General features: G+C 43.2%; 1 protein-coding gene across 2 annotated transcripts; it reads left to right on the plus strand.

Moving 5' to 3' along the window:
* The first annotated feature begins 4,588 nt into the window (after positions 1–4,588).
* On the plus strand, positions 4,589–112,985 carry ATCAY (ATCAY kinesin light chain interacting caytaxin). 2 transcript variants are annotated; one of them, XM_088446460.1, is made up of 12 exons: positions 4,589–4,846; positions 10,727–10,870; positions 55,690–55,751; positions 62,047–62,268; positions 63,402–63,587; positions 65,894–65,996; positions 68,188–68,319; positions 85,973–86,059; positions 103,854–103,952; positions 106,627–106,662; positions 111,386–111,421; positions 111,526–112,985. In XM_088446460.1, exons 2-12 carry the CDS (start codon positions 10,788–10,790, stop codon positions 111,557–111,559), a joined length of 1,080 nt encoding a protein of 359 aa, XP_088302586.1. In that variant the 5' UTR covers positions 4,589–4,846; positions 10,727–10,787; the 3' UTR covers positions 111,560–112,985. The 2 variants fall into 2 exon arrangements, with proteins under 2 accessions (XP_088302586.1, XP_088302587.1); XM_088446461.1 differs by lacking the exons at positions 4,589–4,846; positions 10,727–10,870 and adding an exon at positions 20,089–20,228.
* The last annotated feature ends 31,194 nt before the right edge of the window (positions 112,986–144,179 follow it).

The following is a 144,179-nucleotide window of genomic DNA, read 5'->3' on the forward strand; positions in this document are numbered from 1 at the left end:
ATGGCTTGTAAACTGTGGATTTGTATAGAAGGACAGAAGGACAAATTGTCGATTTTTTTATATTGTAGATTCACAAAGAATATGGACATGATTAACATTTATTCTTAAAATCCATCAACACTCCTATATACTGTTATGCAAGAGAGATTGTTATATCAATCAGGAACAGATATTTGAAGTCCCCACATGTTACATTAACATAATACAAATTACTTTGTGTCACATAAACTAGCTACATTTGTTGCCATGCCCAAAAAAATACTCTTGAAACGGTAATACTAAATAACACAAACAACAGAATTATAGAGTGTGATTCATTCTTTATGAAAATAGATCACTCCAAAACGAGTGAAAGATAATTCTGTCACATTAGGGGTTTAACAACATTGGAGTAGAACATACTCTAGAATAATTTTCTGAGACAATAAAATATTTGTAATACTCCCATTATTCGGATATTATGAATAATAAGTGACAGAATTGACTGACGGCAAGGGAAAGTTTAAATCACATATTCTAATTTCTAACACATATTCTTTTCTATTAAATATTCTATTTTGATTTTCATTTTATGTAATATTTTGCCCAATATCAGAACACATTTTAAAGAGAAATAAATAAAGATACATTTTATAATATATATTTCAGAGATATAGATACCATGAATGATCCTGACCTAGGAAGTGCACTGGACTAAAATCTTGTCTTTTTTTCTTCCAATGTTCGAATTATAACATTGTTATGTCCAGATGTCAGTGGTGGGGATTCTGGAGCAGGGATGCCCACTACTTACACTTTTATTTAAATCCCACAGAAATGTAATACAGACAGCAGCAGCCACTTACAGTTTGTGTTCATGGAATCCAACTCCTTAGATTTTTTTGTTTGTTTGTTTTGTTACAAGTACTGTATCTATCTTCATGTCGCAGAAAAACTGGAGATATGTCAGAGCAGGCAAAAGTTTACCAGTCTTCAATTGTCCAGATTTAGGGCTTCATTCAGAGGTGGACCCTAATGCAACTGCGATTGCAACCTTTTCTGCATGCTAATCCCGAAGCCAATAGGATTCATACAGAGATGCCCACTGCGGTGACACCATCGAACACTGCACCAGCTCTGTGGAGGATCAGAATGTCCGCCTGAACATAGCCACCAAAATGAGTGCAACTGCGAAAAAGTTACAGTCGCTGACAAGCCACCCCCGTTACAATCAAGGAATGCTCACTGATATTGCCTCTCTCTGCATCCAAATTCAATGCATGCTCAACTGAAAAAAATGGTGTCTATCTCTGAATCAGATCCTTGGTGAGCCTGTGCCACTTGTAGCATCAGTTTCCTGTTTTTAGCTGACCCTGTGTGGTGTTTCTATATATTAAAATACATATGCATTATATGCAAATAGTAAACATGGGTGAGCAAATAAAAACTCATATAAAGTTTATTTAATTCATGAACCTCACAAGAGAAACCAATACACTGTAACTGCCTCTACACTGTCTCCATCCAAAAGACATGTAGAAAATCTATTATCTTAATAGTCATGTGATTTTACTTAGGGATATATTTATTATTAAATATGGTGTGCTTCTTCATTGCAATAAGAAATATTTTATTCCCACAGAATTAATTAAAGGAGAGTCACTCCAACACCAGTTCCAATACCAGCCCGTCCTAGTGATTAGTGATATTGCTTTTAGACCGAAATTCCTGGTCTGACCCGGAGGTTGGAATATGGTTCCAATCCGGATCAGACCCGGAATTTCCCCGGCTCCTTGGTGTAAAAGGGGAAAGGGTTGGATTGCCGGGTCACTTGCAGGGTTAAACACAGGAATAAACACCAAAATATACAGACTCTTTGCTCCACACCACTATATCATCAAACAGGGTGTTCTGTTGGATCACCTTCACTGTGAGTAACCACATTAAGAAAATCTCTCAGTCAGCGTCATTACCTGGGCAGTAACAAGGTCCCTGCCAAACATCTCTATGCTTATGAGGCTGGTGCAAGGATAGCTGAGATTATATGTACCTAGCTGAGCACACATATCCCATTTAAAGGAGATGGGAAGATCCTTATCTCTTTATGAGAAATCTCTCAACTAATAAGTGGACTTAAACATTTAATATCGTGTACCCACACATATCTACGACCAAGTCCCTTCCAACTACTAAGGAACGAAAAGTATTGTTATACTAACTGGTTCTTGACCAAATAAAACGGCATGGATTAAAATACACTTGGAAATCTGAAGTGTGTTCTGAGACATAATCCAGAGAGTAGTCCAGAGAAGTGTGGAGCAATTTCATATATATTTATTTTCAATGTATTAATTTTTTATATTTTATATATTTTTTATTTTTTACTTCCACATCACAGCAACATCTTTGTGGAGATGTTGGTGGCTTGCTAAAATTTCTGCTGCTTCATAACTACATGCTCAGATAATATCTATGTATTTTTTCCTGTGTCTTAATTTTATGTGTTTTATATATGGTCATTTGTATGTAATATTAAATTGTATTTAAAATGATTCAGGTAGATGGTCTCCAATCAGCAGCGCTTTTTATTATTCTTTTTACTTGGTTTAAATACAGGAATGACCTGTGAAACCCAGCAGTGTAAACGGCACGATCCGGGGCACGGTGACCTGGATCGGCACGCATGCCTGCCGATTGGCCGGCTTCAGTGGCGCTTGTAGATGATGTCATCTCCAAGCGTCTACTTCAACGCCGAAAAAGCCGGGTCTTCACAGACCTGTCTCCGGTGTGAACGGCGCCAACTCAGGAATATCCTGGGTCGGCACAGGGGAAATTCCAGGTCTGATCTAGATTGGAACCCTGTTCCAATCTCCGGGTCAGAAAACAGTATTACACTGCAGGGTTTCCCGGGTTATTCCCGGGTTTAAACCCTGCAAGTTACCTGGGTTGGGTTGCCGGGTCACTCGACCTGGCAATCCAACCCTTTCCCCTTTTACACCAAGGAGCTACCCAGGTTAACCCTGCAATAACCCGGGTTTTAGCTCTGGTGTGAAAGGAGTATAAGAAATAAAGTGATCCCTTCTTACATGCTTCAGATACTTAATTTTTGTAGCTGCTCTGTATTTTCAGCAAAATTATTTTGATATGTATGCGTCTTTCTGCACAATGTCTTCACTTTTTTTTTCTAGACTTCAAAATTACCACAAAAAGTTCTTTAGAAAAGCCATTATAATTAATATAAAGCTTGGTACACATATAAGAAATTATTGGTCTGGTCACCTGATTTTGTCTGATCGGTCTTATAATTTCATACGTGTGTTTGCGTGAGCATTAGCCAATAGACGGTTTCAAACACTCCTGCAACGGTTAGATGGGGAGGTCGCATCTTAAGGCCCCCATACATCAGCAATCTGGAAACCACAATTGAACAATTTGAAGATTTATTGTCCGATCTTAGATTCTGCTGATCATATCCATACACTTGCAATCTACAGCCCCAATCGATCTGTGAAATCCAACATGTTGGACAATCTGATTAAACAATTCCAATCACTTTTTGGTTGCAATCTGCAATCTGTGAAGCCCATACATTGCAGATTTTTATACACAATCGATTGCAAATTGCAGGATTGCGACAATCGATTGCTGATGTATGGGGGCCTTTATGAGCTGCTTAAAAATTGCGAAGTTCCCAATCTCTTTGAAGAAAACACACTGAGTTAAAAAATAGCTCAGTGTGTGTACAAGGTGCACACTGATCATATCACCGCTATCTGCTCTGCACAGTGATCTGCAAGATGTGTACCCAGTTTCCAGTTTACGCCATACTTTCTGTGTGACACTGTCACTGTGTGCAAAGTAGGAATTTCCCAGTGAGAGTATGCACATTGTTAGGGGTAACAGTCCTTTAACAAGGTAGAGATGGGCAAATTAAAATCTAATGACATGCATTTCATGCATCTTTGGGGCAAAATAACAATGTTCAATTTCAAAACTACCAAATAATATGCGTGCTATGTACACTAGGTCTCATATAAGTGACACTTTAATAACATTACATTTTTATTAGTGCGTCTGAAAATTACATATGAGATTTATTTCCAATTAAAAATATTTTCCAGAAATAATGATGCTGTCTGGATTATTTTTTTTCCCACAAATAGTAACATTGCAGCAATATAACATTATAAAATAGGCCATATCCAGAAGTAGTCTTTTCTAGTGTGTACTGTATGTGGTCTACCTCTACAGCCATTTAGTAATCTGGGAACTGCACATTGCACTGTATAATATTTCATCTGCTGTAATACATATCTGTGTTCTTTAAACAGCAGCTTGTTGTTGTTACAACTGTCCATTTTCAGCTCTTCTATCTGTGCCCAATATTAGGGTTAATCAATATACTGTCCTCTAAAAACATCTGATAGAAGCTGCCCAACGTGCCAGGATGCTGCCAGCTTCTATCCAATCCGGACTAACCTGGCTCCCTCTGTGAAAGGAGGGGTGATAGCTCTGATGATGAGTCTACCCCTCCCGCTTGTGCTTCTGTCTCCTCCATTGCACATCCATAATATCTGCCTGCATCAGCTGCTGAACCTGCCCCAGCTGTGTGATGACGCCGGATACAGAGCCCTGATCACACATTCCCTGTGTGTCTGCCATTGCGTCACTGATGCTTCCCGAAGATGAGGGAACTGAGCATCTTCAGGGCTCTCAGTGTACAGGAAAGCAGGATATTTCCAGGATCTCAATGAATGATTCTTAGTGATGTACCGCTGGCTGCAGAGGGCTGAGGTGGGAGACATTTCTGTATAGCCCTTGGTCATTTACTTTTGCAGTGCAGACTACTGAATCCTCCCTTGGGAAGGTAGGTATATGAATGTATGTAATAATGCGTGCTGTAAGATACATATAGACTAGTGGGTACTAGTATTTTTTTATTGTGTATTGCTGCTCATGCAACGTTTACATTGGTGCTTTTCTACAAGAACAAAGAATGAAATGTAGGGCCTAGTAAATGTTACATGTCATATTCCCCTATTAGCATTGTTAGCTTTGAAATGCATGTTAATGATAGATAGATAGATAGATAGATAGATAGATAGATAGATAGATAGATAGATAGATAGATAGATAGATAGATAGATAATATATGTTTGATACTTGCTAAACTCAACATGTGAACATTTTGGTACATGGTAATGCATATGTTAAATCCAGTTGTGCAGGATCTTTAAGGTAAGCCATATGTATATAAAATAGGCTGCATTCTTGCATATTATTATACATATATAGAATATACTAATGTATAAGAAAACATTAAGGCAACAAAAAAGCGCTTGCACCCCTTACATTGGAATATTATCAGTTTTGGAACATAAACTGGGGATTTTTTGTTTATTTTATTTTAGCATCAAAGGAACACAATGTGGAGGATTATAAAGCCTGTTTGTGCCCTTGGGGGTGCTGAAGGGAAAGCATAAATTAATTGTTCAAACTTATGTTAAAAAAAAAAAAAAAAGATGCTGAATTATACAATACATTTGAAATGGCTAAAACGAGTCCTTTAAAACGAGTGTATGCAGACATAGGGCTTATTTTTACGGACAAGGCACAGCACTGAAGGCATATTTATCACAAGGGCAAACACCCTGTTACCGGTTAGAACTTGTGTCTTCAGCAGGGCTAGGGATTCTTTTCTCCTCACCCCATATGCAGACGGTTAGCCCCAACGGCGGTTAGATTCATCTGCTTTCACCAGCGATAGCTTCCACGTGTCTTTGAATGGGGAACACTATTTAACAAGGACCACAGTAATACTTGTAACACTTTCTGTTATTACCATCTCAGGGTGGCGATAACTGAAGAAAATCATTCATAACATGTTTCATTTTGTCAATAAAACATATTTTTCGTGATCAAAGATTTGTTTATTTTTTTTAATTTTTGAAATCTATTATTTTGTTGAACTGAATGCTCAAGTCTGGCCTTTCAGTTCCCCTGCACACTAGCTGGCACCAATATCGTGGTAAAGTGATATTTTCTTGAAAAGTTGCAGTGATAAGTATTATAAATTGGGGCCTGCATACTCTATAGTGGTGTCATGCTCTTGCAGAAGTACACCCAGTTTTCCACCAACAGACATACATAATATATTCAGCTGGCACTCCTAAGGAAATGGGAAGATAACACATTTTAATGTCATTTAGGGGCTCACAACTGTTGGAGATCAATGGGAGGCGTTTTGTGCCTTCCATCTGCACGTCAGCAGACAAGTATATTACTAGACACACTTTGCATAAAGTAAGAAAAATCTACAGTCCCAATGATCAATTTAAGTCATTAAAAAGTATAAAACTAATTTTAGGAGAACATTTTAGGAAAAAATCTGAAATGTTTAATTTAATGAAAGTGATGATTTTAAAATGGTTGATGGTTGGACTTCATGCGACATAGAGATTTTTCTCTGGACACCTAGACGCACTTATAGTTTGTGGTTGCATATGTTGATAGCAGAATGTAGGGACCTAGGGGCTGATTCAGTACGGATTGCAACTGCGACTGCAATAGTGATTACGCATGCAGTCTCACTGCGATGATATGCTAATCTCTGTGATCGCTATGTCGTTGCAGCACAACGTAAGGACGCCACACTTTACCTTGCACACATCGGTAACATTACTGCAAAACCATCGGTAACACCGAGTACAATCACAGCCTCACGCACCGTTGCACAAGTTCTGATCTTACTCAGGAATTGCTAACCTCATCGCACGCAGTGAGTACACAAGCTGCGTAGGGCATCACAGTGGCTAATTTATGCACGCCCCTGCAACAGCCTTCAAACGGACATGCACGCCTGCATTTCTCTGACCACTCCCCCGTCACCACCCCCAAATGGTACGTCCTGTTAATCACTCTGTGATGGGTCTGCATAGTCACTGATTGCAGTGGAGTCTTCGCAAACGCGCACTGCGATGCATACGCATGCGCAGAACACAGCAATAGTTCGATTGCGTGCATAATCACAATACCAATCCTTGCTCAATCAGGCCCCTAATTCTGAGTCACCAGGTTCTGTGGGTACCTTTCCCTATTGTCATTTCATTCTACTTAATTTTGGGTGTGGTATATTATGTCGACATTCATTATGTTGACATTCATAATGTCAATATGAGAATGGCACCAAGGTCATAATGTTGACATGCACACAGTGTCGACCTTAACTAGGTCAACATTCATCATTTATGAAATGTCAATATGATTAGAGTGTCAACAAAATATTTCTGGTGGTGTAGCGGTGACTTGCCTGGTACGGTGACTCCAGCGATGTCTTCCGAGTCAGACGGTTAGCTGATGATTATTCCGGCGGTGAGCATGCCTATCCCCTAACCCTAGTGCCTAATTCTAAGTCTAACACTAACCTCCCCTCAAATACAATAATAAGGAAAAAAATAACACTAAGGGGCATATTCAATTAGCCGCGATAAGCCGTCTTCGTCGAAAAGTTTTCGCCGGTGACATAATTTTGTAAGGCGAAAACTTATCCCCGTATTCAATTCCAAAGACTTTACACCGGTGCGGAAAGTCAATGCATTGGAATAGGCGAAAAAGATTTGCCTATGAAAGCTGTCGCAAAAAAGTGCAGAGTTGTGGTTTTGGGGTGCAAACTTGCAGGAACCACCCTGCACCCTTGGGACAGCCCCCCAAAGGTAAACTGTGTCAAAAAAAATAATAAAAAACTTAACACCCCAAAAAAGTACTTTCAATTTGGGGGTGAAAAAGACCAAAGTTGGGGGGACAAACTTAAAAAATAGACTCCAGGGGGGTCCCCAAGTAGGCCCCAGGTGTTTTTAAGATTGCAGGTGCTTGCGGAGGTGGATTTTTTATGTTTTTTCAAACTTCACATTAGCAACTTCAAAATATGCTAGCACCCATTTTCATGTACCCCAAATTTGCTGGGACTAGTTATTTTGCTTAATGCCATTCTTCACCACTTATGCAAAGACGCTAATAACAAGCAATTGAGAGAACTAAAGTACCCAGAATAACTTTATTAGGGGTACTAGAACACTCCTTTAGTGATCCCCTATGTTAGTGCAGCTTTTCAAGGGGTACAGACTGTTTTCCCCATTTTTTAAAGGACTTTTCGCTAATTCTGAATTCGCCGGGTGCCATTTTCACCGCTTTCTAATTGTATATGGGCATAAGCGGCAACGCGTTCGATACTTTTCTGCATGGAAAACCAATGAAGATGGAGAAAAGTCTGGCATGCGAAAAGTACTCGACTTTTCACTGCTAATTGAATATGCCCCTAAGACTTAAAGCACAGTTTCTTTACCATAGATAATTACCACCCAAGATGAAAAACAAATGAATGAGGACTATTCACAATTGAAATCCTAGTTAAATTTGTCATAGAAACGATATTGCTGATGAGCCACCATTCACAGATGGGATAATCAATCCTTTGGAAATTGGGAAAGAATCCTCCTTGTTTTACTTACAGTAAGTGTTTAAACAACCATAGGGAATCAAAAGAGACACGTAGGATTGACAAAATAGTGCAATAATCCTTTAAAACCATTGATATTTAATAAAGTAATGCACTTACATACATATAAATCAACAAAGCATGTCACAAAATCTCCACACACAGCACACTGCAACATTATTGAAGTCCCAGATGTAGATAGGGGATGGTGTAGACTTGCTTCCGGATTGCCAGCTCTCCATAGTAGCAATGTTGTCCATTAAACCAGTCAATTGGAGATACTGCAGAACCCTGCTTAGCGCGTTTCAGACCCGGGTGGGACCTTCATCAGAAGCATGAAGTGGCTCTGCAGACCTTGCTATAAATAACTAAAGACACAAACTGATCAGCTGTCCGTGATAACCGCTAATCAGTGATAGGCAGGTTCTACGCATGCGCTAAGACACCAAACTACGGAAGCCGCTAGTCCTCTAATCACAACTCAAACAGCCACATGCCACTCTCTCAGCGGGTGGCTGTATTCAGCGCATGCGTTGGGTTGCCATGGAATCTCAAGTAGCTTGTCCTCCATATGCGTTCCACAAAGCAGGAAATAATGGATCCGGCACGCAAATCCACTGATAGTACTGGATGTCCCGTCCTCTTTGTAATATAGGAGTCCATATCCATTATATAGTGGACTCCTATATTACATAGAGGACGGGACATCTGGTACTATCAGTGGATTCTCGTGCCGGCTCAAAAATGGGAGATGCTGAGCAGACCAGCCAAATAAAGGGGTCTATTTACTAAGCCTTGGATGGAGATACAATCGACAGTGATAAAGTACCAACCAACCAGCTCCTAACTGTAATTTTTAAAACAGCCTGTAACATGACAGGAGCTAATTGGCTGGTACCTTATCTCCATTCGCTTTATCTCCATCAAAGGTAATGGATGGATATAAAGTGGATGGACTGGGGCAGTACTGGGTGGATGGATGGACTGGGGCGGTACACCTGTCAAACCGTAACGTAGGTGTCCTAAGGCGAGCTCAGGGAGGACAGAAACCTCCCATGGAGCAGTGGGCCACACACCTTGTGTGCAGCTTACATGTAGTATATTTCCTTTCATTTGTGGAATATGCACTGTATTCCAAGAAGACTTTCAGATAAATATAAACACAGTTTACTGCTTACAGCACAAACACTAACAAATTTATAAAAATAATCTGTAATACTATATACAATATGCTGGCTTGCATTATGGATCCATCTGAGTAATTTCTGTATATGAATATATGCAATATAGCAGACTCAAAAGAGGGACAGTGGGGGTATTATGTGAAGTGATGGGTTTCAGTGCAACTAGAAGGGGTTCAGCTCATGCATGGGCTCATTAAAATGGCCTATAGTCCTATATTGCAATTTATATATTGTGTACTTAATGTATCTACATCTTTATGTTGTATTTGAAGCAGAACTTTATTTTCTGTATGTGTTTCCCTAATAGGTATATGAATATACAGTATGTATATTATTAAACTTTAGCAACAGAGTAGGTATTTGTTCTCACAGAGTAGCTTTAGAAAGATAAAAGCGTGCTGAGTATTGCTTCTGGTAAGTTGACTGGATCAATAGAATATCCAGTTTTACTTTTACAAAACATTACTATTAATTTAAAACTTTAAAGTACTGAAGTACCAGGATTTGACCGGGTTTAAATTTTGAAGTTATTAAGTTAGGCATCCCAGACCAATTGCCACCCCTCTGAGAAGTTTTCATCCAAATCCATCCAGTGGAATGCCTAGAACAGGCTCCCAGGGTCAAAGTTCTGCCCAGCGTACACCAACGGGAGGGCCAACCGGGACCTCAACCCCCTAATATGTCTTCTGAGATCCAATGTAACCACTCTGTAAAGTTTTCTCCAAATCCATCCAGTGGAAGGCTCAGAGTAGGCTCCCCAGGTCAAAGTTCTGCCCAGCGTACACCATCTGCTCCAACTGGGACCCTAACCCCCCTTAAACCTACCCAGGATCCAACTGGACCACCTCGCATTGGTTTCATCCCAATTGGTGCAGGGGTGTCCAAATGCATAACTGGACAGTCAAACAAACAGACCAGTGAATTCTATATGTAAGATTGGGATCAATTGGTTACAAAACATGTTCTAGTACACATGCAAAGGACGCCAGGTAATTTTGGGCATTCAACATAATTTGAGGGCACTTGTAAACACAACTGCATATTTTCACCAGTTTTAACTGTTTTCTAGGGTACAGTATTTGAATTCTCTTGTCCAGCATCCTGCAGTACTCACTGATCTCTACAGACAGATGGGGACCACAGAGGCCACACTGCGTATGGAAAATGTTGATGTAGAAGTGAAAGAAGAATGGCAGGATGAGGACTTTCCTAGGTAAGCTCTTTTACAAATAATATATTATAAAAATCACTAATATTTAAAGGTGAATGGATTAGTTTCATAGATATGTCTTGTTTTTATTGTGCTAAGCTTTTAAGTGTTAATTACGTCTAATTTGTTTTGTATTCCTTTTCTGGTTTTGCACTGTTAAATACTGCTATTTATTGAGTCTTACCGGTATGTACTGGGGTGCGTGGGTTGTGATTCGGACTTGCATTCAGGCCTAGGCAAATCTCTTTTTATTCAGCATTTATTGCTTTAGTTCTATGTGATTATTGAACTGGGCTTGAACTGTACAAGTGTTAGGACTGTATAGCTTCAATTAATCCTACACCTTACCTATTTTTTGCATAGTCTAATTAATCATGCTTGTGCAGCTTGTCTCTCTTCATAGTCTGTCCAGCATCACTTATTGCTGTTTTGCTATGTTCTTATGACACATCATATTGCTGGGTAGCATTTTGCTTTGCGGTCATTTAGAAGTTAGCTCCCATCAGCTACATCTACTGTAGTTTGTGTTTTCTGATCTTTGGTTCAGTGTGGGAAGTTTCCATAGTTTGTGTTTAGCTGGTTGTTAGGGAGCAAGTTATGCCATAGTTGGGTTTTGGTAGATGGGGTGGGTGGAGGCAATTGTTGGTGTTTTATTTTTCTCTACTATGGTTAGGGAGGCATTTTGTTGTCATTTGGTGTCTGGCGCATTGTGGGCTTAGTGGTTCTTTCAGAAATCATTTTGATTTTCTTCAATTAGATTTGTTTACTACTTTATTCCTCTAGATCAGTGGTTCCCAAACTTGGTGCGTGTCACCTTGGTTGTGCACCAATGCACTTACAAGGGTGCCATGCAGGGGCTGGCTGGCAACTTTTGCCCTGGGCGGCAAATGTATGCAGACGGCCCTGGCAGAGGGGTAGCGTGTAGCCAGGGTGCACGAAGAATGTGAGTGCTACGGCACCCCCTCGCCCTCAAGTGTTCCAGGGAGGAGGCGGGTCCATATGGGATTAATGTAAAGTAAAAATAAAGATTAGGAATAGCCCCATCATGGTGCCCATATGCAGTGCCCCCCTGTGCCCCAGGAAAGGACCCCCTTATGCAGGCCTCCAGTAGTGCCCCCAGTAGTGATCCCCCTATGCAGTGCCCCTAGTAGTTGTCCCCTCCCCTTGTAGTGCCCCTAGTAGTAGTAGTCCCCCCTTGTAATAGTAGTCCCCCCCTTGTAGTGCCCCCAGTAGTCATCCCCCCAGTTGTAGTCCCCCCCTTGAAGTGCCCCCAGTTATAATCCCCAGTAGTGGTCTCCCCTTGTAGTGCCCTCCCCCCTGTAGTGCCCCCAGTAGTGATCTCCCCCTTGTAGTACCCCCAGTAGAGGTCTCCCTCTTGTAGTGCCCCCAGTAGTAGTCCCTCCCTCTTGTAGTGCCCCCAGTCCAGTAGTGGTTCCCACTTTGTAGTGCCACCAGTAGTCCCCCCCCTTGTAGTGCCCCCAGTAGTAGTAGACCCCCCTTGTATTGCCCCCATTAGCAGTAGTCCGGCCCTTGCAGTGGCTCCAGTAGTGGTTCCGGAGCCGGCGGCTGTGTGTTTGTCACTTGTGTAGCGCTGACCGAACTCCGTCACAGTGACACAGACTGCCCGCAGCCCGCATGACGCTGCGGCCCGGGGGGCACATGGCACCCTGCCCCCCAGCCCAGCCCGCCACTGGTGCCATGGGTTGGTGGTCCAGCGCCAAATCAAAATAATTATGGTCCATGTGATAAGAAAAACCTGAGCTGCCAATCATAAAATATGTGGACAAACAGAAGTGCAACCATATCCTCCACCACATAACTGATTCTAAGGATATCCGGTAAGCACAATTTACCTAATTTAATAATTTTTACAGATTTTCTCCATAAGAAACTTTTGACCTATGATGGCCATGAAAAAAAATGCTGATACTCTAGGGCAGCTGGTTCAAAAAAGTTTGGGAACCACTACTGTTTTATCTGTAGTGGGATACCACACTTCTTTAATCTATGTTTTAGTTTCTTGCTGACACTATGATCATCTCATGATCCTCACACTTTCTTGTGTTGGTACAGCGCATACATGAATTGCGCCTTCTTGCTTCTGCTTTGTGACCTGGGTGTCTGGTTTTCATCCCTACTGGTTATGTGAAGTGTACCATATACCTTATAACACTTTCAAACCAAAGCTGGGGCTTCGATACTGCTTTCTCCCGGATTATTGAACACAGGTTGAACCCGGGTCACATCTCCTCTACTCCTTTCACACTGCACTTTGGCCCTGGGTTATTCCTGGGTCGACCCCTTTCACATAGAACTCGTGTCAGCCTTGCAAAACAGTGTGTGTCATAAGAAATGTACTTTTTTGGACACACAAAGTTGAGGTAATCAAAACTACATGGTGACTGCTCCACATTCATAAATCTGTTAATTTTCAAAATGACTTGGGTCTCGCCTTTCACACCGAGTCAGTTCTGGGAATAACCATTGTAGCGACCGGGGTTGAGGCCCTGGCAATTTGGACTCGGGTAGACCCTTTCATACAGAGAAAAGACCGGCTTGCTCCAGCAATTTCCCGAAACCAAATCTCTGTGTGCAAGGGGTTTTACTGTGATGTTATTCTATGGTTTTTTAATTCTGTGGCTGCGATTTCAATTGTTTAGGCGCCCCCCCCCGCTGGGCATCTATACGAATAGATGCCAGACGGAGCAATTCAGTTGTTGCTCTGTCAGACAATTCTTCTCGCAGCCTTCTGAGGTGTGAGAAGAAATGTGTGCAAAGTCTATTGTTTTGGGTGCTGTAATGGTGGTTTGGGGGGGTCAAGTCCATGGAGATAGATACTAAACTATGTCCAAATAGCTGGTGGAAGAGTTAATTAGCTGTGGAATGAAAATAATTGCGGAGAAAAGTGTTGTTGTTGCGTAATAGAGCCCATAGAATGGAAATAATAAAAATAGGTTACTTATAAATATGCCAACTACTGAAAAGTACATTTAACTACTCAGACTATTAATCTTGTTTTCAACAGGTGTTATTTTAAGATTATTGTTGTTGTTTTTTTGCTTGTATGCAATTCACTATGATTCGTAATATTTAGGGATCAGAACAGGGAGTTCATGAGGGCTATATTCATTGAGACATTTTTAAGCAATTACATAAGCTAAGTACAAGACAAATTTGAGAATAAGAGTTGGTGGGGCTTAATAGATTAACATACCACAAGACAGGAATGAACAGAGACACAGGTCAGCAAAGGGCAAAAAGAAATTGCCAAGGATGTGGACAGTGTTATAAAAATAAATGGCACAAGAGCAGCACACTGGTCACTGCTAGGAAAGCACAGTCTCCTCCACATGTTCCCAAAATTCTGATATAGGGTCTAAAAATGTCAGGGCCATAGCGAGGGCGATGCAACCAGTGCCACTGCCCATGGTGCAAGTCTAAGATGACATCATGGTTGCATATATCTCCTGCTTGTGAGGTGCCTGGAGAGGTATCCTGCTACTTGGAGAGGAGTCAGATACCTTGCAACAGGCACCGGAGCCCAACTTCCTGCTCCCGGCCTCCACTTCTGAGACACCATGATGTCATGTGTGCTGAGGATGGTGGGAGGGCATAGTACTTCACTGCGTATGGTAAAATCAGATATATCGCAAATTCAAGTACCACTCTAGCCATCCACAAAAAGTATGTCTGTATATCAGCAGAACATTTCTGTTTGGACTAGGGGTGTGCACCGGACACTTTTCGTGTTTTGTGTTTTGGTTTTGGATCTGGATCTTTCTTCGTGTTTTGGATCTGGATTGGTTTTGCCAAAACCACCCTTCCGTGTTTTGGGTTCTGGGTTTTGTGTTTTGGATCTGGATTTTTTCTTAAAAAATAAAAAAAACCGCTAAAATCACATAAATGGGCCTTTTTTTGTTCCTACGCTATTAATAACCCCAATAACATTAATTTCCACTCATTTCCACTCTATTCTGAACACCTCACACCTCACAATATTGTTTTTAGGCCAAAAGGTTGTACCGAGGAAGCTGGATGACTATGCTAAGCGACACAAGGGGGCGGCACAAACACGTGGCCCATCTAGGAGTGGCACTGCAGTGGCAGACAGGAAGCCAATCAGCGTTATGGTGCCCATTTGCATGTAGCACGAACCCGGGAGATCCGTGCTACATGCATCTGTGTGATTGGCACAGAGCAATGACAGGTCCGTGAGACCCGTCTGTGCTGCTGTGGTGAAAAAAAAAAAAAAAACCTGTGTAAAAAAAGAAAAAAATGGCGTGCACCCCCCCAAAAAAGAGCAACCAGCCCCGGGCATTAGTAACCCAGTGCTGGGTGTGCTTAAATACAGGGGACAAACGACGTAGGGGTCCCCTGTACTTAAGCACAACCAGCACCGGGCTAGTCAGAACCAGCGCTGGTTGCCAAAATACGGGGGACAAACGACATAGGGGTCCCCTGTATTCTGCGCAACCAGCTCTGGGCTCTGATCCGGTCCTGGTTCTGGAAATATAGGGGACAAAAAATGAGTAGGGTTCCCCTGTATGTTCCAGAACCAGCACTGGACTTTTTCTAGCGGGGGGCTGATGCCACAGCCAGGGGAGCCCTTTCACCGGGCCCCCCAGCCGCAGCATCAACCCTGACCGCTAGTCAGCCCAGGCCGGGGATCCCTGGAGAGCTGGGGACCCCCCCAATAAAGGGGTCACCCTCTCCAGGGCACCCCAGGCCCAGGCTGATAGCCCGGGGCTATCCCCGCCACCCCTGGTGGTGGTGGGTGGCGGGTTGATTGTGTGGTGTGGTGTAAATAAAGAATATCAAACATTGTCTTTACAAGTAGAACTGCAAGTCCCAGCTAGCCTGCCCCGCATGCTGGTACTTGGAGAACCACAAGTACCAGCATGCAGGGCATTAAGGGCCCACTAGTACCTGTAGTTCACCTGTAAAAAAAATGTTTAAAAAAACACAGGACACACACACCGTGACAGTATAAGTTTATTAAACATACATACACACACACACACACACACATGTACACATACTCACCTATGTAACCTGTAGCATCGGTCCACTTGTCCGGTAAAGTATCCCTAGGGGACCTGTGAAAAAAAACATACTCACCATCTCCTATGCGAGGTTCTGTCCTCTTCGTTCCAAAGTAGGCATCCCCGGACTTGGCAAAAAAAAAAACGAAAACGCGATCCACGAACTTAGTACCGTTCTATAGAACGGTACTTCCCGAATGAGAGCTTAGCGGCGGGGTATCACCATGGAAACCCCGCTGCTAAGCGTTCATTGGCTGAGAGAGGTCATCTCCCGTCTCTCAGCCAATGAACGGCTCCCTCCATTGTAGTCAATGGTGGGAACCGCAGGGTAAACTTTAATAACCTTGCGGCTCCCAGCATTGACTACAATGGAGGGAGCCGTTCATTGGCTGAGAGAGACGGGAGATGGCCTCTCTCAGCCAATGAACGCTTAGCAGCGGGGTTTCCATGGTGATACCCCGCCGCTAAGCTCTCATTCGGGAAGTACCGTTCTATAGAACGGTACTAAGTTCGTGGATCGCGTTTTCGTTTTTTTTTTTTTGCCAAGTCCGGGGATGCCTACTTTGGAACGAAGAGGACAGAACCTCGCATAGGAGATGGTGAGTATGTTTTTTTTCACAGGTCCCCTATGGATACTTTACCGGACAAGTGGACCGATGCTACAGGGTTACATAGGTGAGTATGTGTACATGTGTGTGTGTGTGTGTGTGTATGTATGTTTAATAAACTTATACTGTCACGGTGTGTGTGTCCTGTGTTTTTTTTAAACATTTTTTTACAGGTGAACTACAGGTACTAGTGGGCCCTTAATGCCCTGCATGCTGGTACTTGTGGTTCTCCAAGTACCAGCATGCGGGGCAGGCTTGCTGGGACTTGCAGTTCTACTTGTAAAGACAATGTTTGATATTCTTTATTTACACCACACCACACAATCAACCCGCCACCCACCGCCACCAGGGGTGGCGGGGATAGCCCCGGGCTATCAGCATGGGCCTGGGGAGCCCTGGAGAGGGTGACCCCTTTATTGGGGGGGTCCCCAGCTCTCCAGGGATCCCCGGCCTGGGCTGACTAGCGGTCAGGGCTGATGCTGCGGCTGGGGGGCCCGGTGAAAGGGCTCCCCTGGCTGTGGCATCAGCCCCCCGCTAGAAAAAGTCCAGTGCTGGTTCTGGAACATACAGGGGAACCCTACTCATTTTTTTCCCCTGTATTTCCAGAACCAGGACCGGATCAGAGCCCAGAGCTGGTTGCGCAGAATACAGGGGACCCCTACGTCGTTTGTCCCCCGTATTTTGGCAACCAGCTCTGGTTCTGACTAGCCCAGTGCCGGTTGTGTTTAAGTACAGGGGACCCCTATGTCGTTTGTCCCCTGTATTTAAGCACACCCAGCACTGGGTCACTAATGCCCGGGGCTGGTTGCTCTTTTTTTGGGGGGGGGCACGCCATTTTTTTCTCTTTTTACACAGGTTTTTTTTTTTTTTTTACCACAGCAGCACAGACGGGTCTCACGGACCCGTTAGTGCTCTGTGTCAATGACACAGATGCAAGTAGCACGGATCTCCTGGTCCGTGCGTGCATCTGTGTCATTGAAATACACAGCAGCACAGACGGGTCTCACTGACCCATCTGTGCTCTGTGTCACTGTCAATCACACAGATGCATGTAGCACGGATCTCACGAGTCCGTGCTACATGCAAATGAGCACCATAATGCTGATTGGCTGAGAGCCGTGACAGACGGCTCTGTCAGCCAATCAGCACTTTGCCCATTAAAGGCAAAGGCATTTTTTTTAAAATGGCCGCTCGAGGCAAAACCTCGAGATCCGACAGCAGATCTCGAGGTTTTGCCTCGGGAGAGGGGTCCGGGGCAGACAGGGAGATCCGAGCTTGGGCTCGGATCGCCCCGGATCCCCGAAGTTCGGGTGGGTTCGGTTCTCAGGGAACCGAACCCGCTCATCCCTATTTTGGACAAACTGCCACTATACTAATACAAGTGTGACATCTAGCAGAACTTAATATAGTTCAGCAGAAGTGCAGAAACTATATCATAATTCCTACTTAGATGTGAATGAGGAAATATTCTCTGTAAAGTGCTGCATACTATGATAGCTCTCTATAAATAAATGATCATAAATAAAAATATTACAGCATGCCTACAGTATATTGGGCTTCATTTAGAGTTAGGAGTAAATCCATCTACACGTGTAAATTTGCAAATGGACAAACCATGTTGTGATGTAAAAAGTGCAAATGACACTGATTTAGCACATTCTCCCAACTGTACAGTATCTACAGTATGTAGGAAACAGCATCCAGATTTGAGGACTTTGGGCCCGAGTCAGACCCGGACGCAACGCAGCACTCGATCGCAGCTGTCAGGGGCAGGGTATGCAAATTCCGCGATCGCATGGCAAGGCTTAAGGACACCCTCTGAATCTTAGAGAGCGACGGCAGAGTGAACGCATGCCAGTCTAAAGACTCCCCCTTTTCCTTCGCAGCACACGTCTTCACCAGGAAGTGTATGCTTTATTAGTAACATCGAGAGTCATCGGAGCTGCTCGTAGCCCGTGAGGTAGACCCCTACCCTGCCACAAGCACTGCGATCACTGCAGGTTGAAATATAAGCAGGTGACGTGTACAATGACACTTCCATGCTAATTATGTCTGCCCATAAAACGCCGTTAGAAAGCACATGCATGCCTACATTCACACATCCACTCCCCCGTTTACAAAAACCTGCCCCTGTCACCACCCACAAACAGCACTATCTGTCACTCAAGCTAGAGAGTGAAATAAGGCTGGGTACGATCGCTTCCCGATAGCTATGACTGGCTCACGCACGCGAATACGTTGCATACGCATGCACAGAAATCGAATATCGGCCAGCCATGAATGAACGCAGCCTAGCGACTGGGTCTGAAGCACCCCCTTTGTCTCTCAATACCAATCCAACTTTGTCCCAATTAGGTCAGAAGGTGGGGAGGTATAGTGGGGAATGTGAATCATAAGTGCTGAACACTAATCCATTCAGTTTCCAGTCTGGCTTTACCACAGACACTTGTTAACATTATCCTATATCGGTTCAAGCCGATACCTCTAACCATAGGTCCCATCCGATATTTACATCATCGGGTCCAAACCGACCTAGTACTGCAATGCATCCCCATCGGTCCCAAATGATCCAATACTGCAATTCATCAACATCTGTCATAAACCAATCAAGTTTTTCAATTAATCAATATCGGTCTCAAACTGATCCATCTCTCAATTCAGCATCATCAGTCCCAATCCGATTCTGCCCATCTATTCAGTATTATATATCCAGTTCCCATTCCGACCTGCTGCTTAGTAAAGACATTTACTTTACTGTCCTCGCCTTCCGGACCATCATCCTCTACAGTTCATATTACTCTTCAGCCTCCCACACCTGTTCCGACCAACCCCTAACCTCTGGCGGGACAAGAATATTTTAATAGGATATCCAAAATTATGAACCAATAAAAAATTCCTTTTCAACTTAGGTGTAGTGATGTTAAAAATGAAATAAAAAATATGACCTGGACATTATTAAAGGCACCCTTCCTTAATATTTGGCTGCACACCCTTTGGCAACCATGACTGCCTCCAAACTTTTCTTGTAGTCATGTATAAGCTTCTTTCACCTGTCTGTTGGTACAGTAGTTTATCCCACTCTTCCATTGCAGTTTGTTGATGCTTTTGAATGTTTGCAGGATTTCATGTCCCAAATGGACTCCAGCTCTCTACAAAGATTTTAAATTGGAGTGAGATCAATACTCTTCTGTGCTAGATCAAAATAGTCCATTGTTTCCTTTTTAACCATTCTTTTGAACATTTGTAAGCTTGTTTTGGGTCTTTATTGTGCTGGCGGCCCATGATCTTCGACCTAAACCTAGTTTTCCTACATCTCACTCCAAAACGCCTTGGTATTCCTCTGGCTTCATGATTCCTTCAATGTGATTTAATGCCTCCAATGCCTGGAGCAGCAAAGCATCCCCATGACCTTATGGATCCTCCAACATAATTAACTGTAGATATGGTGTTCTCATTAAAAGCTGATTTTTGGCACCTATAAACAAATCGCTGGTTTGCAGTGCCAAATAGCTCTAATTTGTTTTTGTCTGTCCACAGAACATTTGCCCAGAAGGATTGTGGTTTGTTGGTATATATTGGTAAAGATCAGTTGTTCCTTTTTGCATCTTTTTTTCAGCTTGGGGTTCTCCTTGGCCCTTGCCCATAAAGTCCTTTTTGGTTTAGTGTGCGGCGTATAGTACGGGTTGAAACCATCACTCCACATTGTTCCAGGTGAGCCTTTAGCTCTTTGGATGTTTTACCTTCATTGAGGTTCCATGGGTAGCAAACTTTTTAAAAACATTGCACACTGTTGAAGGGATGCCATGGTTTTGGGAGATGTCCTTGTACCCTTTAGAGGTCTTTTGTTTGGTGTTAATAGCACTTCTGATGCTCTGCCAACTCTCTTGTCCGCACCATTATGACAAAGTAGCAGGGAACAAAAAGTGCCCCTTTTAAACATTAAAGCTGTTATTCATTGGTCAATTGAAGACATGGGAGCACTGACAATTTATCACATGACTCTAATATCACACTCTAGTGTAAACTAGCTTTTTTGTTTTTTAATCAATTCGAATTGCTCAGAAAGCTAACAATTGTGTTAGGGCAATCTTTACAATTTTATAGTTTTTCCTCCTAAGTTGTGATTTTTTTTTTTATCCTTAGCTGTTTTGTGATAAACTTAAGTGTCTATAGACCAAAGCTGTTTCACTACAGTCCTTTTTTCAGGAAATATTGTACATCATGTACTTAAAATTCAAGTGTGCCAATAATGTTGACCAGAACTGTACATGCACTGCAAGTTAATTTAAATTCCAGGAAGGCTTATATCATGGTTATTCTATGTATGTTTTTTTTCTTTCTATTTCACTTACTTAGCATTGTGTTTATTTGATGTCTACGAACACATAATAGGGTCGGCTTCTGCAGCTAATTGAACCCTTCCCATAGATTGTCCTGGGTTTAACACCATGCCATACCAAGATTTCATTCGAAAAAAGTTTCATATTTTAAAAACATATGTAAAATGTATTCTTATTCCAGGTTATTGGATAAGTTGAATTATTTTAATAAATAGTAATATTTATTATATTCATAATTTTGAGTATATCTACATTTCTTTGTATGTTTATAGATTGCACTTTGTTTAGATTATTATTATGAGCTGGCACCACTATACAAACCATTGTACGATATATCGTTCCGATGCAGATCGGAACGATATATCATACACAACATATAGTGTATTTGCCCGATCCGTCATTAACAACAATCGTGGAACGATGCACGACGCAGTGCTGTTACATACAGCATGTACCGTCACATTGCCCCATCGTACACCAGATCGTGCAGTGTGTACAGCTTGTGCGATGTATCGTTACATCACATCGTACCATCACTGGGTCGGACATCGTATAGTGTATACCCAGGTTTAGAATAGTAATAATAATAATAGAGAAAAATGTTAAACCCTCTGAGGACGGAATTTGCTTACACTTCTAGTGTCACCGGGGAGTATAAATTGTAAGAGTATGAGGGTTTCTTTGGTAACACATTGAAATACACATATATAATTTCATAGGCAGGAAAAACAGACAAATATAAAATACACTTAAGCATAGCTTTTATAATGGCCTTTAGCTGTGTTTTCCTAATTCTTTCTAGTGTACAGATGCCAAATATGTGTTTTCTCAATGTCCTAGGAAGTCACAGGGACAGACAGAAACAGCTTCATCTTTTTCAGACGTTTGTGAGACCATAGATTCAATTTCTCCTTTTCTATCACTAACAGGACCAATGCAAACTGCTTTATCTGCAGACTCATTAAGGCCAGAATGGCAACCCCAGTCTGTAATGTACATTTATAAATAGCAATATGTGGTGCGGCTCTGCTCTCTATAACATGAATAATCATGTTGAATATAGAGGGTTATTATTATCACACTCATATCCGAAAAGGTCAAAATGTTTTTCTCAAGAAAAAATAAATTGAAAACCTGATTGAGGCGATAACATAATGCAAAGAGATAAATTTAGGGCTACACAAGTGGTTTCTGTCCTGTAAATAACTATCAGTTGTGTACCCAAAATATTAGAGGGAAATGAATAGTGATGTGTAACAAATCACACATTTGCTGTGGGATTATGTGGGGCTATTTTATTAAAGGCATTATGAAAAAATATATCTTTAAAGCCAATGGCAAGAAATTGGTGATCTGACATATTACTGTTGATAACATTTCCCCCCACAGACACTGATGAGGGCTGTTAGAGATATTACCATCCTTATCTTTATTAGGATTTCACTCAACATTTCAGGCCAACAAATAGTATGACAAATGTGTCTTTTCTACTACCTAAGTACTCACGTACTTGGGATGTCTGCCATTTCTGTGCTCCCCTCCATTCACCCTGTGGTGTATAGAGCATGAATGGAACTCGGGGCCTGATTTAGACCCGGTCGCAAGCGCTGAGCGCTCGCAACCGGGTCGATGTTTGCCCACTGGGCATGCGCACGATGGAGCCGGCTCCATTGTGCGCATGCGCGAGACCGGGCTAGCGACGGGCGCTCCGTCGCTCCGGGTCTCGCACCAAAGGGGGTGAGCTGTCGATGGTGATTGACAGCTCGTCCCGTTAGGGAGGCGTGGCCGGAGGGTGGCTTCACAAACGGAGGCGTTCCCAAGCGAACGTCTACCGTTTGTGGGCGGCCCCACGGACATCACCAGTGATGTCAGTGGGAGAGCTTCTGGCTCTATTAGAGCCAGAAGCTCTCTGGGGCTTGCGGCCACGAGACCCTACCACAAGGGTCTTGTTGCAAGCCCGATGGTCGCGATGGTCTTGACCATCCCGACCATCATCCTGGCCGCCCGCTATAGCTGTGGGTGGTCACCCACAGTTATGCGAGCGGCCAGGAGGCCGCACCAAAAAATAAAAAATAAACGCCCTGATTCAGAGTGAGCCACTTTCAGAGCGTCCGTCTCGGAATCAGGCCCTCAGAACATAACTGAAGCTTAGTAGGGAGTGCATTAACTATATACATGTCACTTCTTATATGGAGCCTGAAGGACTATGAATGCAGTATGACCTATTTGTGAAGAGATTGGGGAGGGTCTTGTATATAGTTAATGCGCTGTCTTTATACTCAATCATCTGTTTGCTACTGCTTTTTATGCCTTATTCACTGTATGGCGGATGAAGCTCACATGCAATGCAGTGCAGGCAGAACTACAGAGGAGAATACCCTGTCATTTTCCTAATTTCCAATACCCTCCCATGTTGTTAAAGAATAATAATATTCATCTGATCACCATCACAAAACTGGTACTGTTATATCTTAAGGACTTGCCATGCTATGCCTTACCCTGGTTATAATAGTGCATCTACAATACTTGCAAGCCTGTCAGCATTCTGATATCTCTAAGTATTCCAGAGCAATAGCATAACTAGGGATGATGGCACCCAGGGGAAAAAAAGTGCCAGGTGAAAACTGTTCTTTTAAATTCTGTCTGATTTCTTTTGTTGTTAGTTTAATAAGCATACTGACACTGAAAACACAAAATTAGAGAAATGTGAAACATTTCAATACGAAAATGTATACCACATGCACACACACGGGGTAAATTTACTAACGTGAGAGTTTTTAGAAGTGGAGTTGTTGCCCATAGCAACCAATCAGATTCTAGCTATTATCTTCTAGAATGTGCTAGTTATATGTTAAGTAGAATCTGATTGGTTGCTGTGGGCAACTTCTCCACTTCTAAAAACTCTCACTTTAGTAAATTTACCCCACAATGTTGTGCAATTGAAATTTGAAGTGGAGCTTTTTTATACTTGTATACAGCTGAGTCTAAAATGTTAGGGCATTATGCTATATGCTTTTATTAGTTTGTCACCCTCTTCAAAGACAAAGTGTGCTGATATTACCCTTGTTAGCCACTTTCCAGCCATAGTGCCTTTGTCAAGTATTTCATTAATAAATTTTTTTAAACCCCAAATGTACTGGGTATTCTGCTTTTTTGTGGCCAACACAGTCGGACAAGTAATTCTCTCTTCCTCCAGAGTAAGAAAAGAAAATCTGACACACAAGTAAAGTTACCATCACTCCCTGATACCATTCCTCACACATTGAAATAGCCCTCACCCATCACTACTGCCTGTCACTGTACATCATCCACTGAAATACACTTTAAAAAATCTGACAAAAAATAAAACACCAAAAGAAAATTGTAGAACATTTAATATTTTTTATTTTTTTAAATAAATTGTCCTATGTCTTATTGACACTTTTTGCTATTCATCTATACCCTTGCCAGCTGTATTTGAGATTTGTTTCCAGCCTGAGGCTGTTGCTGTATTCCTGGCCTTGGAAACAGAGGTAGTTGGTTATAGAGGGGGTCTGCAAAAATCAAAAAAATAAACTGGAGCAAATATGTATATACACACACACACAAATAGAATACATATTATGACAAATATAGTAATGTTACTATAAAGGCTATCTGTAAAAAAAATATATAAACCTCAAAGCATTTTCTAGAGAAGGTAACTGGGGTCTGCAGTTAGAAAAGATACTTGGTATGAAATAATTGTCAATTATCTATTCTGACTACAGACCCCAGTTACCCCAGTTTGTGTTTTCCAGGCCACCAGTGTATCTATAGAATGTGTCAGTTATGCTGGGCATACACCGTCCAGTTATTGGCCCGATCAGCCAATAATCATCTGATTGGGTTAATAACCGAACAGTGTATTGCCACGACTGATGTGTAATAATCAGTTTGTCAGACATACAAAATTGTCCAGCATGTCTTATAGATCCGATAATTGGTCAACCGCATCTGGCAGTGTATGCACTGCCCTGGCTGACTGCCCAACATTTCCTCTGTCCCTTCACAGTGGAGGAACAGAGAAATAGTTCCTCCCCAGGGGAGGAACGCAGATTTCGTGGTCATACACTGTGATTAAGTACCAATCAATCAGCTCCTGTCACTTTACAAGCTGTATTTGAAATGTGACAGGAGCTGATTGATTGGTCCTTTATCACACTTTATCACTATCCAAGGCTTAGTACATCTACCCATGTGCATTTTGAAATGTGACAGTTAGTAATGACTACACCTGTGCATAAGCTACATTCAGAGCCACCGCCGTTGATGATCCGGCCATGATGAACTGTCTGCGTGCCAATGAATTTCCCCATGGACCAGGTCATAGTGGGTACCCTGCCCTTGTATTGGAGAGGCAAGGCATGGCACCGGGCATCTGAGTGTAATGGACGCCGACTGGTGGTAGCATTAATGCTCCCTGATACTGCAGTGGTAGTATTGTGTACTTTCGGAAGCCTAGGATGCTGATATTGCTAGGAACTGCAGTTGAGTCTCATGGTTCCATCCACTCGTTATGGACACCAGGGAGAAATACAGAATTGATGTGCATTAGTGCATGTCAGAGGTCCAGCTTGCTGGCTGCGCTCCATCAGGTTCTAGAGACAACTGGATCATCCTGTCTGCTTGCCTATGGATTGAGGCAGCACAAAAGCGCACCTCATCCAGCAAGTGCTACTTGCTTTTAAAGGAAACACATTGACCTGGTCTATAGTGTACATGATATTCAAAAGGGTTGTGGTGATAACATGCTAGGCAGCCTTAGTTGGCCATCTTTACAGGCCAGAGAACGTAGCATCCTGCACCACAAGATTGAAAATCCCCAGTATAGACTTGCGCGCGGCAGGCCAACAAGTCAGAGAAAAGCAGAGAAGGGTCCAGTGTGTCAGCCTAGAGGACTTAGAAGAGTCCTTAAAAAAAGTCTGCGGAGCAAATTTATTAGTTATCACGTATTTCCCCTGTTAACTATCATTTCTAATTTATTTTTGCATGTCGTGTCAATAACAAATGTTCTTTGTTACCATTATTGATACCGTTTAAACAGTATCGATATTAGAGAGAGATTTGATTGCACAGACCAGATTGCCCATACATCCCATCCCAATATAAAATAACTTTGTCACACAGAAACAGTTTGCGGTTCCAACACACACAAAGGTATTATATTGTAAAAAGGGTATAATCAGCCTTAGTCTATACAATGCAGCTATATACAGGATAAAGACAAAGATACAATTACAAATACTTCGCCATGCGGTCTGGATCCTAGACTAACAGCTGTCCATCAGGATTGCTGCGTGTTTCTTTAGGGTCAAGCAGAGAAAAAAGGAAGGAAGGGGGTTGGGATCCAGACTGCATAGGAATTTATAGGTGTACAATTTCCTTTGAACATAAGCTGAATACTCAGAGGGGCTCCCTATTGGCCCTTTATTACTGAGTCACAATGGTTGTTGCTATTCATTTTTTAGTAGATGGTTGACGTCACTGGAGGTTGAACTGTGTTATAAAATCCCTTTGTACTACCCTTGGCATGCAAATCTACAGGGGAGGTGTACAGTGATTTTTACAGTATAGAGTGTAATTCTTGGCAGGTCTTCATAACTCGACAGTGATCCCTTCCATATTCATTCTGTTGGTTTCATATTCCTGTTGAGACAGAGGGAAATCGGTAGATACTACTCATGACCCATTTATCTTATTCCTAAGCCCAGATATCATATAACTGCTATTTAACATGTAACATTCACTGTATACCTTTAAAACACATAAACTTCTATGTTTGGAACATTTATTGTGTAAGTGGGTGAATATTTGTATGAGAGGAAAGAGGTGTTTATGTACTAAATAGCATTGTGCGTATCTCAGTCAGTTTAGGGTTAAATGGGATATAAGTTTATTGTAAGGAAAGGCTGCTGTCCGTCGGGGTAAGGTTTCCGACAATAATACTTAAAAGCTGGCTATGCGATTGAAACGCAAAACAGTATTTAAACAGTATTACTGTACTAACTTTGTTATGTGTTTATGTAATGTAAAATGGCGCCTAACCGTTGTGAGCACAGAAGCATGGCTCGCCATTCACAATATGGCGAGTTGCGGGGGCATGGGATGCGTGTGCATGTATGGCGAGCATGTGCAATTCGCGCGTGCGCAAGTGCGTGCGCGAATGCGGCGGGAGCGTGTGTTCGCATAAAATGGCCGTGGACGATCAAATCGTCCAATGGATGTCGTGTTGCGATTCGTGCGCAAATAAGCGATCGCAACCAATTTATACGGTTTTGACACCAATTTTCCATACTTCTCTTGCCGGGACCATTAATAGCCCTCTAGATTACGTTAGCTACCAAGCCATAACATCGCAGCACTTCATACATAAATTCAGCCGCACACAGATACTGTATACAAATGTTGCACATCAAATCGATCAGTGCAATCTAGCAAAGTAGTTTTGTCGATCCCAGTTGTTTTATTTATGCGAATAAGATGCACATTTTTAGCGAGAAAGACGATTGGCACCTGGTGCGCCATGAGAAACTATTTGCCGTGACCAATTCCTGTGTGTGAAGCCACATCTATATAATCTGTTTCATTGATAGTAATAAGCATTGATAGAAACATTAAAAGCATGGCTGCTGGAATTGGTTCTTAATTGTACCAGGCATTTATTACTTCCTCATTAGGTGCAGTACAGACGGTGTAATGGATAGCATTACTGCCTCACAGCACTAAGGTCGTGGTTTCAATTCCCACTATGGCCCTACCTGTGTGCAGTTTGTATATTCTCCCTGTGCTTGTGTGGGTTTCCTCTGGGTGGTCTGGTTTCTTCTCACACTACAAAATATACTGGTAGGTTAATTAGCTCCCAACTAAAAATAACCCTAGTGTGCATGTGATAGGGATCATAGATTATAAGTTCCACTGGGGCAGGGACTGATGTGAATAACTGAATATTCTCTGTAAAGCGCTGTGGAATATGTGTGCGCTATATAAATAACTGGTAATGAATAAAAATATATTGATTGATTTTGCTTCTCTTGAAGATTTTTTTTTTTTATTAATATTCCAAATAGTATGTTAAGAATGGTTTTGTTTATAGCGGTCTTGCAAAAATGTATGACTTTTGGCTTAAACCATAATCAAGGCCTGAAAGGTTTAAGTGAAAAGAAAATCTGTATAATTCCCTTTATAAAGCTAGTTAGCAGCATTAGAATTCTGTAAGCAAACAGACTTCAAATTGCATCCAAAACCCAATTCAATAGAACACTTCTGCAGGTTTTCCTGCTAACTACAGCTGCAGTGTAAGTGTGTTTCATTCTGTTATTGACACATAATAGCCTAGTGTGTGTACACTTTGCCCCATGTCCTTTCATGCTATATGATAAGCAACTGCAAGCTTACAGCTGCAGAGTGATTAGAAGTAAATGTACAGGGTTTAGGAGTGATCCCGCACTGGACTAAGATAAGATACTATATCAAAAAACCAACTTGTTCTAGAATAATCAGTTAGAGAATACAAAAAAATTTTGTTTCTAGTTGGCGGTGCTCCCCAGGAAATGTAAATGAATACACAACTAAAAGACAGAAATTTGGCAAAGAAGCCAAATAAAAGAAATTCCTTACATGGGGCACTCATTAATCTGGAATCCAAATAACAGCAGTGAAAAGATGAATGAAAAGATGATAAAATAATATATAATAAAATATAACCTTTATTATAGTTATTTAAAAAATTAGGGGTGTCCAGACTCAGTGTGTGAATGGCTAGTCTGCCCCAAATTAAATAGATTCCATTAATATGGTGGTCAGATATTTAAATCGTAGGTGATTCACATACGTATCCAACCACAGGTATAAAACTTGATGGGTGTAGTGGTGAATATATAAACCATAAGAGCTTAATCACCTAGGAGTTTATAAAATTGATACAATGTACAGAGAACTTATTGAAGTATAATTAATAGATCTCTCTCTCTGTATTAATTTGTATAACTCAAGATATCCATTCACAATAGAGATACAAATAGAAACATATCCCTATTGTTATGCAACAGTGTGAATACAGGTATTCCAAAAAGCAAAAAGGTCAGTTCACACAAATTTAAGTGCAGAAGTTTCTTAGTTATAGCTGTTTGTGAATTGCTATCCCTCTTTATAGAAAAACACTGAGGATATCCTGAGACAGTTAATCTGTCGTACAGTGCTCTGCAAACGTCAGTAATGCTGGTAAATATTGCTCAAACCTCTGAAATTATTTATTTGAAAAAGATGGTTTGCATAAACATAAAACATGAGTAAAAACCTATATAGACCTATATGGACACAATTTGTAGTTATAAACTTCCCGTATCCTAGGTTGCACTGTAAAAAACTACATCACATAACTACACAAAGGCAGAGCAAATAGAATTAAATTGTGTATTAAAACCTAAAAAAGTATACGCAGATGCTGAAAAAGTTTTAAAGATAAATAAAGCACAGCACTATAGTGTCTCCGTCCCCCTATCCCTCTTCATGAAGACCAGATGGTCGCGAAGATTGGGGGACCTCCTCCAACTCATGGACACCTTAGATTGTAACCTATTTGCAAGTTCCGGATCGGACAACAAAATAGGCCAGTGTTTGTATATCTCTCATTATTTCTCTCCACTCTCTACAAAAATCTCCAACAAACCGAATTTCATTGGAGTCTTCCTTTTGTTTTTTTGTTTGGAAGATGAGAATGTCCCTCTTAATGGAATCGATTAATGTCTTAGCTTTCTTGATAGATCTATGGCTATAGCCATGTTCCTTATGGCGTTCTGTGAGCTCCATACTCTTTTCTTTGAATGTTGTTTCATCAGAGCAGTTCCGTTTTAATCTTAATAACTCCCCCTTTGGTATGTTATCAGTTGTTGGGGGGAAGTGGGAACTGGATTGATGTAAAACACTGTTTGTTGCCATAGCCTTGCAGAATAGTTCAGTGGCCAGCATGTTATTACTCTCCTTGTAGATCTTCAAATCTAAGAAAGAGATACTTGTATCACTATGTTCGTATGCAAACTTCAGGTTTAGTGTGTTGTTATTCAATGAGCTGTTCCTTAGTGCCCTCCCAAATAATGAGAAGGTCATCTATATATCGCAACCATGTAACAATGTGTTTGGTATGCATCTCATTTTCCTCTGTGAAGACATGCTCTCTCTCCCACCATCTCAGGAAGAGGTTAGCATAGGTGGGGGCACAAGCGGCCCCCATAACTGTACCTCTTACCTGGAGATAGTGGCGGTCGTCGAACACAAAGTAGTTCCTGATGAGGACAAATCTTAATAATTTTAAGATAAAGAGCTGAAAGTCCCCCAATCCTTCCTTCTGTAGGAAGTATTCCACTAACTTGAGTTTCAATTCATGCTGTATGCATGTATATAGTGACTCTATGTCCATGCTCACCAAAATCTGGTTCTCTTCTAGACTCACATCATTAATTTTTTTCAAGACTTCAGATGTGTCTCTAATGTAAGATGGTAATTCCATAACGAATGATCTGAGATGCATATCCACAAAAATGCTAGCCTTCTCCGTGAGCCCACCTATCCCAGAGACAATGGGTCTCCCTGGCGGATTGGTTAAATTCTTGTGGACTTTCGGGAGATGATAGAATGTAGGTGTTTTAGGATTATCCACTTTAAGAAAATCATGTTCTTGTTTCGTAATAGTTCTGCATAATCTTGCTCGATCTATAATGGAAAAGTAGATCTCTTTGTAGTTCTCTGTGGGATTGAAGATAAGATGTTGGTAACAGAAGATGAAGAAAGAGAAAGATACTTTTTGTGGGGCACTCAAACTACTATAATATATAAAACTTAGCTTTTAATATGTATGCTATTAAAATAATGAGATAATGTGACAAACATCTATACGTGAACACTGAACAAACACAACATGTAATCTGGGCCACAGTAGTTCCAGTTATGAGTGACTGATAAGAGATAGGAAAAAAGTTTTATATATATCCGATCTTTAAATCCCAATATGGGTCAGACACAAAAATGATGACACTGTGGTCAAAAAGGTGAAAATATGTATATATTGAAGGGGATTTATATAAGGAAATATAAAGAATATCTGCCCTTCAATGTAATAGTCGGTGACTACCTAGCTAACTCCCTGTAAATAGGGGTAGTTCCAAAATTGCTATCTCGATTGATAAATTTCATACATGGAGCATCATTATAAGTGGAAACAAGTGTATAGTACCACAATAAATGAAATATCACAATAATGTGCGAGCAGAAAAATAAAACAATATATAGACCACATGAATTGTAGTTATTCTTCTGGGCACAGTGTATGTATATCCATATAAAAAAAATCCACACACATATATATACACATGTCTATATAGATAATACTTCCTGATCTATAATATCCGTGATCTTAGGAAAATTTGATTCCAAGTGTGATAGAAAACAGTATAGTTTAAAGGAGGAAAGGCTCTCCATTATTGTATGGGAAAAATGGCTGCTGCAGAGTGTCTTGCATAAGCATAGGACACTGTGTGAGCGGATTCCTCCCTATACATGGGGATAGAAATAATAGGACATAGGCATCTGCTGTTGGACAGGACGTTTAGAGGGCGCATCAGATGACAATGCAGTGCAGACTCGCTCTCCTGAGCCCCGCACAATGAGAGTACCTATAGCAGATAACAGTGTGAGGAATAGGATACAATAGTGTAAAAGAAATAAAAAGAAAAAATGTGAGAAGGGTTAATATTCCTCAGAAAGCTGCTTCCTATGGTATGTGTGTGATACACAGTGAACCATAGGTGAGCGGTTCTGGGGATTCCCTAGTCATCAGGAAGAGTACAGGGGAGAGGGACATCCATGCAGAGAGCTAGCCCTGCTGTGCCCTTGTCAGGTTTCAGCCTAGGATCGGCTCTTACCTCCATGCCGGCTTCCCCTGACTTCCTTGTGGTCAGACGCCTGGTGCAGTGAGGGGTGAAATGCTGAGCATTCTACCTTAGGTGCTTTTGCGCACTTCCATGGTCGGCTGTGTGTTTTGGGGATCGGAGTTCCCATCATGGGAGCCGCCATGACAGTTCCTCTCATGTGACAGTCCTACTAACCAATGGTAGCATGATCTCAGTCAGCTGATGCTGTGCTCCAATAATCTGCTACCCCTGGGTATAAATCCGCCCCCAGAACTTCAAGAAGATCCTGTTCAACTTCTCTGTTCCAGTGATACCAGCGTTGCTCTGTGCTAATCTTTCAGAGAGTTACTTCAGCCTGTTCACAGTTCTCCAGTTTCCAGTATTAGCTTCCAAGCTATTCTTAGTCTGAGAGTAGTTCTCTCCCAGTATCCAGACTGTTTTGTTTTCTATGTCTGTGTGTCTTTGTATATGTGCTGCTAGTATTGCAGCTTCCTAGGAGACCTAGTCTAGTCACTCCCTGAGTCACCCGAACCCCTCGGCTCACCGTCCTCCACAGAGGAATTCTTGCACTGGATCGTGATAGCCCTGATGTAATGAACAGTGCAGGGCAGGAGACAGGGTGCGCTCTGCACTCTGTTCCCAGAAGGAGATACCTGTTGTGGTTGCTGCTCGTGGTAGTCTGCCGACAGGGAGTGCCCCTGGTGGTTGTAAGGGTTTCCCTGAAGTGCCCAAACATGTGTTTCGCTGGGGGGGGGCTTTCTCAATGCGTGGCCTGGCTAGTTAGCCAGTGTAGCGCCGATTGCAGTGAGTGCGGTCAATGCTACACATTTACACAAGACCAGTGCAAGGCTTCCATCGCTGGTCCTGTGCTGCACAGCTGAGCCCCTTCCCTCCCCCTGAGCGCTTGCCCAATAGCACCAGGCAGGCGGGCTCAGGCTGTGCATAACACACACATTGCGCCAGCACTGGCGGCGATGTGTGTGTTAATCAGCAGCCAATGAAAGTCAGACAGACTCTCATTGGCTGCTGCTGCCGCACACACATCACCGCCGAGCGGCAGCGATGTGTGTGTGAATCAGCAGCCAATGAGAATCAGATAGACTCTCAATGACTGCTGCGCGCCTACTGCAAGAGCTGGGCTTCCGTCCGGCTCCTATAGTGGGTCATGGGAGAGATGTCATGACATCATGTCGTCTCTCCCATAATGCAGAGCGGCCTGGCCCGGGAGGATGGATGCACAGATGGCGGCGGGAGCAGGAGCGTGGATACAGGTAAGTATTTTTATTTAGTTTCACGTTAGTGTGTATTTCGGGGGGGCACGCTCTATTAAAAAGGAGGGGACTACTACTGGGGGGGGAAACTACTGGGGCACTGCTTCAGGTGGGGGGGACCACTACTGGGGACTACTACTGGGGGGGATACTACTATGGGCACTGCTTCAGCGGGGGGACCATTACTGGGGGGATACTACTGGGGCACTGCTTCGGGGGGGACCACTACTGGGGACTACTACTGGGGAGGATACTACTGTGGGCACTGCATCATGGGGAACCACTACTGGGGGGGATACTACTGGGGCACTGCTTTGGGGGGGATCACTACTGGGGGGTACTACTGGGGGAGACCACTACTGGGGGGGATACTACTGGGGGCACTGCTTCAGGGGGGGACCACTACTGGGGGGGATACTACTGGGGGGATACTACTGTGGGCACTGCATCGTGGGGGACCACTACTGGGGACTACCACTGGGGGGGATACTACTGTGGGCTCTGCATCATGGGGGACCACTCATGGGGACTACTACTGGAGGGGATACTACTGTGGGCACTGCATCATGGGGGACCACTACTGGGGACTACCACTGGGGGGGAAATACTACTGGGGGCACTGCATTGTGGGGACCACTACTGGGGACTACTACAGGGGGCACTGCATCAAGGGGGGCCCCTACTGGGGGAACTATATAAAGGACACTGTATAGGAGGGACTACTACTGGGGGCACTATATAAGGGGCTCACTACTGGGGGCACTGCACAGGGGGGACCACTACAGGGGGCACTGAAAATGGAAAACCACTACAGGGGGCACTGCATAAGGGGGACAACTACTGGGGGCACTGTATAAGGGGCACTGTATATGGGGGATCACTACTGGGGGCCTGCATATGGGGGATCACTACTGGGGGCACTGTATAAGGGGAACTAATGGGGGGCTGCATAAGGGGGACCACTACAGGGGGCACTGTGTAAGGGGCACTGCATATGGGGGACCATTACTGGGGGCCTGTATAAGGGGAACTAATCGGGGGCTGCATAAGGGGGACCACTACTGGGGGTACAGTATAAGCGGCAATACTGGGGGCCTGCATAAGGGGGACCAATACTTGGGGCACTGCATAGGGGGGACTGTATAAGGGGCACTGCATTAAGGTGCAAATGGAAAGAAATGTTTCCAGTGACAAGAAAGGGGTGTGTATCATGTTGACACGCCCCATTTTTCAGTGGCCATGCCCATTTTTCGACGCGCGTGCCTGAGGCGCGCACACATAGGGGTGGGGCTCCATTTCCAAATTTGCCCTGGGCTCCAAATACCCTAGTTACGCCACTGATTTGTTCCCATATGATGATGCTTCATGATGAAATTTATCAGTATAGACAGCAATTTTGGAACTACCCCTATTTACAGGGAGTTAGTTAGGTAGTCACTGACTATTACATTGAAGGGCAGATATTCTTTATATTTCCTTACATAAATCCCCTTCAATATATACATATTTTTGCCTTTTTGACCACAGTGTCATCATTTTTGTGTCTGACCCATATTGGGACTTAAAGATCGGATATATATAAAACTTTTTTCCTATCTCTTATCAGTCACTCATAACTGGACTTACTGTGGCCCAGATTACATGTTGTGTTTGTTTTGTTTTTTCAGTGTTCATGTATAGATGTTTGTCACATTATTTCATTATTTTAATAGCATACATATTAAAAGCTAAGTTTTATATATTATAGTAGTTTGAGTGCCCCACAAAAAGAGAGTATCTTTCTCTTTCTTCTTCTTCTCCTCTATGGTGCACCTCCATAGAGAGACTTCTTGGGATTTGACCCACATAGTATACTTATTTTGGAATACATCTACTATACAAGTGATTCTGTCAGTAGTCCCACCAGTGCTTAGGATATCCTCATCCCCTTTTCCCTATACAAAGTTAACAGGAGGTATCGGTGAGTTGTCTCATGGCCTCTCTGATATACAGTTCCTTCGGCTAGAGTACTATATTTCCACCTTTATTGGATGATTTGATTACTAGGTCATCCCAGGTCTTAATTTCATCCATTGCTTTCTTCTCCCGACGGGTCAGAGTATGCGGAATTCTACTGTATTTATTCTTCTTGTAAAGTAGATCTAATTCATGGGATACCATATTCACGAAGATCCTAGTTTCCGGTGAGATACTCTCTGGGGGAAAAAAAAGTAGAGTTGATTTACATATGGGTCTGCTTTTATTCCCAATATTTTCGTAGCTGTCTTCACAGTAATCTTGTCCTAGTAGTTCCTCCAGAATTCTTGTTCTTGATTGGACATCAAAGAATCCTCATTGGCTTGGACCTCATTGGCTTGTGAGTTATGGGTATATGTTATATCACTATTATCTTTATCAGCAAAAACTTGGTGAGAAATAGATTCCTTCCGAATATTCGTAAGTTCTTCTCCCACTGAAAGCGATTGAAACCTTTTGAAGGTGAAAAGGAAAGACCTTTTTTGAGCACATTAATCTGATCAACTGTCAGTATTCGTTTTGACAGGTTGATAATGTTAAGTTCTGCTACATGTTCTTGTTTGTTCACGTTGAGTAGCGTGCCGGGGAAATGGATTCCCATCTTTGACAATTCCCTCTTCTTCTTGCCCCCTCTCCTCGTCTTTCTCTTGGTGGTCATCTTCGTGATGGCCAAGTCTTCTCTAAAAAAGTGGAGAATCTAAAGTCTGTATCGTTCCTCAAAGATGCAGTGTTCCTCTGTTCTTGTTCATTGATCTCTTAATTCCCTGAAGCTTCTAGTTCAAATGATGAGTAATGTTCTTTGGGGTTTGATGTCAAGGGTCTGTCCTTATTGGTTTTCCACCTAAAGATCCTTTCAAGATCAAAATCCCTTTTGTCTCTAATGAATTTTTGTTTTTTTCTCTCTATAATGGTAGTTTCATACACCTCTAGATCTTTTTTGCTGTTTTCAAAACATTTTGGAAACTGCTATTAAGTTCCCATGTTTCAAGTTCCTTACCAATATCGTTGATTCCCTTTTCACATTCCTCCAAGTCCAAATTATTGTGTTGGATGGATGCTGATCAGTTCGAGAGAACATTTAAGGAGAGAATTCTCCCATTCAGTTTTTAAATTATCAGTGATTAAGTCAAATGCCAGAAATATTTTTGAGCGTAACCCCCTAGGGAATATTTTATTCTTTAAATAGTTTTCTAAGCTGATCAGATCCCAGTTGGTCCGCACCTGTTTCTGTAATCATTTTCTAAGTTTATGGAAGTCTGCTTCCCAATTGGGTTCAGGTTCTGTAATACCAGAAGTACTGGGAAAAATGTTTTCTAAATTATCAGTCTTTCTTTTAAAGGCTAGCTCAGATAGGAGATTGAAACTGGTCAAGTAAAAAAGTTTTTCCTTTATAGGTTTTATTTCATCACATATTTTAAATTTTTTATTTTTACTTTTATTTAATTCTATTTTACTATTTATATATCACACGTTCATTACACAGCGTTTAGTACTTATGTCACCCTATCTATACACATTTCACGGCATACGCTACATGTTATTGGATGCGTATTCATTGACTTATACACGCACATGTGTACATACATATGTATGTATTTACATATGTGTGGTTAATCTCATATTTATGAATGTGCTTATATATGTAGTCACTATTAATCTTTTCATTAATTAATTATAGAAGTCATTCATGATTTTATAGCTATATTTAGTTTATAGGATTCATTTTGATAGGAGGTCAGACCCACAAACTTCCTCTGCTAATATGCAGTCTATACCACCAAATCTATGACTGAATGGATTTTTATATTAACGAGTGATTTATATCAAGTTGTCATTTAATGCACGTGTAGTATTGTGATCTTGGATAAAAGATCAGGGGGCTCTACCTTTACTGTGGTATAGAAGATGATTTATGATCACTAACAGCACTATATACAGAGAATTATCCTCTTCTCACCACTTTTACTATGCAGCAAGATTTTCTGAAGTGATTAACTTAAGTATATGCAATGAGTGAACACGTCATTAGCCTGATTATTCTCTGGATAGAACCTTTTTAGTACGAGCCCCATCATCGCGGGGTTTATCACTTATCACCTAGGAAATCTCAACACTTGACATCCAACAGGTATCTTCCTTCAGTGTGAGTAGCACTTCCGCGGCGCATTTGGTCTCTGCAATGCTTACAGCAACAGAGACCATCAAACACCTTGCACGGGACCTCTTACTCACATATCAACTATCTTTCTATTGGTACTGTGGGGGTCCCTCTCTCATCTGGTGTCCTCTCATGTAAGACACCCGAAAGCAGAGGGGACGTGAGACATCATAGTGTCGTACTCTATCTGTCTTTAAATTGCCTTCTACATCTGAGGTTTCTGCTGCAGGTCCCAAACACACAATTAACTCCATGTGCTCTGCTTTTGTGCAGTAATGTGATGCTGTTTTTTACATGTGCAACCTAGAATTTGGGCAATTTACTACTAAAAATTGCGTTTATTCAAATGCCTATATAGGTTTTGACTCATGCTTTAAATCTGTGCTAACCCTCTGTTTAGATAAGTTATCTTAGAGGTTTTGTGCTACCAGTATCAATGGTGATTACACCGCACTGTACAACAGATTAACTGTCCCAGAATATCCTCAGTGTGATGTTCTTCATGAAGAGGGATAGGGGGACGGAGACACTATAGTGCTGTGCTTTATCTATCATTAAAACTGTTTTCCGCATCTGCTGATACTTTTTTAGTTTTTAATACACAATTTAATTCTATGTGCTCTGCCTTTGTGTAGTTATGTGATTTAGTTTCTTACAGTGCAACCTAGGATACGGACAGTTTATAACTGCAAATTGTGTCCACTTAAATGCCTATACAGGTTGAGTCTCCCATATCCAAAATGTTTGGGACCAGGGGTATTTTGGATATCGGAATATTCCGCATTTTGGAATATTTGCATACTATATTGAAATATCCTGGGAATAGGGCCCAAATCTAAGCACAGTATGCTTTATGTTCTATATACACCTTATACACACAGCCTGCAGGTCATTTTATACAATATTTTCAATAATTTTGTGGCTCAATCAAAGTTTGTGTGCATACATGAAATTAATTTATGTTTCATATACACCTTATACACAAAGCCTATAGGTCATTTTATACTTTATTTTTAATAATTTTGTGCCTTAAGCAAAGTTTGTGTACACTGAACCATCAAAAAGCAAAGGTTTCATTATCTCAGTCATGCTAAAAATATTCTGTATTTCAGAATATTTGGATATGGGAGACTCAACCTGTATAGGTTTTGACTCATGTTTTATGTTTATTCAAACCATCTTTTTCATATAAGTAATTTCAGAGGTTTGAGCAATATTTACCAGCATTACTGACGTTTGCAGAGGACTGTAGACAGATTAACTGTCTCAGGATATCCTCAGTGTTTTTCTACAAAGAGGGATAGCAATTCACAAAGAGCTATAACTAAGAAACTTCTGCACTTAAATTTGTGTGAACTGACCTTTTTGCTTTTTGGAATACCTGTATTCACACTGTTGCATAACAATAGGGATATGTTTCTATTTGTATCTCTATTGTGAATGGATATCTTGAGTTATACAAATTAATACAGAGAGAGAGATCTATTAATTATACTTCAATAAGTTCTCTGTACATTGTATCAATTTTATAAACTCCTAGGTGATTAAGCTCTTATGGTTTATATATTCACCACTACACCCATCAAGTTTTATACCTGTGGTTGGATACGGATGTGAATCACCTACGATTTAAATATCTGACCACCATATTAATAGAATCTATTTAATTTGGGCAGACTTGCCATTCACACACTGAGGACCTCATTCAGAGTCGGTCGTTGCGGCCGCACGGTCGTACACAACCATTGTTCGCTAAACTGCGCATGCGTAAAGATCGCAATGCGCGTGCGCAAACTAGCTGTTACGATCAGAAATTTCTCTCTCCTAGAACACAGCCAGGTCGTTAGTTTGAGTGACAGAATGAACCGTTTGTGGGTGGTAACAGGGGAAGGTGCTTGAAAACGGGGGAGTGGAGATCCGAACGCAGGCGTGCCTAATTATGCGAACGGTGTTTAAAGGGAGTGCATAATTAACAAAGTAGTGTCATGGCACATGTGACATGGGAGGTTTGAACACTGACTTGATCGTAGTGCTTAAGAGAGGGTATGGTCAACCTTAAGCTCTATGACCAGCTCCGATGGTTCCCGATGGTCGCGATTAATCCTTTTATCCCAGGAGATGACGTGTGTGGTGAACGAGAAGGGGGCGTGATGTAGTCTTACGACCGCTTCTTACCCTCGGTCGTTCAGCTAACGATCTCATCTTAGGACCGCAACTTGTGATCGCTTAATTTGCATATCCGGCCCCTTTCCCCCGCAACGACAGACTCTGAATGAGGTCCTGAGTCTGGACACCCCTAATTTTTTAAATAACTATAATAAAGGCTATATTTTATGATATATTATTTTCTCATCTTTTCATTCATCTTTTCACTTCTGGAATTTGGATTCCAGATTAATGAGTGCCCCATGTAAGGAAGTAAATGTAATTAGAAATGTAAATTCTCAAAAGCCATTAAAAGTGAAATGGGCTGGTTACAAGGTAAAAATTAACAAATCTGAATTAATTACTCTATCTTTTTTAAACCACAGCAAATACAGTTATTAAAAGAGGAATAATTGGGGCCGCACTTATTGGTTAGAACTGGAGATGCCGCCGTACCCTGACTCAAAAATAGGCCTTTAGTAAATATACCCCTGATTGTCATCTAATGTTCTATACTAAAGTGTGGTTTCTTGGTGATTTTGTAATCCACCAGTAAACTGCTGTGATTTCAAACCTGCTGCTTACTAAATTTAGCCCTAAGTCTCTCTGGAAATAATATAATAATTTTGGCAACTAGACTGATCAGCTATATATTGTATGAAAGGGATACGTTCAGTATCCTGGCGGAGGGGATGCCGGTGCTCAGAATACTGGCGCCTGAATCCCGACACCTGTCAGAATGTTGGTGCCGGCATCCCGAAGGTAAGTAGCGAGGTCTGGGGGTGAGTTAGGCACTAGGGGGGTTAGGGTTAGGCACTAGGGGGGGAGCGTTAGGTTTAGGGTGCATAGAGGGGGAGGTTAGGTTTAGGCACTAGGGAGGGAGGTTAGGTTCAGGCACCAGGGAGGGAGGATTAGGGTTAGGGTAGGGAAAGGGAGAGGTTTAGGATACCTACCTACATGTGTTGGTATCCTAACCCTGTTGGGATGCCGGCATCAAGATTTTGACCGCCAGGATCCTGAGTGCCAGCATACCGTACGCATATTGGCCCTCATTCAGACCCACTCGCGAGATGCTGTCCGCTCGCAAGTGGGTCAATGGTCTGCACTGCGCATGCGCATGACGGAGGGAGCTCCGTCGTGCGCATGCGCGAGACGCGACGAGCGAAGGACTTTCCTTCGCTCGGAGTGTCTCATCAAAGGGGGCGTGTTGTCGATGTTGACTGACAGCACGCCCCCTTTGGTGGGCGTGACAGGGGCATGCCTGCCAGATGGAGGCGTTCCCAAGGGAACGCCTACCGTCTGAAGCCGGCCCCACTGACATCTAATAGAGCCAAAATCACTCCTGGCCTTGCGGTTGAAAAACTCAACCGCAGGCTTTTGCTCGCAGTTTCGATGGTCGCGACCATCATCCTGCACGCTCGTATATGCTGTGGGTGGTGACCCACAGCTATACGAGCGTCCAGGAGGACGCTCCATATTAATGGAGGTGGGCCCTGATTCAGAGCGTCCGGCTCTGAATCAGGGCCATTGTATGAAATACACTTGACATATGACATGATTGCAATTAGTTCATGTCTGCAAACATATGTATCTGGATTTACATGGCTGGTCTAAGTACAAATCTCTGTGCATCTACCCACAATTCATTGTGGGAACTTTAATCCCTCATTGTTTTACTGAGATAATGTTGGTTCCTGTTAGCATGTGAATTAGGGGTGTGCACCGGCCACTTTTCGTGTTTTGTGTTTTGGTTTTGGATCTGGATCTTTCTTCGTGTTTTGGATCTGGATTGGTTTCTTCCGTGTTTTGGGTTCTGGGTTTTGTGTTTTGGATCTGTATTTTTTTTTTTTAAAAGCATAAAAACAGCTTAAATCACCGAATTTGTGGGTTTTCTGCTCCTATGCTATTATTAACCTCAATAACCTTCATTTCCACTCATTTCCAGTCTATTCTGAACACCTCACACCTCACAATATTGTTTTTATGGCCAAAAGGTTGCACCGAGGTAGCTGGATGACTATGCTAAGCGACACGAGTGGGCGGCACAAACACGTGGCCCATCTAGGAGTGACACTGCAGTGGCAGACAGGATGGCAGTTTGAAAAAATAGGCCCCAAACAGTATATACTGCAAAGAAAAAAAAGAGGTGCAAGATGGAATTTTCCTTGGGCCCTCCCACCCACCCTTATGTTGTATAAATAGGACATGCACACTTTAACAAACCAATCATTTCAGCGCCAGGGTCTGCCACATGACTGTGGCTGAAATGATTGGTTCGTTTGGGCCCCCACAAAACAAGCTGGCAATTAATGTGTCCCTGTACAAACTGGCTCTACGGAGGCAAGATGTCGTCCTCATCCTCCTCATCCACCGATTCCTTGGATAAAACAGGAAAAATGGATTTAGGTGTCCCTGGACTGCTTACGGTCTTAGCCAAAGTTTCTGAACTTGACAGTAACTTTTTATGAACGCGCTGCAGGTGCCGTATAAGGGAGGATGTTCCTAGGTGGTTAACGTCCCTACCCCTACTTATTTCACCTTTACATATGGTACATATGGCAAGACAGTTGTTGTCCGGATTTGGATAGAAATATTGCCTGACCAAAGAGGTGGAATGTTTGGTCTTCTGCCCAGGCATGTCCGTGATGGGCTTTTTCATCCCACGGACAACAACTGTCTCCCCCGGAGCCTGATTTAAACAAACCACATCACTATCAGAATCCTCCTCGCCAACTTCCTCCTCAGCGCCAGCTACACCAGTATCCTCATTCTGTTGTACTTCAACAGTGACCTCTTCAATTTGCATATCAGCAAGTGGACTGTGGGTGCTCCTTTCAGCACTTGCAGGGGGCGTGCAAATGGTGGAAAGAGCCACCTCTTCCCGTCCAGTGCTGGGAAGGTCAGGCATCGCAACCGCCACCACACTTGGACTCTCCTTGGGGATTTGTGATATCTTCTTAGAACGCACAGTTCTTCGCTGTGCTTTTGCCAGCTTAACTCTTTTGATTTTTTTAGTGGGAGGAGGGCTTCCATCGTCATGTGAAGCTGAACCACTAGTCATAAACATAGGGAAAGACCTTAGCCATTCCTTGCCACTCCGTGTCGTAAATGGCATATTGGCAAGTTTACGTTTCTCTTCAGATGATTTAAATGTTTTTTTCAAGGTCATTTTCCTGAACTTTGTCATTTGGGATTGTATGTGCCCTCTACTATGACATTGGGCATCGGCCTTGGCAGACGACGTTGATGGCATGTTATCGTCTATGTCATGACTAGTGGCAGCAGCTTCAGCACTAGGAGGAAGTGGTTCTTGATCTTTCTCTATTTTATTTTTATCGGAGAAAGTTTGGTCCTCCATTTATGTTATATCGATTTGATATATACGTGCGGCTAAGGCGCACACAAACACAGAAAATATTTTTTATTTTTGTTGGAGAGTAGTGCAGTTTGTGGGTTACACCACCCTTTAAGAAATGAGCCAGCTGGCTCTTTACTTATGGGACACAGGCGCACGCTTGGCGCTGCTCCTTTGTTGATGCACGTGTGGCTACTGCGCACACAATTCACAAACACAGAAAATATTTTTTTATTTGGTTTGGAGTGTAGTTTGGGGGTTACAGCACCCTTTAACGGTCAAGCCAGCCGGCCCTTTACTTATGACACAGGCGCACGCTTGGCACTACTTTGTTGATGCACGTGCGGCTACTGCGCACACAATTCACAAACACAGAAAATATTTTTTTATTTGGTTTGGAGTGTACTTTGGGGGTTACAGCACCCTTTTAGCGGTCAAGCCAGCCGGCCCTTTACTTATGACACAGGCGCACGCTTGGCACTACTTTGTTGATGCACGTGCGGCTACTGCGCACACAATTCACAAACACAGGGAAAAATTTTTATTTGGTTTGGACTGGAGTGTACTTTGGGGATTACAGCACCCTTTAACGGTCAAGCCAGCCGGCCCTTTACTTATGACACAGGCGCACGCTTGGCACTACTTTGTTGATGCACATGCGGCTACTGCGCACACAATTCACAAACACAGAAAATATTTTTTTATTTGGTTTGGACTGGAGTGTACTTTGGGGATTACAGCACCCTTTAACGGTCAAGCCAGCCGGCCCTTTACTTATGACACAGGCGCACGCTTGGCACTACTTTGTTGATGCACGTGCGGCTACTGCGCACACAATTCACAAACACAAAAAATATTTTTTTATTTGGTTTAGACTGGAGTGTACTTTGGAGGTTACAGCACCCTTTAACGGTCAAGCCAGCTGGCCCTTTACTTATGACACAGGCGCACGCTTGGCACTACTTTGTTGATGCACGTGCGGCTACTGCGCACACAATTCACAAACACAGAAAATATTTTTTTATTTGGTTTGGACTGGAGTGTGCTTTGGGGGTTACAGCACCCTTTAACGGTCAAGCCAGCCGGCCCTTTACTTATGACACAGGCGCACGCTTGGCACTACTTTGTTGATGCACGTGCGGCTACTGCGCACACAATTCACATACACAGAAAATATTTTTTTATTTGGTTTGGACTGGAGTGTACTTTGGGGGTTACAGCACCCTTTAGCGGTCAAGCCAGCCGGCCCTTTACTTATGACACAGGCGCACGCTTGGCACTACTTTGTTGATGCACGTGCGGCTACTGCGCACACAATTCAAAAACACAGAAAATATTTTTTTATTTGGTTTGGACTGGAGTGTACTTTGGGGGTTACAGCACCCTTTAACGGTCAAGCCAGCTGGCCCTTTACTTATGACACAGGCGCACGCTTGGCACTACTTTGTTGATGCACGTGCGGCTACTGCGCACACAATTCACAAACACAGAAAATATTTTTTTATTTGGTTTGGACTGGAGTGTACTTTGGGGGTTACAGCACCCTTTAACGGTCAAGCCAGCCGGCCCTTTACTTATGACACAGGCGCACGCTTGGCACTACTTTGTTGATGCACGTGCGGCTACTGCGCACACAATTCACAAACACAGAAAATATTTTTTTATTTGGTTTGGACTGGAGTGTGCTTTGGGGGTTACAACACCCTTTAACGGTCAAGCCAGCCGGCCCTTTACTTATGACACAGGCGCAGGCTTGGCACTACTTTGTTGATGCACGTGCGGCTACTGCGCACACAATTCACATACACAGAAAATATTTTTTTATTTGGTTTGGACTGGAGTGTACTTTGGGGGTTACAGCACCCTTTAACGGTCAAGCCAGCCGGCCCTTTACTTATGACACAGGCGCACGCTTGGCACTACTTTGTTGATGCATGTGCGGCTACTGCGCACACAATTCACAAACACAGAAAAAATATTATTTTTTTAGCACTTGGGGGGAGCACCCCTGATGGACAGAGCACCCCCTGGACAACACTACAGCACCCCTTTAGGACTGGGACACTGCACAGGACTTTGGAGTGGACACAGCCCCTATGGAGAACTGACTGCACAACACAGTCCAGCCAGCCCCTATGGACTTTGAAGTAGTGGACACAGCCCCTATTACCAACAGCAGCACAGCACAACACAGCCAGCCCCTATGGACTTTGAAGTAGTGGACACAGCCCCTATGGACAACAGCAGCACAGTGCAGCACAGCACAGCACAGCACAACACTACTCTGCACTACACTACACTACACTACACAGCCCAGCCAGCCCTAACTCCCACCCTCCCTCTTCACTGTCCACAGCCGAGTGAGAAAATGGCGCAGACGCGGGTACCTTATATAGGATCCAAAACCCGCGAGACCCGGAAGGCGGGATGATGACGTTTTGCCTCGATTTCAGATCCGAGTCAGGCGGGAAAAGTCGAGCCTGACTTGGATCTGCCTCGGATCAGGGGGGCTCGGGGGGGTTCGGATTTCAGAAATCCGAACCCGCTCACCCCTAATGTGAATACCTTCTAATAACAAGAGTTCTACTATTCAAAGTTCAAGGCTTTCTTTTTTTTCCTTATATTCCACATCACATTCGCGCTAATGAGCACAACCTTAAAGAGCAATTAAAGTAAAAAAAAAAAAATGATAGGTTATATAGTGCATGTTTAACTACTTATTTTATTTCTTCAGTTAATTCTAAATATTCAAATATATATATACAAATATATATATATATATATATATATATATATATATATAGTTTGTAACAATAGTTTGTTTGCTCTTGTCATATGTAAAACTCAGAATCCTTTTTACCAGAATGATGCATCGTAGTGTGATATCAGGACTGGAAAATATATGCCACAATACACACACTCAGATTTAAGAATCCTCTGTGAGAGCAGTGATTTCTGAACATTTGGAGAAAACGAGGATAAATTATGCATGTTCATTCTCTTTTCTGAGAATGCTTTCTTTAATGCAGATATAAGTTTTATTACATGATCCCATTGTGGCCTGCCAATTTACCAATGAGTTTATTCCAATGTCCACGCAGAAGGAGGCTCCCTGCTTCATTTTTACCCGAGATCTGATATGAACCATTTTGATGTGTTCAGAATGAAAGTTGCCAGGCTGAAGCTACAATTATATTGCACGCTTGGTTAAAGACAGCCCCCTGATACCTATTGTAATGAGGTGACAAGTATGGCAGGTGCAGAAACAAATTTCAGCATTTGAAGCTGTAATGCTAGAGCCAACACGAAACGTGAATCAATCTATTGAGCTTGGCTCTCTAAAAGCCAGGCAGCCAATCAGGAGCAGTATGTTACACCTCCTTCCTGACAGATAAAATAGCTCAAACATCATGTGCTTTAATAAATGATAGCTAGAAGCTGATTGGTTGCTATGGGAAACTTCTCCACTGTATATATCACAAAAATTAGATTAATCCCCCTCCAGTCTGGTTTCCATAATGGCAAGAGGAACTTCTGTAATAGTGGAAAGCAGTCCAGGATTTGGGGAGGGGAGCATGCTAACCTATATTTTTTATTACATTTGTTATTTTGGTAATTTTAGGAGTGATGCTGAGAATAAGGGTAGGAATTTCACTTTGTTCCATATCTGAGTAAAGTGTCATACAAATTTAATGATTTATATCTAGTACATCCTCTGACGAACCCAGGAGCGGATTGGGATGAATAGCCAGCCTGGGAAATTTCTTGAGCTGCCCTAATGGGGCGGGTCTGTTGAGGGGGTGGTGGTCCTGATTCTGAGTCAGAGGCAGACGTGGCCTTCCTAGGGTCTTGATGAAGTTGTGTCTGTGACTGTATTGGGAGAGATGTACTAAGCCTTGGAGAGTGATAAAGTGGAGAGACAAAGTATAAACCAAGTGATTTATACTAAACTATAGTCTTCCTTATCTATATGGTGGTTTCTCTGCAAAGGGGTACTTCTGAAGAAATTGTTCTTTTCTGGGCAGATAGTGACTTCTGTCGGTATTCACTAGTCACGTAGGAGATCACATGGTCTGGAAGATTCCTTATTGCATAGGAATATGTCATCATCATGTAACCAGCTAATACCAAGTATTACTATTCTGTCACTATGTATCAACATGCTAATACATACTAACATATGTTTTGGTGCAGGGCGAACTGCCCTGATCAAACAATTTTATCCCTGATCAAACGATTTTATAATATTAAACTGTATTTGATAATTTTTATCAGTAATATGGTTTCTTTAGAATTGGTGCCTTAATAAAGATTACTGTTCCCAAGCCTTTTCCTTCTAAACCTGCCAGTTGTGGATAATCTACAGTTCCTTCTACCCAGTTCTCTTCAGTCTCATCAATATTGTCTCTCCACCCCATGTATCTCTCCAGTCTCATTCCCCATGTAGCTGCAGCTCCAGCCCCCTTTTGTCCTCCACCCTCACCTCCCTGTGCCTCTACCTATTACAGGGTCTCTCCAGCTCCAGCCTCCTTGTCTCTCTCCAAACCCTCAGTGTCTCTCCAGCTACAGCATCCTTGTCTCTTCAGCCCCACAGTATATCCCCAGCTCCAGCCTCCTTGTGTCTCTCCAGTACCACAGCTGCAGCCTTATTCTGTCTCTCCAGCCCGTCTCCCCAGCTCCTTGTGTCTCTACAGCACACAAGTGTCTTGCCAGCTATAGCCTCTTTGTCTCTCCAGCTCCACAGTGTCTCCCCAGCTCCAACCTTCTTCTCTCTCCAGCACCACAGCTCTATCCCCCTGTATCTCTCCAGCCCCCTTGTGTCCCTCCAGCTTCACCTCCCTGTGCCTCTCCAGCCTCACCCTATCACTGGGTCTCTACAACTCCAGCCTCCTTGTATCTCACCACTAGACCCACAGTGCCTCCCCAGCTCCAGCCTCCTTGTGTCTCTCCAGCAATAGTGTCTTTGCAGCTCCAGCCTCCTTGTGTCTCTCTCTAGCTCCACCATCTGTGTCTCTTCAGCCCCAGTGTTTCCCCAGCTCCAGTCTCCTTGTATCTTTACAGCTCCAGCCTCCTTGTGTCTTTACAGCTCCAGCCCCCTGTATCTCTCTAGCAGCCCCACAGTGTCTCCCCAGCTCCAGCCTCCTTGTGTCTCTCCAGCTCCATCCTCCCTGTGTCTTTTCAACCACAGTGTCTCCCCAGCTTCATCCTCCTTGCATCTCTCCAGCCCAATGCCACAATGAGAAAGCACATGTGCTATGCTTTATCTAGCATTTTTAATGCCCATATTTACAAATCCTCCCAGAAAGACACTGTTACAGGGGCTCCCTATTAAATGATTCTTACAGGGAAGAAGGCCACATATTAAATTTGACAGCTAGTCCCCATCCTGGGTGATATGCTAATGATCCTTGTGTAACTATTTACACATCACTTTGCAAATAATAAATTATCTTGTTTGGTGTGTGTAGCACAACTTTCTGAAGCCAAATTAAAGTTCCTCTATCTACTTATACATACTAATACTTTGCATTTGGTGTAGATTTTTACAGATAAAAAAGGGATTTGTCACAAATGGTGTCTGTGAGTTACCTGTCTCAGGTGATGAACTGGATTCAGCAGAGACCGGCTTGGCTGGAATCATGGATTACGTTAATAGCTCTATTGCATAAGAATTGTGTAGCAGTGAGAACTGCCTTTGATGATAAATGACAGGAACTAGAAACTTGAAATGTAGGAGTGGGACCAGTAGGAAAGTTGGAGGAACCGGACCAGGACCGGCTGGGAGGTTTACTGAGCTGGACAGGATACCAGTAGATGGGCTTGCAGACGGATGGCAGGAAACTGATGACAGCACGGGACTGTGCTGATGCAGCAGTGATGGTGCTGATGTCACTGATGAAGTGGTGGCAACTCAGGAGCTGCTAGGTGCGGCTAAGGAGCCGTATAGTGAAGGTGGTAGCTCGGGCGCTACTTGGAATGGCTGAGTAGCTGAATGGAGATGGTGGTAGCGTGGAAGCTACTTGGAGTGGCTGGGTAGCCGTATGGAGATGGTGGTAGCGTGGAAGCTACTTGGAGAGGCTGGGTAGCCATATGGAGATGAACGGTGGTAGCACGGAAGCTACTTAAAGCTGCTAGGGAGCCGTGAAGTGAACGATGGTAGCACGGAAGCTACTTGGAGCGGCTAGGGAGCCGTGACGTGATCGATGGTTGCTCGGAAGCTACTTGAAGTGGTTAGGGAGCCGTGAGGTGATTGATGGTAGCACGAAAGCTACTTGAAGCGGCTAGGGAGCCGTGAGGTGAGTGATGGTAGCACAGGCTACTTGGTGTGGCTAGGGAGCCTTGAGGTGAATGATGGTAGCGCGGAAGCTACTTGAAGTGGCTAGGGAGCCGTATGTAGAATCAGTAGACAACTGGACTCCAGGTATAATGGAGGTCGGCTGTAACTCCGGATAGGGCCAGAGGGTAACTGGAAGCAGGATTGCTGAATGTTCTGGTCTAGGAACGCAGCAGGATTTCTGGATGAACTGGTCTAGAAACCAGCAGGAGCCTGGGATACCTTTGTACACAGAAGTAGCACAAACAATACACCACGGGAAGTAACGAGATGTTCAGGCCCAGAATGCTATCTGGAGGCTATATATACCCTGGGTCTGGCTGCAATTGGTGGATATGGACAGGTGGTCCAGCAATAGCATTCTGGACCTTATTCAGAGTCGGTCGCGAGCGCTGAGCGCTCGCAAACGACTCGATGTTGGTCAACAGGGCATGCGCACGACGGAGACGGCTCCGTCGTGCGCATGCGCGAGCCCCCGCTAATGACGGGTGATCTGTCATTAGCAGACTCGAAGCAGACAGAACGAGCTGTCGATGTTGATTGACAGCTCGCTCCGTTTGCTGGGCGGGCAGGGGGCGTGCCTGCCCAAATTGAGGCGTTCCCGCCGGAACGCTAGCCGTTTGGTGGCGGCCCCACTGACATCACCAGTGATGTCAGTGGGGAGCTTCCTGCTGAAACGCAGCAGGAAGCTCCCTGGGGCTTAAGGTTGACGAGACCCTACCCTAGGGTCTCGTCGTAAGCCCCGATGGTCGCGATGGTCTTGACCATCGCGACCATCTCCCTTAGCGGTCGTTAGAGCTGTGGGTGTTAACCCACAGCCTAACGACCGACATGGAGGCGGCCGTTCAGGATGCAAGTGGCCGTCCTGTTTCTGAGCGACCGCTTGCATCCTACGACCACCTCTGAATGAGGCCCTCTGAGTGGTGGAAAGCACAACATGCAGAGGGAGTACTCATCTCTGCAGCACTGAGAATCAGAACCACACCTGCGATTCCAATCAAAACTAGCAATGCTCACAGACAGAGGAGAGCCCAGGTGAAATAATTACTGTGGAAAGGAGAGCGCAGTCTAAATACACACACAGCAGTGTTACAGCCAGCATAATTCAGAGCAGATCTCCCAGGCGAATTGCCCACACAGATCCATGGAGCAGCTGGCAAAGGTAAGTCTCAAGGCAAAAGGTAAAAAACTAGCCAGGGTTGTGACAGGATTTAAAGTCCTGCGTGAATTGTCTGGGTGTTATCAATATTACAAATCTGAGTGGAGAAGATTTATTAAAACGTACCTTAAATGTTGTAGTATACTGTATATAGCTGCTAGGCATACTCTCTATATCTGCTCCAGTGAACCATAAATACATCTGTTTCAGTGTCTATAACAACTCATGTGAACGCAGTAAGAGCTTCTGACTATTATGTATGTCACTGACCTACATGACTCTTTATTTTTTTATACACACTATATATTGAGACATGGAAAAATGAACGTTGTGACTTTATAATTTTTAAATTCATAGTATTACTGCAGGCAATGGATATATACAACATGGGTTAACAAAACTTCACAAGCACAATGCAGATTTAAGAGACTTATAGGGGTATTCAATATGGAGCGAAAACTCAGTTTTTGCTAGGATGACGTCATTTTCACCGCTTTTACTTTTATACCGTATTCAATTTGGAAACTTTTCGCCGGTGCGAAAAGTATATTGCATTCGACCCTACGAAAAAGTATCACCAAGGAATGGTGGCGAAAAAAAAGTGCAGAATTGGGGTTTTGGGGTGCAACATTTCGGAAACCACCCTGCAACCTTCAGACAGTCCCCCAAAGGTAAACTGTGTCAAAAAATAAAAAAAAAAATACCTCAGAAGACCCCAAAAAAAGCACTTTAATTTTGGGGGGCGAAAAAAAAATGTGGGTGTACAAAGTTAAAAACTAGCGAACTACAATCTATGGAGGTCCCCAAGTATGCCCCAGGAGTTTTTTTCATTGCAGGTGTTTGCGGAAAGGTGGATTTTTCATGTTTTTGAAAACTTCACTTTACCAACTTTAAAATATCCTCACCCCCATTTTCAAGTACCCCAAATTTGCTGGGACTACTTATTTTCTGCAAAAAAACCTTCTAAATACTATTCTTCACCACCTTCCCAAATCCTCAAAATAGCAGCTATCGAGCCCGTTTAAAGACCCCAAAAACTTTCAGCAGGGCTAATCGGGGATATCCAGAGTGATCCCCCATGTCCAAGCATCTTTTTGGGGGTGTTAGGGTGATTTCCCCAAAAATCAGCGAAGTTTTCGCTGATTTCACTTTCGCCGGGTGCCGTTTTCGATGATTTCATATTGAATACAGGGATAAGCGGGGGTGCGCGTGAAACTTTTTCACCGGCAAAAGCTCCGATGTGTGGCGAAATCTTCGATGGCGAGGTCAACGTTTAATATTGAATACCCCTATTGGTTGTTTTGTGAAATGTTAAAATTTTAAGTTTTCTCACACATTGCAACAAAAGCAGTAACATCTCAGGGCCTAATTCAGCAAGGATCGCTATTCTGCTAATACGCACGTAACGCAGTTGCTATTATTAGTGGTGGTATGTAAATAATTGCATTCGCATTGCGATCGCAGCCTAACATAACAACTCCCACTTCCCGACATCCTTATACTTTGGCAACATAACAAAATAATCGGTAACATCGGACCCATACACACAGTTAAGGTAGGTCAGATCTCACTCATGAACTGCTTACTTCTGCGCACGCTATGAGACCTCAGGCTGCATATGGTATGGCAGTGGCTAATTTATGCACACCCCTGCAATGCTGTTGAAACGCACTGGAACGCCTGCGTTCGCCCGACCCTCCCTTCCTCTCCTGTTACCACCCACAAATGGCACTTCCTGTCAATCACTCTGTGATGGGTCTGCGTCGCCACTGAGATCGCAGTTCCGACCGCAGCGGCTGGTTCGCGCACTCGCTCTGCAATACATGCGCAGTGCAAAACAATTGCCTGATTGTGTGCGTATTCGCAAATGCAATCCTTGCCGAATCAGGCCCTCAGTTTAATTCAACAATTATTTTGAAAAAGAAGATATGTTTCATACACTTTTTTGTTTTATGAGTAGTTTGTATTGCAGTATTCTGTCACCCTGAAATTATCTCAGACTGTAAGGGGTATATTTATTAATGGTCGATTTTAATCTATTTTGATTAATTTAAATAAATGAAAATCAATCAACATGATCTTGTGTTTCTGGGGCTAAATCATACATTTACAAATACTTAAAATACATATGTTTTTTATACTGTACATATGCTTTTTATGTTTTTTATATAGTGTCCAATCTATATGTATATATACAATTTATGATAAATATACTGTTACAATTTTCTTTACTATATATATTCTTTAATATCTTTTAAATGCAAATGTGCCGATATGTTTTCAATGTATGGTAAATGCTTATGGATGTGTTGCAAGTGCTATAATATGAACAGGTGATTACACTGAGCCAAATATATGCTATAACCACAATTTGGACACCAAGAACGATCTACAGGTGTCCTATTGACTTTAATGAAACAAGGTATATTAAGGAAGCAGGTCCGTGGTCTGGACACACCCCTTCTAATGAAGAAATGCGTTAGAGGGATACACATGCTGGAGGTCTAAACGGGTGCAGCATCTTCCTCCAGTTTGGCTGTCACATTTTCTTCCACACGAGACGCTGATTGCATCAACAGCGAGTGATAACAAGCATTGGGAGACGCATGCAGCAAGACTTAGGGACCTATGTATCAAAGCTTGATGAGAGATAAAATTGTGAGAGAAATATTAACCAATCAGCTCCTACCTGTCATTTTTCAAACACAGCCTATAAAATCAATGTAAGTTAGAAGCGGATTGGTTGGTGATTTATATCTCACAATTGTATCTCTCATCAAGCTTTGATACATGGGCCCCTTAATCTGAGCACAAGGCTTTGTAGCGGAGGAAATACACAGAGACCTGAGTGGTTGGAACCCCATCTGCACAGCGGTGAGTGCCGATCAAACACATATGTGTGGTGCCCACTGATAGTGAGTACATTGGGGATCTCTCTCCCCTGATGAAGGAATTTTCTCCTCCTATACCCCACTTAGGAGCAGTGTTGAATATATTTAATCAGCCGGACACGGCTGTAACAACGTGGTTCATGCACCAGAATATAGTCTTCTCCTCCTGCCATACAGCCTGGAGTTTGCACACGAGATTATAAATGCCTTACACTCACTATATCTATTTGCTCCTTTTCTCATTAACTGGAGGAATCACTTGTTACCTTGTGTATGCGGACTCACATTGATACAAGTTAACGATACACAAGCTGATACATTACTGCTACTGTATCCCAAAATGTTACAAGTCATCTTTTTGTGAATTTATAGCCAAATGGTTTTACTATTGTGGTTTGAAGGTTGTGGTCAGTATACACCACACTATAAGATAACATATTATTGCGGGGATGTAGTCTGGAAGCCGACGGTCTAAATGCCGACCGCCAGCTTCCAGACTCTCTAATCCCGGCATGGTACTAATGACAGGCATCGGAAGACCGACGCCCGGCATAACAAACAAAGGTAAGTCGGGCGCGGACAGCCGTGGGGAGAGGATTAGGTTTAGGGCTCCCGGGGGGACTTAGGGTTAGGCACCCCCCTGGGAGGGTTAGGTTTAGGCTAGGGGAAGGGGGGGTTAGGGTTAGGCACCCCCGGGGGGAGGTTAGGGTTAGGCACCCCCCCCGGGGGACTTAGGTTTAGGCAGCGGGGAAGGGGGGATTAGGTTTAGGCACTTAGAGGGGGGAGTAGGGTACATTCTTATATATGTATTTTTTATTAGATTTTAATTTCACCTTTTCATTTATCTTTTATTTTTATGGTTATTTATCTATATTATTATTGTTGTATAAATTATCTTATTGGCACATTTGCATTTTATTTATTTATATACATTATTTACATTAGGCACTTATATATTTTTTGATTATTTACAGTATTCAGTTACCCTGATATGATGTCAGACTGTAAGGGGTATATTTATTAAAGGTCGATTTGAATCTATTTTGATGAATTTAAATCGATGAAAATCAATCAACGCGATGTTGTGTTTCTGGGGCTAAATCATACATTTACTAATACTTAAAAAAAAAAAATTAAAAAATTGTCAGTTAGTAAATGTGTGTATTAGCCCCAGAACCACAATATCAATGTTTGATTTTCATTGAATTTAAAGTATATATATATGTTATATGCTGTACCTTAGTACATTCATTCTTTCTGCAAACATGACTTCAGTTTGATAAGCATAGAGCACACATGCCTACTTTCCCAGAGACTACGAAATCTTACAAAGCTCTCCCGGAGAGTAGAGCGGTCTCCCTGATACCGCCAACTTCCCCTTTGAGCACTCCGGAGGCTTGATAACTCAATTCATGCTGCAATGTCTCACGATGACACTTGATATTTAAGTGGTCTGACAAAATTAACCCTAGCATACTTCCTAACCCTACCGATTTCAGCGAGACAGTCCTGTTTTGAAGGCTCTTGTTATGTCAGGACTGCATTGTCGCAATTGCTGGGTAGTTAGGAAGTATATCCGTTTACTGCTGCTTTGCATAGCAGAGCAAAAACGAACAGATACTGATTGTGTCTGTCTTTCTGTGCACTGCAATCAAAGGATGATAGGAAGGGAACCAGAGGCAGACATGGTAAGTTAGTGCTCTTCGAAGCTAGGCATGCACCCTGAGCTGTGGCCACACCACCTCCATAATTCAAATTAGCCCAGTCCATGTTATGTCCCCTTTCTCCAAATGCTCACCTCTTTTGTTAGGAGGTATGCACTAGTGTGTGTCCATGTAGTAGGGCACAGGTTCTCAAACTCGGTCCTCAGGACCCCAAACAGTGCATGTTTTGCAGGTCTCCTCACAGAATCACAAGTGAAATAATTATCTCCACCTGTTGATCTTTTAAAATGTGTCAGTGAGTAATGAATACACCTGTGCTCCTGCTGGGTGACCTGGAAAGTGTGACCTGTGTGTGGTCCTGAGGACCGAGTTTGAGAACCACTGTAGTACGGAATATAGGTGATATGTATCAAACCTTCTAAAGAGAACAGGTGGAGAAGTTGCCTATAGCAATTAATCAGCTACTAGCAATCATTTTATAGAATATACTTGATAAATTATAGCTAAAAGTTGACAATTTCTCCACTTGTCCTCTTTAGAAGGTTTGAAACATCTCCCCCATGGACTGTAAGTTTAATTGGGGCAGGGGCTTGTATAAGTGGTTAAAAGTACGGTGTAATAAGCAGGCACTGTTAATAATTATATAAGCCCATTTTTAGTACACAGCAATACCTGCTTAAGCAAATGCTCAAGAACTTTTTCTTCTCATTATTGTGTGTTCTACAGTAATTATATCATTGTATTGTTAGGGAGAATTCAGTATCTCGCTATGTGCTGCTGGACATCAGAGCTTGAGATGTACACCTAAAGATGGTTATATCAGTCATAGCATTTTTAAAATGTGCACATTTCTAAATGAAGTAGCATGTTACATAATTTCTTAATAATATATACAAAGTATTGTTGTCCCACAGGCCTCTTCCTGAAGACAATGGAATGGATACCCTTGGCACTCCCACAGAAGACATTACCTCCTGTAAGTACCTTGCAATATAAACGATGCCCACATACGGTTTTGGAATTACCACAATTGTGACTAGAGGGTCAGGGAGTGAGTGGTGACTTTCTATTTGCCATCAAGGCCACCACTTCTCTCTCCTGCTTGTAGGGCAGACACATACTGTACGCAGAGAAAATATGTTTAGATTCTCAGTTCCAGAACATCCAACAGGGCTGTATGGCACATTCGTTTCTCTCCCACCCCTTTCCCAGTCTAACACCCCCCCCCCACCTTTACCTGTGCTTAGAAGATCAGTGTAAGAACCTCTGTAGGATGGACCAACATTGCAAATTGTGCTTTTGGATCAGGTGATGGAATTTTACGCTACTGCCTGATGTGGTAGTTTACAAGTGATGACGATGACGTCAGACACCGGACACCACAGAGATAAGTTTTCAGCCTCCCAGGATGGACTGGGGTCCCCCTCCTATACCCCGCCCCCGAGCCAAGGCAAATCAGTTTCGTTGGTGCCCGGCTCGGAGTCAGAGCACCTGGCCCGGCTCGGAGTCAGAGCACCTGTAACAGAGGGAGGCTGTTATGGCCCCTGAAGTTTCTTCAAAGCAGCTATGGCTGCACAAAATGAGCTGCACAGCATAGACAGTTAGTACTGATGTCTATGCTGTCGCTCCTCCACCCCGCCGGACCAGAACACCGGTACCGATCCGGGGATGCTTGTGGGTGTCCGGGGTCACAGCTAGCGGTGACCCCGGATACCTGAACTGTGGCCGGATTCAAGGGGACAGGTAAGCGGCGGGGTCCTGCGGAGGGTACCCGCCGAGCAACATAGTCCTAAGTCCCCAGGCAGGGGGCTCCCTGGGGACTAGCTGCAGCGTGGAGCCAGGTATTAACCTGCGCTTCCACCATACCGCGGGGTCAGTAGGCCGCGGCAGAGTCTGGCGTCCTGGGGGTTAATTGCATGCCAGGGGAGCGCACCCTCCCTGTATACATCCGAGCCTCCCCCGCTGCACACTGCCTCTCCATTGCGGTCTGGCTACCTGTGTGAGCGCTCCTCCCCCGGGCCCGCCTCCTCTATGCTCCTCAGCCGCCATCTTCATGTGACTTGGCAAACACTGCTGGATGCTGAAGACGGTGACATCGTGGTCCGGGTCCGCCCGCATTCCTCTCCTTCGATTAAGGTCAGTGTATGCTGCACTGTTTCCTACCTGGCTCTGGTCTGTGTAGTTGAGCTCAGCGCTGATAGTGCAGGGATTTATTTCTGCATTGTATGTGACTTACTGCTAGCGCTGCTGCCTGTACTTTCACTTCTGACTGTCAGCCATTTTACTATCCCTATTCTTCCTCTGCTAAAGCCCTTCCGGTGCGGTGTTGCAGGGTAATTATTACCTGACTATACAAGTATTTGTCTGTGAGGTGTGTCACATACATTCCGTTACACTCATCATGTCTGAGAGTGAACGTGATTTTCCTTTTCTTCAGCTAAAGTGTACCACATGTAATGTACCATTAGCTGAGGGTGATGGAAACCCTGAGGGGTTATGTAGGGCGTGTTATCTGATATCACGCCCGATTTCTGTCACTGCGCCTGTGCAGGAACTGCCTGGGGCTTGTTTTGCTAAGGCACTTACAACCCTTGTGGGCCAGCTAGTGATGCCCCCTGCGTTCCCCCAGATGGGGTTATCACAGCAGTCAGTGGTGTCGTCACCCATGCAGGGGTTCCCCAGACAGTTGATGGTACCCCAGTGTCTCCCGCTTTCTCCCCCCCACATCTCACAAGAGCCTGCGTGGGTTAATTCCTTGTCCACTACGGTGCAACACCTGTTGGACGTTTTACAGGGGGAGTCATAATTGTGGCCACATAAGTGACCTTTAGCGTCTCAGATGGCTCAGTATGATGAGGATGATGTGTCGTCTGATGACGGTGAGATTTTTGACCTTTCTGATCAGAGCCCCTCCATACTAAAGAGACTGAGTCTAAGTCTAAGGTCTATATACCTGGCCTTATACGTGCAGTCCATGCGGCCTCGGTTATTGAGGATGACGATCCCCCCATGGCCAAATCCAAATACGCCTTCTTTAAGGATATTAAGGGTGATGCCACTGTATTTCCTCTATCTGGTTAGCTAGTGGATCATTTAGAGGAAGCGTGGAAAAATCCGGGTAAACTGTACCAGCCTCAAAAACGTTTGGCTTTTGCATACCCCTTTGCGGATAATTATTTCACTAAGTCGGAATCTCCTCCGCAAGTGGATTCTCATGTAACATGCCTAGTGAGGAGTCTACAGTGCCCATGCCCTCCATGTCCTCCTTTAAAGGATGCTATGGATCGCAAGGTTTAAATATGCCTGAAGTTCATTTATTCCCTTGCTGGAGGGGCGTCCAGACAGGCTATGGCCGTGTGTTGGGTGGCCAGAGCCATGGAGCGCTGGGCTGATAGTTTGGAGGCGTCTCTGGGCTCTGACTCTTCTGGGGGGCAGGCGGAGTTAGTGGGCAATCTCAGAGACTCAGTCACTTATATTAATGAGGCAGCCTTAGATATCTGTCTCCTCACCTCTAGAATCTCCTCGGCAGCTGTGGCCGCTCATTGCACCCTATGGTTGCGCTCTTGGAAAGCGGACGCAGATTCCAAGAAGGGCTTGGAATGCTTGCCTTTTAATGGACAGGTCCTGTTTGGCCCTGATAGTGGCCACTCTGGTAGCAGCTAAGTCTGCATGTCTGCCATTGGCTACAGTCCCGTCAGGGTCTGGTACTTTGTCCTTTCGGGCCCTACAGGGCCCAGGGTAGGTCCAAAGTCCAGTCTTTTCCTAGACAGACTGGGCCCAAAAAGTCTGCCAAGCCCAAGAAACAGGCTTGGAGTACATGCCGCCCCGCCCCCAAGTCGGACGATAAGGCTTCGGCCTGATGGACCGGGCCTCCTTTTGGGGGATCCCAGAGTAGGAGGCCGCCTGCTTCGGTTCGTCCACTGTTGGTGTCTGACTACCAAGGACACTTGGGTACACGAGGTGGTCTCTTGGGGGTATGCCCTCTCCTTTCGGCGCAGGCCCCCCAGCAAGTTTTTCACCACAGGCCTTCGGTCGGTTCAGAGCAAAGCCCTGGAACTACAGAAAGTGTTGCACTCTATGCTCCAGGCTGGAGTTATAGTGCCTATTCCATTCTCCCAGAGTGGCATGGGTTTCTATTCCAATCTTTTTCTGGTGCAGAAACTCAATGGGTCTTACCGACCCATCCTCAACCTCAAATCCCTCAACAAGTCCTTGAGGGTGCCTCGGTTCAGGATGGAGACCCTGCGTTCCATTATACTGGCAATGGAGCCTGGGGATTTCATGGTGTCGTTGGACATTCAAGACGCTTACCTGCATGTCCCCATTATCTTAACGCATCAGCAATTCCTCAGGTTTGCAGTGCTCGACAAACATTTTCAGTTCCAGGCACTGCCCTTTGGTCTGGCAACAGCACCTCGTGTCTTTACCAAAGTCATGGTGGTCATGGCAGCCCACCTGCAGATGCAGAGGGTCCGCTTGTTGCCTTATCTGGACGACCTTCTGTTAGCGGGGTCTCCAACGGTCCTCCAGCTTCATCTGCAACTGATAATCTCAGTATTGGAGAATCACGGCTGGTTAATAAACTGGAAGAAATCCACCCTGGTTCCTTCGCAGAGGATGCTCCATCTCAGGGCCTTGTTGGACTCTCAACAACAGAGGATCTTTGTGACGGAGGACAAGATCTCTGCGTTACAGGCAAAGGTGCGCAGTTGCCTTCAGAGCCGCTGAGTGTCTATTCATTCAGCGAGGAGGTTACTGGGCTCCATGGTGTCGCTCTTCGACATGGTGGAAAATGCCCAGTTTCACTCCAGACCTCTGCAGCAGTTGATCCTCTCCAGATGGAATGGGTTGCCTCATTGGATAAAGACGCAGACCATGGTACTTTCTCCTGAGGTTCGTCTGTCTCTGGCCTGGTGATTGCAAACAACTCACCTGAACAGGGGACGTCCCTTTTGTGGTGGCAACCTGGGTCCTTTTGACGATGGACGCCAGTCTCTGAGACTGGGGAGCAGTCACGGGTCCACACTTGTTCCAGGGCAGGTGGACCCCGGCAGAAGCTGCACTTCCAATAAACATCTTGGAACTTCGCGCAGTATTCAATGCTCTCCAGCAAGCAAAACATGTTCTCCATGGAAAACCCATGCAGGTACAATCGGACAACGCCACCACGGTGGCCTACATAAACTGCCAAGGAGGAACCCAAAGTCGGGCAGCGCTGGCAGAGGTGTCCCGCATCCTGGCTTGGGTGGAGGGCAATCTCCCTGCCATCTAGGTGGTTTTCATCCCGGGAGTCCTCAACTGGGAAACAGACTTTCTCAGCCGGCAGGACGTGCATCCAGGAGAATGGTCTCTTCACCAGGAGGTGTTTCAGCTCCTGGTGGACAAGTGGGCCTTCTGGAGATAGACCTCAATTCCTCCTGACACAACAACAAACTGCCTGTGTACGGGTCAAGAACAAGAGACGCGGAGGCTCTTCTGGTAGACGCTCTGTCGGTCCGGTGGACCTTCCAGTTTGCGTACCTCTTCCCTCCGTTCTCCCTTCCTCGAGTGTTCCGCAAATTCAAGCAAGAAGGTGGCACGCTCCTGTTGGTAGCTCCAGCGTGGCCCAGACGTCACTGGTACTCAGACCTTCGGAGCTCTCTGTAGACACTCCAATGCTGTTGCCTCTACATCTGGACCTGTTGTCACAGGGTCCTTTCATTACCCAGATCTGAGTCGTCTGTCTTTGAAGGTGTGGCTGTTGAGACAGCCCTCTTAAGGTCCAGGGGTTTTTCCAGCTCTGTAGTTAACACCATGCTAAGAGCTCAGAAGCCTACGTCTGCAAGAATTTACCATCGAGTATGGCATACTTTCTTTGAGTGGTGTCGCCCTAGAGGCTATGATCCTCAGGTGTTCTGGATATCCAGAGTGTTAGCTTTCCTACAGGTGGGCTTAGATCACGGTCTTCACCTTGCTTCTCTGAAGGTGCAGGTTTCTGCCCTGTCAGTGTGGTTTCAGCGTAGGATTGCTACTCTTCCTGATGTCCGCACCTTTATGCAAGGTGTACTTCGTATTCAGCCTCCCTTTTGTTCCACCAATGGCTCCTTGGGATCTGGCTGTGGTCCTGAGGTCTCTCCAAGGACCGCCATTTGAACCACTGGACTCAGTGGATTTGAAATGGCTTACAGCTAAGACTGTATTCCTTCTGGCCATTGCTTTGGCCAGAAGGGTCTCAGAATTGGGGGCTCTCTCATGTCGACCTCCCTTTCTCATCTTTCATAGGGACAGGCAGTGCTTCGCACTTGCCCTTGTTTCCTCCCAAAGGTGGTATCTAGTTTCCACATCAACGAGAAAATCATTGTGCCGGCCTTTAATTCACCAGACCTCACGGTTGGTGAGGTCACCTTGGATGTGGTGCAGGCTCTAAGGATTTAGGTTGACCACACCAATTCTTTTAGGAAGTCGGACTCCTTGTTTGTCTTCTATGGCTTCCGCAAGAAGGACTGACCTGCCACTAAGCAAACTTTGGCAGGAAGGATTCGCATGCCAATTTCTGAAGCTTATATTCATGAAGGCCTTCCTGTTCCATCCTCCTTTATGGATCATTCCACTAGGTCTGTGGGTCCTTCGTGGGCAGCTCGACATGGTGCCTCAGCGGTTCAGCTTTGCAAGGCAGCCACGTGGTCTTCTGTTCATACTTTTGTGAGGTATTATGCATTTGACACCTTTGCCTCTCAGGATGCTTCCTTCGGGCAGTGGATTCTCTTTTCAGAACAGGAGCATCCCCACCCTTAAAGGATACTGCTTTGGGACATCCCCTAGGTATCCTGTGGATACCCTGTGGAACCCTGACCTGATGTAGAAAATATGAGATATGGTAAGAACTTACCCTTGTTATCTCTATTTCTACGAAGTCCATAGGGTTCCACAGGACTCCCGCCCTGTCGCACCTGTGCTGCAGATGGGCTTTCATCTGGTCACCTGTTTTTCCATCTCCTTCTGGTGACAATGTGATTCTTGTGTGTTCCAGATCTTTCTTCTCTCTCTTTCCTCTCCTCCTCCGGCCTGGGGCTTGTTACGTAACTGATTTGCCTTGGCTCGGGGGCGGGGTACAGGAGGAGGACCCCAGAGCATCCTGGGAGGCTGAAAACTTAACTCTGTGGTGCCCGATGTCTGACGTCATCGCCTATACCCCAAGGTATCCTGTGGAACCCTATGGACTTCGTAGAAATAGAGATAACAAGGGTAAGTTCTTACCATATTTCATATTTTATCCATGTTTTTGTATACAGCTCCGCCAAGCACGTTAAACCTCAGTGAATCCCATCGCAAGCGGAAAACACTTGTGGCTCCAGAGATTAACATCTCATTGGACCAGAGTGAGGGCTCTGTCCTTTCTGATGACTTCCTAGATACCCCGGAAGATCTGGATATAAATGTAGATGACATTGAGACTCCAGATGAAACAGATTCATTGGAGTTTTTGGGCAATGGAAATGAGCTGGAATGGGAAGGTAATTACACTATAAAACTCAGAATCATTTTATACTGTTATGTTTTCAGTACAGTGAAGTCAGCATTTTAAGTAATGTAGGTTTCTTAACTCAATTTATAATACGTAAATTGTTTCAAATGATGTCATTTGTTGTCATTTCTGGGCAACGTATTGATTTCCTATTATTTTATGCATAGTTTTTTCTTTGAGTCATGTACTTTGTTGTTAGCTTTTGCAAACTAACAAGTAGATTACAAGCAAACTGGATGTTTCCTGATTTTATATAGTCTTAGAAGTTAAAATTGTATTGCTATAGCATTGCAATTTAAGGTGTTTATTCACTTTCAAGTTTTCTCAAAACTAAGGGGGTGATTCAGAGGTGGATGAGGGATCAGAGCTGTGTCTTTGGTAGCAGCGATTCTGAGAAGTTATGCAAATGCTGCAGGTAGCCTTTTGAAATGAGACGCCCACCGTCGGCTTCTCAGATCCGCTGCATGTGTCCGAAGATGCAGCTCCAGATCAACATTGGGAACATAGCGCGGACCATCGGACATGACCAAGCCTAACGTTGTATAGAATGTCCACCGCAAGTAATCTGCCAAGTAAATCTGCGTGTGAAGACTCTGTCCTCGGCATGCCCCAAAACGGCGGTGACACATTTCCGTTTTTTAGAACACTCCCCGTCAGCCCCCCAAAACACCTGCAAGATGTCAAGATGAGTAACACCACAGTGCGACCGGAGCCACAACACCATCGCCACACATGCTCATTGCGGCACTGACACATGCGCAGAACCGAGAACATTGGTCATTTGTCCACCTATGAATCACCCCCTATATGTCCAAATTGTGTATTTCAGTTTTACTTTAGATTCATTGTAATAAGAATGTATGCTGTACAATTGACTGTTTATGTGACATTAGATGCTGTGACGATGTACTATCAAATTAATTTTATCAGTTCTCGGTAGACCAGCTTATCCAGCAAGTATTAATTATGTTTATATTTTTAGAATATTAAATATATAGAAAATTTTAAGTTCGACAAAAATAATTGTGACCAAAAAGAAAATATTTATTTAAGTTATACTGTATGTATATTTAGTTATGTATATTTATATATGTGATAATTATTAAAGTTGTTTGGTTCTAGATGACACCCCTGTTGCAAGTGCCAAGAATATGCCTGGGGATAGTGCGGACTTGTTTGGGGATGGAGCAGTGGAAGAGGGGGGGACTACAAATGGCCGCTTATGGAGGACAGTGATCATTGGGGAACAGGAACATCGCATTGATTTACAAATGATAAAACCATACATGAAGGTGGTAACACATGGAGGTGAGCAGTCACTTCATATTGACGTTTAGGTTCTGATTCGGGTGCAGCGGCAATATTGGACACAGTGGAGTGATTTCCTTTTTTTGTGCACATGCATCAAAGTCGCACTGCGCGTACATCCAAATAGCGTGTGCACAGAAATGAAGTTGCAATTGAGGTGCATGTGAGGTGAAATGTTTTAAAAATGTATTGGGCGTTCCTGGGAATGGCGCGGGTGTGTCACTGAAAGCGCTTGGGTACAGAGACACACAGCCGCTCACATAGGGCTGGTACAAGTTTCGATGGTGTGACCAATGGTGCTTCTAATTACACACCAATTTGTATGACTGCGTCTAACGATGCTGACAGTGGGTGTCTCAGTCCTTGCACATTCGTACGCACAGCTGCACACAAGGGAAGGGCTTTGTGGCACCATTTGCATGAAGTCACAGCTGTGTGACCGACTAGAGAATATTTTTAACTCTTAAGTCTCATACCTGCCCTTTCCCGATCATCTAATCCAGCAGTCCTGCAATGGCTTAAATCCCTTTTGATCCAAGCTGGAGATCAAGGACTGCAACAGTTCCCAAAAAGATTGAGGCATTGCAGGATGTGTCAGATTATAGATATGGGAAAAGCAGGTAAGTAAAATTATATTTTTAGAAATGTACAGGCTGGAGTCGGTTCGGATTTTCCCGCTAAATTTGGATCTTTCCTGCCAAATTTCGAATCTCAGAAAAAGGCAGCACGTCATCTTTCATGGACAAACATCATCTCTTTTGTCCATGAAAGATGATGTTTGTCCATGAAAGATGACATTTTGCCTCTTTCTGAGATCTGCAATTTGGCGGAAAGATCCGAATTTGTCGGCAAAATCTGAATGAATTTAACCTGTACATCTTTAGTTATTTTTATCTCACCTAATAATGCAACACAATACATTTTTGTTATTTTGTATATTTGTACTTTAAATGCCATTTTCTTTCTGCATAAATGATATAACGGAGTCGGGCCTGCGCACTAGGATAACTAAACACAGGGTGAGCTGCTAACAACTGACAGGTACCCCTACCTGCAAAGTAAATATATCAAAGGAGAGTGTTGCAGCGCTGCACTTTGATGCAAAATCAGTCTTAATCATACAAAACAAATGGTATATATGTCAGAATAGAAAAACTGCAAGTAGCTGGTGACAAGTGTAAATGCCTGTATTCGGGCTTAATAGGTATTATAAATAATCATGGAAGTAGATATCATAACCTGAAAGATGGCTGTTAGCAATAAAGTATAAAACAGTGGGAAATAAAATTAGATTAATTTATTCAGTATGCGCTAAACCAGAGTAAGCCAGAAAAGATGCACTTGTAGGATAATCAATTTGTCAATAGGTATAACAGGGGGAATATGTCCATAAGCGGCGTCCCGCTACGGTGATGTCTATTTGGGATGGATAAAACAGATGCCCGGGATGGTCTTCTTTGGGACAAAGAGTACGGTCGCTGTTTATGGGGAGAGGTTGCCTGGCTCCAGCACGTTAATACCAAGCGGCGCAGGTGCCGAATGGTGCCTGAATGAACAGGCTACCTCCGGCAAGCCGCACCGCACAATGGTAAGTGCTATAGTCTGCGGGGGGGGACGGCACGGATGCAGCGCTAATGAAAGCAGTGCCCCGGGTGTACTCCACTGCAGATGGGGGACTTACCTCTCTACCCACGCGGGCACCGCTCCTGTCCTGCCGGATCTTTTCCACTTGGTGGTGAGGCTTGCTTCCGGGGTTGGTCACGTGACTTGAGGGTTCCAAACTTGATAACAGTTCCTAGTTCCTACACGCTGATCTGGGGTCTCTGGTAGTAGTAAACAATAGGTGAAAGAAGATGAAGTTGGCTAATAGTGCAGTGGTCTCCAACGCGTTTCAGCCTTTAGGCCTTTTTCAAGGAGGTAGTGGTTGTAGTGCGGCAGTCTCTATAAGTAGTTGAGGGGCGGTTCACACATATGCAGATGGGTCTGTAGTGATTGGTTTAACTGATAAACACTCTGGATTGGTGTGATCTGCTGTCCATCATATAGTTAGACAGGGTGGTGACAGGTAATTATACTTAAAGCCATCAGTCCTAGTGTGAAACATCGCTGATGGCATTACAATAGTCGTCTAAATTATAGTCCCCTAAAGGTCTTGAACGGGGCAATCAGTAATCAATAATGCCACACAATACATTTTTGTTATTTTGTATATTTGTACTTTAAATGCCATTTTCTTTCTGCATAAACATGCATTTGGTATTTGTGTGACATATATTTGTTATTTATTTATTTATCCTATGCTGCAGGTTACTATGGTGAGGGTCTTAATGCCATCATTGTATTTGCTGCTTGTTGTCTACCAGATAGCAGCTGTCCAGATTACCATTACATCATGGAGAATCTTTTTCTGTAAGTGGGAATGATACTGTTGCCAACATGTGTAGCTGAGAAAACAAACCTATTTTTACTTGCACAGAAAAGTACTGGTGCCAAAATGCAGAATGCATGTTTCCGCACAAGTTGCTATAAAAGATTGGTTGTGTTGAACTTACCGGGATATTATGCATATAGACACCTTTGCATTCTGCTATTTGAGAGACAGATGGATGAGGGTAAAAAAGTGGAAAAAAAATCATTGAAATAAGACTTGGTTTAAAAAACATAAGGGGTCTTGATTATCAACCAGTAAGGCACAGGTAATGGAAGAGTACATATCTATGTGCATTGTGCACTAGCATTGTCTGAATGGTCACTGTACACATACTGTATATCAGTGAATGCTCCTATTCGGCATGTGCAGATGCATTGTACGACGTTGAGTGTTTATCAAGCAATTACTTTTTGCCAGGTAAAGAGTTTCTCACCACTTCATCCTATTTAACTAGAGTGATACTGCAGAGAAATCACTGATTTCTCTTACAGTCCCTCTATTATAGCAACTTAGGCACATCACGATATTATACCATGGGGAATGCGAGGTATGTTTAATTTTATTTAGACATCTTGAGATGGCGTTACCTATATGCATATGCGCATATTACTGGAATCCAATGCCAGTAGTGCTAGGCTGCTGGTGAGGGGGTGAAAAACTCAGGTTAGCAGCCCTGAATTGATAAATAGATATCAGTCTACAATCTGTATGTGTCACTGCAACACTCTCACTGACTCACCATTGATAAAAAGACCCTTTAGACTTGTTTGCTAAATGTTTGACTGTGACACATAAAATATAGACACTCAATCCTTTTGATGGAAGTTAATGATAGCAAAAAAAATTAGCTTGCACTTGGCTACATAACAGATGTAAATTTAATGTGAACTATCTTAAGTTTACATCATATCTGTTTGTTAATGCTATTAGTAGATCTGTTAATTTGAGATAACCTGAAGCTTAGGTTTTGCAGTTCTTTAAATAAGAAATTATTATGTTGGGTACACACTAGGTGATGGAATACATAACGGATGCCAACGTTTGGAATCCTGGCGGTCAGAATCCTGATGCAGTCATTCCAACAGGGTTAGAATACCGACACTTTGTTGATCGGTATCCTAGCCCCCCTGTCCCTACCCTAACTCTAAGACTCCCTTTCCGGTGCCTGAACCTAATCTCCCCCCTAGTGCCTAAACCTAACCTCCCCCTCCCCGCACCCTAAACCCCTTAGTGCTTAACCCTAACCCTCCCCTTAACCTCAGTACTTATGTTCGTGATCCCGGGGGTCGGGAAGCTGGCGCTGGTATTCTGACTAGTGTTGGGACTCGGGCGCCGGCATTTTGAACTCCAGAATCCCAGCGGTCGCGATATTGACCACATCCCCTAGGTGATATATTGTGCATAACAGCTGATAAACTGTATATTGTTTAGTGTATCGCATTGGCCATGCAGCACAGCCAATGCAATATATCTGAAATATATGTAATTCACATCTTATAGTGTGTACACACAACCAAACGGCTGCACGTTATGTTGGCCGAAGGAACCATTCCAAATTACCTCAAAAGTGACCGGGCATATTCTGGCCAGAAATATTGTGCAGCTGATTGGTAAGTGTGCTTACCTATATCGTTCAGGTGTGTACCCCACATTAGAGTTATGGGTTACAGGAATTGTTTTTATTTCATGTGTCACATTTATACATTTTAACCTGTTAGCTACATTGTATTTTGCTGTGTATAAGTGTTTCTCCTATATGAAATGCACCTGAATAGCGCTTAAGTTGTTACCAGTCTGGTACCCTCTTGAGGTATATAATAGACTGCAGACCCCTCTGATCTGGGAGATATTCTCTAATTGTGCAGTCTCCACTTCATTGCAATAACTTGTTTCATAGTAATAAACCTTGTTTTATAAACGGGCACTAATTCTGGTGCATTACTGCAGGCTTTCTGAATTCAGTAAAATTCCCAAGGCGCCCAACGCCTCTCAGAAGCAGTTAAACTTTGCACACACACCCTCAAGTACTACCATCTTGATGTGCTATTGCATTTACCTGAAAAATGACTTGTGGATTACCTTTTATGACTATTTTGTTAGTGCAATCAGTAAACTTTTATGTGAAATGTTGAACGGTCCTATCTCACTACCTCTCCTTGGCTTTGGCAGCTATGTGATCAGTAGTTTGGAGCTGCTGGTGGCAGAGGATTACATGATTGTGTACCTGAATGGTGCCACACCTCGGAGGAGAATGCCTGGGTTAGGATGGCTGAAGAAATGCTACCAGATGATAGACAGGAGGTGAGTTGCGAATTGTGGAATTCCCCCTCATTAAACACATATAGAACTATGCTTATAGTAATTACTTCATGGAACAAGTGGAACAGTGTACTGTATTGTACCTGTACCTTTTTTTTCCTTACAATAAGCTTTAATTTTCCTACAACAACATTACTATTATTGTCATCTTTCAAACTCTATCTATGGCTAAAGATAATCCAGAAGAAACACGTTCATATAGCCACAGCAGAAAGCTCTATGCTTAGGAGTCTTGTAGAGTCTTGTAGAAACTCATCACTATGTTGCATATTGCTTTGCCAGCTAACCATATGATTTGGAAGTTTGCAGTCATGGACACTCAGTGACAAAGGAATGGGTTATAGCTTTAAATTAACTCATGTACTACAAACTTCAGAACCCAACAGGTCTGGTCTTCCCTTTGGGAAACAGTCGGGAAGCCAATGGACGGAATCCCGACCGTCGGCTTCCCGCCCGACTGTATAATCCCGGCAAGGGTTAAATGACAGGCGTCGAAATCCCAACCACTGGCATTTTCACTACGCTGGGAGCCCGACACCCGGCTTACCGATCAAAGGTAAGTCAGGCGACGGGTGCGGACAGCCGCGGGGGGGGAGGGTTAGGTTTAGGGTTCCCGGGGGGGACTTAGGGTTAGGCACCCCCCCGGGAGGTTAGGTTTAGGCTAGGGGAAGGGAGGGTCAGGGTTAGGCACCCCCGGGGGGAGGTTAGGGTTAGGGTTAGGCACCCCCCTGGGGGACAGGTTTAGGCAGCGGGGAAGGGGGGGTTAGGTTTAGGCACTTAGAGGGGGGATTAGGGTTAGGCACCCCTAAGGGAGGGTTAGGGTTAGGGGGTAGAACAGGTTAGAGAATACTTACCTGGGGATGATCAGGATTTTCATGCGGACGATGACGAATCATACTGAATACTTTTCCTCCTACCTGTTCTTGCAGCTATGACTACCTGGTGCTACATTCCTGAAATGGGAGGGGTATTATTCACTTCCTTGAAAAATTAAGCTATGAGTGAAGTATCTAGGTCTCCCACCACCCAACTAGCCCCAAAAATTAAATCTGTAGGACCCATATAGGCCATCAATCCCAAAGTAGCCCTGTCATCAAGGTATTAGCCCACACACCAAATATAGAGAACCCATTCTGATTTATAAGTTCCATACATGAAAAGTCCCCACTAATAGCCACATTACATTAATACCCAAGACTACAATATATTAGTATACCTTTCATTACATTAATAGCCCCACCAAACCCTACATTAGATTAATAGCTCACTACATAACCTTAATAGCCCACACTATATTGCATTAATAATATATTCACATTTTATATTAATACCCAACCATTTCACTTACCTGCTAGGCTGCTCTTCAGCTGATTGCTTTAGGAGGCAAATGTCTCTTGGCAGTCTCTGTACACTGGGTGGTCTCTGTGATGGAAACTAAAGGAGTGAGGGCCTCATTCAGAGGCGGTCGTAGGATGCAAGCGGTCGCTCAGAAAGAGGGCGGCCGCTTGCATCCTGAACGGCCGCCTCCATGTCGGTAGTTAGGCTGTGGTTTAACACTCACAGCTCTAACGACTGCTAAGGGAGATGGTCGCGATGGTCAAGACCATCGCGAACATCGGGGCTTACGACGAGACCCTAGGGTCTCGTCAACCTTAAGCCCCAGGGAGCTTCCTGCTGTGTTTCAGCAGGAAGCTCCCCACTGACATCACTGGTGATGTCAGTGGGGTCGCCCCCAAACGGCTAGCGTTCCGGCGGGAACGCCTCCGTTTCGGCAGGCACGCCCCTTGCCCGCCCAGCAAACGGAGCGAGCTGTCAATCAACATCGACAGCTCGCTCCGTCTGCTTTGAGCCCGCTAACGACGGATCACCCGTCGTTAGCGGGGGCTCGCGTATGCACACGACGGAGCCATCTCCATCGTGCGCATGCCCTGTGGACCAACATCGAGTCGGTTGCGAGCACTCAGCGCTCGCAACCGGATCATGAATAAGGTCCTGAGTCCCAGCCAGTGATGTTTGGCAGCGTATGAAATGACAGTTGGTGTAGCTCCCCTATTTGAATTTTGAACTGCGCTCCAGCCCCACCTCTTACCAGGGAAGTCCAGGACCAGAGCATTGTGTCCCTCCTAGAGAGAGTCATGTTGGGGGTATGCACTCTGTGCTCATGGTGGACAGGAAAATTCATACATGTACTGTCTGTGATGGTCACAGCATCAAAATAAACATTGAGGCATAACTACAAAAACCTGTTTAACCAAGCTCGGTGGGATTATTTTTTTGTTTCATCATTTTAAGGCATATCTGGATGTTGTTGTATATACTAGTTGTTACAGATTTAGAATTCTGTATATCTGGCCCGGGACCCTTGGGTCGAACTCAAGTACAGGTTAGACATGGAGGTTGTATATAACTCTTGCTCATGAGTCAGACAAGTAGTAAGGTACACTAGTGACAGGAATAGAGACTACAGTTATGCAGGGATACAGGCCTGGAGGAGAATCAACCCATGGCCTTCTGGGTGACCCTTAGTCCATGGACCAGAAAAGACCAGCAGAGCCAAGGACACACTCCAGGGACAATGGTGACCACCCTGGAACTCAGGCCAATATAGTACCAGTAGAGTGGAATTCAGGCCAGAAATTAGAGTCTTATGTATGCAATGCCAAGCTTGAGGAAGCAAGTACTCTGTCACTGCTCTGACGCAAGACCTGGAACTGGAACCTGGTTAGGATCTCAAGTACTGAGGGGTCAGGATAAGAAATATAGGTCTGCCGATCACCCCAGCATTAATACTGTATTCTGCACCCTGCCCACAGCCCTAGAATCTGCACACCTTACTCCACGCCAGCCCCAGACAACACACAGCATAGGGAGACCAATATTAAGTCAACACAATAATGTAACCGCTAACCTGAGACAGACCTGCGGAGAGCTAAGTGTAACAATGGAGTACTGAATAAGGCTTGCACGTAATGTCCCAATAGTACAGCAGTGGTGAAACACATTGGCATTGGGCGTAAGCTGAGGATGGTAATGCCGGCTCTGTGGATGTTAGAGACAGGTATAGCAACGTAACTTGGATTGAGCTGTAAGCTATATGGATACTGGAGTGCAGGTAACGTGAAATAATGGCCGCCTTCGAGGTAGCAACGTGTCAAATAGCGCACTCCACAGAGAAATAGATTATATTAATAGATTCATGGGGAACCTGGAGACAGGAGTACTGAGACCTGGAGCCTAGAACTATCCTGGAAGGATGAAGTTGTTCAGGCAATGTGCAGATTAAAATAGGGAGTGGTTCAGAGTCATTGGTCTGGCAGACCAGGCGAACACACAGGTGAATCAGGTGATGGCTGTGGAATATCTCAGAGGTGCTTTGTAAGCAGCAATGAAGGAACGTCTAAGTTAGTATGGGATGCTAAGACCCTGATTTGTGACACTAATTATGTGTGTGTGTGTCCTAAAACATATGTTGGCATCGCTACTTCCATTGGCAAAATATTCCATAATCTGAGTGCCCCTACAGTCATAACCCCTTTCCTGTGCATGTGATGAAATCATCTTTCTTCACAGTAGATGACATACTATACTTGTCAAATGCACAGTCCAGGGTATAGAAAAATCATTAACCTTACATTTATCTAGGTAAAACTTGAGCTGCCATTTCCCCACTCAACTTTGCATGTTCTCCTCTCCTTCTGTAGCTATAGACTATCCTATTTTATCTCGATATCTGTTCAAATTGTAGTGTCTTCTGCACATATGCACATCAGCCTGGCCAAGAGTCACCAACCCCTATTAACAATTTTAAATAAGCCAACGGTTTCAAATATTTATTAGTTAGGACCAATATTAAAGTTCCAGACTTAAATGTAGGCCTCAGCATTTTATAGTTAAAAGAGCAATAGTTTATTAATTCAGTAAGAGGTGCAAATAAACCAACACCTATAAACCTATGCCAACCGATTTACCTATAAGCCTAGTCATTGTATTGGTCTTGCCGGCTGCCACCAATGCTTGGATCCTACTGCACTCACTACTTCCCCCAGTTTATAGTTGTGTGGTTTGAAATGCATCACATATTTTCTATTATTGCGTTATGGTTATTGATCCCATTATTATTATTATTATTATTATTATTATTATTATTAATAATGAATAAATATATGGAGCAAGTTCTATTACTCATAATGAAGAGAAATTTGGACAACAAGTACATCAGAGAAAGTGCTAGCCATGTATTGGAAAAAACATATATTATTGCAAATTTTGTCACCAGGTGGCGATTTGGTGATACTAGTCAGATCAACTAACATTCAATATAGATTTAAGTTACTAATTAAACTTTTTCCCCAGTATACCTATTAAATCAACCACAGGAATCTAATTAGTGTCACACTTAAAATGCCAATTACTTTCTGTAAAACAGTACAAAATCTTGTACTGATCTCTGATTTGGGATATAAAACGATGGTACTGGACAGTATTATATCCCTTTGTGGCATATTTCCAGACTGATCCCTTCTATTTTTGCTCAGGATTTATCTAAGCTTTTTCTTTAATACTCATACATGGCGCTATATCAATATTGCATTAAATTTGATTTAGTCTCACTGATTTATCAATGTTTTATTAATTTATGTTGAAAGTCCCATATGTATGAGTTAGCTCTGGGGAAACAATGAGCCCACCAGCCTCTGACAATTGGCTAGGTTGCTACTATTTCTTACCCTTGCGTCTGAAGCTATAAGTATAAAAGGCTTACCACAGCTTTGTTCTCCAGAGCTTCAATAGATTAATATGGTAAATATGTTTATTTTTCATGTGCTTGGTTTATGTGACTTTGCCTACTCTTTGTAGAACTTCATATGGCCCAGACCAGTGGGCCAAAAGCTTACTTAGTGATTTTGGGAAACAAACTTACTGTATATTTTACAACTTCCTGCTTTCCTATTTTAAGTGTGCTGATAATGGGGGTGACATAATTTCAGAAATCTGTCCTATTATATTCAGGACATGACATGTTTTCTCTCCAAGGTTTCCATAAGAAAATCTAAAATATTTTAGTAGTAAAGAAACAGAAATGGAGCAAAGATACAGGGATGATTATGAGCAGGAAAGACTAAGGGCCAAATGTAATAGGGTGAGAGTTTAGAAAAGTGAGAGTTTCTGACACTTTTTAAACTTTGCCAATGTAATAGAGTCCAAAAACAAAGTAACAAAGTTTACAGCTAAGCTCTCACATTTTCTAAACTCACACCCTATTACATTTGGCCCGATGAGTCTATTTACTAAGCCTTGGATGGCGATAAAGTCTCAACCAATCAGCTCCTACAGGCTTCACATAAGGGTAGTGCTGCATGTCAATGGAGAAGCTTTGCTCGGATAGAAAATTATTATTATTATTATCCTTTATTTATATGGTGCCACAATGGGTCCGAAGAGTACATAAACAGACAGTATGAACAAAACAAGAACAAAGTTACTTACATTGCAGAACATGGACAAGGTTTATAAACATTTCTGCAGTAGCAGTCATAGTACCCAAATAAGTAGCAGGGTGACCAAACAAAAAGGACTGGTGTTGTTTTTGGCAGTGGGAAGATGATGGTGGTTTAGATGAAGAAAAGCACATGAGAGAAGAGGGCCCTGCTCATGAGTGCTTACAATCTAAAGATGAGTGGGAGACAGACAGACAGGGGTGACACAGAGGGAGGAAAATGCTTAGAACAGTTGAAGAAACTGGGAATTGGAGAAAGGTTGAGAATAAAAACAGTGTGCAAGGTAATGCATATCTTAAGGGTTTAGTAAAAGGAATTGGAGGAGGTGTTTGGCGAGGGGCGTTGGCTGTGCGTGGTTCTGTGCAGGCATGTTGTCACTTTGGGATGGTGAAGCTTGGTGGTGCTTCTGTTCCACTCCGGCATGGGCGCCGCCATCTTGCCTCCGGTCATGTGACCTAATCGCCCAATCCTGGTTTGTCACATGCTCTCTCTGGCCAGTCACAGCACAGCACTTGGTATTTAGGGAGGTTCAGAGCCTCACTTCATTGCCAGTGCAACGTGTTTCTCAGCATAGCTGAGAGAGAGTTCCCTGTGCTCACCATCTGTTCCTGTGTAACGCTACCTGCCTGCCTGCTTGTCTTCTCCAACGCTACTGGACTACCCTGCATCCTCCATTACCTTCCCCGTGCCTGTTAACCTGAGTCTGCTGTTCACCCTGCACCTTGCCTCCACTGACACTCTACTGGATGATTTTCCCTCAGCCTGCATTTTTCATTTCAACCACTACACCTGATTTCCCCTGCCTGTCATTAACTGGACATTTCCCTATTATCCAGAACCTCACACTGCTGGACAAGTTTTTTTTTCACTACCCTCACAAGACCCGGATACTGGACTGCTCCTATCTGCCACTACGTGGACTTTTACTCATTGCATTCACCTCCGTTCCCATTTGCACTTTAGTGCCATCCCTGGACTTATTTTCTCCCATTGTTCATGTCTGCCAAACCACTTATTAAATGTTCCACGTTTTGTTTTAAATCTGCTTCTGTGTCTACTCCTATCACCACCCCAGGCCCACAACAAAACCAGAACATGACAGTTTGCACTGGCCACATGGACCCGGCCACGGGACAGGAGTCTGGAACAGATTTATTTCGGTGTATTGCAGGTCGTTTGGAAAACCTGGAAACTATGTAGCACCAAATGGATCAGTTTCTTCAAGAGATGTCTAAACGACAGGATAATCTGCAAACTTCTTTGTCTACCTCTAATGTAAATATAGTTTCCCCTGCTCCTCTGCCTGACAATACTAGTTACAGGGCATCCCCTCGGCTGCACCTTCCTATGCATAGTAAATTCGACGGCAACTCCAAGCTCTGCCGCGGATTCCTGAATCAGTGCGATATACATTTCATCCTACAGCCTGATAACTTCCCCACTGCTAGAACCAAAGTAGCCTACCTGTTGTCCCTGTTGTCTGGTCCAGCCTTGGATTGGGCTTCCCCACTCTGGGAGCGTTCAGATTCCCTGCTGGACAACTATACAGACTTCGTAACATCTTTCAGGAGGATTTTTGATGAGCCTGGAGGAACTGTATCAGCCTCGTCTAGTATTATGTCACTGAAACAAGGTACCTGTCCTGTCAGCCAATATGTCGTAGAGTTTCAGATTTTGGCATCAGAGCTCAAGTGGAATGAGGAAGCCCTCACCTCTGCTTTCTGGCATGGGCTTTCCGACTGACTGAAGGATGACTTGGTCACCCGTGACCTCCCTACTAATCTCAATGATATGATTTCTCTCTGTAACAAAATCGATCTACGCTTCAGAGAACGTCAGGCCGAGAAGCAAAGATCTGACCATACTAGGTCAGTCACTCTTCCTTCCCCTACTCATCCACCTCCTCCTCCTACAGATGAAGAGCCAATGCAGGTGAATCATACCCATCTCTCCAGAGTGGAATGCCAGAGAAGAATATCAGAAAACATCTGCCTATACTGTGGAGAATCGGGTCACCTGGTGGCCTCCTGTACCCGCAAACCGGGAAACGCCCATTCCTAACTGACCCTGGGGACATCAAGTTAGGAGTAATCTGTCCGTCCTCAACTTCTAAAGATTTTGTTCTGACCTTGGCTTTAGATGTTTAAGCCTAAACCTGCCTTTGTCGCTGCTCTACTGGATTCTGGAGCAGCAGGAAACTTTATGACCTCTAGTCTTGTTGATAAATTACAAATTTCCTGTTCTACCCTGGATCATACAAACAAAAATGGCAGCTGCTCAATCAATCTAGCAGTACTAATCAGGTGCATGAAAGGGAGGGGTCATACTAAGTAGAAAAAGGAGGGGGATTTAACCCCCTATTGTACCTCAGCACATTGAATAATACCTGCAACAATATATGAAGACTATATGGTCATAGAAATTCAGAGATATTAGTTGCATGCATTTGCAAATACATGGGAGGCTGCTGGGCCACGTCACGGCTTCTCTATTACCAGCAGTCCCTAACACTAAGGGGTTCACGTCCGGGGCGCAGTGCACCCCAAAAAAACGTCCAGCCCAGGACCCCCCCAGGGCATCACACGAAAATGGAAAAAGAGTGACAGTGCAGTGTAAAGTATAGCTGTGTGTGAGTAATCATTAAGTGTGGAATGAGAGGTTAAAATATATGTGAAAAAATACATTAATAATAAACAAACATAAAAGGTGATGTGAAAAGCAACTATGTGTATTAAGTGGTGATGCCCTGACGAGGCCCAGCCTGACCAGTCCCGGGGGCCCTACGCCCAAACGCTCACCCCAAATGTAAAATATACCAATTATAAGGCCTCATGATAAAGGCACATATATAATTTTGTCAAATGTAAGGCCTCATGATAAAGGCACATACATAAATGCATCCAAATTGAGAGCCAGCTTACCTGGGAGTCACCCCTGGGAACTCCAACTAGCACCCTGGATCATTCAATTTCTCTGACTGCTGTAGATGGACATCCTCTGGCTAACGGAGTTGTTACCAAGGAGACTCAACCAGTGTTAGTCCGCATTGGAGCACTCCATTCTGAGTACCTAAAATTTCTTGTGATTCCTGAGGCTTCCCAAGAAGTCATTCTAGGGTTACCCTGGTTGCGTCTGCACAATCCCAGGATAGACTGGTGCTCTATGCAAATTCTTTCATGGGGAATGGAGTGTCAAAAGTCCTGTTTTCCCAAGATACGACCTGTGAGTTAAAAACAGCCTCGTTAGTACCCCCAGTTATCCCCAATGAGTATCAACTGTTTGCTGACTTTTTTTCTGAACAACAAGCTAATGTCTTACCTCCTCGCAGGGAATGGGATTGCCCTATCAATTTGTTAAAGAGATACTTTTGCTCAAAGCAAAGGCAGAGGGAAAGACAAATAATGTCTATATGGGGGCACTCTTGAATATAATATAAAGAGTGCCTTAAAAGAGAACCTTAAAAGAGAAAAGAAGGGGAATCTGGAAATACACTGGTTTGACAAATGAATAGACAATTAACTAATTATCCTAGTCATGGAGTTAGTTAAGAAAAAAGAGGCAAATTAAACATAGAGATATGTCCAGTGAAATCCATAATAATTGACATACACACTTAACACAAATAAGTATACGTCATCTTAATCAAGATGATAATAATCAAACTCGTGATACTTAAATATATAGAGACAAATTCTAGTCACAGAAAAACATATATTGTGACACACATATGATGACTCTGTTGTACAACAAGTGAAAATATATAAATGAGAATAAGGAGTACATTTATCTCATATAGATTCAAATCATCTAATCAAAGTGATGATAATCAAATTCATGGTACCTACAGAATTTCAACAAATTCTAGTTACAAGAGAAACAATTATTATGACACATATAATGACTCTGTCGCACAACAAATATTAAAACATATCATAAGGCGAGAATATTACTGATGCGACCCTCAAAAAGACCGTTTGTATAGGTCAATATAAATGATACCACACAAAAAAAATTACATGTAATATGTAAAGTGCTGCGAATAGGGATCATACGCAATTTTGAAAAAATATTCAATAATAGATGTACTTTTGATTAATACATTAATTTGAAAATAAATGTTTTGTGATCCCATTAACACATGTTGATAACCTAAACCAGAGGAAGAAAGTAAGACCTTGGATGAAATAGCGCATATACACTTCTACTGTCACCTGTCTATATCAGACAGGGGATGAGAGAGTGTCTGATGCGTTGGTCCCAGGTGAAGAGGAAGGCAACGCTTCTGCTTTCTGGGATATCTGAGTGTATCTCTCCTCTGATACAATGTGCATTGCAGAGGGAGTATCAAAAAGGAAACCCAGATGAGAGAGCTTGTTAGAGGGATAGATAAGATATACAGATGTGTGCTATACTGCACCTGAGAATTTATGGTCTCATAAAATGAGCTAATAGACCATACTGGTATAGAATTTTGGATATTGTCACCAAAAATAGGGACTATGTATATGTGCAACTGATGTTTGACAAATAAGGGACATACATATTAAAGGAGACTAAATAAATAAAAAAACAGTCAAATGACAAATGTGTATTGGGAAGAAAAGAAGAATGAAGTAAGTCCTGTGACCATAGAGAAGCGGGACCCCCTCCAATGTCCCCAGTCTATATCAAACGGGAGACATGAAGAGGGGTAACCGCCAGGGTCACAGGAGAAAAAGAAGTGGCGCCGCTACCAGCAGAGATGTCAGCTGTGTCTCTACCCTGTTGCCGTCGGGCATTGCAGGGGGGAGTCATCCGCCGATGTCCTCAGTGTAGAGGCGCAGTGGAGAGATAGATAAGTACCTGTAGTCTGGAAGGTAAGGAGCAGCACGAGTGTGTGGAGGGCAGCATGCAGGTTACAAACGTAGGACGCGCGTTTCGCCGGAGGGCTTGGTCACCTGATCGGTGACTACAGGTACTTATCTATCTCTCCACTGCGCCGCTACACTGAGGACATCAGCGGATGACTCCCCCCTGCAATGCCCGACAGCAACAGGGAAGAGACACAGCTGACATCTCTGCTGGTAGCGGCGCCACTTCTTTTTCTCCTGTGACCCTGGCGGTTACCCCTCTTCATGTCTCCCGTTTGATATAGACTGGGGACATTGGAGGGGGCCCCGCTTCTCTATGGTCACAGGACTTACTTCTTTCTTCTTTTCTTCCCAATACACATTTGTCATTTGACTGTTTTTTTTATTTATTTAGTCTCCTTTAATATGTGTGTCCCTTATTTGTCAAACATCAGTTGCACATATACATAGTCCCTATTTTTGGTGACAATATCCAAAATTCTATACCAGTATGGTCTATTAGCTCATTTTATGAGACCATAAATTCTCAGGTGCAGTATAGCACACATCTGTATATCTTATCTATCCCTCTAACAAGCTCTCTCATCTGGGTTTCCTTTTTGTTACTCCCTCTGCAATGCACATTGTATCAGAGGAGAGATACACTCAGATATCCCAGAAAGCAGAAGCGTTGCCTTCCTCTTCACCTGGGACCAACGCATCAGACACTCTCTCATCCCCTGTCTGATATAGACAGGTGACAGTAGAAGTGTATATGCGCTATTTCATCCAAGGTCTTACTTTCTTCCTCTGGTTTAGGTTATCAACATGTGTTAATGGGATCACAAAACATTTATTTTCAAATGAATGTATTAATCAAAAGTACATCTATTATTGAATATTTTTTTCAAAATTGCGTATGATCCCTATTCGCAGCACTTTACATATTACATGTCATTTTTTTTGTGTGGTATCATTTATATTGACCTATACAAACGGTCTTTTTGAGGGTCGCATCAGTAATATTCTCGACCTTATGATATGTTTTGACATTTGTTGTGCGACAGAGTCATTATATGTGTCATAATAATTGTTTCTCTTGTAACTAGAATTTGTTGAAATTCTGTAGGTACCATGAATTTGATTATCATCACTTTGATTAGATGATTTGAATCTATATGAGATAAATGTACTCCTTATTCTCATTTATATATTTTCACTTGTTGTGCAACAGAGTCATCATATGTGTGTCACAATATATGTTTTTCTGTGACTAGAATTTGTCTCTATATATTTAAGTATCACGAGTTTGATTATTATCATCTTGATTAAGATGACGTATACTTATTTGTGTTAAGTGTGTATGTCAATTATTATGGATTTCACTGGACATATCTCTATGTTTAATTTGCCTCTTTTTTCTTAACTAACTCCATGACTAGGATAATTAGTTAATTGTCTATTCATTTGTCAAACCAGTGTATTTCCAGATTCCCCTTCTTTTCTCTTTTAAGGTTCTTTATTAAAAGCTAAGTTTTATACTTTTTTTCACATCATCATATTACTGCTATTATATTATATTCAAGAGTGCCCCCATATAGACATTATTTGTCTTTCCCTCTGCCTTTGTTTCGAGCAAAAGTATCTCTTTATGTGTTCTGCACAAAGTCTAGGGGTGCACCACCAACCTTTGGTCATCTAGGATTGTCCAAATGATGAACCTGTATGCTGGTTTTTGTAATCATCTACCAATTAGTTTTTGACAACCATAAGATTTATGACTAGTGCGGACTCATCTCCTTTTTTCTTCCTATCGATTTGTTGCCTGATAAGATGCTTCCTCGAGGTCGCACCTATCCTCTATCCTTGCCAGAGACCAAAGCAATGTCTGAATACATCAAGGAGAATTTAGAGGAAGGGTTCATTTGTCCTTCTACGTCTCCTGCTGGTGCTGGATTCTTTTTCGTTGGGAAGAAGGATGGTGGGTTAAGGCCATGTATAGATTATCGAGGCCTTAATGACATAACAGTCAAAAATCGATACCCTCTTCCGTTGATTACAGAGCTATTCGACAGGGTCAAGGGATCCATCATTTTCTCTAAATTAGATCTACGAGGGGGCTTAGAACTTTATTCGTATCCGTGCGGGAGATGAGTGGAAAACCGCTTTTAATACCAGAGATGGTCACTTTGAATATCTTGTGATACCCTTCGGCTTATGTAGTGCTCCTGCTGTCTTTCAAGGCTTCGTCAACGAGATTTTCCGGGATTTGTTGTATGTCTCCGTAGTCGTTTACCTGGATGATATACTGATTTTTTTCCTCTTCTCTAGAAGAAAACCAAAGACATGTGAAGGAAGTGTTGTCTCGTTTGAGAAGGAATCATCTCTACTGTAAACTAGAGAAATGTGTCTTCAGTGTACCCAGTGTGCCATTCCTTGGTTATGTCATCTTCAGCTCCAGCCTGGAGATGGATCCCAAAAAGGTTCAGGCGATTTTAGATTGGTCTCGACCCCAGATATTGAAAGCCATCCAAAAACTGCTCGGATTCGCCAATTACTATAGATGCTTTATCAAAGGATTTTCGTCTCTGATGGCCCCCATCACAGCATTGACTCGTAAAGGTGTTAACCCTGCTCTTTGGACTCCTGAAACTGAGACAGCCTTCCAGCTTTTGAAACGAGCTTTTATCACTGCACCAATGTTAAGACAACCAGACGTGGACAGGCCTTTTTTGTTGGAGGTAGATGCATTATCGGAGGCGGTGGGAGCAGTTCTATCTCAATGGTATGAGGATAACCGAGTACACCCCTGTGGCTTCTTCTCCAAAAAATTTCTCCAGCTGAAAAGAACTATGCGATAGGAGAAAAATAACTTTTGGCAGTTAAGCTGGCACTTAAAGAATGGCGATATCTGTTGGAAGGGGCTAAATTCCCTTTCACTGTCTTCACCGACCATAGAAACCTCCTCTTCCTCTAAAATATCCAGTGTATAAGTCCTCGTCTGGCCCGATGGGCAATATTCTTTGCTCGATTCCATTTTATTCTGACCTTTCGCTCTGGAGCTCTCAATCAGAAAGCAGATGCTCTGTCTAGATCATTTTCCTGTGACAACAATACCATAATCTCTTGTAGTACTCCCGTGCTGGAATCAAGGGTGTTTGCCACCATACAGTTACAGCCCCCTACTGGGAGAACCTTTGTGGCCCCGAAGTTAAGGAAGCAGCTGCTCACGTGGGCTCACTCCTCTCGCTTTGCAGGACATTCTGGTACTCAGAAGACTCTAGAACTTTTAAAAAGGTCCTACTGGTGGCCCTTGATGAAAACTGATGTATTGCAGTTTATCTCATCATGTACCTCCTGTGCCCAAGACAAATCCTCACGTCAAGCTCCAGTTGGTGAACTGTTGCCTCTACCTATTCCATCACGTCCATGGACGCACCTCTCCATGGACTTTGTAATGGACTTACCAAGTTCTGAGGGTTACACCACCATCTGGGTCGTGGTGGATCGGTTTTCGAAGATGGTCCATAAAGTTCCTTTGAATCCTGAATTGGCTTATTTCTTCATCCAGCACATATTCTGCCTGCATGGACTCCCTACGGAAATAGTCTCTGATCGTGGTGCTCAATTTGTAGCAAAGTTTTGGAGAGCCTTATGTTCTGTCCTATAAGTGAAACTCAATTTTTCTACAGCCTACTACCCACAGCGTAATGGATCCACAGAGAGAGTCAATCAGGACCTTGAGACTTTTCTGAGAATATTCATGTCATCATCCCAAGACAACTGGTCCGAGTTATTGCCTTGGGCCGAATTTGCGCACATTGCCTCATATCATACCTCTATGAATCAAACTCCTTTTCAGGTGGTTTACGGTCTTCACCCTCGAATACCTGAGTTTCGGAGCCTGCCGGCTTTCGATGTTCCAGCCGTGGAGGATACAGTACAGAGGTTTGCGTCCATATGGGCTCCAGTGCGCACTGATTTGGAGAAGACGTCCTCTCGCTACAAATTACAAGCAGACAGGAGGCGAAGGAAGGTACCTTGCATGAAAGTTGGAGACCAGGTTTGGTTGTCCACCCAGAACCTACACCTCAGAGTTCCATCCATGAAGTTTGCCCCACGTTACATCAGACCCTTCTCCATCACAGATATCATCAATCCTGTGGCTTATCGCCTTCCGCTCCCCTCTTACTTAAGAGTTCCAAACTCTTTTCACATCTCCCTTCTCAAACCTTTGGTTCTGAATGAGTTCCTTAAGGTCCTCCCTGTTCCTCCTCGGATTCAGACTGAAAGAGGTGTGGAATTTGAGGTCTCTCAGGTTCTGGACTCTCGTATCCGCAGGGGGCGACTTCAATATATTCTGGATTGGAAGGGATACGGCCCAGAAGAACGCTGTTGGACCGATGCCCGAGACATCCATGCTCCCGCCCTGGTCAAGAGATTCCATACTGCTCATCTGGAAAAGCCTGGTGAGTGTCCTGAGGCCACCCATAAGGGGGGGGGTACTGTCATTACCAGAGTTTCTCGGCATGGTGGTCGACGGGTATTACCTGTGAGGTCATTATGGCGGGGGGCGTCTGGCGGTGGCGCTGGTGTTTGGCGAGGGGCGTTGGCTGTGCATGGTTCTGTGTGGGCATCTTGTCACTTTGGGCTGGTGAGGCCTGATGGTGCTTCCGTTCCGCACCGGCATGGGCGCCGCCATCTTCCCTCCGGTCACGAGACCTAATCGCCCAATCCTGGTTTGTCACATGCTCTCTCTGGCCAGTCACAACACAGCACTTGGTATTTAGGGAGGTTTACAGCCTCACTTCATTGTCAGTGCTACATGTTTCTCAGCATAGCTGAGAGAGAATTCCCTGTGCTCACCATCTGTTCCTGTGTAACGCTACCTGCCTGCCTGCTTGTCTTCTCCAACCCCGCTGGACAAACCTGCATCCTCCATTACCTTCCCCTTGCCTGAGAACCTGAGTCTGCTGTTCACCCTGCACCTTGCCTCCACTGACACTCTCCTGGATGATGAGGCTTCAGCTGCAAGTGGATTCTGAAATTTCAGTGGATTTAGCTACTGTGTGTCCCTACCAAATTCCAGAATACATTAAGCTCAGTCCCAACCATGTGGTACAGGAATGACGAGTGTTGCTCAGCAAATGGCAGGGCCATAACTTGGCTTGTGCGAGCGGTGCCATCGCAAAGAGCATAGGGCTCGGTGGGCAGCACCGTCGCTGCCGCATAGCCTTTGCTTCTGCCTAGCAGGGTGCCTATAACGGCACCCTGCAGCCAGGATCATTGCTGCAGTACTGTCTCTGTATGCTCCGGGCAGTGCTGTTTTTCCCAACACTGGCAGGCCCTACCCCCTCAGTGTGATGTCATGACATCATCCGGTCAGGGGGTGTAGCAGGCTCATAACGCAGTGTTGGCTAATTACAGTATTTGCAGATGGTATAATCATCGAAGGACGACGATAAGGGTGAGAAACAGGAGTGGATAACAATTAAATAAATATGTACTCACAAAATACTATATATACATATATATATATATATTATATATATATTTTTTTTTTTAATGTAGCCTCCATATGACAACATTATTGTATCTAGCCAGAATTCAGCAGGCTAAATCCCAATATGCCCAGCTCCTCTTATCAGAAGCAGTAAAACTTTCTGTCCGTACTATTATTGCATTTGCACAAAAAATTATAAAACAGCATTTGCATTGTGCTTCTGCAGTTTCCCTTGTTGTAAGTGACCTGTGTTGTGTGCAAATCCATTGTGTTTCTGAAAGAGCAGCTAAGTCTCATTTATAAAGCTCTTGCTCCATCCACTCATGTAGTTGGTCTCATCTACCTAGGCCAGTGGTTCTCAAACTCGGTCCTCAGGACTCCACACAGGTCACAATTCCAGGTCACCCAGCAGGTGTATAGGTGTATTCATTACTCACTGACACATTTTAAAAGATCCACAAATGGAGCTAATCATTTCATTTGTGATTCTGTAAGGAGACCTGGAAAACATGCACTGTTTGGAGTCCTGAGGACCGAGGGCCTGATTCAGAGCCGGACGCTCTGACAAAAGCGCTCGCTCTGAATCAGGGCCATCCTAACTAAAATTGGAGCAGCCTCCTGGCCGCTCGCATAGCTGTGGGTGACCACCCACAGCTTATGCGAGCGGCCAAAAACATGGTCGCGATGGTCTTGACCATCGCAACCATCGGGCTTGCGACGAGACCCTTGCGGTAGGGTCTCATTGACCGCAAGCCCGGAGTGCTTTTGGCTCTATCAGAGCCAAAAACACTCCCACTGACATCACTAGTGATGTCAGTGGGGCCGGACCCAGACGGTAGGCGTTCCCATGCGAACGCCTCCATCTGGGCAGCCACACCCCTGGCACGCCCACCAAAGGGGGCGTGCTGTCAATCACCATCGACAGCATGCCCCCTTTGGTGCGAGACCCGGAGCGACGGCTTCCCCGTCGCAAACCGGGTCTCACGCATGCGCACGACAGAGCAGCCTCCGTCGTGCGCATGCAGACTTGGGCAACATCGACCCGCTTGTGAGCACTCAGCGCTCACGAGCGGGTCTGAATCAGGCCCCGAGTTTGAGAATCTGTGATCTAGGCTATAGATAAACAATAATATCAGCAAATAATAATATTACTAAGTATTGGCGCTACACAAGACTGATAGTGGCTGGCTAGCTTTAGGGAGATGAGAAATAGTAAAAGCAGCAGCAGCGATAAAAGTGATGTGATACACTAACAAAATGATATCCATACAAAAAGAAAGTTAGATTTTTGATTCTATTATCCTTTTAACTTCTAACTGCCACTGTGACAAAATTTCAACTAAAGCACTAGGACGTTGCATTTCAGTATGTTGTTAGACTATTTTCATATTCAAGTCCAGATCTATATTGCACATTTGTTAAAAACTGTCCATAATATTTTGTGTAGGCTTTTACAGAATAATGGGGGGTATTCAATTAGCCGCGAGATTGCCGGTCCGGAGCTATTCAATTAGCGGGGACTACCCCATGCACAAGTCCCTGAAGTCGGACTGAACCTCGCAGCTCATGGTGGTCAAAAACATTGATTTTGCAGTTTCTGTGGAATCATTTTGTTTCTGTATGTGAGTCCCGATTTTTCGGCGCGGGAAAAAGGCTACTTGAGTAGCCTTTCCCCGTGCAACAGGGATTTTGTCTGGCAATTAGTCGTGGGGTAAACCCCGTGGCTAATTGAATGCCCCCCAATGTGTTTAAGTTTTTATTGTGAGGCTCACAAGGACTTGTAACAACTGCTTTCTTTCCCACAGACTAAGAAAAAATCTGAAATCTTTAATCATCGTCCATCCTTCCTGGTTTATCAGGACAGTGTTGGCCATCTCCAGACCATTCATAAGGTTAGATGTTCATCATTCATCAACAGTACCGCTAAACTGTCCCTTTTTCCTATTCAATTTCCTGTCTCCATCCTGACTACCTTATTGTTCCTGCTTCTAATCAAGCTGTTATATAGGTCTGTATAAATGCACTTGTTTATTTTTTCAGCAAAAAAAGTGTGGTTTCTTACATAATCACAATACATCCTGTGAGTTTAGTGCTTTGTCGTGTTGTAACTGTGTATAGTGAAATTAATTTGTGCTTCAGGCATGTTGCCAAATGCAATAGGATCCGAGTTTGATAAACTGCTGATTCTTCTGTGATTTTGCAGCAGGATTTAAAGCTGCAATTTTTTTAAAGGCAAAACCAGATTGCTTTTGGCCTATTATATGTGGCCAAATGGGATCCGGACAATATCCTGACAATCAGGATGCAGGTTCTTAGAATGCTGGTGCCGGAATCCCGACACCTGTTCGAATTATACTAGGGGAGAGTGACTACACGTCTTCCCTGCTGAGACAGGCAGCCTGGCTACACCGGAGAGCAGAAGCCGCTGGGTACAAACCGTGGGGCAGCACAGGCTTCCCGGCGGCTGCCTCTCCTTGCAGCCGCTGGGTACAAACAGTGGGGGCAGCGCTGGTTTCCCGATGGCTGCTGCTCACTGCAGCCGCCTGGTACAAACATTGCGGAAAGCTGGGTATTCATAATGGTGACAGGCTTCCCAGTGGCTGTTTCTCTCTGCAGCCACCGGGAGAGGGGGAGGGGGGTGCCGGGGCTGCCTGATCACTGCTGGTGATCGGGACACAGGACACAGGGGGAGGAGCCATGGGTGCAGAGGGGCCAGGAGGTCCCTTTTAGATTGGCGGCTGCTGGAAGATTATCTTCCCACAGCTGCCCAGTTGGCGTTTCTAACTGGTCGCATCAGACGCGACCATGTCAGGGAAGTGGTTAATGTTAATAGAGCTTAATTTTACATAAGTAGAAATAAAAAATCAGTCAGTCTCCACCATTATTTGAGCTGTTTTGTTATCCATCCTTCAGGACACATATCTATACTTTATATGACAATTATGTATGTTGTCTTATATTCTCCTGAAGTAGGAAAGCATTATTAATTCAAATACATCCAATTTAGTTTTCCAAAACTGTCACTGTCACTTTCTTTTCAAGAGCAAATGTCCAATGGGCAAAAAAACCCAGCAAAAAGTCAGAACAAGGGACCTGCCCATGGTTCTTGATGCATAGGTTCAAACTCTAATTTATAGATGAGAGGTTCAGTTTTGGCTCAGATCTTCCCTCTAAGTTCAGTATCAGAACGAGGCAAAACATCATCTTTCACAAATGTATCAGCGCAGATGTCCGTGAGAGATGACTTGTTGTCTGTCCTGAGATCAGAACTTGGCGGGAAGATCCAAGCCAAAACTGAACCGCTCATTCTGTAAATTAGAGTCTGAATCTATGCAACAAGGATTGTTTGCTGGAATATTAGGAGGATGTGTGCATACCAGAAGCTTTGTATTGTTACCATCCTTTTATTACCTGGCTTCATGATAATTTGTGTAAAGTCATTGTGCAGTGTTTTTATTCAGATCCTCAATTGGGTCACATAAAATGAAAAAGCTTATAAAGTGTTTAATGTCTTTCTGAAATATACATTTTTTACCGTCAGTTTTTTCACTAGACTCTGGGACATTATCTTCATAGGATTTGTTGAGATTTACTAGAAACAGTTCTCTCCACACTGACAGTCTTTGGCTCTGAAACTATCTGTCACAGGTGTGGTATAAAAGATCAACAATGTAAAGGTCGATGGTCAATTGGTCAACACTAGATGGTCGACATGCAATAGGTCAACAGGGACAAAATGTCGACATATGCAAAGGTTGACAATGCAGAAGGTTGACAGGTTCAATTGGTTGATACATTTCTTTTTTTGTAATTTAACCCTCCCCCTAGTGCCTAGTGCCTAACCCTTCCCTTTTTGCCTAAACCTAACCCTAGCCGAACCCGAACCTTCCCTCTAGTGCCCAGCCGTCCCCTTCAGTTCCGTAACCCTCCCCTAAGTGCCTTACCCTGACCTTAACATTTTTGAAAACAATAAAAAGTAGGGGTGAGCGGGTTCGTATATCTGAAATCCGAACCCCCCCGAGCACCCCCGATCCGAGTCAGGCTCGACTTTTCCCGCCTGACTCGAATCTGAAATCGAGGCAAAACGTCATCATCCCGCCTTCCGGGTCTCACGGGTTTTGGATCCTATATAAGGTACCCGCGTCGGCGCCATTTTCTCACTCGGCTGTGGACAGTGAAGAGGGAGGGTGGGAGTTAGGGCTGGCTGTGTAGTGTAGTGCAGTGTAGTGTAGTGTTGTGCTGTGCTGTGCTGCGCTGTGCTGCTGTTGTCCATAGGGGCTGTGTCCACTCCTCCAAAGTCCATAGGGGCTGGCTGTGTTGTGCTGTGCTGCTGTTGTCCACAGGGGCTGTGTCCACTCCTCCAAAGTCCATACGGGCTGGCTGTGTTGTGCTGTGCTGCTGTTGTCCATAGGGGCTGTGTCCACTCCTCCAAAGTCCATAGGGGCTGGCTGTGTTGTGCTGTGCTGCTGTTGTCCATAGGGGCTGTGTCCACTCCTCCAAAGTCCATAGGGGCTGGCTGGACTGTGTTGTGTAGTCAGTTGTCCATAGGGGCTGTGTACACTCCAAAGTCCTGTGCAGAGTCCCAGTCCTAAAGGGGTGCTGTAGTGTTGTCCAGGGGGTGCTCTGTCCATCTGAAATCGAGGCAAAACGTCATCATCCCGCCTTCCGGGTCTCGCGGGTTTTGGATCCTATATAAGGTACCCGCGTCGGCGCCATTTTCTCACTCTGCTGTGGACAGTGAAGAGGGAGGGTGGGAGTTATGGCTGGCTGGGCTGTGTAGTGTAGTGCAGTGTAGTGTAGTGTTGTGCTGTGCTGTGCTGCGCTGTGCTGCTGTTGTCCATAGGGGCTGTGTCCACTCCTCCAAAGTCCATAGGGGCTGGCTGTGTTGTGCTGTGCTGCTGTTGTCCATAGGGGCTGTGTCCACTCCTCCAAAGTCCATAGGGGCTGGCTGTGTTGTGCTGTGCTGCTGTTGTCCATAGGGGCTGTGTCCACTCCTCCAAAGTCCATAGGGGCTGGCTGGACTGTGTTGTGTAGTCAGTTGTCCATAGGGGCTGTGTCCACTCCAAAGTCCTGTGCAGAGTCCCAGTCCTAAAGGGGTGCTGTAGTGTTGTCCAGGAGGTGCTCTGTCCATCAGGGGTGCTCCCCCCAAGTGCAAAAAAAATTAAAATATTTTCTGTGTTTGTGAATTGTGTGCGCAGTAGCCGCACGTGCATCAACAAAGTAGTGCCAAGCGTGCGCCTGTGTCATAAGTAAAGGGCGGGCTGGCTTGACCGTTAAAGGGTGCTGTAACTCCCAAAGTACACTCCAAACCAAATAAAAAAATATTTTCTGTGTTTGTGAATTGTGTGCGCGGTAGCCGCACGTGCATCAACAAAGTAGTGCCAAGCGTGCGCCTGTGTCTTAAGTAAAGGGCCGGCTGGCTTGACCATTAAAGGGTGCTGTAACCCCCAAAGTACACTCCAAACAAAGTAAAAAATGTTATGTGTTTGTGAATTGTGTGCACTGTGGTTGCACGTGCATCAACAAAGGAGCAGCGCCAAGCGTGCGCCTGTGTCCCATAAGTAAAGGGCCGGCTGGCTCATTTCTTAAAGGGTGGTGTAACCCACAAAGTGCACTAGTCTCCAACAAAAATAAAAAATATTTTCTGTGTTTGTGTGCACCTTAGCCGCACGTGTATATCAATATAACATAAATGGAGGACCAAACTTTCTCCGATAAAAATAAAATAGGGAAAGATCAAGAACCACTTCCTCCTAGTGCTGTTGCTGCTGCTGGGAGTTGTTCATCATCCCAGAGAGGAAGTAGGAACACCACTACTTTTACTAAACAATTGACCCTCCAACAGTCCTTAGCGAGGAGGATGAAGTACGACAGCAGTCATCCTGAAGCAAAACGTATGACTGAGGCCTTGGCTGCTATGTTGGTGTTAGACATGCGTCCAGTATCCGCCATTAGTGCAGTGGGATTTAGACAATTGATGGAGGTAGGGTTCCAAATCCCGTCTAGATTCCACCTGCATCCTCAAAGCAGCAGCGACAAGCGTGCGTCTGTCTGTTAAAGGGTGGTGTAACCCTTAAGGTACGCTCCACAAACAATAAAAAAATTATTCTTTTTTTTTCTGTCTTTGTGAATTGTGTGGGCTGTAGCCGCACCTGCATCCTCAAAGCAGCAGCGACAAGCGTGCGTCTGTCTGTTAAAGGGTGGTTACCCCCAAAGTGCGCTCCAACAAAATAAAATAATCTTTTTTTCTGTGCTTGTGTGTGAAATGTATGCGCAGTAGCCGCACCTGCATCCTCAAAGCAGCAGCAACAAGCGTGCGTCTGTCTGTTAAAGGGTGGTGTAACCCTCAAAGTGCGCTCCACAAAAAATAAAAAATTCTTCTTTTTTTTCTGTCTTTGTGAATTGTGTGGGCTGTAGCCGCACCTGCATCCTCAAAGCAGCAGCGACAAGCGTGCGTCTGTCTGTTAAAGGGTGGTGTAACCCTCAAAGTGTGCTCCACAAAAAATAAAAAATTCTTCTTTTTTTTCTGTCTTTGTGAATTGTGTGGGCTGTAGCCGCACCTGCATCCTCAAAGCAGCAGCGACAAGCATGCGTCTGTCTGTTAAAGGATTACATCGGTGCCAGCATCCAAGTAGGCATGTCAGACAGTCCGTACCTGTACTGGCAGGAAAAAGAGGCAATTTGGAGGTCCCTGTACAAACTGGCTCTATTTTACCTGAGTTGCCCCCCCTCCAGTGTGTACTCCGAAAGAGTGTTTAGTGCAGCCGGGAACCTTGTCAGCGAAAGGCGTAGGAGGTTGCTTCCACAAAATGTGGAGAAGATGATGTTCATAAAATGAATTATCAACTCTTCCAGGGAGACTAGCCTCCGTAGAGACAGTTTGTGCAGGGACAGATTAATTGCCAGCTTGTTTTGTGGGGGCCCAAACGAACCAATCATTTCAGCCACAGTCTTGTGGCAGACCCTGGCGCTGAAATGATTGCTTTGTTAAAGTGTGCATGTCCTGTTTATACAACATAAGGGTGGGTGGGAGGGCCCAAGGACAATTCCATCTTGCACCTCTTTTTTTTTCTTTGCATTATGTACTGTTTGGGGCCTAGTTTTTCAAACTGCCATCCTGTCTGCCACTGCAGTGTCACTCCTAGATGGACCATGTGTTTGTGCCGCCCACTCGTGTCGCTTAGCATAGTCATCCAGCTACCTCGGTGCAACCTTTTGGACATAAAAACACTAGTGTGAGGTGTAGAGAATAGACTGGAAATGAGTGGAAATTAAGGTTATTGAGGTTAATAATAGCATAGGAGCAGAAAAACCAACAAATTCTGTGATTTTAGCTGTTTTTATGCTTTTTTTAAAAAAAATACAGATCCAAAACACAAAACCCAGAACCCAAAACACGGAAGGGTGGTTTTGGCAAAACCAATCCAGATCCAAAACACGAAGAAAGATCCAGATCCAAAACCAAAACACAAAACACGAACAGTGGCCGGTGCACACCCCTAATAAAAAGTGTCGACCATATGTGTGATGACAATTTGAACCTGTCGGCCGTTTAACCCTGTTGACCTTCTGCACTGTCGACCTTTTGTACCTGTGAACCTATTACATGCCGACCATCTGGAGTCGACCAATTGACTGTCGACCTTTACAATGTCCATCTTCTATTCAGATACCATCTATGACATAACCCTAAAGCAAAGCACAGCCAAATGTAGCCTAAAATTTAACTTGTTTTTCCCCAAATATATCTTTTGTGGTTGTGGGCAAAATGTTAAATCTTTTTTAATCAATCCTGTGCAAGCTTAATGTCCACATGGGCTTGGAGCTAAAATTTATGATGGGCCTATTTTGTGCAGGTGCAGGTGTTGTGACAAGTGCCGCAGCAGTGTGACTGGTGATATGGGGTCGTGACCAGAGTGGTGTAGGTGTGGTTTTCAAAGGGGTGTGGCCTGTGATGTGGGTGTGTTTATTTCCATGAAGGGCATAGCAGGCACTTACCTTCAACCTTGTGAAAGAATGTAAGCTACATTGTCTACCTTTCCTTGTGTGCAAGAATAGTTTAGCTTTATAAAACAAGAAAAAAAATCTAAAATTATTGGCATATTTCTATAAGTGCTATCAATGTTTATATTCATCCTTTTATTAATCGGATTTTAGTATGTTTTATACGAGCCGTACAGAGTGCCGCCCATTCGACTGTATATATATATACATCATAGGCAAACGCAGGGGGGGTTCCTGTTGCCTGGAATCCCCCCTCCCCCAGCCCACACCATGACCACAACAGAAATAGTAATATAATAGAATTTAACTAGTGCTGCATGTTCTTCTTAGTATCGCTAATGAAATAAATTAGCACCACCCATGGATCTTTTAACATGAGTCAGCCAGTAATAAATACACCTATGCACCAACTAAGAGATCTGGAAAACATGCACTGTTAGGGGTGCAATGCTATAGACCATCAATAGCGCTGATTATTAATGCCATCTAATAATACACTATCCAGTGCATAAGGAGACCAATATGTACATATATGTCCAGGAAAGTGCTAGGTTCTTCTGATGCTCCCACAGACTCCCGGAATTGCTGCAATGCTCTGGAATTGTGCCCACATATAAAATAAAAATATTCAGCTCAGGCAGGATGGCCCTACTGCCGCATCTAATGGCTTACTGTGATTGCTGGTCCTGTATATGCTGGAATTATGGCACAAAATATACTTTGCATGACGCATATTAAAGCTGGTTAATTGCTAATTATGCTTGGATTGGCCACACACACTCTAAAATCAAGCATTTGGAAACCCCCCTCTAGAAATCCTGCGTTTGCCAGTGCATATATATATATATATATATATATATATATATATGTATATATATAACTGGAGGTGCGGCACTCCCTTATAAAGAACCACGCAGACCACAAAGGTAATAAAGAACGTTTCAGTACTTTAAGTACTATCTTCAGCCATACAATAGATTGTAAGCTTGCGAGCAGGGCCTTCCTACCTATATATCTGTCTGTTATTACCCAGTTTTGTTCTATTAATGATTACAATTGTAAAGCGCAATGGAATATGCTGTGCTATTTAAGAAACTGTTAATAAATAAAATAAAATGAATACAAAACCCAAATACATATCTTACCTAAATACAACCCCTGCCCACTGTGCATGAACCACGTCCGGAGGCAAATCCAGATGACGTCAGCAAAAAGCGCATCATAATTATAAGACCCAAATACTTCACCATGGTAACCAATATACAAAACGGTCAAATATTCGTGCTGCATTGTCATGCGGTTCTAGTGATCAACCAGTGGCTCGCAACTTTGTGGAGTGTAATCATGGCTTGGCATGCCTCCGCTATAGAATGATTGATCATGTCCCACAACGAAGTAGAGGAGGAGATAGAAATCGCTTGTTGTTACAATGCGAGGCGAGATGGATTCACCGCCTGGTTGTGGTTGCACCACGAGGGTTGAATGAGTCACTGGGATTGTCATGTTTCTAAAACGTTTTTCTAAGAAACAGTGTTTGTTTGCATTTGTCTAATTTTATATTTTTATATTTATTTTTTATATTTATTTGTATTTTTTTCTTTTTATTATTTATATTATATTCTTTCTTTTCAATACTTTTTTTTATACATTATTGCTATAATGGTCTCTGATATGGTACATAACTATTATTGTTTTGGATTCTGTCTCTGAATATTTATTTTAAAGTTATTTGATTAGATGTATTATGTAATATGATGTTCTTGTATATCGTTAGCATTGCTATTTCCACATGTGTCCGTTTTGTATATTGGTCACCATGGTGAGGTTACATGTGTCCATTTTGTATATTGGTTACCATGGTACCATTTGGGTCTTATAATTATGACGCGCTTTTTGCTGACGTCATCGGGATTCGTCCATCGGACGTGGTTCGTTTGGCGTGCTTCTTGCACATTGGGCAGGGGTTGTATTTAGGTAAGATATGTATTTGTGTTTTGTATGGCTGAAGATAGTACTTAAAGTACTGAAACGTTCCATATTACCTTTGTGGTCTGCGTGGTTCTTAATAAGGGAGTGCCGCACCTCCAGTTATGTATTTAACCCTTTTGTGAGGGCACCTCTGCAGATTACTGGTTATTATCTGGAGTGCCGGATCCTGGAACATTATATATTTACCGTGTGTATATACTGTATATCCTGAGGTAGGTGGACACCTCCTTACACACAGCAGCCAGGAAACAGCACTCCAGTCGTGGGTTTTTTGTGCAAGCTGGTCGGCACCAGTTTTTATTGTGCAACTCCAATAGTCAAATAAACCAAACATAACATAAACCCTAGCCCGGCTGGGCACTGACTAGACAGGTAATTTTCTCTCTACAAGTGGCAAGGCCTACTGCCTCGCCACAAACACAGCACTTTCAAAAGGTCCCAGTGTCTCTGAACAAAACCTGGGTGTTCTCCCCAGGGTGTGTGAGACACTGCATCTAAACTCGTACACAGCTATATTGAACCACTTCCAGGTGTAATCCCTAATTAGCCTGCTCTCAGGCTGAAAGGCCTAACACCTGAGACGGCCCAGTGGATGGAGCCCTCCCTTCTCTCTCATATCCACACCCCCAGAACCCATTCTCCGGCTTTTACCAAAAGCCGACTCTCAAATCTGTTTGTAAAACAGACTTTTCCTGGGGGTTAAAATACATGTTACAGGAATCTGGAACACATATACACGCCATCCCTAAGTTCTCCAGTGTTTCTATCACAATATATATATATATATATATATATATATATATATATATATATACATACAGTCAGGTGCATAAATATTGGGACATTGACAGAATTTTCATATTTTACGAGCAAACCATGATAAATAAGATCAGTACATGAATAAAATCACATCACAATTGCTGATAGTACACAATAGTTTCCATCTATATCCTGTCTGACTGTGATCTCTGAAAGAAACTCTCATTACTTGGCAGTGAAAGAGTGAATCCTAACCACTGTATCACGTTCTATCCTGTAGAGTGTAGTACAAAAATTGTACTGTATCAAAGGCATGTCACATACAGTCAGGTGCATAAATATTGGGACATTGACAGAATTTTCATATTTTGGCCTCTTCACCACCACAATTGCTTTGAAATGAAACAAACAAGATGTGCTTTAACTGCAGACTTTCAGATTTAATTTGAGGGTAATTACATCCAAATCAGGTGAACGGTGTAGGAATTACAACGGTTTCTATATGTGCCTCCCACTTTTTAAGGGACCAAAAGTAATGGGACTATCAACTCAAAAGCTATTTCATGGACAGGTGTGGGCTATTCCCTCGTTATTTCATTATCAATTAAGCAGGTAAAAGATCTGGAACTGATTCTAGGTGTGACATTTGCATCTAGAATCATTTGCTGTCTCTCAATATGAGATCCAAAGAGCTGTCACTATCAGTGAAGCAAGCCATCATTAGGCTGAAAAATCAAAACAAACCCATCAGAGAGATAGCAAAAACATTAGGTGTGGCCAAATCAACTGTTTGGAACATTCTTAAAAAGAAAGAAAGCACCGGAGAGCTCAGCAACATCAAAAGACCCGGAAGACCACGGAAAACAACTGTGGTGGATGACAGAAGAATTATTTCCCTGGTGAAGAAAAACCCCTTCACAACAGTTGGCCAAATCAAGAACACTCTCCAGGAGGTAGGTGCATATGTGTCAAAGTCAACAATCAAGAGAAGACTTCACAAGAGTGAATATAAAGGGTTCACCACAAGATGTAAACCATTGGTGAGCCACAAAAACAGGAAGACCAGATTAGAGTTTGTCAAACAACATCTAAAAAAGCCATTACAGTTCTGGAACAACATCCTATGGACAGATGAGACAAAGATCAACTTGTACCAGAGTGATGGGAAGAGAAGAGTATGGAGAAGAAAAGGAACTGCTCATGATCCAAAACATACCACCTCATCAGTGAAGCATGATGGTGGTAGTGTCATGGCGTGGGCATGTATGGCTGCCAATGGAACTGGTTCCCTTGTATTTACTGATGATGTGACTGCTGACAAAAGCAGCAGAATGAATTCTGAAGTGTTACAGGCAATATTATATGCTCATATTCAGTCAAATGCTTCAGAACTCATTGGACGGCGCTTCACAGTGCAGATGGACAATGACCCGAAGCATACTGCAAAAGCAACCAAAGAGTTTTTAAGGCTAAAAAGTGGAATGTTATGCAATGGCCAAGTCAATCCCCTGACCTGAATCCGATTGAGCATGCATTTCACTTGATAAAGACAAAACTGAAGGGAAAATGCCCCAAGAACAAGCAGGAACTGAAGACATTTGCAATAGAGGCCTAGCAGAGCATCACCAGGGATGAAACCCAGCATCTGGTGATGTCTATGCATTCCAAACTTCAGGCTGTAATTGCCTGCAAAGGATTTGCAACAAAGTATTAAAAAGTGAAAGTTAGATTTATGGAGCGTACACACGGTCAGATTTGTCAGACTTGTCAGATTTGTCAGATGAACGATTGAACGATTTGAACGATTGAACGATTTTTGACTGCATTAAAATGAATGGAATCGTCCAAGTCTGACTGCAAACCCATCAGATGTCAGATATCGTTATCTGACAAACGGGAACGTGCATCGTTGATCGTCCATCGTTCAGGCATGTCAGATATGAACGATTTTCCTTGAGATATGAACGACTGAACGATTTTTAAATAGTTATCGTTCATATCTGAAGGAAAAATCTGATCGTGTGTATGCACCATTAGGATTGTTTAGTTTGTCCCATTACTTTTGGTCCCTTAAAAAGTGGGAGGCACATATAGAAATCGTTGTAATTCCTACACCGTTCACCTGATTTGGATATAATTACCCTCAAATTAAATCTGAAAGTCTACAGTTAAAGCACATCTTGTTTGTTTCATTTTAAAGCCATTGTGGTTGTGAATAGAGGCCAAAATATGAAAATTCTGTCAATGTCCCAATATTTATGCACCTGACTGTATATATAGATACCAAAAAATATGGTACGGCACTCAGTGAGACTCCAATAGCATACATATAAACACAGCACTACAGTGCTTCTTTGTCTACATATTTTTTGGTATCTGCATTATCTGTCGGGAGGTGCACCGGAGCTTTCATTATATACAGGGAGCGTCGGACCATATGGACTTTGTGTGTGTGTATGTATATATATATATATATATATATATATATATATATAGAAAATTGGGTGGGTACAGGAGCTTGGGGCACACTTAAGGGAACCCAAGAGGGGGTAGTGTGATATGTAGACGATCATAATGTCAACATTCATCATGTTGACATGAAAATGTCGACATTAGGTTAAGGCTACGCAGGGGGTTTAGGCACTAGGGAAGGTTAGGGTTAGGCTGTGAGGGGAGGGGGATAGGGTTAGGCACTGCAGGGAGGGTTAGGACAGGGGCGCATCTATAAAGGTGGCACAGGCCCTGGGTCTAGGGAGGCCCACATCGCACACCAATATTTTTACTACTTACCTCTTCAAAGTCCTGCATCAGCAGCAGGACTGCATAGATCGCCTGGGAAATGGCCGCGACGGCCATTTTCCCGGCGTTTTGCGTATGCACAGTAGTGAAATCATCAGGATAATGGCTACCCGCCATTTTCCTGGTGACATGCACATGCCCAGAGTCTACTGCTGCACTCAGTGAACTGCCTGGTGCTGGGGAGAAAGGAGGGGGCCCATGTGCATTCCCCATCCGGGGCTCCCTCCACTCTTAGCCCTGGGTTAGGGGAGAACACTCGCCAGAGGGCTGGAAAATCATAGGTCATGACTGCTGGGACCTGGAAGCCGTGCTGGAGCAGCTGTCAGGAGCAGGTAAGTGACCGCTAGGCCAACATGGATGAATGTCAACATGTCATACCACACCCCCTGAAGTGTGTCTCAAGGTTCTGTACCCTGTCTATCTATTTACCACTGTGTGTGTATGTGTGTGTGTATATATACATACCTCCCAACATGACCCTCTCCAGGAGGGACACAATGCTCTGGTCCTGGACTTCCCTGGTAAGAGGTGGGGCTGCAGCACAGTTCAAAAATCAAATAGGGGAGTCACACCAACTGTCATTTCACACACTGCCAAACATCACTGGCTGAGACTCACTGGCAGTTGGTGTGACTCCCCTATTAGAATTTTGGACTGTACTGCAGCCCCACCTCTGGAGCCGCCACCAATCATAAATTACCAGGGCCAGAGCATTGTGTCCCTCCTGGAGAGGGTCATGTTGGGAGGTAGGTACATATATATATATATATATATATATATATATATACAAAGATACCCTATTATTTGCGCTAAAATTATTGATGATACTGATATGTAATCAACACTTAAATCTAATAGTGTGGATGGCTGCACCTTTCACCTAATATCTCTGTTAGACAGATATGGAGGGAAATGGAAACCAAGAAAGAAGAGAAAGGGCACTCTAATGTACAAAATATAAAATATATTAAAATACAAAATGTGTAAATAACACAAACTGAATAGTTAAAAAATCAACAATTAATGCAGCAATGAAGCTACTTCAATGATCAGTCCTAGATGTCGACACAGAGGATGAATCTCCCTTTCGTTTCACAGAGAGTAGATTTATTAAGTTCTTTGTTGGTCTTTAAATGATTTTGTAGAGGTCATAAATCCTGTTTTCAGGGTTAGCAATGATTCCTTGTAATGTTGCTGAAAAATACCATCAAACACTAGTCAAAACACGATGGAGACCCAACGCGTTTCGTCCCCACATGGGACTTCATCAGGGGTACATCATCAAATGACTGTATTATCAGTCCTATTAATAGTCAGGAAAATGTGAACACTGATCAAATGATCCTAAGATCTGTTTGCGGAGAATAAACTGGAGTAGACGCACTTTATATAGTGGATGGATTTATACTCCGAGGTAAGGATTGCTCAGAAGCAATAATCCTATTCCACTCATGCAAAATACTGCTGACAAGTGTTTCAGTCTGCTGCAAGTGTTTTGGGACATATAGGGACATATATATATATATATATATATATATATATATATATATATAAAATCTACATCGGCGGCACTCTGATTCCAATAAGACAATACTGCAATACAGGAGAATGTGACTGATATCACCAACGTTTCGGAGTGTTTATTCCTGCCCCTTCATCAAGGTAAAACATTTATAAATACATATAACAAGACACTTAAACTCACATCTCCCCACGTGTAGTCCGCACCACGCGGCGTCCGGGCCGGGTCACACACTGATGACGTCATCACCCCTGTCCTCCACACTGACGCTCTCACCACGTCAGTCCAAAGACAGTGGAGACGCCCACAGCCTGGATCCTCGTCACCCTCGCAACGTGCAGTATCCGGACTTATATACAAACTGAAACATGACACAATACACATACAAGATCCATTAACATTTTTAAAAATCCACATATAAAACACATAGGACAAAATGTGAAAGATGAAGACAACATATTTCCTTATTGTAAACCAAGTGAAATAAATAATGTGGACAATATAGACACAGAAAGCTACACTAAATGTCAGCCTGTATTATGAAAACATAAATATAGCTACATATAATAAACTTCAATAGCCAGAGAGATACACCTCTGATTCTAATAACTACAACTAGTGCTGCCCAAATTTATAAGCAACACTTAAAAGACCACAAATACTAGATTGAGATCATACATTAGAATGGTTGTAAATACAGGTTGAGTCTCCCATATCCAAATATTCAGAAATACGGAATATTCCGAAATACAGAATATTTTTAGAATGACTGAGATAGTGAAAACTTTGATTTTTGATGGTTCAATGCACACAAACTTTGTTTAAGGCACAAAATTATAAAAAATAAAGTATAAATTGACCTATAGGCTGTGTGTATAAGGTGTATATGACACACAAATAAATTTCATGTATGTACACAAACTTTGTTTGAGCCACAACATTATTGAAAATATTGTATAAAATTACCTTCAGGCTGTGGGTATAAGGTGTATATAAACCATAAATGCATTCTGTGTTTAGATTTGGGCCCTATACCTAAGACATTTTAATATGGTATGCAATTATTCCAAAATACGGAATATTCCGATATCCAAAATACCCCTGGTCCCAAGCATTTTGGATATGGGAGACTCAACCTGTACTATCAAAGAAAACTGACAGTTTAGAGAGAACATGCAAACTCTACCCCCCATGTCATACTACTACTATACAATACATCCAATCTGTAATTAAGAGATTCCATAGACAAAGTATTCTCAAAGGAAACAATATAGACCCAGGTTTTCATGAAGGCCACGTGGTGCCAATGCATCTAATTTAAAGATCCAGCGGGATTCGCATTGCAATAGCCTGCGGGATCTACCACCTCCACGTTGAGATTTAGCTACATGATCAATGATCATGTACAGTAGAGAGGCAACATTGTGGCCACTAGAAACAAAGCGGTAGGCCACCGTTTGGTCGCTACCCCCAGAAGAAATGGCGGCCCGAATAGCCGACCGGTGTAGCGCCATCAGCTCTCTGTGTTCTGTCGGTTTTCCCGACGTATATAAGCCCACAAGGACAGGTGATGACATAAACAATAAACTTAGTAGTGCATGTCAGGCGGTGACGTATGGTAAATCTACGTCCGCTATACGGATGGCAAAAACTATTGCCTACCGTTAGCGAACGACAGGTCATACAATTTAAATATCTAAAGCATCCTAATTTAGGACGCAGATATCACAAATAATGTAGCTATATGTTGGTTGTGTCAACTCCAGCAGCTTAGGTTGATGTTAAGAATTGTGCCAATTTCACAATGGATTTTGTTGTGAGTTACAATTATTTGTGCCTTAAAATTTTACCTGGGAACTTATCAGGATTGAATGCTAGCTGCAGGTCTCTTACAGAAGCTATTTTAGTGAATATCCAAGAGCAGTTTAAATTGCTACTGCTCCAGAAACCTTCTGCACCAATAGCAGCAGACGGCAGCTGACTGCCTTTCCTGGTTCACTCACTTGTCTGCAGAAGTTTGTTGGCACTATCCACACGTGTCCCTGCACTGGGCATATGCTGTGTAGCCATTAATAAGAGAAGGTAGCGAATAAAGGCCCTCATTCAGAGCCGTTCGCTATTTGCGGTCGTTCGTTCAAAAACAAGGGGTGGCTATTCAAATGATCCGTTCGCACATTGCAGTCTTTTCACACCTCTAAGTCTGAACGAGCGCGCAAAACATACGCTCGTTTATTTGATAAAAACGCCCCCTGGCCGCTCGCACCATACGTCATGTCCGCTATTTATTAGATTAATCGAGTACATCGTACAGCGTATGAACTGCTCGCTATTCTTGTGGTTGGTTTTTTCAACCGCTATTTTGCGAGAAGTTCTGAGTTTAAAAAAACCAAGTGACGTGGTCAATGACGCTGCTGTATTAATTATGCACACCCTTAAAACGCCCGTTTTGACCTTTAAGCACGCCTGCGTTCGAATTCCACTCCCCCGTTTTCAAGCACCTTCCCCTGTTACCACCCACATACGCCTCATTCTGTCACTCAAAATAGCAGGCACTCGCTATATAGCGTACAAACGATTTTCTGCCGCACTGACTGGTTCGCGCATGCGTACTAAAAACCGTACGCATGCGCAGATGTGCGAACATCGCTCGGAACGAGCGTACTGCTGCTAACGAGCGGCTCTGAATGAGGGCCAAAGTCCCACTGTAGGTGTATTTGCAGGGATTTTAATAGTGTCACTTACACTCATATATCCGCCGGAATGACAAGATAGGTACATGTAAATCCTAACGTAGCTGTTCATCCAGGAGTATATGGATAAATAAACAACAGCCACTATAAATTCAGAGATCAGGAGAGCAGCAATGCGTTTCAGCCACGCCTGTGTTCTTTTTCAAGCTGATTGCTCTCTCTGTTTGGGTCACATTAAATAGCATGAATTCATCCAAAAGATCATGGACTTTGCTATGTGTATGTTGTGCATTACAGTGTGCAGATGAAGGTCATGTTTGAGGTTCAGTGAAAAATTGAATTTGACCAGGGGTGCCCAAACAGTTGAATATATCTGCATATAATGTGAGGAACAGAAACTTTGAAACCATAATACGTTTGTATTACATATGTATTTTCTCATAATTTACAGCTTGTTATAAAACTAAAAGTGTCTAATCTCCCAAGCAGTATTTGTTACCTTGGGCCTGACTCACTACGGATCACAACTGCAATTGCAATTGCGATTACGCATGCAGTTCAACTGCGAAGGTATGCTAATCCACTGCGATTGCTATGACATCACAGCACTACACAAGGACGCCCACTTTATCTTACATAAATCTGTAATGTTTAGCAAGGCTGCAAAACCATTGGTAACATCGAGTACAATCGGAGCCTCACGCACACTTGCACAAGGTCTGACCTTACTCAGAAATTGCTAACTTCATTGCACACTGTGAGTCCTCAGACTGCGTACGGCATTGCAGGGGATAATTTATGCATGCCCCTGTAACGGTGTTTGAATGCACTTGTATGCTTGCGTTCCGCCGACCACCCCCCCCGTCACCACCCACAAACGGCACTTCCTGTTAATCACTAATCGATGGGTCTGCATAGTCACTTCGATCGCAGTCCCGATCGCTGTGGCTGGTTTGCACACGCGCACTGTGACGCATGCGCACAATGCAAAAAGTAGGCCGATTGTGTGTGTAATCGCAGTTGCGAACGGTAATGAATCATGCCCCTAGTACGGATACAAGATAACCACCTTCTCCAAATATTCATTATTGTATTGCATTTTTGCCTACTTAAGTACATTCTGCAATACATTTGATTTCTTATCACAACTATGAAAAACAGCACAATATTTCATTAACATCTCAGCCTGGAACAATAAAGGTTAACTTTGTACTTTGCTGGCCAATTTCAGGGGAAATGTTTGACCTGGGTTACCGCATCACACAACATAAAGCCTAGACTTGAGCTTTCAGTTCCACTTTGTAAAAAAACCCTAAAATGAATTAAATAATTATTAAATGGACCTATTGATATATGATAAATATGAACCTTTATTTTGACAACAAAAGCTATCAATGCTTTGTTTTCAAACATAGCCATAGCACAGTGCTGCCCAAACTGGGAGCCAAGGCAAGCTATTTATGATCAATGTAATAGGCAAAACCAGAGCTGATGACTGTCAATTATAAAATATGTGACAAACAGAAGCGCTATCATGTCTAGCACTAAATAACTTCATTTTATCATCTTTGCATAATTTCTCAGTCAGAAACTTCTGGCCTAATGGTGCCATGATATAAATGCTGATACTCTAGGACAGCGTGATTCAACATAGTTTGAGAACATATAACAGATTTAACTGTACTTATTCCACAGTTTGGCAAATCAGAACATTGATATCCAGATTATATATAGTATTTATATAGCATTTAATCTAGGTCATCTAGACTAATTTTTTATATATTTGGTATATATTTTAGAAGATAAGGGTCTTAAGTAAAAATATACTGCAGATGTCACTGTTTCTAAGTGCAGTAAGAATCCTCTCTATCCAGCTACCACAGTTTGTTACAGCGTACTCATCTGTTTCCTTATTCTTCACAGTGTGAAATTTATCAATAAGATACAGTATGTGCACAGTCTGGAGGACTTGGAACAGATCATTCCTATGGAGAATGTACATATCCCTGAATGCGTCTTGCAGTAAGTTGTCTATACGATGGGAATATAGTACTGTATTTAACTTAGGGCCTGATTCAGAGTTGTATGCAAATGGTTTGAATACAAGTCTGATGGTGGTCGATCGGCACATGCGCAGGATCTGTACTGCGCTTGTGCCGATTGGTGTCTCCAAGGACAGTCACAGTGCCCCCTAAGCCCCAGAATGATTTACATGCTCCGACTGTTTTGGAGTGGAGAAGGGAGGCGACAGGCAGCAACCAGGAAAACTGGTGTGTCAACCTTGTTTTCTGGGCATACTGATGCCAGTGGCTGCATCTTCTGACGCAACCTCACTGGCCCTGGCAGCGTGAATTTAACGACCACGCTGAGTAACTTGAGGGTTACTCAGATGGCTGATGTTCGCACAGTTGATGCTGTGTCCTTGGATGCATCATCACATCACAGTAGCCGGCAGGAGGCGTCTATTTACACAGGACTTCTCCTGCTGCATTATCATTATTGTGTCTGTGTACGCAGCAGAGATGCGATTGGCGTACAACTCTGAATCAGGCCCTCAGTTTGTTTTCCTAGCCATCATCTAAAACAATGAGTATTTATTTCACCCTTTGCATTTTACTAAATGTTTTTGCATTTGTCAAATGACTTGTTTATATTGTAATCATACCCATTTATGTTTTTACTTGCTTTGTGATCAAATTTCTCAGAAAACTACATTTTTAGCATTTGCAGCGGTTAAACACATTTCTATTGTGTTTGATATATATTTCTTCTTGCATTATTACTAATGTTAAGGAATACAAGTAAAATGCTAGTGAATATGAGGCCTACAGGCCTACTGTGACTCTACTAGCGCCGAGCATTTTCCTAAAGTAGATTTTGCCTGAAAATGCGATTAATTCGACACATGTAGATCTGTGTACAACTGAGTCTGAATCTGTTCCCGAAAGGCTACTATGCAGAAGCCGCAGTTATTTTCAATGCCAAGTTCTGTTGTGCTTGATATACAGGCTCAGTTGCACACAGATATACATGTGTTTACAAAGTAATCAGTGCAGTCTCCTGGTGTGTCTTAGTCACATTGCATTGTGACTGAGATGCATTGTCGGGACTAAAAAGATGCTTGGCGCAAACAGAGACGCACAGGATCTGGCAGCTCACTCAGACTAGGTGTATGAGGAAACATCTGTAACTCTCTTTTGGATGAATTCTCATCCGACATGCAAACTTTAAAAAACACTATTCATAATTAGTAGACTCTATAACAGCTCACAGAAAGGTAAAATGATTGATGTTGAATATTGGTTTTCATATTAATGAATTTCATGTGGCCAAAACAAAAATGTTACATTTGATTAATATTTCATAATTTGCACGATGGCATGTGACTGATTTTGAGTCTTGCAATTAATTACAAAAAAACAGTGACCTATACTGTATTTAATGCAGGCGATATTAAAGATCATGTCAATGGAACAGATCACATTGAACGTTTTGAACCAAGAATGCCTCACAAATAACAGGAGTGAGGATGGTGGATCTAGAGCATTTTTTTCCACTTCATTATAGAACCCATGGCTGTACTCACCCGTGTCTTCATTAAAGGGATTTATATTATGAAACCGATACCAAAAGTGTTCTTGCTAAACATCAGTTTTTTGATATGCAGTTCTGTACTGTGCGTGTGCACGAAAGATGCATACGTATATATTTGTATATAGATTTTTGTGTGCCTCTTACACCTTCAACAGTGGAGTGAGATGGGCAGTCTTGGGCAAGCAAATACCAAGCACAGTAATTGTGTGGTTACATAATTTTGGTGTGGACGTTACCCCAGATATGCCTTTAGGACTTGTATCTCCTGCAGGTGCTGTAGGGTGGTGTAACAATATGCAATGATAATACTTACTATAAGCAGTACTATATAGCTATATACTATACCTTAAATGTGCCTCTTTGTGTATAACAAATAGTTACCAAGAAAAAATCAATATGCCCAACAAAAATATATACCTAGAAACACCTGTAATTCATCTATACTCAGGGTTAATTTTATCTGAGGTATATTCTTTATTAGCACAATAACACATACAGTAGTGCTGAAAACTAAATTATACCAAGATAGCTAATGTATATAAAACCTATGCCAACAATATATATAGAAAGCAACAGCATGGACTCAGATATAAACAATCATGTTACCTCGCTTGGTCAGTCATATACCATGATTTAAGTTATAGATCCTAGAAAAGCAGCAAAGCCTGATTTTAAAGGAAACATGAATTTATAATTTATTGGACATCTGCATAACTAAAAGAATTCTAAACACATTAAGGTGGTGACTTTATAAAGACACTGATTGTGGAATTTAAAATGACAATGATATTAAATGCAAAGCACGCCTAGCTTTTCGTTTAATATTACTGTAATTTAAAATCCCACTGCCAGAACCACTGACAATCGTTTGCTTTACAAAGCAACTGCTTAGTACATATATCCCTAAGGGGATCAGCAGCACAAATGGCATTTTGTGACTTCAAAAGTCTGATACTATTAGTGGGGAGTTCCAAGTATTCTGTACAGTACCACAGAGCATGCTTAACTCATTAAACCAGTGTCTTTTTTTAACCTCACTTGCTAGAGTTTATTTTGTCATTTCTTTGCCTCCGTTACTCATAAATGTTATGTTTTGTTGTAGGTACGATGAAGAACGGATCAAAGCTAGGAGAGAGAGGTGAGTTACACATATACATAGCAGCTTAATGCATAGAAGCATGAAGACATGGTAAAGAGCTTCTATTGTTGTGAAGACCAAACACCAGAATAGGGAAGAAATGCCATCTAAGTGACTCTGATTATGGAATGATTGTTGGTGCCAGAAACAGCTGCATTCCCAGGATTTTTATGCACAATAGTCTCTACAATTTACAGGGAATGGTGTGCAAAAGCTTGTTCCACCCCTGTCAGCTAAGAAGAGGAAACTGATGCTACAGTTCAGCTCATGGAGCAGGGCTGTAGCTAGAGTGCTGCTGTTGCCCAGGGTGCTGGGTCCTGGGGGCGTGCCGTCGCTGCCCTACGGGACCTACATTTGGCTTGCAGAGTGCCTGGAATGGCTTCTTGCAGCTTTGCTGCAGAGCTGTCATATATGGGACACTCAGGGCACGCACCTTGCATGTCATAGAGCTGCCCGGGGTATGCTTAGGGCACTCTGGGCAGTGCTCTACATCCTAGTGCTTGTGGCCCTGTCCCTAGGTGTGATGTCATGGGTGCAGGGCTGGCATAGAGCCTTGCTCTGGCCCTGAGTTGAAGAGTGGAGAAGCATCACCTATACTGACAAATCCTGATTTTTTTTTGCAGCATGCAGACTGTAAGGTCAGAAATTGCCACAAGCAGCATGGATCCATCCTGTCTTGTGTCAGCGATAATAGTGGTGTAATGGTGTGTGAAATATTTTCTTGCTCACCGGGTATTAAAGGTTGACATCATTTAAATGCTACAGCCTGCATGCATCATTGTAGCTGGGTGCCAGGGTTGAGGGAGCCAGGGTTAGGGCATGACTTAGCTGGCATTACAAGACTCCATAGTTACCCACCCTCCAGAGTAGGTAAAGCTCCCGCATTTATCTGTGCCATGATGTCTCTGCTGTGCATTGTACATAGCTTTCCGTCTATGGCTCGGTTTGACACGTATGTGAACAGCAAACTCCCAGGTGGTTTTGGGACAGCTGCTCTAATCATTTTGAAGAGAGACAGCAAAATTAATATCTGATGAGGGTAATACATACGAGCCCCATGTTACAATACCAATAAGGTTTGTATTTATTTGAGTATCAAGAATTCAGACAGAATTTTAAAGAACAGTTTTCAAGGGCCACCATTTTCTATTTGCCTTGGGCATAAAACCTGGTTAGTATCATGTGCATCTGTTTATGGTCACAGTCTACCCATCTTCTACAGGCTACTACCAGCACGTAACATGCCATGTCACAAAATACATGTAATCTCTACTTCCAGGGATCTTCACAGTCACCAAATCTCACTTTTGGTACATGGTCGATATGCAGCCAACAAATCTGCAGCACCTGCTTGATGCTATATTTCAACTTGGACGCAATGTTACTGCAGATTTGTTGACCGCACATTCATATTATGGGCAGAATTCAATTGTTTGCAGCCACCTATGTGCCCGACCAAACTATTCAATTGTTGCTCCTGTTGGGTGTGATCAGGCGCCCCCAGGGAGTGCGAGCTGAAATGTGCGATAAGTGACCAGTTTGGGCGCCCAAGTGGCACTTTTCGCGATCGCACCCAGCACTTTGGTCAGGTGTAGCTGTTTTACGCTGCTAAACCCCACCTCATTGGGCGTGATATTCTAATCAACTGAATTTCGCCCTGCAATCTCCTGTCAGACGGGAGATAGGGCGTGAGAAAACAATTGAATTCCTCCCTAAGGCTCTTCCGTTCTACCACATCCCAAAGGTGCTCTATTGAATTGAGATCGGGTGTATGTGATCCTATCTCACAAACTGCTAAACTTCCTGTCACCATCTAGACCTCTGCCAGCGTATACAATCGCAAGGGCTTAATTATGCACGCCTCTGTAACAGCGTTCAAACGCACATACACACCTGCGCTCCTTCACCCCTAAAGGTCACTTCATGTCATTCACTATGTGATTGAACTGAGTGCTCACTGCGAGCGCTTCCCTATCACATCGGCCAGTTTGCAAAAGCGCACTGCGATGCATGCGCAGAGCACAAACATTGACCGGCTGTGTGCGAACGCAGCCGTGCGATCCAACCTGAATAAGGCCCTAGGTTCCTGTTCTCACCTGGCAGGAGTACAATCCATGCTGTCTTCTGCTGTGGTTACCAATCTGCTCAAGGGGCCTGATACCGGTGTGGACAGTATTGCACAGCCATACCGTACAAGCATTACCAAACAAGTAAAGTAGAAATGCAGCAGGTGTCTGCAGCATCCGTAGAAGCTTAATTAGCCGAGCTATCAGAACCCCTCTGCCAGTCCAGGAAGTCTGCGTCTGACGATGCAGACCCTGAACTTGGCACGCCTACAATATAGGGACGACACTCCCCCGTTTTGTACAACGGTCTTAATCGCTGTTCGCCCAAATGCCCCAGCATGGCAATCATGCTGCAGCTAAGGGAGGACGGCGAGCGATCACACAGGACCCGTTCTGCACATGCGCATACCCACAACAATCAGATATGTACGTAAACCATCAGGATTCTCTTCTGCTTCTACGTTGTAATCCATATATATTTGAATTATAATTGGTTCAAGCCGGGGGGTAGACAATCTGTCCATACTCCTCTGACCACTCTCATTAACAAGATATTTTCACCACGTACTGCCACTTACTTAGTTTTTGTTATGCGCACCATTCTCTGTAAACTGTAGACTGTTGTACATGAAAATCACTGGAGAGCAGCTGTTTGAATCATTCCATGGCCAAAGTTACTTAGGTCCTGATTCACAGATATACACTAAAACGATGGTATCTTACATCTTTGATGTTTAGGAAGTGCAGAACGGGTCCTGCGATCGTGCTCACAGTCCCCCTAGCTGCAGCATGATTGACATACTGCTGCAGCTGGGAGGCGGAGCAGGGGCGTTGCTGATGAGGATGAGGTAAGCTTCAACTTACTCAGCCTGGCCAATGGAGCAACCTGTGATGATGATCCAAGGCAGTTTCTATGGACGCTACACTCGTATCACAAATGCAAGAAGGAGGTGTCTATTTCATACAGACACCGCCTGCTGCATTTACATTTTGTTGGACGCTGTTGGACGGCTGCTTCCGTGTGGCTGTGCAATACCGTCCATCTCTGACTCAGGGCCTTAGTTCACATTTCTTCCCCAGTCTAGTGCTTATATTAAAGAAAGGAGAAGGAAGGTAAGAATTCTGGTGTTTGGTATAAACATGTGAAGCTATAGACCATATCTGCATGCTTTTATGCAGTTGCTGCCACATGATTTGATGATTTGATATTTGCATTGATGAGCAGCTGTATAGATGTACTTAATAAAGTGGCCACTGAGTGTTTCTCACAAGATATACTGTACAGTATGTGCTTTATTTTCTAAGCTATGTGTACTCAAAGCTGCTGCATGGTTTCATTTAAACGGGTCTGATTCAGAGGTGCACACAGTTGCTCATTTCTGCCTTCCCGCCACTTTCAGCGTTGCTGCATGGTGCAACACTGCTGGCGATTCAAGACACTCCACCCTCAGCGCACCATTGCGTGCACCATTGACATTTGCACTTGTCTATGGCATCTGAGAACAACACCCCATGGACATTTTTTCTTTGCATTCACTTCAGGCCACCACCCAGGAACACCCATGGTTCTCGGCTAGTCCTGATACCAGCGTTCCCATATGCAACAGCACATTTATGCATGCATACAGGGTAACCTGGGCTCTGTAGGGGTTTACAGAATATTTAGCGCAGTAGCAAATAATCAGTCAACTACTGTCCCTTACCACTGGCATTGCGTGCACCTCTGAATCAACACTGAATCACCATTGAATCGGCCCAGAGTGTGCTCTATTTCCTCTGAATGCATTGTAAATAGACATGTAGGGGCCTATTAATCATTACATAATTATCACTAGAGATAATTATGTTTTAAACTCACTGCGAGTTTAAAAAATCATCATGCTCACTAATAAAAGTATCACTTCCGAAAAGCTGCTCTTTTTGCGGAGTCAGCTTTTCAGAAAAGTGATACATTTCCCCTGCAGCTGAGGTGTCTATAAGGATTTACTCACTGCTGCACACCAGTGTCCGTACCCCATTCCCCTTGCGACCGCCGCAGGTGGTGCCTCACCCCCCTCGCCGCCATTGTGCAAGCTTTTCTTGGCGCCCCTGCAGCACAAACTACAGCCTGCACCCGTGCAGCACAGGACTCGGGAGCCAGAGACACCAGTGGTAAATAAATACAGGAGGAGGTATCTGTATAGATCCCTCTGCTGCACAAGTTGCTGTGTAAACGGCAGCTTGTGCATGGTATTGTGAGCTGTACGCCATCTCAGGGTAGCGTACAGTATTACTGGCAAATTCTGAAAAAAATGCTTTTTCAGAACTTGATGAATTACATGATTTCCACATCCCCATACTAAAGTATGGGGATGTGGAAATTATTGGGGAAGAATTGTAAGCAGGAGATATCAGTGATATATCTTGTGTTAAATGCTTAATGAATAGCCTTAACCTTTACAAAAGTAAGGGAAAATATACATTTTGTAAAAATTAAGGGATGATGAATAGACCATTTAAACACTTTTCAAAGTGTAGCCAGACTTTGCACTAAACACAGGATCACATTTTTAATTTTATTGACTAACACACAATAATAAGTAAAAATAAAAAATTTAAATGAATATATAAACAACTTTTAAGGAATTGTCTAGTTCTCAATTTTGTTTCTACTCCAGGGCAGAAGAAAAGCAAGTTAATGTGGAAACCCCAAGGTATGGAATAATTTTTTTATTAATTACCTTTTTTTAATAAAATGAATCAGTGGATATAAACCTCCAGAATAATTGTTGTACTCCTTTATCCTCCTTTATCCTAGCATTCCACACGCTGAGGATCTGTCTTGTAAATAAATTGTAGCAAAAAAGATCTCCGTTCCACATCATCATGAAATCAACCTTTGAAGATCCCAACTGTAGCATCCAGTCTAAATTTTTATTTCAAAACCATTTTGCCTGACTATATAAACTTTTATTATCCAAGACTATTATTTGGATCACAGTCAGTTTCCTAGTGTGAAAATATGTTTCCAACATTACTGCTTAAGTGATGGATTTAGGGTGAAATATTTTGATCCTCAAGTTTAGACTTTTATCCCTCATGCATGTGAGGATATCAGGACTTTTCACATGGTTCTACCTAGTTCCAGTGAACAAGAAAGGAAGATTATTTTTACATGTTTGATGGTACAGGATTAGTATCTTACAGAAAGAAGAATCAATGGAACTTTTGGAAACTTTAGAGATGTTTATATTGACGTTCAAAACTACTAAAATGAAAATATGACATTTAATTGCTTTCACTTTTATTACTTCTGGATATTTGCCATTCAAAAATAAGTGGCAAGTATTTTTTTTTCTTAATGTATCAGTTATAGAGCAAAAAAAAAACAACCAAGGAGTTTTGTTACCATCAAAATAAAGCACTTATTATACCAGTGGCCAATCAATATTATACAGTCATATCTGAAGTACCAATATTTCCTCATATTGATTGGTCTGTGTCATATCAACTGCAGTGGTTGAATATCTGCTTGCCCACAGCAGTCACAGCCCAGAATCCCCAAATGCTAAATTTTCTCTCTTGATTTTGTGTTTGCTATAAAATTCTATCTTATACAGTACAAGCACCTACAGTAAGCCTTTATATATTACAGATTTGTGAATGCTTATTCTGCCACTACTAGGTTTGTGGTCCTTGAAGCATTTATTTTATATTTGCTGAAATTTATCTGGATGGAATATGAATCTAGTTAATTTACCAAAATGGGTGTAGTATGACTTGTCGATATTTAGAATGTCGACACCAGAATGTCAACAGGTGCTGAATGTCAGAAGGTTGACATGGTCATTAGGTCAACAATCAATATGTAGACATGTATTTAGGTCGACATGGTTAAAATGTTAACACGCTCATTTAACATGTCAACACAAAAGTGTCAACATATGTTTTTTTGGGGCTATTTTAGCCTAAACCTAACCCAAACCCTAACCCTGACAATCAATAAGAAAAAAAATAAGTCGACATGTTGGTGTGGACATGTTAAATGTAGACATTCTAAATGTGTCAACATTTTAACCATGTCGACCCAAATGCATGTCGACATATTGGTTGTCGACCTAATGACTACGTCGACATTGAGAACCTGTCGTCAAAACGGTTTAATCGATTAACAATTTTTAAACATTCATGGGTGGCGTTGATGCAGTACATGTTGCGAGTAGAAAGAAAGATATCAGTGTATATATACATTCTGTTATGCCCTTGAAATTACAAGGACAAAATAAACATTTTATTTGTATGTTTATTATGGAGTTTCCTCATTGGTAAATTACTGAAGCACACGAAGATGAGCGCACTGAGGAATTTTTATGGTAAGCTTACCGGTACATAAATTGCTGTTATCCCTTGAGTAGCTTTTTATCCAGATGATCACATGTAATTTTGTTTTATTGCCCAACAATATAAATAGGGAATATTTACCTACAGTATAAAGACTCATTTAGAGTTGGATGCATTTGTGCAACAGCAAACAAACAAAATGGGCATAGGAAAAGATGCATTTAAATAAGCATACTTATGGGTGTGTTGGGACCCTATTTGTATATGCAATATAATACTATTATCAACATTGTTCAAGAGGCACCACAGATTCTGCAGTGTCATAGTCAGCTATACAGTAAACAGAACAAATTAGCAAGGAACCATAGCAGCTACAGTACATCATTCAGATACATATAGGAGCAACAAAACAAACAATTGCACAAGTAAAAATCCAATACATGAGAAAATAGCATTTACATCAGAAGACACATAACATAACTATTATGGTCCTCTCTGAGTAAGTGGAGAAAAATGAATACAGAATGCAATCTCAGAAACAAGGGCGTATCTACTCCTTGGCCAGGGTGGCACTTGCCAGGGGCGCTAGACGAGGAGGTGCGCCGCCTGGTGGTGCAACCTGCTCTCAGGGGTTAGTACCTGGTGTCGGTGTGCTCCCATGAGCAGTGTTTGGCCCGGAGACTAGCACAGCAGGCAGCACCACACTACAGTAAAGTAATAAATAAATAAACTACAGCTCCCAGCAGCCCTTGCTGCCGAAAGCTCCTGGCAGCAAGGGCTGTTGGAAGTTGTAGTTTCTTTTGAGTTTGATCATTGTAGTGCGGTGCAGTGCCGGACACCCTTGCCAGTAACAGTGCATGATCTGCACTGCAGCACTAATACCGCCTGGGGATGTACAAGTCCAGTGCTGTTCTAGGTAATGTTAAAGATATTTTTACAAGGATTAAAATATATATATATATATATACTAGTATGCCCTTGGCGAACATTTCACCAATTTGGGTGCTCTTCCCTGACCTACTTTCTCCAACACGTGGATTTCAGGCTCACAAATCACAGCCAATCAGCACCAGGTTGGCGCCTCGAAAGCAAAAATAAGAGATATGGTAAGAACTTACCTTTGTTATCTCGATTTCTACGAAGTCCATAGGGTTCCACAGGATACCTTGGGGTATTGGTGATGACGTCAGGCATCGGACACCACAGAGTTAATTTTCAGCCTCCCAGGATGCACCAGGGTCCCTCTCCTATACCCGCCCCCGAGCCAAGGCAAATAAGTTTCGTAACAAGCCATAGGCCAGAGGGGGAGAACAAAGAGAGAGAAGAAAGTCTGGAACACACAAAAATTACATTCTCACCAGAAGGAGACGGAAAAACTGGTGACCAGATCAAATCCCATCTGCAGTACAGGTGCGACAGGGCGGGAATCCTGTGGAACCCTATGGACTTCTTAGAAATAGAGATAACAAAGGTAAGTTTTTGCCATATCTCTTATTTTCTACTTCAGGGTCCATAGGGTATCCACAGGATACCTTGGGGATGTCCCAAAGCAGTATCCTTTAAGGGTGGGGATGCTCCTGTGCTGTAAGGAAAATCCGCCGCCCGAAGGAAGCATCCTGAGAGGCGAAGGAATCAAATGCATAATACCTCACAAAGGTATGGACAGAAGACCACGTGGCTGCCTTGCACAGCTGAACTGTGGAGGCACCACGGTGAGCTGCCCATGAAGGACCCAGAGACCGAGTAGAGTGGGCTTTAAGAGAGGATGGTACAGACAGGCCCTCATGAATGTAAGCCTCAGAAATTGCCATGCGAATCCATCCTGCCAAAGTTTGCTTAGTGGCAGGCCAACCCTTCTTATGGAAACCATAGAGGACAAACAGAGAGTCCGATTTCCTAAATTAACTGGTACGGTCAACATAAATCCTTAAGGCCCTTACCACATCCAAGGAGGCCTCACCAGCAGATAGGTCTGGGGAATTGAAGGCCGGTACTATAATTTCCTCTTTGATGTGGAAACTAGATACCACCTTAGGTAGGAACCCAAGATGAGTTCACAGCACTGCCCTGTCCCTATGAAAAATTAGAAATGGGGGGCCGACATGAGAGAGCCCCCAAATCTGACACTCTTCTAGCTGAAGCAATGGCCAGAAGAAACACAGTCTTAGCTGTGAGCCATTTTAGATCCACTGAGACCAGTGGTTAAAATGGCGGTCCTTGGAGAGCCCTAAGGACCACAGCCAAGTCCCAAGGAGCCACAGGTGGAACAAAGGGAGGCTGTATGCGAAGTATACCTTCCATGAAGGTGTGGACATCAGGAAGTGTAAGCAATCCTATGCTGAAACCACACTGAGATGGCAGAAACCTGCACCTTCAGTGAAGCAAGGTGAAGACCGTGATCTAAGCCCGCCTGTAAGAAAGCCAAAATCCTGGATATTCTAAAAACCTGAGGATCATACCCTCTAAGTCGACACCATTCAAAGAAAGTATGCCACACTCGGTGGTAAATTCTGGCAGAAGATGGCTTCCGAGCTCTGAGCATGGTGGTAACAACAGAGCTGGAAAAACCCCTGGACCTCAAGAGAGCAGTCTCAACAGCCATGCCGTCAAAGACAGACGGCCCAGGTCCGGGTGATGACAAGGACCTTGAGACAACAGGTCCGGACGTAGAGGCAACAGCATTGGAGCGTCTATGGATAGACTCCTGAGATCTGAGTACCAGTGCCATCTGGGCCATGCTGGAGCTATCAGCAGGAGCATGCCGCCTTCTTGCTTGAATTTGCGAATCACTCGAGGAAGAAGGGAGAATGGATGGAAGAGGTATGCAAACTGGAAGGTCCACCTGACCAACAGGGCGTCTGTTAGAAGCGCCTTTTCATCTCTTGTTCTTGACCCGTACACAGGCAGCTTGTTGTTGTGTCGGGAGGCCATGAGATCTATCTCTGCAAGGCCCCACTTGTTCACCAGTAGCTGAAACACCTCCTGGTGAAGAGACCACTCTCCTGGATGCACGTCTTGATGGCTGAGAAAGTCTGCTTCCCAGTTGAGGACTCCTGGTATGAACACTGCCGAGATGGCAAGGAGATTGCTTTCCGCCCACGTTAGAATGTGGGACACCTCTGCCAGAGCTGCCTGACTGCGGGATCCTCCTTGGCATTTTATGTAAGCCACCATGGTGGCGCTGTCTGACTGTACCTGCACGGGCTTTCCGTGGAGGACATGTCTTGCCTGTTGGAGAACTCGGAATACTGCCTTCATTTCCAAGATATTTATTGGAAGTGCAGATTCTGCTGGTGTCCACATTCCCTGGAAGAAGTGTGGGCCCAAGACTGCTCCCCAACCATCGTTAGAAGGACCCAGTCCGCAATCCAAAAGGGGCGCCCCCTGTTCAGGTGCGTAGTCTGCAGCCACCAGGCTAACAACAGATGTACCTCCAGGGACAGCACCATTGTCTGAGTCTTTATCCGGTGGGGCAACCCATTCCATATGGAGAGGATCAACTTCTGCAGAGGTCTGGAGTGAAACTGTGCAAACTCCACCATGTCAAACATCGACACCATGCATCCCAGTAACCTCATCACCGAGTGAATAGACACCCGGCAACTCTGCAGGCAACTGCGTACTCTTGCCTGCAATGCAGAGATCTTTTCCTCCATCATCACAAACATCCTCTGATGTTGGGAGTCCAACAGGGCTCCGAGATGGAGCATCCTCTGTGATGGTACCAGAGATGATTCTTCCAGTTTGTCAGCCAGCCGGGAGCCTGCAACACAGAGACTGTCAGTTGCAGATCGCTCTGAAGGACCTCTGGAGATCTTGCAACAGCAACATCCAGATAAGGCAACAGGTGGACCCCCTGCGTCTGCAGGTGAGCTGCCATGACTGCCATGACTTTGGTAAACACTTGAGGGGCTGTGGCCAGACCAAGGATAGTGCCTGAAATTGGAAGTGTTGGTCTTTTACTGCAAACCTGAGGAAAGGCTAGTGTGCTGAGACAATAGGAATATGCAGGTAGGCATCCTGAATATCTACCGACACCATAAAATCCCAAGGCTCCATCGCCAAAATGATGGAGCGCAGAGTCTCCATCCTGAACCGAGGAACCCTCAAAAATTTGTTGAGTGATTTGAGGATGGGCCTGTAAGACCCATTGGGTTTCTGTACCAGAAAAAGATTAGAGTAATACCCCAATCCTCTCTGGGACAACGGGAATGGCACTATTACTCCAGCCTGGAGCATAAATGGATTTCAGGCATAGTTCCACCTTGCGATTCGTGACATCCTTTAAGGAGGACATGGAAGGCATGGGCAATGTAGCACTCCTCACAAGGCGTGTGACATGAGAATCCACCTGTGGAGGGGTTTCCCATTTGGAAAAATAATTATCCGCAAAGGGGTATGCAAAAGCCAAAACGTTTTTGAGGCTGGTACCGCTTACCTGGATTTTTCCATGCCTCCTCTAAATGATGTTGTGTTGCTTTTGAGGCGCCAACCCAGTACTGATTGGCTGGGATTTGCGATCCTGGAATCCACGTGTTGGAGAAAGTAGGTCAGGGAAGAGCACCCCCTACCGTGACAGTTTCTTACACAACTACTCCCAACAGTAATAATAAGGCCAAGTGACTGGGAGGTGAGCAATGCGTCACATGACATCAGTCAGCTCAGTGGCGCCACCACCAGGATCAAGGCTGTGTAACAAAGTGTGCGCTCAGTACACACCACACTACGCCTCACCATCTCCAAGCCTCCCGCCAATCAGCAGCTGGCGGCAGCTCTCATGGAAAACAGAGAAAAGAGGCGTTGCTTTCGAGGCGCCAATGCGGATTGTTTGGGAGTTGCGAGGCTTGAATCCACGTGTTGGGGAAAGTAGGTCAGGGAAGAGCGCCCCCTAGGGCAGCAGCCTCATATGTTGTGCCACCTGCGTGTCCTCCTTCAGTATGTAATAGCTACGTCAAGCAGCCAGACGGCCGAAAACAGCAGCCGAACTGGGCAGAACGTAAACAGTGTCCGCACATGGCTAGGTCTGTTCCGCATTCGCCGCTTTCCGTTTTTTGCGTGTTTAGGAATTGAATAGGGCGAAAAGTGGCGACGCACACGGAAAGCCTCTAAAACAGGTGAAGGAGGCGGAAAGTCGGATAGGCAAAACTTTTCCGAATTCGCTTCTAATTGGATACGGGCCTTAGTGGGCAAATGGCCATCGTGCCAACTGAGCGGCCGATTTGGTATGCTAGACACACCAATTAGCCTCTCGATGTGTTAAATGCCCGCCCAGTTGTGAGGTAAGTTTCAGCAGTCCCTGCAGCCAGTATACTGTACGGGCGGTCGGCGGGTCACCCCTACACAATATATTGGCATCTGCTATGCTGCAGGGCTGACCTGATATGTCAGTAACGACATTGTACACCCGCCGATCCGCTACCAATATATTGTGCGTAGTTTGATTGAACAATATACGTAGTACAGGTTGAGTCTCCCATATACAATTATTCAGCCATCACTTTCTGATGGTTCAATGTACACAAATTTGTTTAACGCACAAGATTATTAAAAATATTGTCTAAAATTATCTTCAGACTGTGGGCCTGATTCAGAGCCGGACGCTATTTGCGCTCGCTCTTTCAGAAAAAAGGGGTGGCTATTCAAATGAACCGTTCACTCTTTGCGGTCTGTTCACGCCTCTATGTCTGAATAAGCGAACAAAACTTGCGGTCGTTTTTTGGAAAACTACGCCCCCTGACCGCTCGCATCCTACGTCATGTCCGCTATTTATTAGATTAATCGAGTACATCGACCAGCGTATGAACTGCTCGCTATTCTTGTGGTTGGTTTTTCCTACCGCAATCTTGCGAGCAGTTCTGACTATAAAATAACCCAGTGACGTGGTCAATGACGCTGCTGTATTAATTATGCACACCCATAAAACACCCGTTTTGACCTTTAAGCACGCCTGCATTCGGATCTCCACTCCCCGTTTTCAAGCACCTTCCCCTGTTACCACCCACATACGCCTCCTCCTGTCACTCAAAATAGCAGGCATTCGCTATTTAGTGAACAAACGATTTTCGGCCGCACTGACTGGTTCGCGCATGCGTATTACGATCCGTACGCATGCGCAGTTGTGCAAACATCGCTCGGAACGAACGAGTGGCCGCTTACGAGCGGCTCTGAATCAGGCCCTGTGTGTATAAGGTGTATATGAATCATAAATTTATTTTTGTGCATGTAGACAAACTTTGTTGATGCACAAAATTATTACAAATATTGTATAAAATTACCTACAGGCTGTGTGTATAAGGTACTAGATAGATGTAAGTGCACTGATCACCGAGATAGTATATCCTGATTAAGAGAGTCTGCTCCGACAGCAGGATCTGCACCTGCTAATAAGGTAAACAAGAAAAAAGGTGTGTATGGAGCACTAGTCAAGATAAGGTGACCACGATGTGTTAATAGTATTTATTAAAACTCTTAGAAAAAATAGAACATGCACACAGGATACAATAGATGATGAGTATCAAATCACAGTAACAGAAAACGTGGGTAAAGAGCATCTGAGAACACCTGGAGATGTAATTCAGAATTGCTGTGAAAGTCCCTCTCCTAAATAGTGTCCATGTCCCAAGCCCTATGGTGTATCCACACTCTGTATGCAGTCCTCTGTGGGGGGGAATGCCTCTATGGGGGGGGAAGTGTTCCTATAGACAGTGGAGGCGGATGTAAATAGCCCGTTTAAATTATTATAAATTAAATTAATTGACAGTTACCTGTATAGCTCCGAGATCGTTCCCGAGTGTCCCGAATATTAGCCGCTGGTAACAATCCTGGTGGAGGGTACGGGGCCGCTTGTAAGTATCACTGCGGCTGAGAGCAGAGGTGCTGTCTGTTGTGTGTACCGCTGTGGAGACTTCCACCCCGGGCTGTCGTCTGATAGATAGAAGGTGCACCTTCTGATGAAACCGGGAGTGCATTTACCCGGAGAAACACGTCAAAAGGCTTTAAGACTTTATTGCACTCGGACACAGGAATATCCTTGTTTCCCTCTGGAAATAACCATCGGATCACCTTTAGGGGCTTGCATGCAGAGGAGCTCTGTACAGCTAAAGACGGTATTTAAGACGGAGTCTCTGCTACCTTACATCTATCAGACGACCGCCCGGGGTGGAAGTCTCCACAGTGGTACACACAACAGGCTGCACCTCTGCTCTCACCCACAGTGATACTTGGCTTTGTAATTGATTGCTTAGTTTCTGATTTATGTAGCAATACGTCCGCCCACCATTTACAATACGTCACCAATATGCTATGAAAAATGTGACAGTTGGTGAACTCCCTGTGCACCTGCTGGATGACCTGGAACATGTGACCTGCTGGGCAGTCTGGAAACTGTGACAGTTATATGCAGCCACATATATCAGCGCGTCTTGTGTGGATCTCACGACTGCTGTGTTGTTTCATTATTCACTTCACCTCGCATTGTTTACACCAAATATGCCTAGAGGCCGGCTTCGAGGACGTTCACTTGGTGGAACCCTTACAGGTCGCCCAGTTCAAAGATCTTAAACAACGTATAACAAGATCAACTGATATGCCGCTTGCATTGGTAATGACATTTTCACCACAATACTGCTCTTTGGGGCCTATGTATCAAAGCTTGTTGAGAGATAAAATTGTGAGAGAAAAGTATTAACCAATCAGCTCTTGTCATTGTCAAAGACAGCCTATAAAATGTATTGTACTGATTGGTTGGTGATTTATATCTCACAATTTTATCTCTCATCAAGCTTTGATACAAGGCCCCTTTGGGTGCTATGGACGTGCAATGAGAGTCTCAGCATTTTTTTAAATGGAACTACCCAGGCCAAGTTTTGCTGTACCATAGCCATGTTCTTTGAAGTCATGTGCAGGAGGAGAGAAATAAAATGTTACTTTTATGAGAAGGTCCAGTGCCAAATTAATTCTAGCAAGAAACCGTTTCTACATTTATTCAGCCCTTTATTCCTAACAGACTGTTGTAATGCGAACACGGACAAGTGTTCTGTGTGCCGGCGGCCACTAGATGGTGCCAACATGTTTGCAAATGACTTTTGTGTGCTGCAAGTATTTACAAAAACAAAGTATGAGTCATTTGCTAGCATTTGCCATGAACATCAATAAGTTGCAAGGACAGACATTAGAAAAAGTTGGCATATATTTTTACCTGATCCTGTTTTTTGCCACAGTCAACTCTATGTGGGAATGTCCAGAGAACGGCGATCTATCGACGTGAAAATCTAAATTATTTGTCACATGGAACGTTGGGCCTAATTCAGCAATGAACGCAAAGGAGAGAACGCATGCACTCGGCCAATGTTTTTGCGGTGCACAATCGTGTGCATGACTGCGCGTGCGCGAAATAGCCAGTGCGTTCGGCTTATGGTATGCTGACTACACGCAGTGTGTACACAGACCCTCCGATATTGATTGACAGGAAGTGCCATTTTTGTGGGTGGTGATGGGGGGAGGTCAGGCGAACGCAGGCGTTATAACGCCATTATAGGGGCATGCATAATTAAGGCAGTGTAGCGGCTGTATACGCAGCCATACCGTAAGTTGTACACAGGAAGTGGCCATAATCCTGCAGCAGGTCAATCACTATTGTGCATATGAGTCCGATGGTTCTCAATGTTACCGATGTTTACGCTATCTTGTGTGCTGATCAGGCTGTGAGTAAAGGGAGATGGGCGGTGATAATGTGATGTGTTCTCGATGTATTTATAAACCTTACTTGTTATAAAGGATAATGAAATAATTCACACCAATACAGATTCTAAAATAAATGACAATGCTTTTACTTAAAGACAGTGTAATTATACATGTATTTTTGCCAATGCAGAGTTACAACAAAAATCACTTAGGCTATATTAGCAGCAGTAGGGAATATTTGTGAAATAAATATGTGACACCCAGTGCAGCATCAGTCAGCCAATTTCATACATACGTACAGCAATAGCACCCTGCAGACCCTTGTTGTGTGCTCTCTCCTCCTCCCTCCGAGTGTTCCCCGACTGCTTCCCCCTCCCTCTCTGGGGAGTTTTTATACTTAATCCTGTCTATACCTCCAATTAACCCAATGGGGAATATTAATTTATTTAATATTCGTACGTGCTAGACCTTAATTGGTTATGTGTCTCTTAACTAAAATATTGACATTATTCGGTGTTATCTTTCTGTTCTCATGTCATAATTGCTCATCTGGTCTTCACCTCTGACTATTGCAGACAAAGGCTATCTCAGTTAGATCATTTGTTTATAATTACCGAGACTTGCTGTCAACTAGTCTGTTCATGCTAAAACTGACACACTTTAAATCCACGACTCTTTCTGCTAGAACTAAATGGCTACCACAGTTCTAACCTATACATATCTCTGCAGTTAATCACACCTGCATAGAAAGAAACACTAATCCCTATATACTTTTTAATATATCATATAACATACCTTTAACTAGAATATTAAACAAAATGGCTGCTGTCTCAGACATGCACTTATTTACTTTAGACAGGTAAGGGAAAGCCTTAATGCTTCTAGGCCTGAGGCCATTCGACAAATGCGGTCTTCGGCTACTCACACAACTAATTCTAGTACTGAATATAATCTCAAACATTTCTATACACTCTTAATTGTAATAAAATAGTGAAATACACAAGCATGCATGTATTTGTGAATTGCTGAAGAAACATGTACATCCACATAATTCTGTGTTATCAGTCCATCCACTGAATATTCTGAATATAATTCCGAAGAAAGTTCATATCTCTCATAAATTGCATCGTCTGATTTCTTAATGCATTGGAAAATCTTCTTGAAGCATTTCACTAATATATAGAAAATCAACAACATTATTATAACAAAAAATATTAACCTTCCCAATATGAGCATCATATTGCTCAACAAATTTCCAACCAATGCAAACCAGGCACTGGGGTTCAACTAGGTGAACCAACTGTAGGGAATCACACCATCACATTTATTTGTTCAGTAAACTCATATTTATTTTTATTTTTTTATATGTTTCTTTTAGATTTTTCTATTGTGTTACCTTTGCATTAAGTAGCAATATTCTTATAAAACCCATTTCAAAAGAATTCACCGGTAACCATTTATAAGCCCTGTGTCCACACACATAATATAACCCCTGTGGTAGTGTCATGGTTTATTAGACAATGTGTTAGAAAAAGCATTATAAGGAACATTACAGCGGGCACCCTTTTCATCCACGCTTTCTTCTTGCTTGTCACATTCTGCAATATGATGACTGTATGTTTTATTGCACCCCTACATTCTTTCTGTTATTACACAATTTATTAAAGCACTCACTCATTCTTCATTATTAGGTTTTGTGTATTTAATGATGTCTAAAACATCCCCAAACAAGTTTTATTCTGAAAGGTCCTCTTTGTAAGATTTGTGTTACAAATACTGGTTCCTAAATAAGTACCTTCAGCTCCTGTACCATCTTGTTAATACACATGATGTTGTCCTGATCATACCTTGTTAATTTTAAACGTAGGGAACCTGTGACATTATAAGGTTCAAGTGTGTGAGTTCCACATAGTGAGTGAAGTGTTGTTTGATTTAAGTGCAATGAGATAGACATTAACACAACATTCCCTAAATAACATGGTGACTACAGACAACAATCTACTTATTGTTCTTCCTATCAGCTCATGATAAGTGTCCAGGGAAGTGACAGTTTATATAGAGATGCTGTCTTTGCACCATTGTATATACCTCTTTTCTGAATTTAAACCACAGTATGCACATATACACCTTGGAATTGTGAGGCAAACCTTCACACCTTTGCATCACCGTAATGACTTTTCTTTTCCGATATTTCACTAGCTGTATCTTATACCTAGTACCAGTATGAGTCTCTATTTACCTGTATTTTATTACTTTAATGTATTTTTTTAAAACATTCTAATTATTTTTATATATAGGATATTAAGAATTTTTCATCTTGGTCTTTTGACCATCCTCTGATCCATACCTATACCTGTGAGTATCAGTGGTAAAATAAGTGTGTGCGTCTTTTATGACCGCCAATACCCTGTCCCTTAAAATCATGGATTTTAAAACAGGAGTGGAGTCTACCAATATGACCCCGGCAGTACCCCTAGGATGACTCTCCACACCGTCCTCGTCAGCCACCATTCCTTGACAGCTCTCATTCACTATAAAAAAATTAAAAATGCAACAAAAATAACTGCCTCAATTAATGGATACATAAGGCTCTATTCACAATGTAATTTGCATATATGCAAATTATCTTGCCCACAATGCATCTTGTTTGTTATTGATGCCCTCTTTTCCTGTGTTGTTGACATATAGAAATTAATAAACAGTGCTTTGCATGTAGTGTTATAACTGAAAAAAATATAAAAAAATAATAATATATATATATATATATATATATATATATAGTGTCTCCCTATTTCTACAGGTGTGTAAATTAAACTACCCCCAGTGTAAGTTTAGTAAATATATATTTTTCTCAGTTTGGGGAATAACCATGATCCTTATAGGTTGTGGATACTGCAATGGTGGTAATAGGACATGATCTTTATGGATTGTCTTTATTCTTATGTGGTAACACAGTAAGAGATTGAACAGGTCCAATATGGGCTGCTTTCCTAGTGAATTATATGGTGGAGTGGAGTGTAACTATCAGTTGTTAAAAAGCATAATGCATTATAGACAGCCCAATTTGAATATATGTAAATTATTTTACCCATAATGCATTTTGTTCATTTTTGATGCCGTTTTCAATCTTTTCCTGTGTTTTTTTGCATAAATAAATTAATAAATAGTGGTTTGCAATAGTTATATAAAAGATATATATATTAAAAAGAGAAATAAAAAAAATATTCTTCCTATTTCTACAGGTGTGTGAATTAAACTACCCCCAGTATGTTTTTTTTATTTCCAGTAGAAGCAGTCATTAGAGAGGGGTGCCAGTCCCTTAGTTTTGCCAGGGGCGCTCGGACCCCTAGAAACACCCCTGCCCCTACCACCAGAATCTAGCAGGTAAGTAGCGGGGTTGGGGTTGTGTTAGCATTATGGGCTAGGCACTAAGTGGGGAGGATTAGGTCTAGGGTGTGGGGAGGTTATGGTCAGGCACCAGGAAGGGTAAGAATTAGAGATGAGCAGGTTCAACCCACCCGAACTTAGCGAGCCGAGATCCGAGTTGGCTCGGGTTTTCCCGCCTGACTCGGATCTCAAAACGTCATCATCCCACTGTTGAATTCTCGCGGGTTTTGGGCTGTATAAAAGGTCCCACGATCGCCGCCATTTTCATTCCTGCTGTGGAGAGTGAAGAAGGGTGCTGTGGTTGCTGTGTATAGGGGCTGGCTACTGTTGTCACTTGTCAGGGGCTGGCTGCTTAATGTCCATAGGGGCTGGCTGTTGTCCTGTCCATAGGGGCTGGCTGTTGTCCATAGGGGCTGGTTGGCTGTTGTCCTGTCCATAGGGGCTGGCTGTTGTCCAAAGGGGCTGGCTGGCTGTTGTCCTGTCCATAGGGGCTGGTTGGCTGTTGTCCTGTCCATAGGGGCTGGCTGGCTGGCTATTGTCCATAGGGGCTGGCTGGCTGTGCTTGTGTGTTGTCCAGGGGGTGCTCTCTCCATCAGGGGTGCTCTTTACCCCCAGTGTGGAAAAAAATTAAAGTTTTGTGTGTGTGTTCAGGTTAGCCACACTTATCAGCAATGTAGCTGCGTAGGGGTGCTGCCTGTGTCATTTATCAAGGGGCTTCTGCCTCGTCAGTGAGCACATACACACTTAAATAATATGTTTCATTTATTAGCTTAAAATAAGGGTGATATTACTTCCTTTGTGAGTGAGTAAAGATGTTCCTCACTGAAAAAAAATACACACAATAAAGACACAATAAGCTAAAGCGCGGAATTGGACAAGAATACAAAATAAATGGATGGCTAGGGATCACCTGGAGGCTTGGAAGTCTGGGTAGTTGATGGATATTCTCAAACATCTGGCACTGAAAGATCAGAACTGGCAGACAGAAGTCCCTCACTGGGACCAATAGACTCAGGATCCCCTGCTGGGACGGGAAAGTCTGAACCCCCACCTGGGGCTATGGAACTTGAAACACATCTTGAGGCTATGGCAATATGAATCAACAGTAGTAGTAATAGTCACTGGACTTGGAAGCAGAAGTCCCTCCTTGAAACAGGCAGATTTTTAACCTCTCAGTGAGGCTAGAAGACTTGAAGCCCCTACTGTAGCAGAAGGCACTGGAACTGGATATGGCACTTAGACTTTGGAAATTGGGACATCCTACAGGTGCTTATAGCTTGGGGTTGTGACCTGACACCATTTCTTGGTTTGTGGATGGAAATTAATTATTTGAATGAAGTGTCCTGAACCCCTGCAGTAGAAACAAATTTCTTTGTCCCTACAGAACTTTCGTTCAGCATCTGATAGACTAGGTCGCAGGAAGCTCTGAAACCTGCTTTTGCTTTGAGCAGAAGTAGTATGCCTAGCATTCAAAGTCCTAGATTCACCATAAAATTCTCCCCTGAAGATCTCTTCAAGATTTCAGGCAATACCAGTAGTATACTGGTTAACCCATCTTGTAATTGCATCAACAGTACCTACAATGAAGACTCAGAAGCTTGGGGTTAACACCATATTCAGCAGTTGGAGGCAGGAGCCTAGTGAGAGGTGGTGGGTGTGGAAGACAGTGAAGACTGCAGCACATCCATGTGTAGACAGGTCCTGCAGAAATCCCTGGTAAGTCTCTTGTTTCACCAATTTGGCTAATTTGTGGACTAAGGGCCTGATTCAGATTTGGGAAAAGAGTAAGAGCAAGTAACTGTGCATCTTGGTAAAACCATGTTGCACTGCAGGTGGGGTAGATGTAAAATGTGCAGAGATGTTTAGATTTGGGAGGGGTGTGTCCAAACTCAGATGTAAATTGCAGTGTAAAAATAAAACTGTCCAACATATGTAGGCTACATGCAAAAGCAACCATTATTTACCCCACATGCCAAAAATAATGTATGTATTTGCACCCCTTGCATTGCAACATGGTTTGTCCAGGAACACAGTTACTTACTGTTTCTTACTCTATTCCCACATCTGAATCCAGCCCTAAGTTCATCTATGGGGTATGATCCTCTCCCGGAACCATCAGGTTGGAACAAACTGTCACAGTTTGAGGTCTGAATGTGACCAGGGCTCCACTTGTATAGGCAGAACATACGTTATTCAATCTGACCTCCTTTGGAATCAGACACCAGTGACTACCTCCAGCGCAATCAGCGTTTCTCTGCTTGCAGGCAACTCCAGGTATTTCCATTTTAGACGCTCTTTCCTCTGCTATGCAAATTCCTGCAATGCATCCAGCAACAGGGTTTGCACAAGATACCATAGTAGACAGCAGAAGTGTCTAATACCTTCCTTCCATCGCAGTGCTTTCACAGGGAACATTCATCAGCCATCAATGTACCGGCAAATGGAATGACAGTAGTTGCCCTGTGAATCATCACTCGATTCTATATCTCCTATTTTCTATTATATTTCATGTAGCAATGTCTGCTTTTTTATTGAATGATATATGTAGGAAAACAATCAAAATGTATAAGGTATAAGAGTATCATTGTGGACAAACAAAGAATTCACTTTGATTTAACCAATTTACTCTGTGAGAATAGTTATCTAGTTTACATAAATCCTTTACAATGGTTGTGTATTTTTGACTATCAATCATGTAAATTGTCCAATCAATGATTTTTTGGACCTTATTATCTTCATGAATGTGGGATATTATGTTTCTTTGTCTATCTTTTTTTGAGTAATGGTCTATTAGCTCTAATTACCCCACAAAGGGAGTAATATCTCCCACCCTTATTTTAAACATAATATTTTAAACTAAACATTACTCAACACATATCTATTCTTCATATTCTTAACCATGCCCCCAAACAGAGTGTTTTCATTTGTGCTATTAACCTTGTGTCAGGATGCGGCCTGGGATCGGCCACTACTCACCTCCGCGCCGGTGTCCTTGGGCTTAGGTGTTCAGTCGCTGGGAGTGGAGGTGAAAGGTGACTGAGTATTCTCCCTGGGGTCTGCTAGGGCTTTTGTGCATGCGTCCTGGTTTGCCGGGCATGGGCGCAGTCATGTTGGTCCATATCACCTGACTAGTCTCTCCCAATGGTAGTCCTGTGGTCACTCAGCTGATCCTCTGATCAATGGTCGAAGTGGGAATTTTTAAGTGGGGGTATATGGAAAATTTAAGGCTGTACCTATGTACGTGGCCACTCAAAAGAGGTGAGATCTTAAGGCATGGCCCCATGTCATCAATGTAGTGTACCACACTGAAGTACTCTTATACACATAATGCCACACAATATATAGTGACATTACAACACATTATGCCATGCAGTAGTAGTGCCTCTTATACATTATGCCACACAGTATTGCCCCTTACACATTAATCCACACATAGTAATGCCTCTTACATAATATGAGCCGTATTCAATTTGATACGCACCCGCGATACTTTTTCGACTCCCGGACTTTCCGCCTACTTTGCCTGTTTTGCATGCGGAAAAGTATCACGCACGTGCCTGCGTTTCCCCGTATTCAATTTGAAAGTACGCGAAAACAGGACCCGACGAAAATGAAACAAGCAGAAAGTCCTGTCAGATTTGGGGAAATCAGCCTGACACCCCCAAAAATATGCTCTGACATGGGGGTCAGCTATGGCAACCCCCGATTTGGCTTGCTAAAGGTATTTGGTGTTTTTAAACGGACTCAATAGCTGCTAAATAGCGTTTTTGTACAAGTGGTGAAATAATAATATTCAGGAGGGGTTTTTTGCAGAAAATAACTTAGCTCAGCAAATTTGGGGTACTTGAAAATGGGGGCCAGCATATTTTAAAGTTGCTAAAGTTAAGTTTAAAAAATCTTGAAAAATCCACCTTCCGCAAGCACGTGCAATGAAAAAAACACATGGGACATACTTGGGGACCCCCCTAGAGTCTAGTTCGCTAGTTTTTAACTTTGTCCCCCAACATTTTTTTTTTCACCCCCAAAATGAAAGTGATTTTTTGGGGTGTTCTTGTTTTTGAAAAAAATTTGAAGCAGTTTACCTTTGGGGGACTGTCTGAAGGCTGCACGGGGGTTCCAGAACTGTTGCACCCCAAAACCCCAATTCTGCACTTTTTTCCACCTGCTATTCATAGGCAAAACTTTTTTGCCTATTACATTGCATTGACTTTCCATCTAGACGAAAAGTCTTTCAAATTGAATACGGCGATACTTTCCCACCTGGCGAAATTACTTCATTGGCAAAACTTTTTCGCCGATTCCGGCTTTTCGCTCCAAATTGAATATGGGCCTATGTCTCACAGTAATACCCTTTACAAATTATGCCATGTAGTATTAGTGCCCCTTACAAATCATGCCACAGTTAAGCTCTCACGCAGTGACTGTTACTCACCAGTGTGGCTCTGTGCTATTTCCTTCAGTGTTGCTTCAGCCTACTCACAGTTCTCCAGTATTTCCTGCATTAGCTTCCATGCTAATTTTCAGTCTGAGACTTGAGCTCTCTCTCAAGTCTTCCAGTTTTTTATGTTACTTTTCCTGTGTATTTTGTAGTGTTCTGCTCAGCATCTATTGCAGCTCCTCTGTGGTACTGAGGTGTCAGGTTTCCTGCTAATTACTACTTAGCTTTCAGCTGGACCTCTACCAAATCCCAGTACATACCTGTGCCCACATTTCTCTGAGCTTCACTGTGCAAATCTACACCAGGATCTCTACATTCTCAAGTTCATTTCCAGTGTTCAAGAATTCCATTCATTTCCAGTATTCAAGTATTCTGTTCATTTCCAGTGTTCAAGTATTCCGTTCATCACCAGTGTTCAAGTATTTAGTTCATAACCAGTGTTCAAGTATTCCGTTCTTCACCAGTGTTCAAGTATTTAGTTAATTTCCAGTGTTCAAGTATTCAGTTTATCACCAGTGCTCAAGTATTTAGTTCAACTCCTGTTTTCAAGTATTATCTCAACTCCTGTGTTCAAGTATTATATCAACTCCTATATTCAAAGTAATATCTAAACTCCAAGTAGTCACCTCATCTCTTGTGTTAAGATATTCATGCTAATATAGTCGCAGCCTTTCTGCTACTTCCAGGTACCTGTCCAGAGGGCAACAACCTGCCTACTTGGTACAGCAAAACCCAAATCCCGATTGGAGGAGTCACTGGTGAAGACCACCAAGTGGGTTAGACTCCACATCTCTGGGCAGGTCTAGCCAAACCCGGGTTTGGCCACAATAGGGAGACCTAGTCATTGGCACTCGCTTAGTTGTTCCCTAGCCACCCTAACCCCCTGGCTTTTACCCTCGCCTGAGGATTTTCCATACAGATCATGACAGTTTGAACAGCCAATATGCAAGCCGCCAGAATTTTTTTCTCAAATAAGTTCCATTCTTTTTGTTATTGCCACTTCATCTCCAGCCTCATTTCAAGTTCTGTCCGTAAATTTTTCTAATCTATCTATTACCACCCTTTACTATAAAAAAAATCTTTTTTATATATTACTACACACACATATCCAACTGGATACTCATTTCTTTTATCACAGGGCACTATGCAGACCGCATAGGTATGTATGTATATATGTATACTTTATATGTGTATGTGTATGCTTGTATAAACATATACAGTCAGGTGCATAAATATTGGGACATTGATAGAATTTTAATATTTTGGCCTCTATTCACCACCACAATGGCTTTGAAATGAAACAAACAAGATGTGCTTTACCTGCAGACTTTCAGATTTAATTTGAGGGTAATTACATCCAAATCAGGTGAACAGTGTAGGAATTACAATGGTTTCTATATGTGCCTCCCACTTTTTAAGGGGCCAAAAGTAATGGGATAAACTAAACAATCCTAAATCTAACTTTCACTTTTTAATATTTGTTGCAAATCCTTTGCAGTCAATTACAGCCTGAAGTCTGGAACACATAGACATCACCAGACGCTGGGTTTCATCCCTGGTGATGCTCTGCCAGGCCTCTACTGCAAATGTCTTCAGTTCCTACTTGTTCTTGGGGCATTTTCCCTTCAGTTTTGTCTTCATCAAGTGAAATGCATGCTCAATCGGATTCAGGTCAGGGGATTGACTTGGCCATTGCATAACATTCCACTTTTTAGCCTTAAAAAACTCTTTGGTTGCTTTTGCAGTATGCTTCGGGTCATTGTCCATCTGCACTGTGAAGCGCCGTCCAATGAGTTCTGAAGCATTTGACTGAATATGAGCATATAATATTGCCCAAAATATTTGTCAGCAGTCACATCATCAATAAATACAAGGGAACCAGTTCCAGTGGCAGCCATACATGCCCACGCCATGACACTACCACCACGATGCTTCACTGATGAGGTGGTATGTTTTGGATCATGAGCAGTTCCTTTCCTTCTCCATACTCTTCTCTTCCCATCACTCTGGTACAAGTTGATCTTTGTCTCATCTGTCCATAGGATGTTGTTCCAGAACTGTAATGGCTTTTTTAGATGTTGTTTGGCAAACTCTACTGGTCTTCCTGTTTTTGAGGCTCACCAATGGTTTACATCTTGTGGTGAACCCTCTATATTCACTCTTGTGAAGTCTTCTCTTGATTGTTGACTTTGACACATATACACCTACCTCGTGGAGAGTGTTCTTGATTTGGCCAACTGTTGTGAAGGGGTTTTTCTTCACCAGGGAAATAATTCTTCTGTCATTCACCACAGTTGTTTTCCGTGGTCTTCCGGGTCTTTTGGTGTTGCTGAGCTCTCGGTGCGTTCTTTCTTTTTAAGAATGTTCCAAACAGTTGATTTGGCCACACCTAATGTTTTTGCTATCTCTCTGATGGGTTTCTTTTGATTTTTCAGCCTAATGATGGCTTGCTTCACTGACAGTGACAGCTCTTTGGATCTCATATTGAGAGTCAACAGCAACTGATTCCAAATGCAAATGTCACACCTAGAATCAACTCCAGACCTATTACCTGCTTAATTGATAATGAAATAACGAGGGAATAGCCCACACCTGTCTATGAAATAGCTTTTGCGTTGATAGTCCAATTACTTTTGGCCCCTTAAAAAGTGGGAGGCACATATAGAAACCGTTCACCTGTTTTGGATGTAATTACCCTCAAATTAAATCTGAAAGTCTGCAGTTAAAGCACATCTTGTTTGTTTCATTTCAAAGCCATTGTGGTGGTGAAGAGGCCAAAATATGAAAATTCTGTCAATGTCCCAATATTTATGCACCTGACTGTATGTGACATGCCTTTGATACAGTACAATTTTTGTACTACACTCTACAGGATAGAACGTGATACAGTGGTTAGGATTCACCCTTTCACTGCCAAGTAATGAGAGTTTCTTTCAGAGATCACAGTCAGACAGGATATAGATGGAAACTATTGTGTACTATCAGCAATTGTGATGTGATTTTATTCATGCACTGATCTTATTTATCATGGTTTGCTCGTATCCTGTCATCTATACACTTTATAGGATAGAACCAGATATGGCGGATAGGATTTACCCTTTTATTGCCAAGGAATAAGATATTTTCTCAGATGTTACAAGGTTAAACGGGAAATGGATGTAGAATATATATTGCTATGTGATTTATTCATTTACTTCCATTTACTTGTCATAGTTGTTTATATCCTATTACATATGATTGATACCACAAAAACGGGATATCGTCACTGAAGTAATTATACGGCCCATTATACTATTCCGTTACTGTGACCAACCCTTTTGACAGTAAAAGGGACTTTTACCATACTATATCATCTATGAAATGTAACTTATGATAAGGTGTAAGAAATGTATATATGCGTCTATACATTTATCTGCAGGATTCAATTTAGTGCACCTTCTATCCTCTGATTATTTGCTTATAATACACTGACTGTTATAGGTTTACACTCTGATTAACATCTCATTTATCATTGAAGGTTAAAATGTATCACAGATTGTTTAACACTTTTATTGTCCAACAGCCTCATAAATTTAATGTAACAGTTGGTATTATTTTATTTTCTTACTGTACCTCTAAGTGATTCTCATACCAACCTGAAGATTCTCTCATTGGTTGGCCTAGGCCTCATGGTATGACAACCAACAGCAGAAATTGGGGTTGATGATGGGAACATCTTCTTAACTACGTTAGTCTCAGGACTACCGCGCCAGCAGATCTCTCACTCCTTCTCCTCTACAAATTGTGTATGAGACTGAGCAGCAGAGCCTGGTTGTGGAATCTTTAGCCCCTTCTGTACTATACATCTTGGTTACCCTAGTCTTGGGCATATGAGATAACCTTACTTTATACGCTTTTCAGCCAAAGAATCTAGACCTGCATGGGATGATATTTCGAGATTATCAAGTACATCCATTTAAGGCAATATACCTGTGACTAGATTTGTGGTATCTGTATTATTTACCTATATTTTCCCAGTGGCCCTCATATCAACCTATCGCATCGCCCATTTGTTGTCCAATACCATTTGGCAAGACAATTCAGGGTAATAATTGGGGTTGATGACCAGGACCACTGTAGACTAATACTCTTAGGGGTTACCTGACTAGGAGGAGATCTCTCACTCCATTTCCTCCACCTTGAGTGTGAAAGGAGCAGCAGAGCCTAGTTTTGGATTTTATACCCCTTACCTTTTCTATTCACTATCACTGTTACGACCCTATTTGGGTAAATCGTAAGAGGTTGTATATCCATATTGAATACATTCCCTAAACATCTTTGACCTGGTGTTTTTTATTAATTGTCATACATGTTTTATTTTGTATTGTCTACTTTATGTTTTTCTATATTTTGCAATTATATCTTGGTTATTTTAACTAAGACTCTTTATTCACCCTCATCACCCTTTCTCAAGTCAGGTAGTCTCATACCTATGTGAGTCTCTTTTAACGTTGTTCTTTTGCAGATTACAATAAGTTAGTTTTTATTCCATATATTTAGCTATATAGAGTGCACCCTTATAGCGTCCTTTGGTTTTAGTTCCTTGTGAACTATTAACCGTTTGTTTTTCGCATTCCCTTCCTCCTGAGCCAAGTTCCCAAGAAATTTCTACTCCGACTGCAGAATTCCTTTCTAATTGTACAACCCAACCTTCCAGTAGTCCCCTGGCCTCTGAATCCTCCAACTTCTGTACTTCGGTGCAGTTTACTAGTTTCTACCAGCTTCTACTGCAACTTCAAGAACTCCTCCCTAAATTTTTCCAAATATTTCCTAAGCTGTCTAGTGCCGTTCCTGTTTCAACTGAGCCATCTGTGCCTCCTCTCTTACGAGGAAAAGACATCATAGTTTCCAACACCTGAAGCTTACTGAGGCAGAACGACAGCGACCCGGGAACTTTTTGTTTATATTGTGGAAAGGCGTATCACTTTATTAAGAACTGTCTCCTTCGTCAACCCAGTAAGGATAATTACAGTAAGACTTTCTATGACAACACTCTCGGTTCCAGCCTGGAGCCTTCTGCAGCTTCCCTAACTTCTGTTCTGGGCAAGGAGGCGACGTCATCTCTACTGGATAAGGTTTGAATTTACGATTGTGGTCCTGTTACAAGATGCTTCCACTCTCGTCTTGGGAAGTTAGGCAGAATATTCCAACTGCCTAATGTTAGTATATCTCCTCCAGTCTGTTTTGGTCTCAGTCCTGGTAAAACTACCGCCGCAAAGGTGACACAGCATATGCATATATCTCTGGGCAGGTCTAGCCAAACCTGGGTTTACCCGCAATAGGGAGACCTAGTCATTGGCACTCGCTTAGTTGTTCCCTAGCCACCCTAACCCCCTGGCTTTTACCCTCACCTGAGGATTTTCCGTACAGATCGTGACACCTTGTATATGAAAAAACCCAAACTCTCGAAAAATGTTGGGATACTACTTGTGAAATAATATTACATGTTGGCTATTAATTTCTTTACTATATATCTTTACTATAATTATTACAGAGTCATTAGAACACTTTAAAGGTCTTGTGTGGAATTCCCCCCTTCCCCCTCTCTCTTCTCACATATTGGGCCAAATGTAATATGTGTCTGTTTTAGTAACAGTACAAACTCGCACCTTCTCGCATTTTTTAAAGGTGCGAGTTTGTGCTGTTATTCGCAAATTCAATAGCCTGCGAACTTTTCAGCTCGAGGCGACTCCATTTGCGAGTTGTTCCCTAGTTAAACTGACACCTTTTAATGCGACTAGCATTAAAAGGTGCGAGTTTTAGAGAAGCCATCACAGATCAGTGAGATCCGTGATGGCTTCTGTATGTATTTTAAAATACAAATGACTTGCACCCCCTTCCCCAAAAGCCTTTCCAGCCTTGGGCTTTATAAAGCCTTTCCTGGTTCTAAAAATACAGGGGCCAAAATGCGTAGGGGGCCCCTGTATATTAAGAACCAGCAGAGGGTTTTGTTGAGCTGGTTCTGGTTCTGGAAAATCAGGGGACAAAACGAGTAGGGGTCCACTGAAAGTTCCAAAACCAGCACCGAACTCTTTCTAGCGGGGGGATAATGCCACAGCCATGGAAAACCTTTCACCGGTTTCCCCAGCCCCTACTCGTTTTGTCCCGATTTTCCAGAACCAGCTCAACAAAGCCCTGTGCTGGTTCTTAATATACATTCTACGCATTTTGGTCCCTGTATTTTTCAACCAGGACAGGCTTTATAAAGCCTGGGGCTGGTAAGGCTTTTGGGGAGTGGGTGCACGGAATTTTTTTAATAATTTAAAACCTTTTACATAAGTACACACAGAAACAAATTTGAGTTTTAGTGAACTGACACCCTATTACATTGGAGGGTTTTGAAAAATTGCGAGTTTAGCATCAAACTCGCAATTTACCAAAACTGACACCCTATTACATTTGGCCCATCATGTTCACTGTACTATACTGCAGTCACGTGGATGCTCTTTTTTTCCATCTTTTCTGCCCCTCATGTCAAAATCATGATAAGGTTTTGAGTATGCCAGGTAATAAAGCTATTGGTCACCTAACACCTAAATATATCCCTCTACCCTCTTGTGCTTCTCCTTACTCTACCTTCATCTACTTCTTACTCTCTACCAGGGCACCTAACACTTGGTTGCTTTGCATTGTTGCTTATCTGGGTGTTATGGTTGCGAATGTAGCAATGTATATTATATATTGCCCTGTATATCCATGCCCTGTAATGTATTGTATTGTACTGTAAGTCACTGTAAATCAATCTATTTATGTACTTTTTAAGGCGCTGCGTAACACTTGTGGCGCCATATAAATAAACGATAATAATAATAATATATTGGTATTCAGTCTTATGAACACTCACCTGTTAAGGCTCAGGTCAGGTAATTGGGTATTAGTCCCGCTATAGCCTTGAGGGCCAGTATACCTTGGCTTGATGCGGCCATGTAGCAGCCTTGAGGGCTTAAGATAGCTGATTGGCTGTGGCCTATGGGCCAGTAGGGTGAGATGCGGCCTTTGGGCCAGAAGCAGCCCGGGCTGGTTGTGGTCTGAGGGCTAATAGGATGAGGTGCAGCCTTTGGGCCGGTAGCAGCCTCTGTGCTGGTTGTGGCCTGAGGGCCAGTAGAATGAGGTGCGGCCTTGGGCCGGTAGCAGCCTCTGGGCTGGTTGTGGCCTAACGGCCAGTAGGATGAGGTGTGGCCTTTGAGCCGGTAGCAGCCTCTGGTGGGCTGGTTGTGGCCTGAGGGCCAGCACTAACAGTCACTGAAAGGAGTTGCAGCCTCCAGGCTGTGCAGCAGCCTTGAGGGCTGGATGAACTTGGCAAGGAGACGATAGGGTGCGCTGAGTGCCGCCAGGATGACACCAGTGGTTGTACATTGGGTAGTGTACTCTGGACGCTGAAGTGCACTTAGTGCGCCGGGATGACACCAGCAATCTGAAGATAACTGATTGGCTGGGGTCTATGGGCCAGTAGGGTGAGATGCGGCCTTTGGGCCAGAAGCAGCCGGGCTGGTTGTGGCCTGAGGGCCAGTAGGATGAGGTGCAGCCTTTGGGCCGGTAGCAGCCTCTGGGCTGGTTGTGGCCTGAGGGCCAGTACTAACAGTCACTGAAAGGAGTCGCAGACTCCAGGCTGTGCAGCAGCCTTGAGGGCTGGATGAACTTGGCAAGGAGACGATAGGGTACGCTGAGTGCCGCCGGGATGACACCTGCGGTTGTACACTGGGTAGTGTACTCTGGACACTGAAGTGCACTTAGTGCCGCCGGGATGACACCAGCAATCGTACACAAGATTGCGTACGCAGGATGCTTAAGTGTGCTTAGTGCCGCCAGGATGACACCAGCGATAGTACACAAGATTGCGTACTCAGGACGCTGAGGTGCACCCATGCCGCCTGGATGGGACAAACGGCAGGAGACAGGAATGCAGACCGAGCCGCCCAGGTGACACAAACGGCTGGTAATACTTATGGCAGACAATGCCGCCTCGATGACACAAGCGGCTGGTACAAAGGGGCTGACTGGACACAGGTAACTCGACTGAAAACAGTAGACCACACTGGAACCAGAAACACAAGGAACACTATCACCGGCATGGAGTGAAGGGCTGGCTGGAATTTAACAGAAACAGGGCCCAACCAGAGCAAGTTTCCCTAATGACAGATTATAGAGCACCTGGGCTGTGTTCAGACAGGAGAATCAATCAGTTTGCACCTGATAGTGCACACAGACAGGCAGTAATTAGTGCAGAGACTCAGCAGCAACCAAGACTGTTACTGCAACAATATGCTGCAAACCACAGATCCAAACAGGAAGAAGGAGGAGACTTCAGCGAACGCTTGCCCGGCGTTCACCCCACACAGCATTGCCAGTGCGGTGGCTTGTGCCAGAACCTCTCTGTTTCTACTATTTTAAAGGGATTTACCTCTTATCAAATCCAACAATATTTCTAAATGTTGTCAATGAAAGGGTTTTTTTGTCAGGTTTATATGTAAATAGTATAAATCCATTATTGCAGAGGCTTGTGGACACAAATCTCTTGTTTAAAACGATCTCAAATTTATATATCACATAGCTTATCCTTTAAACGGTGCGTGTTAAACACACAGGGGTGTAACTAGAACTTTGTGGGCCCCCTAGCAAAATTTTTAAGGGGCACCCACATCAGGTCTCCACATGAGTGGGTATGGCTAGTGCCGCACAAGAGGGGTGATAAGTACTGTCTATCATTTTTACACATTAACATGCTCATATAATCCATACAACAGAGTGAGATTGCACCAGTGAGGAAATAAAAAATATTTAAAAGAATACTCATATCAATATACATGTTCACAGATAAATATACTAGAAATGGATTATTTTACATATTAGATACATTCAATATACTGAATACTAAATAGCCAGCAAGTGAAATGGAAACATGTAGATAAGTTTGAAAATTACCAGACAAAGAAAGTCCAGTTCAACTGTGATAGTATGCTAATCCAATGCGATCGTTATGCCATCTCAGCACTACATAGGGACGTCCACCTTACCTTACACATATCCATGTTTAGCAAGACTGCAATACCATCGGTACAATCGAGTACCATCGCAGCCTCACGCACACTTGCACAACCTCTGAAATTGCTAACTTCATCGCACGCTGAGGGCCTGATTCAGAGCCGGATGCTCTGACATGGGAACACCTCCGTCTGACCAGCCACGCCCCTGGCACGCCCACCAAAGGGGGCGTGCTGTCACTCACCATCGACAGCACGCTCCCTTTGGTGCGAGACCTGGAACGACGGTTTCCCCGTCGCTCGCCGGGTCTCGCGCATGCGCATGACGGAGCAGCCTCCGTCATGCGCATGCGCATTTGGGAAACATCGACCCGCTTGCGAGCGCTCAGCAATCGCGAGCGGGTTTGAATGAGACCCTGAGTCCTCAGGCTGCGTAGGGCATCGCAGTGGCTAATTTATGCACGCCACTGCAATGGCATTGAAATTCACTGGCAACCCAGCTTTTCGCCCACCACCCAGAAATGGCACTTCCTGTCAATCACTTTGCGATGGGTCTGCGTAGTCACTGCAATCGCAGTCCCGATCGCAGTGACCGGTTTACGCACGTGCACTGCATACGCATGCGCAGAATGCAACAATGGGCTGATTGCGTGCGTATTAGCAACTGCGATCCTATGGGAAAGGGGATCCTAGACTGCACACCCTGAATATATATAATGGGAGGTGCTACCTGTTGAGAATGTTAATGCAGACACAAAAAAAACAAATCACAGATGCACAACTCCAATTACTAATAATATATATATATTATATATATATATATATATATATATCTACACTGTGCAGCTTTGGGTTGATTTTTGGGGCGTGGGTCCCCTGGATTGCTTTGGTTGGTCTGCTTCAGGGCATCGCATTATAACACATTTCCCTTTTTTTTGCAATTTTAACACTTTTACTGTTTGTTTATTATATATGTAATTTCCCCTCTCTACTCTATACATGCAGCTGTATATCTTTTCACTTCACCTTTCTTATTAGATCGATGCCCTGGGGTGGCTCGGCTGAGCTGGTTTGTGGGTCATGCGCCCTGGATTTGAACCCTAGTATGTTAGGGACCTACCCTTCAGAGGTTACCTGGATATGGTGGGTGGGCCCATAACCTTAGCCATGATTATGCTAAAAACCTCTATTTATTGCAAACATTATCTATTTATTGCAAACATTTTATTGCAAAATGTATTTATATATATAATTAGTAATTGGAGTTGTGCATCTGTGATTTGTTTTTTTTGTGTCTGCAACAGCGATCCTTGCTGAATCAGGGCCAGTATCTGTTGTTTGTATCCAAAATAGAATGTTGGTAGATAGGGCATGCTATTATGTCAGTCTTGTGGAAGGTAGAGGTGCCATAATTGTATAGCACTGTGGCTGGTTAACAGTCCCAAGCCTGAGGCTGGTAGGGTAAGCCTGCATGTAAACTCATCGCAATATGTAGCGGTCCTCCATGCGTAGGATCGTAGTAGTGACAAAAGTTTAGAGACTGTCCTGGCTCCGGAAGACCAACTGGCTGTGTCAGGACTTGTCTAGGGCATCGGATCTCTCCACAAGTACTGTAGATGCTGGAAATTGGAAAACTCGGAGAGTTCACGGCGGGCCAGCAGTCCATCCACTGTGATCCTCTATAGCAGCGCTGCGGAAACTCCAGCAGCAGACAGCTTAGCAAACAGCCAGCGCCAGGATTAATGATGAGTACAGGTGCTGTGCAGTGAGTTGGTTGGTGGCCGGTGGGCCCCCTAAGCCGCCAGGCCCCATAACAATCGCACCCCTTGCACCCACTATAGTTACGCTAGTGTAAAAACAAAACACAGATGTCCTGATTCAGAGATGTATGCAAACCCGATGGTTTGCATACATGTCTGATATTTTGGGGTCTGTGAATGCGCAGGACCCGTTCTGCGCATGTGCAAAACGGGTCCTGTGATCTTGCTTACAGATCCTCCAATTCTATGTCGTTTGTGTGGCGTAGTGGGGCATGGCTGGCCAGAGATCCCGGAAAGGGGGTGTGTTGCCCCCATTTTCCAGGAGGGATAAGACCAGGCTGTGTAAATCTCAGCTTACGAAGTCTGGCCAACAGAGCAACCATCGCGACAGATGGTCATGATGGTGATCTGCGGCAGTGTCTACGGACACTGCACTCGGATCGCAGATACAGCATGGAGTTGTCTATCCTCCTGTTGCATTGGGGATGGGCAGTATTGTACAGCCACTTCCTTGCAGCTGTGCAATACTGTCCATTTCTGAATCAGGCCCAGAGTACAAAAACCATGAAGGAAATAAGGGCCTGATTCAGCAAGGATCGTAACTGCAAAGCTGCACGCTGGCTATAGATATATGATGTATGCACGCAGGCAGCTTTGCAATTGCGATCCTTGCAGATATTGCGTTGCAGGGGCATGCATAAACTATCCGCTGCAATACTGCAATACCATACGCAGCCTGAGGCCTCATAGCGTGCGCTGAAGTTAGCAATTCCTGAGTGAGGTCTGACCTGCCTTAACTGTGCATATAGGTCTGATGTTACTCGATGTTACCGATTGTTTAGCTATGTTGCCGAAGTATACGGATGTGTGTAATGGGAAGTGGGCGTCCTTATGGTAAGCTGTGATCGCATTGCGATTGTAAACATTTGCATGTCACCACTAATATTAGCAACTTCGGTGCTTGCGTTCTAGCAGAATAACGATCCTTGCTGAATCAGCCCTCGGTATGATAATCTATTGATATATAGATATGAGTATGATGGCACTATTTTCTACTTGTACTTCTCTCCCAGAATAGAAAACTGTTATATAATATATATACATATATATATGTGTATTTGAAAATGCAAACACTGTGTCTTATTTATATTTTTTTATATAAATAATATTATTCAGCTCCATAGACTTGTTCAAACCCTTAGGAAATAAACTGTTAAAAGTGTAAAAATCCAGAAAACCTCCTGAAGGCAGTGCCCCGAATCTGTTGCCTCCTCTTTTCGTTACTGATATAGGACCTGATTCAGTAAGGATAGCAAATGTGATTACGCATGCAATCGGCCCATTCTTGCGTTCTGCGCATGCATCGCAGTGCGCAAACCAGCCACTGTGAACGGGACTGCGATCCCAGTGACTACGCAGACCCATCGCAGTGCGTTTGAACGCCATTGCAGGGGCGTGCATAAATTAGGCACTGCGATGCCATACAAAGCTCCAGTACTCAGTGCGTGCGACGTTACCAATTTCTGAGTAAGGTCAGACCGTGTGCAAGTGTGCGTGAGGCTGCGATTGTACTCAATGTTACCGATGGTTTTGCAGTTTTGCTAAGGATTACGGATGTGTGTAAGGTAAGGTGGGCGTCCTTATGTTGTGCTGCAACGGCATAGCGATCGCAGTGGATTACCACATCATCGCAGTGAGACTGCTTGCGTAATTGCTATTGCATTCGCAGTTGCGATCCATAATGAATCAGGCCCATAGTCTCTAAATCTATCACCTTGAGGTTATCTGAATTTCCTTTATGAATTGACATTTCTGGATACACTGTGATTGAGTGTCCTATGGAGAACATATCTACGATGCTCCTAGACTCTTGCCTTGGGACTATGCTACTTTTATTTTTCATACTATACTCTGCCCACCCTCTTGGAATCACATAATTGTATCTTAGCTAAAGCTCTGTGGAATTCTTGGAAAAGTATTTGTTCAGATTTCTTTGTTGTTAATCTTATTCCCCATCAAATGTACAAATTACCTTTAGCTCACTGTTCTGGTTTGGGAATAGTTATTTGTACTGCTTTCCCTGGCTTTTTTCCCTATCCCTCTCTTGTTTACATTTCCTGTACCCACCACTTCAAACTCCCTCTCCTAACTTATTATACAGTGCCTTGCAAAAGTATTCACCCCCTTGGCTTTTTACCTTTTATGTCACATTACAACCTGTAATATTTTTATTTTACTTTAATCTGAATTTTATGTTATGGATCTGCACAAAATAGTCTAATTTGGTGAAGTGAAATGAGAAATATATATATATATATATATATATATATAAAAATCTTTATAAATAAAATTCAGAAAATTGGCATGTGCATATGTAATCACCCCTTTTGCTATGAAGCCCCTCAAAAGTTCTGGTGCAACCAATTACCTTCAGAAGTCACATAATTAGTGAAATGAAGTCCACCTGTGTGAAATCTAAGTGTCATATGATCTGTCAGTATAAACACACCTTTTCTGAAAGGCCCCAGAGGCTGCAACACCACTAAGCAAGAGGCATCACACCATGAAGACCAAGGAGCTCTCCAAACAAGTCAGGGACAAAGTTGTTGAGAAGTACAATTCTGGGTTGGGTTATAAAAAAAAATATCCAAATTTTTGATGATCCCCCGGACCACCATCAAATCCATCATCATCAAATGGAAAAAACATGGTACCACAACAAACCTGCCAAGAGAGGGCCACCCACCAAAACTCACAAACCGGGCAAGGAGGGCATTAATCAGAGAGGCAGCACAGAGACCAAAGGTAATCCTGAAGGAGCTGCAGAGTTCCACAGCTGAGACTAGTGTATCTGTGCATATGACTGCAATAAGCCGTATAATCCATAGAGCTAGGCTTTATGGAAGAGTGGCCAGAAAAATGCCATTACTTAGTGGTAAAAATAAGAAGACACGATTTGAGTTTGCCAAAAGGCATGTGGGCGACTCCCCAAGTGTATGGAGGAAGGTGCTCTGGTCAGATGAGACTAAAATGTAACTTTTCGGCCACCAAGAGAACGCTATGTCTGGCGCAAACCCAACACATCCCATCACCCCAAGATGCGCCCGGCATCCAATCACCAGCGGTGACCACTGCACCGCCGTTTTCCCCACCCACGGGACTCTGCGGCCCGCGGGAGGGGACAGCACCCGCAGGCTGTTTCAACGGGGCACCATGCCAAAGAGCAGGGTGCTTTCTGCCCTTTAGAAATATGGCAGGGAGCGGCGCTCCCGCTGAAACAGACTAGTGGGAACACTATATATAGGATATACCATCATGCCATTTTTGGGGAAACTTTGGTATGGTAATTTCAGCTGTATGGTCGGCATGTTTCTTCATATTTGATGGAAATGCCCTGTGATCCAGCAATTCTGGAATGTTATCCTGGTCTTCTTGAGCAAGGCAACACTTTCTGTATACTCAGTGATCCTCCTGTGCTCCTACTCCATAAGCCCTTATGTTCATTGACAAACTAGTGACAGACTAGGGATGCATATTTGCAATGCATCAAAACTACTTAACAGAAATTAGAAATCATCCCTCTTTCCCACTCGTGCTCATGAACTAAATATGGCATTTACCAGGACAGTACTGAAGCGGTTTTATTTTTTTTAGACCTTGTCCCCCTACCTGTTCTTCATTTCCTTTTTCACTCCTAAATATTTTATACTCCTTGAAAAATAATATACAAAAAATCCCCACTCAAAAACATTCTTTGATTTCCATACATTTTTATTTATGAATTCTTGTTAAATTATGTCCAGATGTCTCACAGTGGTTTAATTTTTAGTATGGTATAGTTCAG

The sequence above is a fragment of the Taudactylus pleione genome, unplaced genomic scaffold (genome assembly GCF_031769625.1).
Source record: "Taudactylus pleione unplaced genomic scaffold, aTauple2 ptg000399l, whole genome shotgun sequence".
Lineage (NCBI taxonomy): Eukaryota > Metazoa > Chordata > Amphibia > Anura > Myobatrachidae > Taudactylus > Taudactylus pleione.

Excerpts from the sequence above, each read along its gene's own strand:
- ATCAY (XM_088446460.1), top strand. The coding sequence starts at position 10,788 with ATGGGGACCACAGAGGCCACACTGCGTATGGAAAATGTTGATGTAGAA. Across the intron at positions 106,663-111,385 it reads ATCAAAGCTAGGAGAGAGAG|GGCAGAAGAAAAGCAAGTTA; the intron begins GTGAGTTACACA and ends TTTCTACTCCAG. Across the intron at positions 111,422-111,525 it reads GTTAATGTGGAAACCCCAAG|CATTCCACACGCTGAGGATC; the intron begins GTATGGAATAAT and ends CCTTTATCCTAG.